This window comes from Acanthochromis polyacanthus, chromosome 23 (assembly GCF_021347895.1).
Source record: "Acanthochromis polyacanthus isolate Apoly-LR-REF ecotype Palm Island chromosome 23, KAUST_Apoly_ChrSc, whole genome shotgun sequence".
Lineage (NCBI taxonomy): Eukaryota > Metazoa > Chordata > Actinopteri > Pomacentridae > Acanthochromis > Acanthochromis polyacanthus.
Genome location: NC_067135.1, coordinates 13,302,641 through 13,428,363, shown reverse-complemented (window position 1 = coordinate 13,428,363; position 125,723 = coordinate 13,302,641). Strand labels below are relative to the sequence as shown.

General features: G+C 39.7%; 9 protein-coding genes across 14 annotated transcripts; 5 read left to right on the top strand and 4 right to left on the bottom strand.

Moving 5' to 3' along the window:
- Nucleotides 1-3,850: 3,850 nt before the first annotated feature.
- On the bottom strand, nucleotides 3,851-13,052 carry LOC110970550 (kelch-like protein 33). The gene is made up of 6 exons (XM_022220842.2): nucleotides 12,470-13,052; nucleotides 10,317-10,759; nucleotides 8,646-8,888; nucleotides 8,311-8,561; nucleotides 4,976-5,146; nucleotides 3,851-4,526 (listed from the first exon to the last, which is right to left on the bottom strand). Exons 1-6 carry the CDS (start codon nucleotides 13,050-13,052, stop codon nucleotides 3,998-4,000), a joined length of 2,220 nt encoding a protein of 739 aa, XP_022076534.2. The 3' UTR covers nucleotides 3,851-3,997.
- A 3,822-nt stretch (nucleotides 13,053-16,874) lies between these two features.
- LOC110970548 (solute carrier family 12 member 3-like) lies at nucleotides 16,875-30,692 on the top strand. Its single transcript, XM_051944046.1, has 27 exons — nucleotides 16,875-17,056; nucleotides 17,327-17,504; nucleotides 17,940-18,074; nucleotides 18,179-18,254; nucleotides 18,845-18,940; nucleotides 19,145-19,284; nucleotides 19,451-19,561; nucleotides 19,707-19,818; nucleotides 20,736-20,866; nucleotides 20,961-21,045; nucleotides 21,308-21,465; nucleotides 22,005-22,112; nucleotides 23,003-23,126; nucleotides 23,308-23,409; nucleotides 24,785-24,940; nucleotides 25,026-25,125; nucleotides 25,354-25,465; nucleotides 25,634-25,768; nucleotides 25,945-26,051; nucleotides 26,510-26,592; nucleotides 26,703-26,771; nucleotides 27,385-27,489; nucleotides 27,693-27,804; nucleotides 28,509-28,595; nucleotides 28,863-28,998; nucleotides 29,098-29,165; nucleotides 30,171-30,692. The coding sequence occupies exons 1-27, from the start codon at nucleotides 16,875-16,877 to the stop codon at nucleotides 30,307-30,309; spliced, it is 3,147 nt and encodes a 1,048-aa protein (XP_051800006.1). The 3' UTR covers nucleotides 30,310-30,692.
- Nucleotides 30,693-31,388: 696 nt separating this feature from the next.
- LOC110971015 (protein mono-ADP-ribosyltransferase PARP14-like) lies at nucleotides 31,389-42,435 on the top strand. Its single transcript, XM_051944043.1, has 15 exons — nucleotides 31,389-31,655; nucleotides 33,197-33,321; nucleotides 33,570-35,681; nucleotides 35,855-36,091; nucleotides 36,182-36,406; nucleotides 36,502-36,568; nucleotides 37,562-37,708; nucleotides 37,830-37,889; nucleotides 38,083-38,259; nucleotides 38,502-38,640; nucleotides 38,773-38,828; nucleotides 39,441-40,145; nucleotides 40,228-40,361; nucleotides 40,445-40,622; nucleotides 40,727-42,435. Exons 1-15 carry the CDS (start codon nucleotides 31,481-31,483, stop codon nucleotides 41,005-41,007), a joined length of 4,818 nt encoding a protein of 1,605 aa, XP_051800003.1. The 5' UTR covers nucleotides 31,389-31,480; the 3' UTR covers nucleotides 41,008-42,435.
- Nucleotides 42,436-53,561: 11,126 nt separating this feature from the next.
- si:ch211-63p21.8 (kelch-like protein 33) lies at nucleotides 53,562-57,233 on the top strand. Its single transcript, XM_022221340.2, is given in 5 exon segments — nucleotides 53,562-53,795; nucleotides 53,798-54,392; nucleotides 54,474-55,422; nucleotides 55,511-55,681; nucleotides 56,518-57,233. Coding segments are annotated over 5 exon segments (2,469 nt in total). The 3' UTR covers nucleotides 57,038-57,233.
- Nucleotides 57,234-59,872: 2,639 nt separating this feature from the next.
- Nucleotides 59,873-64,656, bottom strand: LOC110971012 (kelch-like protein 33). Its single transcript, XM_022221339.2, has 3 exons — nucleotides 63,761-64,656; nucleotides 63,492-63,659; nucleotides 59,873-62,203 (listed from the first exon to the last, which is right to left on the bottom strand). Exons 1-3 carry the CDS (start codon nucleotides 64,654-64,656, stop codon nucleotides 61,681-61,683), a joined length of 1,587 nt encoding a protein of 528 aa, XP_022077031.2. The 3' UTR covers nucleotides 59,873-61,680.
- Nucleotides 64,657-65,163: 507 nt separating this feature from the next.
- On the bottom strand, nucleotides 65,164-68,665 carry LOC127532415 (myb-like protein X). The gene has a single exon (XM_051944047.1). It carries the CDS (start codon nucleotides 67,322-67,324, stop codon nucleotides 65,165-65,167), a length of 2,160 nt encoding a protein of 719 aa, XP_051800007.1. The 5' UTR covers nucleotides 67,325-68,665; the 3' UTR covers nucleotide 65,164.
- A 2,168-nt stretch (nucleotides 68,666-70,833) lies between these two features.
- On the bottom strand, nucleotides 70,834-77,993 carry si:ch211-63p21.1 (uncharacterized). Its single transcript, XM_022186977.2, has 7 exons — nucleotides 77,786-77,993; nucleotides 75,946-76,045; nucleotides 75,401-75,490; nucleotides 75,084-75,158; nucleotides 73,770-73,840; nucleotides 73,495-73,666; nucleotides 70,834-72,434 (listed from the first exon to the last, which is right to left on the bottom strand). Exons 2-7 carry the CDS (start codon nucleotides 76,012-76,014, stop codon nucleotides 72,225-72,227), a joined length of 687 nt encoding a protein of 228 aa, XP_022042669.1. The 5' UTR covers nucleotides 76,015-76,045; nucleotides 77,786-77,993; the 3' UTR covers nucleotides 70,834-72,224.
- On the top strand, nucleotides 77,914-86,096 carry si:ch211-63p21.2 (FH1/FH2 domain-containing protein 1). 4 transcript variants are annotated; one of them, XM_022214991.2, is made up of 10 exons: nucleotides 77,914-78,037; nucleotides 78,134-78,195; nucleotides 82,899-83,039; nucleotides 83,566-83,748; nucleotides 83,930-84,049; nucleotides 84,132-84,293; nucleotides 84,934-85,184; nucleotides 85,292-85,514; nucleotides 85,615-85,717; nucleotides 85,806-86,096. In XM_022214991.2, exons 2-10 carry the CDS (start codon nucleotides 78,160-78,162, stop codon nucleotides 85,832-85,834), a joined length of 1,248 nt encoding a protein of 415 aa, XP_022070683.2. In that variant the 5' UTR covers nucleotides 77,914-78,037; nucleotides 78,134-78,159; the 3' UTR covers nucleotides 85,835-86,096. The 4 variants fall into 4 exon arrangements, with proteins under 4 accessions (XP_022070683.2, XP_022070684.1, XP_022070681.1 ...); XM_022214992.2 differs by lacking the exon at nucleotides 78,134-78,195 and having other exon boundaries at nucleotides 77,953-78,076; XM_022214989.2 differs by lacking the exons at nucleotides 77,914-78,037; nucleotides 78,134-78,195 and adding an exon at nucleotides 80,221-81,720.
- Nucleotides 86,097-87,175: 1,079 nt separating this feature from the next.
- LOC110965826 (heterogeneous nuclear ribonucleoprotein C) lies at nucleotides 87,176-98,385 on the top strand. 3 transcript variants are annotated; one of them, XM_022214985.2, is made up of 9 exons: nucleotides 87,176-87,305; nucleotides 89,236-89,269; nucleotides 93,225-93,496; nucleotides 94,828-94,900; nucleotides 95,014-95,061; nucleotides 95,311-95,474; nucleotides 95,554-95,667; nucleotides 96,202-96,353; nucleotides 97,400-98,385. In XM_022214985.2, exons 3-9 carry the CDS (start codon nucleotides 93,253-93,255, stop codon nucleotides 97,490-97,492), a joined length of 888 nt encoding a protein of 295 aa, XP_022070677.1. In that variant the 5' UTR covers nucleotides 87,176-87,305; nucleotides 89,236-89,269; nucleotides 93,225-93,252; the 3' UTR covers nucleotides 97,493-98,385. The 3 variants fall into 3 exon arrangements, with proteins under 3 accessions (XP_022070677.1, XP_022070678.1, XP_022070676.1); XM_022214984.2 differs by lacking the exon at nucleotides 89,236-89,269 and adding an exon at nucleotides 92,412-92,461 and having other exon boundaries at nucleotides 87,185-87,862; XM_022214986.2 differs by lacking the exon at nucleotides 89,236-89,269 and having other exon boundaries at nucleotides 87,178-87,305.
- The last annotated feature ends 27,338 nt before the right edge of the window (nucleotides 98,386-125,723 follow it).

Here is a 125,723-nt window from a genome sequence, read left to right as displayed (position 1 = left end):
TTAGATAATGCTTCCTGTTTCTTAATTTTCTGAGAAAAAGGTGGAATGCATGCAATGAAATGGATCATATGTTTTGATTTATCTCCTTGACATATGGCAAAGATGCAAACGGTGTCACTTTAGATTTCACATGATGGATTTTAAAATGCATCCACGATATGTCAAGTCTATCTGGAAGTAATAGTTTAAAGGCATTATGGAGGATGTTTTTGTTGTTTAATTTGTCTGATTCACATAAAATGAATATACTGACCTTTAGTGGACTTGTATGTATGGTTTCTAAAAGAATAAAAAATAAAAAAAAATAACTGTGGACATGGCAGGACCTGAAAAACATCAGCTAATCAACGCGCTCGGACCGAGGCGTTTGCTTTGCTCCCTTTCCTGTCAATCAAAAATCTTCCGGCTCAGGCCGAGTTACGTAGATTACGTACGCCTTGGACTTACGTGTTTTCTGTATGTGTTGCTTTGGTATAGCTTCGTAGTTAGCTGGCGACTTGTTTTGCTCATCTTTTTTTTACATAATGGCAGATAAAGATCCAGGGGGACCCAGCCGTAAAAGAAAGTCATTTTTTGAGGTCAGAGAAAATAAAAGACAACTGGATCGCGAGAATGCAAAAACAAAAGTGATTATTGGCGAGTCATTTGGGCGATGGCGTCAGCTCAAGCAACAAATGGACCTAAAGACAGATGCCTTGGTTGCTAAATTCCTTCTGGACAGGTAAAATGTATTATTGATTATTGATTATACTGCGGCTGTAGGCAACTTCACGAGTCCTACGCAAGTTTCTGGAGGGGGGCGTTTCTTCGTAAATGTTAAGAGGGGGGAGGTTAGAGGGGGGTGAGGGAGAGGTTGTATGTGCGCATGCGCATGCTACGTTCATAGTCGTAGGAAATTAAATCTCCTCTAATGCCTTTAAGTGGAGCAAATACACCAGGTTGCCCACTGTTGTCTTAAAGTGGCGCTATACGGTACATAGAGATAAACAGAGTAGAAGAAGCTGAACATGAAATCAGAAGCAAGTTTGAAACCACTAATCAAAGACAAGGAAGAAACAAAAAGAGAGAAGTCTCAAGGAACTTTGAACATGAGACTGAAAAACATTTCGTTACAAATGTAATGGAGTGTTAAGAGCAAATTGATCAGTGTTATTCAGTTTCATCTGTCAGTGGTTGTAATTTTGAGGCTCATCAGTGGAAAAAGAAGAAAAAAAGGCTCCTTTGTAGTCTGGCTTTTGTAGATTTTCACTGATGTAATGTCAGTTCAAAGGCCAAAAAGCTGATTCTCTTTAGAGTCAACATATAAATTACATACTGAAGACTGATTTGTTCCTTTTTCTAATAGAAAAAGAAATGGAAGAAGATAAAGAGGTATTGAGCAACCAGCCATTAATGAGAATGAAAAAAAATAATCACCTAAGATTAGAAGATGCTACAAAAAAAAACAAAAAAAAAACCCCACATTATTTATTGCGTATGCAGAACACACACACAAAGTTCTATTTTCTTGTTGACGTCAATCAGGAAGCTGTTTGCGAGTGCGGCACACGAAATAACAGATAAATAGGACAAGCTGTTGTGCAAATCAGAAAATACATCATTGTGGGTTCTGTGACCTAGTTTGGCTTCATTTCTTGACCTGAGGTTTCTGAATTCAAAAAATGAGTTCATGTACTTAGAATTTCTTGGGCGATTGCAAAAATCAATGTCATCTGATGCTGCATTGGCAGATGTTTCCATCTTTGTTTTTTTTTTTGTTTTTTTTTTATCATTTTACAAGAAGGTCAGAGGTAAAAGTCATATAGTTTATCCAGTGAGAAAGTCTATTTAGACAGTTTATGTTTTAACTGTAAAATAGAAATTATACTAAACATACTGTAGTTCTTACGGCGTTTCAGTGATTTCTCTTACTCTTCTGACTCCCAGTGGTATTTGTTCATCATTATGCACTGTTTTGTGCAATAAAAAGCAACAGAATAAGGAAATTTAACCTTTCTGAGCTCCCTAGATAATGATGCAAAGCTGAACAGAATACAGAACAGAGATAAATTTACCCAGCTCGAGCAGATTATTCCATTAGAATGAACTGATGTCACCTCAAAATCTGAAGTCTTGGCTGACATGCTTTTAACACTGTCCAATTCTTTACCAAAAACTAGATTAGTGAAGCAAAAAAAGTGGCCAAAACTGAAGCTGGAGAGGCTGAAATACCTTTTGTTTTAGTTCCACTGGATCCTACATTTACCAAAACGCAGCCAATTTCCTTCCCACACCTCTTTGTAACTCCATGTCATCAGGTTTGTAACGCAGACTTACTCTCATAAACCTTTGATTTCTCATTTTCAGATGAAGTCAACACAATGAGATCACCAGGTGATGTTGTTTTTTCCAGACCTAAACACTCTAATCTGACCCACAGAAGGAATAACACACCTGCTTTCATAGTCTGAGTTCACCTCATGACATATTCAAGTGTGTACAGTCATTTGAATTTAAGAACCGCATGGCTATGGATGGGAGTGAGCTAATCGTAAAGAAACTCTGAAATTATAGGTTGGGGTTGAGGGGAGTTCCAAAATCATTTATCTTTTTACCCCCAGGCTATGTATTTTAAACCTCCACCTGAAAGTAACAATTGCATCATTGTAAGGCCAAAACAAACAACCTGGGATTCATCACTCTGTAGCACAGAATGGTCTGACTGCACTTCAGTATTATTCTAGCCTAGCCGCGCTAGACAACCCACGGCAACGAATTTAATTCTCTGCCAGGGTGGGTCTAGTTACCCTCCATAAGGCTCGAGGCTGGATTCTCCTAAAACTGGCTGGACCAATCACCATGAAGTGTAGAGTCAGAAGGCGGGCGTAACTAAGTGACGACAGAGGCGCGACGATTCTGACAGAAACAACCAACGCACAATAAACAGTTATCTTTCGACTCGGCTTTGGCCACAGCCCTTAAAGATTTGAAGCTAAAATTCAACTTGAAAGATAAACAAAGGACGGCACTGAAGTGTTTCATTGAGAAGAAAGATGTATTTGGACTTATGCCGACGGGATATGGCAAATCCTTAATATACCAGTTGGCTCCGCTGGTTGGGAAGCTAATGGGACTTAGCCACAATCCGCGGGTGCTCTAGGAACTACGTCAGCCTATTCGTTGCGCTGATTGGTTGTATACCTACCCAATTGCTGCAGAGTGATTTGAAAGACAACCTTTTAGCCCGCCTCCCTCCCTGTCGAGCGTTCCTAGACCCCTGTGTCTTAAGAGCTGGGTCTAGCGCGGCTAGGCTAGTATTATTCTGTTATAGGAGGAAAAATCCATCCATGCTATCTATACCCCCAAAAATCAGTAGTTTTACAAATGGTAATCTGACAGTGTTTTACAATAAAATTCACTATTTTTACTGTATTTAAATCTGCTAAAATGTCACTTAAAAAATAAACAAAATCAGAATTATAATTATAAATTCTGTATGTCAAGGATTGAAAAATGGTAACTAATTTCTCAGTTGTGATTTTACACATTTGCCCTGTTTTACAAACACAATCTTGGTGAACTAATTGAACATGCTGGCTAATTAGTTTGTCAACAATGTCAGAAACAAATTTTTCATTTACATGATGACTCTAAAGACAACAGCAAGAAAGGGGCATGGAACTGCACAACATGTCCACCTCAAAAACCTGCATTGTGTGGCAATAAAAGTACTCTATTTGTGTGTTTAAATCAACCATATATGTCAGTGTTTTTACAGATATTTGCTTTTATTTTTTGAAACCTTTTTTTTTTTTTTTTTTTTACAGTTTTTGCACATTACAATACTCCTTAAATTTAGTTACTTTTCTTCCTTGCACCCTAGTTGCCAGATTTTCTGCTTACTTTTTAGTTTTTTTAATGCAGATTTTTTTTTTTTAGACAGTGTGGCTTTTCTTTAAGCTAATTCCTTCATGAGATTCTTTAAGCCACAAAAAAAAAAAAGCTTGATTAAACTTTTTTAATTTAAATCGTGCAGGTCGGGGAGCGGCAGGGAACAAGCTGCCAGATCAGTGTATGGGTGTGGCATTGCACCTAATTTTTCCCAACGCTCCTCCTTGGGATCATAGCAGTGCACCCATTTGGAATCCGTCGCCGTGTTTGCTGAAAACCCTCCAACCACATACAACCGTCCATCCAGCACAGTCGCTCCTGGAGACACATGAGGCCGAGGAAGGGCGGGAAAAGAGGACCAGGAGTCATGTGTTGGGTCGTACAGCTCACAGAAGAGCTGGTCTCCAAAACCCATCCAGAGCGGCTGCAGCCCTCCGGCCACCACCAGCCCTTTCCCTGAAGCTAACATGACATGTCCTGCACGTCCGGCTCCTGCGGTCATGGCTGATCTGGGGAAACAGCCACGGGTAGGATGGTAGTTCCACATAGAGGGGAGGCAGCGGCGATGGGAGTCACAGCCTCCTGAGATGTAGATCTGTCCGTCCAGTACAGCTGCAGCATGACCACAGACAGCTATGTCCAGAGGATGAGCTGACCTGCAGGAGGACAATACCCAAATTAAAATATATCCCTTTAATTGACCTCTAAACTTTCTGTCGTCTGTAGATTTAGACGTTTGCTGAGATTTTGTTGGAAAGATCCTATGATGTCATTTTGTAATATGTTATGTTATGAAACCTCATGTTTTTAAGTTTACACCATAGTCTGTCAGTTTGTAATTCATCTGAAGCTGTGATTTTTACTCAAGAAATGCAGTAAAGAATGGCTAATATTCCAAATACACAGTGCAGCCCAAATGCAACAAGGATATTTTTGTAGATTTTATACTAATGAAGACTTAATAGAACCTAAAAATTTTCCCTGCTGCTCCCTGTAGAGCTTGCTACATTCAAGTCATGTCCAGATTTACCAAAAATGTACACAATTCTACAATATATAGCTTAGACATTCTTGTTTCTTCATGTGTGGTGAGCGTTATCTGCACCTCCAGGTGTTCTCCTCAGGACTGTAGTACTCCACAGCATCCAGGTATTGTCTGTCGTCATGGTTACCACCAAGCACAAAAACCTTCCCGTCCAGACACACAGCGGAGAAATAGTCCCTTTGACACAACATGTCAGGCAGCTGTTCCCACCTGCACAGCGTCAGGTCAAACCTACAGAGGGTCAGGTAGTTTCATTTAGTGTCCTTTCAGAAATTCTCTGTCGGATTTTGCATGTATGACTTTAAAAAATATGTTCTCTTTAATTAGAATTGGTTAAAAAAAATAATAGAAAATTCAGTGTTTTGTAGTACAGCTGCGGAGCCATGAGTGCCTAAGCTGCAACCAACGGTCATGTTACAATTTCTAATATAAAATAGAAATTAAGAGGAAAAATAAACAGTTAATCAATAAAATAAATGGCTCATAGCTCAAAAATGGCATACAGGGGAGCAAGTAGTTTTTCAAAGATACATTCAGCAAAGTGAAATATCTTTTGGTGTGCATATTAGTGTGAAAAACACTGAGTTTGTACAGTAGAGGCTGTAAAAATGTAAAATTAAAAATATCTACTGCATGGATAGTCCTCATTTTTCCAGTATTAGGAACGCATGTGGGCAGGATGTACTGTATATGTTGATGCCAAATTATTTTTTTATTTTTGTAAAATGACCAAAGAAATTCAGTTTTTATTGTTCCCTTTGTTTTTTGTTTTTGTTTCTGTTTTTTTGTTTTAGAAAAAAAAGATGTATGGCATTTAAACTCGTTATGTACATTTTAGAGTTTTTCTGCCAATATCCATGGTTGTGCTGTTTCCATTAAGGTGCAGGACTTCATTTTTCACTTTATTGCAGTGAGAAATGAGCCCATTGTAAGGTTAGCAAAATATATAAATAATAAATAAAATAGGCAGAAGCTATTTGAGGTTTACAGGGTTAATTGTTATGGCAATGGACTACATTTACTTTTTCCAATCCTCAATATCACAGGTGAAAGCAAACAAAACAATAAATTAATTACAAACTATGAGAAAAATTTATTAGCAAAAAAAAAAATTATATCTAGGACGTAATCTTTCACTGACTGTTGATCAGTTTTAATGAGTAAATGAGTAAATGTATAGAAAATAGGAAAAGACCGGAGCATCTGGAGTGACGTCACGTACGTGGGCGTGGCCGAGGCCTGATTAGCGTCTGATGCAAAACACCTGTGAAGGTGTTTAATTGTAACACTCGAGGAGCCAGAACGGAGATTTTTTTTCTTTTTTTGTTTGTTTGTTTCTTATATAGCAGTAATTTAGTAATTTTGATGTGCTAATTCTTAAGTATGAAGTAAATTGGCTGTTTTAAGGAAAATGTGGCTGGAAAAAAAGCCAGAAGAACCTCCAGACACCAGCAGCTTCACAGGAAGAGACGCTGCATCAAGCTAGTTACCTACACTCCAGCTCTACAGCCATGGGTGAGTCAAAATCCCCTACAGTGCTCTTGTCAGTGATGGAAGATAACTAAGTATGTGTCCGCAAATGCTGTATGTAAGCATAATTTGAGGTAGTGCTTCACTGTTTCTGAAAGGTACGTGTCTACAGAAGCACATAGGTTTGTGGTTGAGTGAGAAAATACAGTTTTTGTTAGTTTTGGGTGATAACAAAATTGACTTCTCAACAGATTTAGCACTGAGCCCCACTCATGTTGCACATTTACAGCAAAAAAAAAAAACAATATGGTGAAAAATGATGCAATAGAATCTGACATATTGTCTTGTATGTCCTGTAAGTTTAGACTGTCATGCAACTCTTTTTTCATATATGCAGTGTTTTTCCACAGCACCTGTAAAACACAAAGAATTCCCCTTAAAAATAAACCAGATCTTATTGTACAGTGGTGACGTCAGCACACACGCCATCATAGGTTATTAGTCTTGCATGTTTGCTTTCTTAATGGACAAGATATAATATCTGGCAATAATAAGCTGTGTTCATGACAATTTTGAAAAGTAACAAAGATGTTACAAAGATGTTGTTTTGTGTTCTCCTGTAAGCCTCCTGCTAAGCCCTAAGATTCGTCTTTATGTTGGTGAAAAGTGTAACATGTTATTAATCAGCGACAGTTTGAATTATTTAATTGACTCAAATTATTTAAACTGCAAATCGGTGTTCTGAAATTCTTTGATTTTAAAATATCACAGATTTATCATTAAATTTTTGACAGCAGATGAGGAAAAACAAGGTATTTGAAGATAATACTTTTAGGTCAGATAGTCTGTGATGTTCATTTAAAATAGTTTCTGATCAAGTAATTCAAAGATTCATCAGAAAAAACAAGCAATTGTTCCCTATAAAAAAACATTACTACTGGGTCACTTGTTTCAACTCAGTGAAGGTGGTTTCTTGACCATCTTAGAATCTGTTGAAACTTTGATCTTTGGCATCAGAAACTGACATTTTCCCTTATTTTCACTTTCATCATTTTTCATCCAGTGAAAACTTTCAATAAATCTCTTGTGAGTGGGAGATGGAAGGAGATGTTCAGCAAGAGGATGCAGCTAATATTACAAACACGCCTTAGTTTTGTGCTTAAGACCTCTCAGACCTCAGATTCTGGATTTGTTCAAAAATTGTAAATGAAGTGGATTGCCTAAAAATTTGAAAAAAATGTATATATATCTGTAATATGTAGGATCTATGTGGTCAATGTTACTGTGGGAATGCTGTCTGAATGACATTACCAATACTTAGAAAGCTTTCTTATGTTAGCAGAAATGGGAGTTATGGTACACAGGTTTAAAAAAAAAAAAAAAAAAAAAAAATTAATATAAGTATCTTCTTGTGTGCAGTGTTTCAGTATCCTTCCATGTTGTCTTCATGCTAAAATATTTCATCTATTTAAGATAAAGGAACTTGAGGCCTTCCTTATTGAGACAGATTTGAAAATCACACAGGTATTTGTTACCTTATGTATACTCATTGTTTTCCAGTATTACCTGCATTCCCTCCATTCACCAGAAGCATCCGAACATCTCCTGAAAACCTGAAGACTCTCTCTAGGACACTTACTTGAAGAGATACGCACATCTGAAAGTGGCATCTCGTTCAAATTCCAACTTGCAAATGATTCATTGAATGAAAAATAATGAAAATGTTGGTTCAGCTAAAACAAACGAACAGATGTTGGTTTCAGATGCCAAAGATCATTGCAACAAAGTGTCAAGCCAAGAAGCTGACCTCCCCTAATCTCACTGAGTTGACATGGAATGAGCCTACTAGTCAAATTTGAAGAACATTTTGTTCAGTGGCTCTGTTTCTGCTTGTGTGAATACCATGCGCTTTAACACCTCCATACCTCACAGCAGACTTCAGGATGTCCAGAGCTCCGTAGTACCTGCGTCCTCCCAGAACGTACAGTTTGTTGTTGAGGAGGCAGACACAGTGTCTGAGCCGAGGCAGCTCAGGGATCTTCGTAAAAGCCTTCCACTCGATGCTTCGAATTAAACCAGACCCTCGGTGGAACTGTTGGGCGAACCACAAGGTCTGACTGGGAACCCTCTTCCTGAAGTCCTCATCCACAGTGTCCCCACCCACCAGAACCAGGACCTGAGGAGGAGGAGAAAGTGAATCTTGATGACTAATGTGACTGATGGATCAGTGAAGAGTTATGATTTAGATGAATCTATGTGCCTGGTTTGGGGTGCGAGGTTGGCATTCAGGTCCTCTGTAATTCCCCTCCATTAGGCTCTGCAAGGCCTCCAGTGTTCCTTTGGCCCCAGGACTCCTGTGTAAGAGGCTGCAGCTGAGGGCCTCCTGGAGCTCAGAGTAGCTGAGGAGGGGGATTCGAACTCGGAGGAGCAGGTTTGGAAGACATGGAAGTCTCTCTCTACGGTTGTCCTCCACCCAGCTCACTACTGTCCTGAAGACAACGATCTGAGTATGAAAAGGGACAAAAATTTTTAGACTGACATTATTATTTTGATAAAATTGAGGCATCAAAATTTGCACATTATGACCTGTTTGAAGTCTTGAAGAATATATGTTGTTCTCAAAGGAAAGATTTTATCCTTTAATCCTGAATTTGTGATAATGCATAGTCTGTATATTCTTCATAGTGGTGTTTGTCAGAATATGAAATAAGAATGCAAAATGGAAGACAGCTGGTCAAACACAAAAATTGTTTTTGACTTGTACTCATCTGTCACACTGTTGTTCTTGACTGGACCACCAGATGTCGCTAAAGGACAGTATTTTCAATCCTACATATTCTGTAGCAACTGCAATGTGAAAACAATGAAAAAAGTCCAGTGTACAGAATCGTTCAGCCATAGTTTTAAAATTAAATTAATTATCACACAATATTGAACAGTTCCTTAAAGGTCTATAAGCTTCAAAATTATGTGTCAACACTTAAAAAATTACTTTTAATTCAAATATATTTTGTTTTAAAACAACTGAATTCTGATTGTGTGAAATCCATTTTTGGATTTTAGATTAATTTGTAGAAATTATAGCTGCTGGCAAAAATTAAAAACCTACCTAGAAAAGTTCCAGAAGAGTGCACTCTTAATAGCAGAGGCTTGAAGTTGCAGTTTTCTTTTTTTTACCTGTCTGAGGATTAAAATGTGGAAATGTGGTAGTTGGAAAGTCACTTTTGCACCTTTCATTGTCGATCTTTATATAATTATCTTCAGACGAAAACGGTGAGGAGAGAGAAAAATAATAGTTGTAAATTGAACAGTTGCTAAGCTTTATAACATGCTTTAAAAAAAAAAAAAAAGAGGTAATGTTAAATATAGCATGTTCTCTATACTTTATTCCCATTGGATATTTAAATACATGATTGCAAGATTTGTGAAAGAAAATCTAGAACAAATTTAGATTAACTGTTTTGAGTTGCAAACATTATTTTGTTGAGTTGACATAATAATGTTGGTAATTGGAGAACCTTAATATTGTGTGTAATTTAAACTCCAATTTCTGCCTTTATTGATTTAACACGAAAGACTGTTTGGGATAATGAGTAAATTGGCTTCATATCTTGAACTTTCTTTACCATGAATTCAGGATTACAGTCCCCTTCTCTGTTTTTACATACCTGAGCAATATCCGACAGTTATGAATAATAAATAGAAATACCTTGGATTTCAAATTAAAAGCTAATTCCTTGAACTCTGTGTAGTTTGTTAGTTGAACATAATTGTATTATAAATTGTCATAACTCCAAAAAATTGATGCAAACTGCTGTGGTAGTTAGTTTTTTTTTTTTAAACAAACATTATGCTTTTATTATATTGCTTCATATTACATATAGAGGAGGACCAAATGGCAAGACTCGCCACCTATAACTTAAAATATTACCTCACTCTCTACATGCAATGAGTCTTTCTCTAACAGCCTTTCCAGCAGCAGGCAGGGGACATCCTTAAACTTCTCCCCAGCGGCAATAGACTGAAAATGGGCCAGGATATACTCCTCTGCAGCCTGCCCCAGCTGGACCAGCCCATAGGTCTCAGCTAGAACCAGCACATCCAGACAGGAGCCTTCATCCATTCTGTCCCGCAGGAAGTCCATGCACAGCGAGAGCGCCCCCTCCAGCTGGAACTGAACCAGTGCATCTGTAAGCTCCCAAATCCTGGTCCAGCCCAGTCTGAGCTGACCCGTGTAGATGAAGCAGAGGATGGATTCAATCACCCAGGATGGGACACCTCGCAGGCACACAACATCCTCACTGGACTCCCGTAACCCTCCGCACAGCAGCGCCCGGAAATAGTCCCCGCCTGCTGCCAACACCACACGGTGCGCTGAGAGAAAAGTCACAGAGACAAGACAAGATGTGTGGATGAACAATTCTACTGAGACTCAAACCACAGACCAGCGAAGGTCTTATGAAAAATGCATGTCCAATGAAATCACCAGCATTTCTGATACTGCAAATGCATGGATAGATTCCAATTTGTCACTGTCGCCTTTTCATAATCATTAAAATATCTGTTTTTGTCGTACTGTCATGCAGTTGGAAGTTTTTTGCTCTTGCGCCAGCACATGTTTAGTCAGCATGTGTCACAAAAATATGGCTTTTCACTGTCACGGAAAATGTTCCTTCTAGCTGATTGGGTAAAATAGTGAGTCATCATCTGAGTCTGACATGACTTTCTCCTCCTACCAGCATCACCGCCAGCTGATGGCAACAAATGTTTGACCTATTTTGGGAAAAATATATTGGGGAAATGTAGGAAATCTGTGACTGAGCAGGAAGAACATGCAGTAGTGCATGTACAAACTTGGGTGTTAGTTTATCAGGGCTAAAATGGTTTGAAATAGACACAATATACTTCACTATAGTGTCCAATTTTGGCTTACTTTGGTATTTCTAAGTTAGGCTACTTTAACTCCCGTTTTGTATTTCAAAGAGTAATATTGCACATTTCATGATAGAGCTTACAAAAATACAATGCAAACCGACTACTACAAATGGCGGTTAATTTACAAATTCAGATTTCACAGTAAAATCTGATTAAATTTGTCAAAAGTTAGCAATCTGTGGTTCAATGAGCCTTGTACGTAATCTACACAAGACACACAAAATGAATAAATAAATATGTGGCTTATCATGATGTTCACCTTGTGGTGTCGCAACATGCAGGATTCTGTCACTCAATTTCCTCTATTTTAATGACTTAAGTCACATTACTGCAAGGGTCAGAGTTTAAAGATGTGTGGTAGTTTGTCATAGACACGTAACTTTCACTATTTAGATGCCGGAAAGTCCAGAGAGCATTTCTCCTGCATCTATTTATAACTTTCTTCCTCACTCAGTCGCTCTGCTGCACACTTCTGTCACAAGAGGGCGTTTGTGCAGCAGTCTGCAGCCTCCATCTGCCTTTTCCTTTGTGGTTCTTGGTCGAGCCACACTGTGTTTTCTTCTAAAGGTTGCAATAGAAGCTCTTTGCTAATTCCAAGCCAGTTGGAGACCACTGTTGCTCATTTTCTTGTCATCTCACAATTTTGTTCTTTAAGGTGTGGAATAATAATTTAGTTGATAACTTAGTTTGATGAATCAAAACATGTTTTTGGTCATGTAGTGTGAATTTTGACACTTTACACAACTCAATAGATCACATTTTTAAACAGAATGCATTCTGTATATTCAGTTATTATAATACATTCATGTTTCATGTCAGTACATTCTGATCTGAAGCTGTTTATTATCAGTGATATTAGTAATAATTTTCTACTGCCTTCCAAAATGCATGTTGTAACTACAAGACTTTACATTTGACTGTTTTCAGGTCTGGTTCCTATAAGAGTTTTGATAATAGATTAAAAAAAAAAACAACTTAACCCTAAAGAAATGTTTTTGGAAAATGGACAGAAAAGATTGCATCTTGTTTATGCATATTTGTGCCTTGTGCAAACACAGACCTTAAATTGTCCTTAAAAATAATTGTGACCTTAAAAAGTACAGGGTCCACATGCAACTCTGCTGCAGTCAAGAGGATGTCGCATCTTACCTGAGTGTGTCTCTCCAGTCTCTGCTTTTATCGTGATATCACACCCTACTCCTCTCTCCCACATGTCCTTGATGACCGCTAAGCTCTTGTCTCTCTGTGTTGTTGGAGAGGTCGTGACCTTTGACATGCACCTTTCCCTCAGTCTCTCTATGTGCAGACACTTACAAGCATCCAGCACCTCCTCCATTACAGAGTCTTCACTTAAGTCCATGGTCACGTCTCCACAATATGCAAACTCCAGAATGGCTCTTAACCCAACTGGGGTCAAACAAGTTGCCATTTCTTCCATTCCAGTACCTAAAACTGCAGCAGGGGTTTGGCTTGAAGCTGCCAGCACGAGTCTGTGAGCTCGGAAAGAGTTTCCTTGGAGGGGAAATGTGCAGTCCACGAGTAGTTCTTCCATCCAAAAGCGATGCAGGTGAGCGAAGATGGTGTTGGAGTGCGAGGGGAGAATATAGGAGAAGAAACCTGAGTCCTTGTGGTGAGAAGGGGCTTTAGAGCCGGGCTTTGATTCTGTATCTGCACCACGTTTTTGGTTTCGGTGGAAAGGTTTTGTTGCTCGTTTTTGACTAGCATCAGCCATGTCTGTTTTACTTCTTCTGTCTCTTACTCCACGTCTTTCCATAATTTGATGTTGCATCTACTGTCACCTGATTCAGCTGCTTGTCACGATGCAGACATTTGCTGTCACTGTACCAAAAGAGGAGGGAAGGGAAGAGTCAAGATAAGGAAGGAACAGGAGGAACATATTCCTGGAAGTCACTCACATAGTCATTGCAGTTATTTACTTTGACATCAGACATGCATCGATTGTCCTAATGACCTCTGAGGTGTCGTCTTTGCTTTGTAAATACACACAACTGTTATCATGACTAACGCCTTGAAGAGGTTACGAGCATGTCAGCCTCTCTTTAGCAATGCTGCAACAGCTGATTGTGTCAAGACATAAACACTTATCTCTGTTGCTGTACTCCACAAAGCTCAATATATAAAGAACTGGAGTTAATTCATCCTTTTATCGTAAAGTAGCACCTCTGTATTGTAATTTTGCACTAAAAGGAGTCAAATGGTTTAAAGCTCGTTTTGGATCGAGGCTGTGCATAGACACCTACCTTGCTGTTTCCTCTACCAGTGTGGGTGTAACAAGTGACTTTGACCAGGGCACAATGGCATTGTGAGCATGTAGGGTGCACGAGGCAGTGGAACAGTTTTAATTATAGCATGGTTCTGGCACTATGAAGAATACTCTGCTAGAAGTTTCCGCCTTGAGAACATCACTCAGTATAGAGTCCTAAATACCCTATTTTTCTAAATGGAAAATATGACTCTGGGTTAAGAAAAGTGAACACTTGCCTGTATTTTAGCATTTTTCTGCACCTTCATACAGGTAATCGGGGTCTATCCTATTCCTGCCAATGCAGTAACTCAGAAATTTCTTCAAATTTTGTATCATTTACTCAAGGAAAAACTAAATACATTTTGGTGGTCAAAGCTCACTGTGACCTAAACATGGTTTTGGCCATCACTGAAGGATTCATGTATTTTGACCCATTTTTACACACCCAAAATGATGAAATAATAAAGTGATGATGATAATAATGACTTATAACGTACAAGTACTTTGACAGACAAGCCACAAAAGAGGAAATGGGAGGACAGAACTGAAAGCTGCTGAGTCCAAGCAACAAGAGAAAAGAAGAGAAGCATAAGTGGAAGAAATAATTAAACATGGTAAAAGATACAAACTGCAAAATTGTGATATTTAGAAGGAACCTATACTACAAGCTCCAACTGATCCTAAAAAAAACACATCTATAAAAGCACAAAAATGCTACTGATGGGCATTAAAATGAAGAAAGCAAATGTATGTGACTTGCAGAGCAAAATATTAAGAAAATAAGTAAAACCAGAAAAATAAGGATAAATTGATAAAATCAGTAAAAGGGGATAACGGAGACAACACCACATAAAAGTAAGTCTATAAAATGGGTTTTAAGAAATGATTTTAAAGAAGACACTGATTCTCCTCAGGTTGCTTTGGCAAAATCTTGGTCACATTTAAATTTAAACCTTGACTTTGAAACAATCAGAAGGGGCTCGCCTGAAGATCTGAGGCTGCCAAGTAGCTCATGTGGTAAACATTTCTGCTATGTAGCTCAAAGACAGGCTGTGGTGCACTTTAAATGTAATGAATAAAATCTTAAGTTCAGTTCTAAAATAAACAGTGGAGAGAAGCCAGGGCTGGGGAAATGTGATGTTCAAACCACTTATGACATTTTATATCCAAAAGGTTAAAGGCCAACTTCACAGTGACATTATAATGTTCAGAAAAAGTACTTTTCTGCATTATTTAACATTATTTCACATCAGAGCTCAGTAACAGTCAGACAAATGCCTGGTTGATGGAACAGTAATTCCATTTTTGTATTTTGTAAGTGTGTTGTAAAAACAAACATTTTTTCTAGACACTGTTCTGCTAATACCGGTGCCTTTAAATTGATTTTATCATAAAATATATTTTCTGTCGGGTATTATAAACATCACAGTGTACAGATTGTTCACTTTATGTGTAAATGTGGAGATTGTGAGCTAAATTCTTCTTACTTCCCTCTCTGTCTGTTGCAAACACATTGTTTAAAATGAGACAATTATTAGCTAGTTTTTGAATAGATATCGATTGACATTGTCTTTGAAAGGACATTTGGCTAAAGTGAAGTACATGAAATTTACACTGAGAAACTGGAACATGACGTAGACGAACAGAATGAGCAGCACTAATTCTATTTACAGCACATTCATTGCGAAAGCAGGAGTTTCTTCCTGAGTATTATTGATGTAGTAAACACTAGTAGCTCATGTACAACTGCAGTTTGTCACAGGTCAGGTGTTTGGGAGTATTCCTATAGTAAAATACAGGCGTTATGTGTCAAAGGAATTATTTTTGGATTCTTGACTTTCCTCTGAAACATTTCCTAGCAAAACCACTGATGTAATAAGAAAACCCTAGAAGTTCTGTGTTGTACTTTGAGTTTATAGTAAATAACTTTTCTTTCTTAAATCGGCTCAGCTATGATGGCCTCCTCTACCTGCCCTTATGTTCTTTAAAGTTTACTCCAAACTGAACTGCTGCCAGGAACAGGGACACACTTCCTGTCCTGAATTGTCTCAAAGATCCAGTTTCCACAAGAACCAATGCTAGAATTAGAAAAGCAAAACAGAAAATATTATAGTTTAAGAAGATTTGCTCTACTGTCATAGAAAAGCTACATTTTATTCTATTTTAAATATAATACATTTTTTTCTTTTTTTTAATTGTAGGAATAAAATGGTCCTTTATGTATGAAATTATCTTTCTTTTTTGTGAGCAGGCAAGAAAATGATGTGTGTGAGAGAGGAGGAGGGAGGAAGATGAGGTAAATGGGAGGAGATGTCAGCTTCCTCAGTGAAGGTATAAATTTCAAGAGTTTCACTGTGTAATGAAAGAAGGAACATATTTCATCGCACAGTTCATTCAGCAGGAAAAGAAAGCAACTGTAAGTACATGCATTTATATTTTTACTTTACCATTTCTAATATATATTAGAGCAAATAAATTTTCTTAGACGACATTGTTATAAGGTTAAATCGTATTTAATATTTCTACTTATAAGATAAAGTTTAGAATAATACTGTGTTCTATCAGTTTTTAAACAAAACAACCAGAATCACTTTCCTTTTACTACATCATCTGAAATGATTAATGCAGGTTTAGAGTTTTAGTTCAACAGAAGCCAGTTAAGAATAAGTATAAGAATTTGCTACAATATGACAATTTCTATGCTATGTTAAACAGATTTGTAACATTTTTATTATACAATGTTTAGTTTCTGTGAAAGTACTTGTGGAGAAAACGCGATGTACATTCATTATTTCTGATGCAGGTGCAGATGAACTCAGTATCTTTTAGAAAAGGAGACTCCCACACACTTTTCCTCCATTCAGGACTGAAGCAGTAACTAGTCAGTAATAAGTCCAATGAGATTTCCCCTTAACATCATAAACCGGTATCGGTGCAGCTCAGAGAGGCCTTAGGGCTGCTAAATTCCTTTTCCATTTTAAAATTGATGATAATCTAAAAGGTGTTTGTAGTCATGAACCCACAGAGAAATATTACCCTATTCTTAAGTTCACTTGATCTTTTTAGCCTCTTTCAGCTTAGGGTTTTGATTTTTATACTCGTTTTCTGCAACCGTTAACATAATTGCCATCACAACTTTCTGAATTGTCTGTAATACTAGGCTTTCTCCCTAAGTAAGAAAAGAAAGACTAAGATTCATCCAATACTGTCAAACTTTAAAGAGTATCAGTAGGCTCTTTTCACTGTTTTCTTCTCCTATGGAACCACAGGACTCATTAAGTTTTGCAGATGGGTCAGTTCATGTCCAAACGTAATGATTTGGCACCAGGGGTTTTCCCACATGTCCACTTCTCAACCAATGGGGAAGGACCTCCCATGTACTCTTCACACCAGTTTGACTCCGACAGGTTACAACAAGATGGTAACCTGCAGATCCCTCCGACCATTGTCATCTCAGACGAGGATTCAAGGTTCTTGCTAACATCCACTTTACAAGTCATTTTTTTTCTCACTCTGTAATTTGGGGCTCAATTTCTTCATCTGATGCAACTATGTAACTCAAGTGAGATCAGCAAGTATTTATAATTGAAAAATTAATGAAAGGTTTTCCTGTCACATCAGTAGCTACTAGCAGCATCTAGTGGCCGTTAAAAGAACTACAGCTTACCACAGTTACAAGTTAGCATCTGCATTGACTACAGTATTTACTGTTGTTTAAAATGTAATTTTTGCTTTTCTAGCGGTGTGTCAGAACGCCGGGGCTCGAGGATGGAGCTCCGTAGACCTTCCTTCTACAGCACGATAGATTTGGTACCACAGCTGGAGCATTATGTCAGTACGTTGCCACGGCAACAGGCCAGGAGCAGACCTTCTCTGGAGGCTCTCCGCAGGGCATTCGAGGTACATTTTCTGGAAAAAGTCTGGAAACATCTCACAGATCCTGCATCTTTTATGTTAGCAACTTGTTTCTTTTAAGTTGTTATAAATATGGAGTTTATTATTACTGGATAAAGCTACATTATTGAACAACTATATCTATCTATCTACCAGAATTATTTCCATTAATGTGACTTTATCATCTTTTACGCTTTTTAAAATTTGATTTAAGGATGAACTGCATTCACCAATTATCCTTCTGTGAAAACTGTTTTTCTTAGTAAATATCTCAAAAATACATGAGCTGCTCTCTTACTTTATTCAAGCAAAAGGATGCTATTTGTTCCCTAACGTTTTGGGAAACTGTGATTACAATCTGTATATATTAAGTAAAAATCAATTTTGACAGTTTACAGTTTTCTATTGATTTTACCATCTTGTTCCATCTATTTCCTGTATGTTTCTCAGGAAGTGGAGGCAGGAGTGGAGGCAACAAATCCCACCTCAGACTCAGGAATAAGCAGCCTGCCGGCCACAGACAGTGACAATGGAGAGTCTCCAGATCCTCCAGGGAAAGGTCCTGTTCGGTTTGGTTGGATAACTGGAGTCATGGTGAGCAAAGCCTCAGTTTACTGCACATACAGTTTGCAGAACATGTAGTGAAGCATCAAGCATGAGTTATTCCAGCGTCACTGAGCTACTTTGCCTGGTCACAGGTCCGGTGCATGCTGAATATTTGGGGGGTCATCCTGTTCCTCCGCCTGTCATGGATCACGTCTCAGGCAGGCATTTGTGAGTCATCAATCATTTATTCATTCATTCTTTCATTCATTCATTCTTTTATGTAATTCTAACACTCCCCAGCTCTGCTTCTGTCCTCTTATCTACAGTTTTTATTGATTTACTTTGTTGCTTCTTGAGAATAGTGTGTACACTTCGCTGGTAGAGAGCTATCTTTGGTACAGAGTAGAAGCTGAAATGTTGCAAAGGGAAAAGATCCCTACCTGAAAAAAGAGTTTGGGAAGGTTTCACAAGAAAATCTAAGTATGAGACAAAAGAAGTCGGGATATTATTAAATATTAACAACTGAAGTCCCACTTTATTATACCAAACAGTGGTTATAACATCAGGAAATGATAATTTGGGTGTTTAGAGTAAAATATTTTCCCTGCACGTACATCACTTTTGCTTTAAGTGATCTCCTGAAAATACAGTACTTTAAAATAAAGTAACTTTATGGAATTTGTAATTTTTTATTGTTCATTTCTCTATTCTTAAACATATTTACGAATCTAATGTTAAAATGTAAAAAAAAAAAAAAACCTGTGAACTGCAACTGTATGTAACGATAATAATTAATACCTTTATATTTCTTCTGTCAGTGCTGACCTGGGTTATTATCCTCATGTCTGTGATGGTGACCTCAGTAACTGCTCTCTCCATCTCTGCCATCGCCACCAATGGGAGGGTCACTTCAGGTTAGTCTGAATTTCGAGTATTCCTCAAAAACATCTCATGTAAAACAAAAAACCTAAATATCACTATACTAGCTATATGAAGACTCTTTTTAAATATAAACTTTCTACTCAAGTCAAACACAGTAAAATTTTTTAGCTGTGTGGGTTTTTTTTTTAAATCTTATTTATCTTAAAGTTTGGTTCTGTGTGTAAACTAACTTTCAGGAGGAGCATATTTCATGATCTCTCGCTCTCTGGGTCCTGAAATCGGAGGTCCCATTGGGATGGTGTTTTCCTTCGCCAATGCTTTGGCTTGTGCACTCAACACTGTTGGCTTTGCAGAGGTGGTTCGTGATCTGCTACAGGTACTTTAATCCTTTCCCAAAAATATGCTCTGTGATTTTTACCTTACATTAATTATTTTAAATAAATAAAATCTTTCTTCTGAAGATGCCTCATCATGTTGTGCAAAGTAAATTGCATACTAGTAGTCATTATACATGTGCGTTAATAATGTGGTTGATAATGCAGGAATTTGGTGTCATCATGGTTGATTCAATCAACGATGTCCGTATTGTGGGTGTGATCACTGTGACCGTTCTGCTGCTCATCTCTCTGGCTGGGATGGAGTGGGAGTCCAAGGTGAGCATATCCTGAGACATTTCGTCTGATCTGCTGGAGTTGAGTCACACATCTCCTGGTCTTTTTACTAATTTGGACTTTTCCATCATATCTGTCCTTTTTTTCCCCCACTCTTTCCCTCTCTGTGTATTTGTCTGTCTCTCAGACCCAGATTTTGTTCTTTATAGTTATCATAGTCTCCTTTTCCAACTACTTGGTGGGCACATTCCTCCCTCCCAGTCCAGAGAAAAAAGCCCAGGGCATCTTTGGATACCGCAGTAAGTTTAGGCCTTTCAAGACAATCTAAGAATTATTATATTGATTTATTTTTCTTTTTAATTCTTTTAATTTTTTTAAACACACATTTATGTGTAATGTTCCATTAGAATATTAAATTACAATGCAAAAATCAGGACAGAAGTAGATTAGAAAAATGTCATTTTCACCTGAAATGTTCTGTCACTTTTTTCGGGCCGCCCCAATGCTTTTTATCCCCATTCTCTGGTTCAACTGAACTCTGCAACTTGATGCACGTTGAATGAACTCTTAGAGCCCGACAAACACGCTTTGCATCCTGTCTTCTTAGTCGAATTACTCTTGAAGTGTAGAAAATATAAAATTACACCTCTTGGCTTGGTCTTTCCAAAGGTGTTGGTTGTCTGTGTGACAAACTGTCAGAGATAAAGTCTTGAATTTACATCAAACTTAATCATAGTTACAACCTGAAAACAGGTCTGTATCTACACTCACACATTGCTCTTGTTTGAATTGCACATGAACTAGTCATTAATACATAGATGTTTTAATATCTAATCATGTTACTATCTATGCAATGTAATAACTGCATAGATGTTAGTGTAGCATTTTCTAATATTAATCTAATATTTAAGACTGCAAACATTGTATCAATTAATGTGTATGGGTAGTAACATGTATGATTAACCCTAATACCGACCACAGTAAGAGCTTGAAAGTAAAGGTAGTAAAATGAAATTGAAATAACAGAGGTATGAAAGGGTAAAAGGGGAGTACAGCAATGTGTAATTGCATGACAGCAACAGTTTTTGTCAAACTGCCGCAGTAAAGTACTAGTAGCAACATGTGGAACAGAAAAAATAATATAACTAACCATCACCCAGACTGAGTGATTTATTTATTTTGTGTGTGAAAACTGCTTAACTTGTATCTTCTGCAGGTGAGATCTTCTTAGCAAACCTTAAACCAGACTGGAGAGGACCTGAAGGCAACTTTTTCCAGATGTTTGCCATTTTCTTCCCCTCTGCCATCGGCATCCTGTCTGGAGCCAACATCTCTGGAGACCTCAAAGTATGACGAGAATAAAGGATGTGAAGTACTTCGAACAAAACGACTACTAACAAGAACTACATGAAGTCTGACTTGTGTTTATTTCCTGTTGCAGGACCCTGCTTCTGCAATCCCTAAAGGCACCCTCACGGCCATTTTTTGCACTGCAGTCAGCTATTTAGTGATATCTGCAACAGTTGGTAAGTCACTCATTTACATGCTTTTGTTTTGTATTGATTTGTACCAGATATGACTAGTTAATCATCTAAACGGAATTATGAGGGGGAAATATTATTGGCAGTGTAGTCAGTGTAGTGCATGAGTGTGAAGGTTGGTCAGAGGTCTTCAGTCTTACACAACTTTCAAGCCTAAGTAGCACAACCTGAGAAACTAAAACAAATAAGGTGTTGGTGTGTCCTTTTTCTGTACCCTGATATGTTCATAATCTTCGCATTTTTCCAGCTTCATGTGTAGTGAGGGATGCCTCTGGAAATATAAGTGACATTCTGACTGGAAATGGCACTGACGGCTGTGTTGGACTGGCATGTAACCTGGGCTGGAACTTCACTGAGTGTATCCAGTCACAGTCCTGTGGATATGGTCTGGCCAACAATTTAAAGGTACCAGTCAGTTCAGGAGTATTATTTATTTTTTGTAAAGTAAGTTAGTTTCTTCAAAAGTCCCATATTATGTTTCTTTTCAGCAAATTCATCAAAGTCTCACATGTCCTTACAGTGTGTTTTTCAGTTTTTCACCTCAAAATACTGCAAAGATGGTTCACCGTGGCTGTATAACTGCTATTTTCAGTGCTGTTTGCTCTAAAGGCCAATGTGTTGCTGCTGTTCCCACTTCCCTTCAGGAAGAAAACTCTCTGTGTCTGTGATTGACAGCTGCACACATTTTGAGCTGGACAACTGTTGGTTAGTTAGGTGTTACATGGGACCTGGATCGAATTCTTACTGGCTTGTAATGCTGGAAGTTCAAGTATTTGTGGAGGATCTCTTAGTTTCTAATGATCACAAAACACAATGAAAATGGATTTTCACCATATGGGGCAACTGTAGTGCATAGAGTAAAAAGAAAAAGTATGTGATTTGGACCGCAGCCTCAGAAGCTTCAGGCCACTTTTCCCATTCTTTACTGTGAATATTCCTACCAGGTACTGGGCCAAGTTTCTGGTTTCTACTACCTCATCACTGCTGGTGTGTTTGCAGCCAGCTTATCATCTGCTCTTGGATTTCTCGTCTCCGCCCCCAAAGTCTTTCAGGTGAGAAGCCCCAAACACACTCTGCTGCTTAGCTGACTAATCCATTTCTAAACTCTGTTTTCATTAACTATAAACACTGGCTTGATGGATTTTACCCGTCCAGTACAGAAAGCTATTCACACTCAGATTACCCTCTGTGTTTTGAAGTGTTAAAATATCAGTATTGCCAATTTAATGCTTTTAAAACAAAATGAATACTGTTGAGCTTTAGCCTTCTATAGTGACCTTAGAAAGGAAGTTTTAAGGATTTACTATGATATGGAAGTACTAAACTCCTTTTAAAGTAGGAATGCACTGCATTTTTTGAAAGCTTTTTCTGGCCCATTTGAACAGTTGTGTATTCCTTTTGAAAACTGCCCCAGTGACAGAAAAGTGTTAAATTTACTAACAGACACCCATCAACCACATCATTCAAACTACAGATAGGTAATGTGAATAACACTGATTACCTTGTTACAATGGCACCCAAAATTTGAAGCAGCAAGTGAACAGCCAGAAGTTCAGATTCCTGTGTGGTGTTTTAGGGACGACCAGTGAACTGGCAGCAGCACACCATCGAAATGCTATTGTGCAACAAATTGAAAAATGGAATGCTTGATGCTCTCTGTGGTGAAAATCTGAACACAATGTATTACAGTTTACTGCATTTGGGTCAGTGTGGCCTCTAACACCGTCAGCATGGTACTGGCAGACTGAAAAATATCTATGAAGCACTGATGTTTCACATGTGGGGCCAAACAAGTATCATCTCCCACATTTCTGACATCTTTGTTGAAATTCCAGTGACTGCTTAGATCGGTCACGTATACCAAGCAAGAATTCGTGTAAATGTAGTAAAGTGTAACATGATGAGCATTTTTTGTTTTAGCAACTTATGTCTTTTCTGTCAGTGTCTGTGCAGAGACAAAATATACCCGTACATCGGATTCTTTGCAAAGGGTTATGGGAAAAATGATGAGCCATTGCGAGCCTATTTGCTCTGTTACATCATTGCTGTGGCCTTCATTCTTATCGGTGGGTGTGATCTGAATTCATGAGTTATTTAATCAAATATTTGTTTTTATGTGCTATGCTCGCTACAAAATTGTATTTTTACTCTCACAGATATTTAAAGAAAAAAAACATTTGAAAAGTTTTTCATGAGTTTGTCATTTCCTCATCAGGATTTGAATTTCTTTCTCTTGTGTCGTTCCAGCTGAGCTGAACACAATTGCAGCTTTGATCTCCAACTTCTTCCTGTGTTCCTACAGCCTTATAAACTTCAGCTGCTTTCATGCTTCAATCACCAACTCCCCTGGTGAGTTACTGACACTCTACACTCAAGACTAGACGCGTGTCTTCAAACCGTCTGCTACCATCACTTGTCTGTTTACGCGGTTTGACGGTTTACAGAGACATTGTAGTCATAGTTGAATGAAACGAACACCGACTGTGGGAACAGACAGTAGAGCTAAAGGCTGTTTAGCCTCATTAAGGGCAAGTGCTTGCTGTGGGAGGAACGTACAACATGCACACACTTTTGTTCATACCACAAGAAGTCCACACTAGTATGCTCAGAGTAACATTGCTCCTAATACTCATCACTGAAAGTCCCGTAGAGCAGTTTTCCAGGATATAGCCTCTACTTAGAGACCACAGTATAGCAATTTGTGAGTTGTTATTCCTGTGGTGTTTGTCGAGCACAGAGGATGAATATGGGATGTGATATCTGGAGAATTTAGAACTTGAAGATGGAAGGAATGACAAAATCAAGCATTTTCCAAAGCCAGTTACAGTTTAAATGGAACTCTGAGTAACATTTTAAAGCTGTAACATGTACGTTTCTCAATTTATATAATCTGAAAAGTTCATCATATCTTAAATCTTCACTAATTTTGGGCTGCAAGGTCAAAATGCACGTCACACAAACCCTTGCAGACGTGGATGCAGGACGGATGAACTGACCCTAAAAGATTATGCAGGCCTCCAATAAAACACAAAACTTCCACCTTTTGCCTTGTAGACACAAAGATCAGACAATAGATTCCTATACATTAATGATATCCTTCCTTTCATAAATCTTTTCTGTACTGTAAATATAGTTTAAGCTTTCCTCATGTCACAGATCTACAGTGTATATAATTACCTGTCTATCAAAAGCTTAAATAATTGCTAAATGTGTTTGAAAACAGCTATGGAGGTTGTATATCTTCTTCAGGGTTTGTGTGTTTTGGGGGCTTTTTATGCCTTTGTTATTCTATGCTGACAGGGGTATCTATTGTTGCATTTCTTCAAATTTGGCACAAGTGTTTTACACCGATTAGATTTTTTTTTTTTTTGGTCAGAAGTCACTGTGAGCTCATGTCTGTCCCATTGTTGAGTATGATATATCAGGAACACCGAGTGGGAATTTGATTACATGTGACACAAATGTCCATTTGGACTGAACAGAATTTGGTGGAGGTCAGTGAGACTTCACAAAACATGTTTTAGGCTCATATCACATCTCACAAAGTAATTGTGCAGTACCTCTTAAAGCTCCCTGAGCAACACCAGTACCTGTATTTCAGTCTTGTGAACAAAAGACCAGTTAAAAGCCCTTTAGCTGCCACACTGAAGGGAGTTGTGATCACATGAAATAAAAAGTTCTACTATTTTGTTTGTTTCTTCTCGTCATTGCCTCTTTCTTCAAGGTTGGAGGCCATCATTTCACTACTACAGTAAATGGACAGCTCTGTTTGGAGCAGTGATCTCTGTCGTTCTAATGTTCCTGTTCACCTGGTGGGCCGCTCTCACCACCTTCTGTATCATCTTCTTTCTGTTTGGATACGTCAACTACAACAAGCCAAGTGAGTCGAAAGCCAACAAACAGAAGCTGGAATCAACTGATTAGACTAACAAACCGTAAATCACCTCACTTTTTTAAATCCACAGAGGTAAACTGGGGTTCATCAGTCCAGGCAGGTACATATAACATGGCTTTGTCGTACTCTGTCTCTCTGTCTGGTGTGGAGGATCACGTCAAGAATTTTAGGCAAGTGACTTAATATCTTATTACCCTGAAATCAAATGCCACCTGATAGTCTATAAGTATCTATACTTACATGTGATTGCTTGTCTAATCAGTTTTTATCTGGAATTTCTGTTAATTTTGCCAGAATATACATGATATTTAATTAAATATTGCTGTATTTGCAGTATATTGAGGTGACAGCACTGATGGCGACAGTAACTGCTGACTTTTGTTCTTGTCTACTTTCAGACCACAGTGTCTCGTCCTGACTGGACCCCCAAACCAGAGACCTGCACTGGTGGACTTTGTTGGCTCCTTCACAAAGCATATAAGCCTCATGATCTGTGGAGACATTATCACTGTAAATCATTCAGTCAATAATTTATCAAACTCTTCAGCCTGGACATTCTTACAGTGTCTTTTCATCAGACATGTTTGACTAGTCGCTTAAAATGCCTTCAGCTTGCTTTCATTTCTGTCTCTATCTCCTTGTGATGTAAAGACATTATTAAATTACCAACTCTTCTAGGAACAGGACAGGCAGACTCGGCCGCAGGACGCTACAGGCTGGTTGGTTAAGTGGATGAACAAAAGGAAGGTGCGCTCGTTTTATACTCCTTTCACAGCTGACAGTCTCAGACTTGGAGCTCGAAACTTGCTGCAGGTACATCTAATGGATGAGAAATTGTGTGTTTAACCCATAACTAATTACACATTTTTTAAACACAAAGTTTCACTAGCTATTTATCTGGATTCAGACTGAGAAGTTATATTATCTCATCCTCATATCTGTGGCTAATGACAAATAGTTTGTTTTTATATTTTTCATCTTTTTTTAAGGCTTCTGGTCTTGGCAAACTGAAGCCCAACACTCTGGTCCTGGGCTTCAAGGCCAACTGGAAGGAAAGTTCTCCTGAAAGCATTGAAGACTATATCAACACCATATAGTAAGCTGAACGTTACTAATGATGAATGTTAGAGAGGAAAGACACGTGTGTTGCCGTTTTTCTGGTTGAAATTACTGTAATATGAGTAAAAAACTGTAACAAATTAAAGCTAGATTTTTTATGTAAGTAGACATTCTGATGATCTACAGTAAGTACTGTCTTAAAATGACTGTAATGCTGCCTTAGAGAAAGACTTTGTGGCAAATGCAATGTTGCCAAAACTGGAAGGACACTTTCTGCACATGCTCTACCTCACCAACAAATTTTTATGGTAGTTTTTGTGTAATTCCGCTAACAGATTAATGTCACTCACCTATACAGGTCCGTGCATCATAGTTACAGCTGTAAAACTCAAATTAACTAAATAAGTATTATAGAAGAACTAAGTAGCATTTTTGTGAAGCATTCCCTATGAAACTCACATCTGAACCTAATGCTCTTCTCTTATTGTTCTCCAGCGACACCTTTGACTCCAACTACTGTTTGTGTATCTTAAGGATGATGGATGGACTGGACATCTCTGATCAGTTTGATTTTGAAGGTTTGATACCTATATTTACTAGAACTTTCTCTGTGCACTTTCCCATAACATGGCATATTGATATAACACCAAAGAAATCTGCAGTTGAGAACGTACTGTTTGTTCTATAGTAAACCATGGCTTTGAACCTGATGAACCTGTTGAAAATGGCAGCCAACAGTCTCCTGAGAGGGAATCAGGTGAGAACTTAACTGTCCAAGCTCACATGCATTAGATCACTGCACTGACTCACTTTAGTAATACAAATCTTTTCACAATCCACATTTACAAAGTGCTTCCTGTGACAGCAAAATAAAATGGACACAAAATCATTGCAATTTTAGAAAGGGGGGAAACAAGCACAATGTGGCTTTAAATGTTTTATATATATATATATATATATATATATATATATATATATATATATATATATTACTGAATCTATTGAATAAAAGACAGTTAAAGGAAAATTAAAAGTCAAACAAAATCATGAAAGGCCCTCCAATGAAAGTATTTTTTAAGAAGGGCTAAAGCAGGAATAATGCGGTTAAAATTTTATCTCTGTAGTGGATCATAAAAACTTGTAAATCTTGTTAAACTGACTTGATTCTAACTTCAAGTTAAATACAATGGGAAACATGTTTAAGCAGAAAAATGTTCTGCTTAAACATTTAAGCAGAGTTTGTGCTGAATTAGATCCAACATTACATCACTGTGTTGCTTGCAACCACCAGGTCTATTGTTTTGTTGTATTAGCATATTTTAGAGTGTGTTATTGCTTTCTCATATACAGTCGCCTCCTCTTGTTTGTAGCTGATGACGTCTCTGATAAAGGCGACAATGATCAGATCAAGACGGTGTTTCAGAATGACCAGGGGAAAAAGACCATCGACGTCTACTGGATAGCAGATGATGGAGGTGAGTCTAAAGAGGAGATTCGATCTGACAAAACAACAGCAACATATTAATGTAAACCTTCTGAAAAGTGATCACCATCAAATGTATCTAAAGGAATGAGGATGAGGAACATCTATATTTTTTAAGACTTTAAAAACGGTCTGCTTAGAGCAAAGAGTTGGCCTCTTTTTATTTGCCGTCTTTCTCTTGTTTTCTCTTGCAAGGTTTGACTTTGCTGGTTCCTTACCTGCTCACCAGGAGGAAGCGCTGGCGCAGCTGTAAGGTCCGAGTTTTCATCGTGGGAGATGAGCAGAACATGGAGGAAGGCCGTGATGAGTAGGTTTCTCTGTTTTACCTGTGTGACAGAAGTTGTGTTTTTACTGCCAACAGCCTAGTTTTACAAACTTAGAAAAATCTATGTTTTCATGAATTGTCTGATGTTGGAGAATCTAAAGGTTTGCAGGCAGAGGTTCTTCTACTGAGCATAAGATAGCTTCCTTTCCTGCTGCATAAAAACCTAAGCAATGAGATTTTAGTCATTCCTATATACCTTTCAGTACTTTGCATGGTTTCCAAAATCAATCAATAATGCACCTGTTTTGAAATCATCATTAAAACTCAGACTGGCATACAGTTAAGGTGCTGGGAAATGAAGAAGAAAAGTAGCTAGGTGGGAAAAGTGCAAATGTCCGTTAACAATACACAACTCCACATGTTTGGTGTTCAGCACCTACAATTTTACAGTGGACAGTTTACATTTATACGGTGCAATAAAAAGCAGTGGGAGCAGTGTATCTCTGCACAATAACACTACTTTAAAGGCTGTGACAGCTACATTTAAATCAGGTTTTCCTTTTTTAAAAATGCAGCCTCTAACTCTTTGATCACAGCATTGATGCAATTGCTTCTATTTTTTGAAATAGTAAATTACTTGAATTAATTTATGTAGATTTCTGGAAAGGTGTGGACACTTTCAGACACTTCTCTGTTGTTGTAACGTCTTGCATGATCATCTATGAAAACTCATTGTTTCTTCTCAGGATGATGGCTCTGCTGAAAAGGTTCCGTCTGGATTTTAATGACGTTATAGTCATGACAGACAGTGAGAAGCGTCCTCAAGCCAAGAAGTATGTCAGGAAAACCTTTCCCTGATGGATGGATGCTTTATTCATCCACATTTCCTTCATCTTGCTGTAGATTGTCAATTATAATGGACAGAATTTATTTTCTAGGGTTAATGTTTGATCTCAATACATGACAAATTTAGTAAAGTTGATATTTTTATATGTTCTGAACTAATATTTTTATTGTATTTTTTAATCATGTCAGTAGATAATTTTCTTTGTCCTTCACATAAAAGTGACTTGTGTCCTGCTGTTCTTGTTGCTTTGCAGCCTGAGTAGGTTTGTGGACAGTGTCGCCCCCTTCAGGCTCTATGATGAACAGCAGGAAGGCGTCTCAGTTCAGGGAGTGAGGCAAAGTGCACCATGGAAAATATCTGACAAGGAGTTTGAGGCCTTTAAGCTTAAGGTGTGTGTGTTACTACGTCATTCATTTCCAGCAAGTTCTGCAACATGCTGTTCATTCTGATGTTTCTGTGTCTGAAGTCTTTGTTTCCTTCCTTTACAGTCTGAGAGAAAAGTGAGGCTGAATGAAATCATTCGGAGGAACTCACAACACACTGCTCTGGTGCTTGTGTGAGTATTATTATTATTATTTCAGTTTTGATAGTTTAATCAGAGTATCATATTTGTTGCAAATTCATTTAGAACAGGCCAGTCAGAGATTTTTGAACCTTTTTTAAGCCATTTTAAAGATTCATCTTTTTTGTTATTGGGCAAAATCATTAAAAAAAACAACCCCATCGCTCCTCTTTCTTCTACTTTTGTCCTCATATTCCCACCTTCTGTCTTAAGATTAAGTCCATTTTACTTTAACCTGCTTATTTTAAACTTTTGTGAAGGTTACATTTATGGTTAATATTTTTATTTTAGAAACAATTTAATTTTGTATTTGAGCATTTTTAAGTGCTACACTAACATCTAATTAATAAGGGTAATAAGCACATGTCATTAGTGCAGTGTGTGTTGGTTCTAATACATTTAGTGTTTACTATGTGATCATTTTATTATATCAGCATCCACTTATGCTTCTTCATGCTTCAGGTCATGAGGGTGGATTGTTTTGTCTACAGGAAGAAATTACAGGTTTTGTGGTCATTTAAGACACTAAATTTGGTAAATTTTTTTTTTCAGTTTTGAGGTATTGAGGTCAATTTTTAAAAACTACATGCAAGCTTAACGTAATAATAATGTAAAGAAGGAGCTGTTGTATTCACACTACTGTCTATTAAGTCATTGTGTGGTTAGCCTAGAAAGTTTGTTTATTTAGTGAAATGATCATAAGTTACTATAATTGTTGCTCATTTTGTACATAGACTTGAATATTGTTTTGCATTGCTAGACTAAAATCAGGTTTTGATATTGTTCTCTCCAAATTTAGTTTAAAATTTTTGAATATATGTAGATATAATACAGGTGAACCAGACCCTTCTCCTAATATCAGGAAGAGTACATTTTTTAATGTCCACAGTGTTATTGCAAACCACAGCATGCACACACTTGACTTGTACACTGGCAGTGTTTGTTCTTGTTGTGCTGTTTTGCTCTATTCACCTAAATCAAATTATTTTTCTTTCCCAGGAGCCTTCCTGTTCCACACAGCGACTGCCCCAGTGCTCTGTACATGGCCTGGCTGGACGCTCTGACCTGTGGCCTCCACTGTCCTGCAGTACTGATCCGAGGAAACCAGCAGAACGTTCTAACGTTTTACTGCCAGTAAAACCTGCCTGAGAGGAAGGGAGGATGGAGCTCTGATAGGAATTGAGATTTTAAGATGCTAAAAAAAATGTAATGCGCTAGAATTACTATGGAAAACCCAGGCAAACCAAATAAGTGATAAACAAAGATGATATTTGAATAATAAACAGATGTGACAAATGTTCAGAGCTTTGGTAAGCAGAATTCTCATTTATATTTAGTTCAAATCTGGTGACTTTAAAGGTCTGAACACAAATCATATGTTTTATTTACTGTATCGTTTAATACACACTTGTGGAAGCTTCTGACTTTATTATGCTTCAGTTTTTTTTTTAATTTGTCACAAATGTATGTATATACCCTGGAAATATTTATATTTCACCATTCAGCTAAGGTGGGGAAACAAAATGTTGAACAAAAAAGTATGAAAAGTACATGAAAATCAAAAATGATTCAGCAAAATTCATATGTCAAAAATCACTTTTTTGTAAATTTTATTGTGTGTGTATATAATATATTTATAATCCTTGTTAGACTGGATGTATAGTTGATGGACTGATTTATTGACCATCTCTTTGGTAGCACTAAGACAGTTGTTTCCAATATTTCCAAATCAAGTGCACTTAAGTTTAGTATAGGCAAGTAATGGCTTAATGTCCATTTCATTTGAATAATTTGAGTTTTCGGCTATGTATTATGCATCTTAGTCACATCCCCCCCCCCCCCCCTTTTTTTTTTTCAAACACAAAATGCAGAAATGATGGTAATAGCAGTTAAGTCAGATTATTGCTGAATACGTTCTGGACACAGAATTTTGTGTAGTAGATATAAAATGTAGTGGCCATATTTTGTAACTTTCCTCCTGACTTCATTAACATGCTCTGCTTATACATGCATGTTTTGTTGCTTAATACTGTGATTGTTTTTATCATATTAAATTATACAACAAGTCTTCTGAAGTAAGATGAGTTATTAATCCTGACAGATTTTAAACCTCAGTGTGTCATTTATTTCTTGATTGATGTTAATGTGAGTGTACAGGTAGGAAGGAGGAAGTGAAGTTTCCGAGTGTCTGTGACGCACTGAGGGCACACAGGAGCACTTTGGCACAAGACGCCCAACCAGACGCATCTGACAGGTGTCTCTGTTGTTAAATCTATATATGTGATTATTAAATTGGTGAAGTTTTCAGCATGGGAGACGGTTACCAGTATCCTGTGTTCTTCGAATGTGCCAATCCGAGCGCAGAGCAAAGGAAGAAGATAGAAAGCCATTTCCAAATTCGACGCAAATCAGGCGGAGGAGAGTGCAGCTGCGTGATTGAGGTGGATGATAAAGTTTGCAGCGTCTCTTTTAAAGAGCAAGGAGGTAAGAAAGTATAAACATTAATGTGTTTAACTCAGTTCTATTTGATGTGGAAAATTATGTGGAAGATTAAATGCCCTGTGCCAGTGAAAGTGAAAGTATGCAGTGGAAACGCCTAGATGTGTTTTTCAATCTCATTTTGTTTGTATTTTGTTTGTTTATAGTGGAAGAAACTAAACTCTGTCCAAGCATCTTTTTTTTTAAATGTCTAAACTTGTTAGAACCTGCTGGATGAGTTGTCAGCTCTCAATTTGGAAACTGTTTAGTTTCACTTTCACTCTCATGGTGCAACAATAGTGCTGCCAGCTGGATGGATTGACTACTGAAGTAAAAAATAAAATACTGCATTACAATATATAAGGATTTATTTTAACTGAAATACTTAATAAAAAAATTAGTTTACCATAATTTATGGGGAAAAATGATGCGTGAAGAAACCAATTCATTTTTGAATTGTCCTTGCTTTGTTAAATTACAAATAAGCCCTTATATAACAAGAGAGTCACAGAAAGAGTTAACTTTCATGTTGACAAGTCAAAAATTAAAAACAAAATGAAGAAGTGAGACTCAAGCTGTATATAATGTCAAAATCAAAAATGAATATTTTTACAAATACTAATTTGTTCCTCTACAAAATTTGGCCTTCAATTTACACTATTTCACTGTATTTAAATCAACCAAAACATATTTAACAAATATTTGCCATGACAGAATTTTTAGAATTATGTGCTCATTGCAAGCCCAATATGAGACCTTCACATGACTTAGTCTGTTAAACCTACAATCAGAACCTCCAAATATTTAATAATGATGCAAGTATTGATTAAAAAGAAATGCAGCACTTCATCACAGCTCCCTTTGTTTTCTATATGTAAAAGTATGAATTCTACAAAAACTGTTTCAACCTCATCCTCATGTAAATAGTCTTCTTAAAAAAATCTTTGGTGTGTGTAATGTTCTCTGTGTTTTTTTGCAATGTGTGTTTCTAATTAATTAACCACACCTGACGTGTACGTCAGCGGGGTTACTGCATTCGCTTTGGTATCTGGCTGGCTGAGTAAGTGTGTGTATGTCCGTTCATGGACGTGGTTCTGCCATCTACTGAGGGCTCGTTTGGTTGTACTGCCTTTGTGCGTTTTTCCTCCTTGGAGCTGCTGTAACAGTGAACTTTCCCCACTGGGATCAATAAAAGTTTATCTTTTCTTCTCTACACAATAACTAGCTGTCAGATAAATGTAGTGGAGGTAGAGGAGCTATGTTTCCCTCTGAACTGCCATGGAAAAGAAATAAAAAGGAGCATGAACAGCAAAATGTGTGGGTAAAAAGATTCCAAGGCTGTTTTTCATTCCAGCTGATCACATGATTGCATTGTTAATGTCACCTGAAGTGATGAAGGTGTGTCAGTTAGCACTGACACGGTATCTTTTAAGGATGCATTCCATATGCATGTAGTCAGGAAAGAATTGGGGATTTTATTCTGTCTAAAAAGGCACAGAGACAAGAAGTTGTATGGACCCTAATAAGTATCCCCTTTTCCTTTTCAGCTCAGCAAAGGGTCCTGCAAAAATGTGAACATGTGGTGCAGTGTACAGACGGTCCTCTGGTTCTGAGGGTCCGAGGCCCCAGCTCCCCTCACATCACTGCCTCCAATCTGGCTTCTTCATCACAGGTTAGTGTGGAGAATCTGATATAATAATGTATGTTTACTCTACTAGTATCAGTTATATTTTAAAATGTAAATGAAACTTTATTTATTGATAGTAAAAATACACGAGTCAGCCACAACATTAAAACCAAACGGATGATTCATCATTTTTGTCCTTTTCCTCATATTTGTACGTCTTGCACTCTAGACTGAAGATCAGTATTAAAATGATTTAAAAAAGTTGTCGTCTACTAAAAATACTGTCTTTCCAGCAGAAGAAACAGGACTCCTCTCCTGCCTTAAATGTGCCAACAAGTGATGAAGAATATGAGCGACAGCTTGACAGTTGCGTCCTTCGTTACCTGAAGGAATGTCCAAAGGTTGAGAAAGAACTGCAAGAAAAACTCACCTCTGTGGCCTGCTCTGCTCAGCTTTACCCAGAGGAAGATAGGGTTTTAGTCAGGAGGTCAGCTCAGCCTGGTGATGTAGATGAAGATAGTGACTGGAAAGCTGAAGTAGACAAAATACTCGATGATTACATGTGCCACTATGAGGCGGACTCTCGCAATGTTAAAGTTTTGCTTCAGTCTTGCAGCCTTGGTCAGACCACAGATGAGGTGAAAGTGTACAGCGAGGTTGGGATGGCTGTTGTTGTCGGGAAACGTTCTCAGGTGAAGGCCAAGTTAGCAAATATAGAGGATTCTAAACGTAAACACAGAGGATCGAGTGTCAGTGAGGAGCAAACCACTGTTCGTCGACTAGGTGAGTCAAAACTCCGCCTCCTATGGAAAGAGATTGAGCGCAGTTTGGGACAAAATTTGCCAGAAGTGAAGGTCACGCAGGGAGAGCCAGGTCAGCTGGTTCTGAAAGGTTCTGTGCCAGAAGTCATTAAAGCTGGAGAGCTGATATCTGAAGAGGAGAATTTGGTGTTAGAGAGAACAATTTCCGACAAGAGCCCACACTTTTTGGCTTTCCTCAGGAAGGTTTACGGAGGTCCAGGGATGCTCTGTGAATATTTAGAGGTTGGTAATGAGGTAGAAGTCGAGTTGCGAGACACGGAGCTCAATTTCTTCGCTTTTTCTGTTGCTAAACTGGATTACACAGAGAAAAAATTGCAAGAAAAATTCAAGGATGTCAAATTTTATGTTCCTAACTGCTCTGTTTTGCCACCCGAGCTGCGGGAAATGCTTAGGTCCAAGACAAATGAGATGAACCAAGGACAGTGTAAGGCTCAGGTTGTGTTTGGCTCAGACAGCACGGTATTCTTGCTAGGCCATGCCACGCAAGTTGAAGAGCTGAGCGATACTATCACACAGTTTATTTTAGACCAAGTAAGCGTAGAAGGGCAAGTCATTCTTCCCTTCCCAGATTTGGTACCGCTCTTACCAGAATTGCTTCAGCTGCATAAGTTTGATTATTCAGGGGTTACTCTCCATCCTCTAACATCTTCCTCTGGGCCCAGGGTGGCATTGGAAGGTCCAGCAAACAAAGTGACTGATGTCAGGAATAGGCTGGGACCACTTCTGGACTCCCTTGTTCAGCGCAGAGTCATCATTGATCTTCCAGGGGCAATCAGGTATTTTGAAAGCTCATCCGGAAGAGACAGCATCGTAAGTGTTGCTCAGTCTAAGAAGTGTCTCGTGTGGCTCGAGGAACAGCCTCACGCTAGTAGACAGAATTCAGGATTTGGAAAATATAGCCTTCAGGACGGACTCCAGGTGCTGGTGTGTGAAGGGGACATCACCAAAATAAATGTTGATGCCCTGGTGAACGCTGCCAACGAGAATCTGGAACACCATGGAGGCGTCGCTGCTGCACTTAGCAAAGCAGGTGGTCCTGAAGTGCAAAAGGAGAGCAAAGTCATAGTAAAGCAGACTGGGAAAATACAGACAGGTAATGTTGTAGTGACCACTGGGGGCAACCTTAAATGTAAGAAACTTCTGCACGCTGTTGGGCCTGTAGGTGGAAAAGCAGGTGGGAAAGAAAGAGAGTTACTGGAACAAACTGTCCAGAAGGCTCTGAATTTATCAGAAATGATGGAGTTCCAGTCCATAGCTATTCCTTGCATCAGCTCAGGTGTGTTTGGCGTTCCTGTCACTGTGTGCTGTGAGGCTATTGTAACTGCTGTTAGGAAGTTTGGTAGTCAGGGAGGGAGAAGTCTGAGCAAGATAATCCTGATTGATAAGAGAGCAGAGGTGGTGAGGGCCATGAAGGAAGCATGTGACAGGCTTCTCCAAGGGATGAAGACCGGAAGGAGCACCGGACTGGACGTGGAGTTCCAGATGAATGCTGCTGGTCAAGACTCGGCAACAGGAGCCACAGCTGGAGCTCCTGGAGGCAGTGTCCATGTAGAGATCGTTCAGGGAACCATTGAGACCCAGCAGGTGAGAAACTTTAAGATATTAAAGCTGCAATAATATAAATGTTGATACATTGTTCAGGATTTTCCAGATGTTCCTTGGGAATTATTAGGTAGAGATTCTACTCTTTGGCTCAACATGATGATTAGGATCATTTCAGTGCTAAGTGGGATAAAATTTCAACATTGTTTTCCAAGGTGGATGCTCTGGTGTCTCCAATGGTTGGCCATGATCCTCTGTCTACCCGTGTTGGCAACGCTTTGTCTGACATGGTTGGACCCCAGTTGACTGCTAAGTTTCATAAGGAAGCGGGAGGAGCAACACTGCCCAGTGAAACAGTCCTGGTTGAGAGTTTGCCTGTCCTTAAATCTAAAGCAGTCTTCTTCCTCAACCAAGTCTGCTGGGATGACAACCCACATGGAACTGCAGTCCAGGTGAAGTAGTGCTTACATGGAGTAGACGACTGCATGTTTGTCTTATCTCGGTGTATTAAAACTTTCAACAACCATCTTTGAATCTTCCAGGCACTGAGACGGGGAATCCAAAAAATTCTGGCTTCCTGTGCCATTAGAGGTTTTAGTTCGGTTGCTTTTCCTGTGCTTGGGACCGGTGCTGCCCTGCGTTTTCCTCACAGCGTGGCAGCCAGAGTTCTTCTGGAGGAGGTTGGCGTATTTGAACAGAACCGAATCAAAACCTCACCTCTCCTGGTCCGCATTGTTACTCACCCCACAGACAAAGAATCTGGCAAGGTAAAGGAAATGTGTCAAGGCTAAAAAACTTGTTGGTCATGCCCTTTTTAATGTATATGTTTTACACCACAAACCGTCTACTTTTCGTCGAACAGGCTTTCAAGTCTGCACAGAAAAAGGTGCAACACAGAGGATTTACAAGTGGTGCTAACCCAAGTCAAGGTTTGTCTGGATTGTTGTTGCTTTTTCATTTTCAGTCTAAGCAAGACTTTGATAAATTGCTTCTTTCTAAAATAACTTTATTAAATCTTTAAAGGTCCCATATGGTGAATATCCATTTCATTGTGTTTTGTGTCATAGAAACTTGGAAAATTATCGTTTACAAAGAAACTCAGGAGGGATAGAAAATTCTGGTCCCACATGTTCATTCACAGCTGTGTCAACTGCCGCTTTTGTTCCACAATGCCAATCACTGACACAGAGAGTCTTTTTCCTGAAGGGGGTGGAGACAGCAGTAGCTCAGCTGCATTTATATCGACAAACACCGAAACAGCCCATTTAGAAAACTGTTAAAGCTAGGGATTACACAGTCAAGCTAAAATAGGCCGGTTTTGCTGTGTTTTGAGCTGAAAAATCGAAAGACGCATTCTAGGGACATGTGAGACTTTCATTAAGTTAATAAGAAGCACCATATGGGAACTTGGGCTGCAATAATCACCTGAGACCACTAGGAGGCAGAGAAACGTCACAAAAGCCTAAACATTCTCGTTACAACTTCTGTGTCAGCACAATATTTGCTGCTTTTGGTTCAGACAGACAGAACAAAATTGGTATTATTTTGGAGTCTTGTAATTTCAGTCCTTTTCACTCTGCTTTGGTCTTGATCAATCCTGAAAAATAGCTGGGTGTTATCTTGTTAGAGTTCTGGTATTTCTGCTAAGATACTTACAAATTCGGTCATTTAGTGCACAGAGAGTGTGCGCTGAAAATCAGCTGTGAGGTTTAGTCATACAATAAGAGTGCTTGTCTAAAACCAAGACACGGAAACTGAAAAAACATTTGCTTTTATTCCGTTTTCTGTTTCTTTGATTGTATCAGCAGCCTTTTACATGGAGCCTTTTCATTCAGTTACCATCAAAAATACATTTCACTGCAGATTGAAATGAAAATATCAAACCATAACTGTAAGTTCTTTTTTTATTTCTATGACTTTAGAATCCTTTTACAGCCATGGTTCCATTATTAATGAAGAGGTCACAGCCATGCTTGGTGGAGTCAAGCTTCAGATGATCTGTGGTGACATCATAAAAGGAGGCACTGATGTCATTGTCAACACAACGGATTTCTCTAACAACCAGTCTGGTATGATTTGATTGATTTGTTTTTTTTAAATACATATACAGGACTGCAGAAGCTTTATCTTTATTTTGTTTGTACAGTATATTACCAGAGCTTTGATCTTATCTGTTTATTAACTCCGCAGGTGTCTCCAAAGCCATTCTGAGTGCAGCAGGACCCGCTGTCCAAGCAGAGTTAGCCCAAAGTAAGCCCTAGGAGTGGACTGAAAATTACTGAGAATACTTGGAAGAGGTTTAAAAGAGTGTCTCTATTACAGAAAAGTCTGTGATTGGGAACGTGGAGTTAATATATTCACTAAACATCTGATGCACAAATCCAATATGGTTTTGTTTTTTTCATAATGTGTGCTCTTCGATGTATATATTTTTTAAATCTAGAAGGCACTCCGGCAGACTTGATGTGTACCACAGGACCAGGGTTGCTTGGTTGCAAGGAAATCATCCATGCTAGCTTTAAGTGTGATACGCAAAGGATTCGCAAGACCTGCAAAAAGATACTCAAGCAGTGTGAGAACAAAGGCTATCACTCAGTGGCCTTTCCAGCCGTCAATACTGGTTTGTGATGTGTGCCTGCTGTCACTGTGCATGTGTGTGTTTATGAAGAATTGTTTGTACTTCTGCAATTTTTTTATGCTATAATCACATGAAATGTAGAAAAAGCAGACCTAGTTAAGCTCATTCAAAAGAGCAACACACGACCAGGTAAAGGTCGAAATGGGCAGAATGTGTATCTGTAAATGGAATCTTTGGTGATATTTGCATGTGGATTCACAAGAGTTGTCTTTACGTCCCATCAGGAGCGGCTGGTATGGATGCTGATAAAGCCTGTAGAGCCATGCTGGATGGGATGTCCTCAGCTATTCAGGACTTGAAGCCAAGTTCTCTCTCACTTATCCGCATTGTCATCCTGCAACTGCCAGTCTTCCAGGCTTTCAGGTTAGAAATTCATCTTTTTTCATCCAGCAACCAACAACAGAAGGAACAATTGTAGTTTTAGCTTAGAGTTCATTTTCTTCTGCAGTCAGATTGTTTGTTTTTAACAACCTGTTTTGTGGTATGTTTTTGCAGGTCAGAGCTGCAAAGTTGCTTTGGACAAGACGCTCCAGGCCGTGAGAAACTAATAGGCATGTTTTAATTTGGAAATGTTCAACAATAATAAGCTTTTTCTATGCAAAAATGAAGAGAATAAGACACAATATTGAAAATAACTGATTAGCTTGAGATTTTAATACATATTTTAATTATACAAGTGCTTGAAATGCTAATTGAGTAATAAGCATTCTTTGGTGTGTGGTTGATGTGTGATTTAAAACAAAACCGAAGGTGTTGTGTGATGCTGCCACTTCAACAAACTGATGAAGCCAGCAATGTTACAGATCCCATGTCTGAAAGGGAGGGTTTACAGGACATAGCTTCAGTGATGGAAAATTCATTGTTTCTGCTGATATTTGGTCATGAATCAAATTACTGAACAAAATGAACCTTTTTCCTAGTGATGGCTCTTAGACAAACATCGGAGGTTTTCCAAATTAACTGGAATTTCTCCTCTAAGTACCTTGTATATCTGTAGAAACACTGTCAGGTGTTTATTCAGTAGTTTATTGTGCTCTGAGCCATGAATACCAACCTCATGGTGTCATGAGAGGAGATGTCATTAAGCTTTATCCTTGAGGAACCACAAATCAATATCCAAAATTTCACCACAAGACATTGAATAGTTTTTTCTCATTTTCTAGAAAAAGCGAAGCGAAAGCTCAAGAAGTTTCAAAACAAGTGCACCAGACCCTTTGCACCTTCAGCACTGCGCAGTGAAGCCCTCAGCTTTTCAAAGCCCCAGCCAGCAGTGATAAATGTCATCAGCTGTGGCCCAGAGATCACCAACATCATCAAAAGAGATTTGGAGGAGATCCTGCAGAAGCAACTGGTAGCGAGAGAGGTACAAGTGCAGCATTTGTCCAGGCTTGATGCCATGGAGCTGGACGCAGTGCAGGCCAAAGTCAAAGTGTTAGGACTGAGCCTGGAACCCAGGAGCTCTGAAGTAGTGAATGATAGCAGAGCTGGAAATGCAGTTAGATCTCCAGCTGGGAGTCAGTCAGGACAAGATGTCTACATGCTGAAGGGCCTAAATGAAGACGTTTTGAGTGTAATTGACCTTATAAACGGAGTAATCCAAAAAGTGCTTTTTGAAGACCTCCAAGAGAAGGAAGAAGCGATGCTGGCTCTCAATGTCCAGTGGTCAATGACGGATGCAAATGGAGACTGGCAGGAGCTGAACCTCCATGAGAACTATGTGTTGGAGGAAGCTCACATTAAGCAACAAGTGTTTGTTGAAATTGTGACACCAGACGGCATGAAGGTGAAAGTAAACCTGAGGACACAAGAAGCCACCGACTGTCTGACAGGTGTCACATACAAAGTGAAAAGGAGCCAGTCTGACACAGGTATGTCATGTCATGTTTTGCTGGCAATCTTATGAATGTGTTTCCAAAATCTCAATATTAATTCTTGTGGCTTCTGCTTCAGCCTTGTGGCTGCCGGAACACTGGGACCCTATGCAGCAGGAAATTTTTAAAAAGGTTGAGCTGCAGCCCAACTCACCCGAGTATCAGGATGTTGCTCAGGGTTTCCTCAAAACGGCGAAATACAGCATCATAAAAGTGACTTTGTTGCACATTTTCACACATTTCAAGCCTATAGAAACCCACAGTACAGAATATAACTGATTGTTTTCTGAACTCAGATTGAGCGTGTGCAGAACCTCTACCTGTGGCATTCCTATACTGTGTGTAGGCAGCGTATCCTTACCAAGAACGGTGAAGCAGAGCTCGGTGAGAAGTTTCTCTACCATGGCACATCAGCAGAGTCTTGCAACTGCATTGAGAGGGACAGATTTGACAGGAGTTTTGCAGGAGCACATGGTAAGGTGTTTGTTCTGTGTCCTTACATAAAAGCCCCAATGCTTCTATGATCCTATAAAATCCTCATGTAAAATATTTGAACTTCTTATGTGATTCTATCATAGCTACCGTGTACGGTAAGGGAGTTTACTTTGCGGTGAACGCAAACTATTCTGCCGGGGGGTATTCTCCACCAGACTCATCAGGCCTGAAGCGGCTGTACGTGGCTCGTGTCCTGACCGGCCGTTACACAGTTGGTAATTCCTCCATGAAGGCCACCCCTCCTCGAGGATCAGACCCCACCGACTGCTTTGACAGTTTGGTGAACAACCAACAGCAGCCCTCCATGTTCGTGATCTTCCACGATGACCAGGCCTACCCAGAATACCTCATCACCTTCAGCTGAGGAAGCCTGATGCTGCACAGTAGGGGTCACAAGGATCCTTTTACGTCCTACACGCACACTGATCCCTTTTGAATTGGCCTTAACATTCTGCTTTGAGTTAATGCTACAATTGTTTTTCTTGATTAAATTTGACTGGGGTTCATTTGTCTGCAACGGAGATGCCCTTTATAGTAGGGCCGTATAACTGTTGAATATTCATTTTGATGAACATGATCATCTGGAAATGCTGCTGGATATAAAAAGGACTTTCTAGGGAGAGAGTGAGATGTTACGACTCCACTTTTTTTTTCTAAAATGAGGAGCTGGTTCCTCCAAACAGATCCTCATCTGTTGTTTGGAAGTATTTGGGATTTAGAAAAAGATGTCTAATACAACTAACTTTACGGTTAGAGCCCATTTACCTCACTGAATCCCCGTCCTTGACCACCAAAATGAAATTTTCAGATATCCATAACGGTAGAGCTTTACAGTGTGTTACTATATTATGCAACCTAAAATGGAACCAGTGCTGCTTGATGTTGTTTCTGCGATGTGTACATGCAATGTAGTCTACCATGATGCTTAATACAAATGAAGATGTTTCTCCTACTCCAGAGATACAAGAGAAATCTGTCTCATAGAACATAATTTACTCCTATTTAAGGGTTTTTGATCACTCAGTTTTTGTTAAATCTTTTTGTAGTGTTTTGTGCATGTAGGCTGTCCATCATGATTTTGACTCTCTGCACTTAAATGTGTTGTTTAAAAACCCATAAAAAATAATAGAACCCTAATAGAAAACAGTACATTACATCATGGGTATTTGTGACATTCTAGACCCTGATTTCGCTCTTTTCTGTTATTTTTTTCTTGGTCCCTCACCTTTCTCCAGGGTTCTCTGTGCACAGCTGTTTCCATGTGAGCCATTTAGGGAACCTTTCTAAATCTTCATGTCTGTTACAGTGAAGTGAGGAGTTTTGAGTGCAGTTTTATTCATGTTTGCCTCTAGGTCATGCATTGAATTCAGCAGTATCTTGCTCCACACGAGACAACACGGCTAATTTGTTTGACCGTATTTAATGAACTCTGCAGATGCACTCACCTACAAAACATTGTGTATGTTTGGACATGTAAAACTGCAGTATAAAAATAGAAATATTTTACTTCCAAAATTCAAGTACAATTGCAATAGATTAAGATTTAAAATGTTGATCAAAATGAATGTGATTATCATTTTGACCTTAACTGCTTTAGAGTATGACAAGAACCACTAGAGGTGTGAAACAGTGTCATCTCAGCTGTGTAGCACGTGTTGGAATATGACATTTATGAAGGATAAAGCTTGCCTCAGAAACACTCCTTGACATTACACTTTTATTTGGAAGACCTGTTTTTTTCTGACTTGCAAAGATATTGTAATGAAAATAAAAGTATCCTTCATTGTCTAAATGTTAAGTTGATGTAATGTGAGTCTGTTCCAGTTTTGTGCAATACCTTTGAGTAAATACTGCTCTCTGTGGGTTACTATCACTTCCTTCTTTCTAGCTTATTGATTAATAACAACTAACTTTTCAGCCATTAAATTATCTGACTTTGAAATGAGTGCACAAATGTTAACACTGCATTCAAAAGCAGAATTTGCCTGAGTATGTTTTTCTCAACATTAACCAGCTGGTTATTAGTTTCTCAAAAGTGCTCACACTTGGGCTAGTGAAAATCTTTTTATTTTTTATCCCTATGCTTAAGTGAAAAGATTTTTTTTAACATGTAGTGAGGTTCAAATAAAAACATTACACAAGTTAGTGTCATGTTATGAACTTGCATGATGAATGTACTTTAATGTTCATCAAGAAGTGAAATGAAATGACCTCCAACTCTAGACTTTAGATATAGTTTCCCAATCTCCTCTTCTAAACACCAATGGACCTTGATTGATAATTAAATTGTAAAAGTCCTAAACAACAACTTCTTTGGAAGTCATGAGTAAGGACAGGTTTATCTGATGATCATAAAATTATATGACATTTGGGAGCATATTGGTGTCTCATATTAGTCAAGTTTCTGAGGTTTCTGCCATGCAGTTATACTCCGACTTCACAAGTTTGCAGTTGTCACAACAGGGATAAATAGCAGAACACTGGTAAAATGATAAAGTTAGTAGCCTTCATAAGTGCAGGTATTACTTGTACAGCTTCTGTCATGGCAGATACATGGCCATGCCAAACAAAGTGCCTATAAAATGTATAAAGATGTTCAAATGTTGGTAAACTCTAGTTCTGGGGAAAGCTTTTCATAGGCACTGTATGCAAGCTCAAAAACATTGTATTTGTCTCCACATTTGTAGACCCCATATGTTATTATAATCACATAATTATCATAATACATCTCTAACGTAGTGATCATTTTTGAAGATTGAAATGCATAAATGAAGGAACTGAGCTCATATATCTGTGCTGATATCATGCAGGATTTGATCAGGTTGCATTTACTGCTGTACTACCACCTGGCACCTATGGTCCGAAAGTTTATCTTAAGTCTCTCATGTACAATGTGCTGTCTGACATTGGGAGACATTACAGTCCAATAACAGGTCAGTATTCAGCGTTATCTTTGTTTCTGCAAAACCTCTTAAAGTTGGATGTACAGGACATAACTGTTGCCTTTAAGAGAGGTTTTTGTGTGCCATCCTCTTTTACAATATTTTTTAATAGTCTTTACAATCGATTGTCATTAAGTTTGACTATGCTAAAACAAACATCGAATCAGCAGGAGTGCCGTGTTTTGTAACAGCGTTCCTCTAAAAAGTCATTCAGGGAATCTTTTCCCTGCACTTAAATAGATGCAGGATTGCAAGCTGAAAGAATCTACTATAGTGATTTGAAAACACTACCAGTAAAAAGTTTGGACACACCTTCTCACTCAATAGGTTTTATTTATTTGAGTTATTTTCTACATTGTAGATTAATACCGAAGATTAATGCTTTTTTGTTTACAACATAATTCCATATGTATTCTTTTACAGTTTTGATGTCTTCAATATCAATCTACATACAATGTGGAAAATAATTAAAATAAAACCATTGAATGAGAAGGTGTGTCCAAGCTTTTGACTTTTTGTGTATATTATTTAAGTTGCAAACACATTAATTTACTGGGTTGGGTTGACATAATATTGATCTCTTTGCCAGGGAAATACTGTGTTATTTAAAGTCAAATTTCTGTCTTCTGTATTTGCATTGAGATAACGTAATGAAATTGGCTTGAGAACTTTTTTTTTTCACCTTGAATGTGATCTTAATGTGCTTTCACAACGTCAGACAGTTGAACTAGTGGGAAAAAATGCACTTGATTGTGGAGGAACAGCTGGTTCCCCAAACTTATTTGTTGATTGAACACAATTTCATAGAAGCTCTCTCAATTCAAAAAAGACTGATGCAAGCTGTTGTGTTTTATTTGTTTGTTTAACCCCAACATTGTTCGTCACTGTGTAGAATAAAAACATTACTCAAGTTAGTGTCATATAATGAACTCAGTTGTTGCAGCTTTATTAGGGAGGATACACTTGTTTTTATCATTGCAAATGAAATGATCATTGAAAAAGACAAGTTGTTGTTCTGTGCCACATTAGCAGGACTTTGTTAGAGAAATCTTAATGTGATAAATACAGAATCAGCACTTATGTGTTGGATTCATCAAAGTAGAAAATGATAAAGACATCAAATGCTATGCCACATTTTTGACAGCTATTAAAAGCCTGACCTGTTGGAAATCACAACCTTTAGACAGGATTCACACTGGGAAAAGCAAAAATCCACTGAATGTAGAGTACTTATTACCATTATCACTGACTACCATATCTGCCCAAAGACGGACATTGACATGGTCTCCAACTTGTAACAGCAAAACAGCACTGTTAGATCCAGAGGATGGGTTTTGTCGACTATAACCATACCACGACACCATTCGGTTTCCATTGTGGTACAGACTGCCACCACAAGTTTTTGTCGGTTGTGTCCAGCAGAAGAAATTGAAACTAAAATAATAAACCCCTCTCACTGGTGCGATAAAATAACCTGCACAGAAGAACAACAATGAGATGCCAGTCATATTTAATGATAATACATTATGGAGAGTATAAAAAATATTGCAGGAGTGAAAGAGAGTGGCACACAAAAACCCTTTAAACCCTTTGATGCATAACATGGATCAAAAGTGACCCACATCCAATGGAACATGGGTATCTCTTGACTGACACTGCACATCAAAGGGTCAAGAGGCAACAGTTATGTTTGGTACATCTTACCTCAAGAGGTTTATAGAAACAAAGATAATGCTGAATACTGACCTGTTACTGGGCTGTAATGTCCCCCAATGTTGGCCAGCACGCGATTGTACGCGAGAGGGTAATGAAAATTTCCAGAACTAAAGGTGCCCTCTGGTAGTGCAGCAGAAAATGCAACCTGATTTCGCCCTGCATGAAATCAAAACAGACATATGAGCTCAGTTCCTTCATTTACAAATTCCAGTCTTCAAATATAACCATTATATTTGAGATATTATCAAAATTATCATAATTACAACATACAGACCTGATCAAAATCTTAAGACCAGTTGAAAAATTGTTAGAATTTACCTTTTGCACATTTGGATCTTAATGAGATTTTAAATAGAGCTACAATATGCAAAAGCAAGAAGGGGGAATGTGACAAAAAGCACTTTGAAAAAGTCATTTATTGAAAACAACAAGTAAACTGAAATAGGCTGTTTATCAGCTGATTAAAGGTTTAAGACCACAGGCTCTAAAAGCCAAAATCTGCTCATAATTTTCATTTTCTGTCAGCCATTCACACGGTCATGCCCTCCTGATGGCTAAAGCTAAGAAGCTTTCTCTTCTTGAACGTGGTCGGATCGTCGAGCTGCATAAGCAAGGCCTCTCACAGCATGCCATTGCTGCTGAGGTTGGATGCAGTAAGACGGTCATTCTAAATTTTTTGAAAGATCCTGAGCATTATGGAACAAAAAAGTCAAGTGGTAGACCCCAAAAAATTACACCTGCGCTGAGCCGGAGGATCCAACTGGCTGTCCGTCAAGACACATTGCGGTCCTCAACCCAAATTAAGGCCCTTACTGGTGCCGACTGCAGCGCAATAACCATCATACAGCATCTGCGGGAAAAGGGTTTCTAAAACAAAAAACTAATTCAAAGACCTCGTCTCCTTCAACGCCACAAAACTGCCCGTTTAGACTTTGCCAGGGAGCATCAAACATGGGACATTGAAAGGTGGAAAAAAGTTTTCTTCTCTGATGAGAAAAAATGTAACTTTGACGGTCCAGATAGCTTCCAACATTACTGGCATGACAAGGAGATCCCACCTGAGATGTTTTCTACCCGGCACAGTGGAGGGGGTCCATCATGATCTGGGGTGCTTTTTCATTCAGTGGAACAATGGAGCTTCAGGTGGTGCAGGGTCGTCAAACGGCGGCTGGTTACGTGCAGATGTTGCAGCGGGCATCCCTCGTGGCTGAGGGCCTTCATCTGTGTGGCAACAGCTGGGTTTTTCAACAGGACAACACTGCAGTTCACAATGCTCGCTTGACCACGGACTTCTTCAGGGAGAATAACATCACTCTTTTGGACCATCCCGCATGTTCCCCTGATTTAAATCCCATAGAGAACATTGGGAATGGATGGCAAGGGAAGTTTATAAAAATAGCCATCAGCTCCAGACAGTTGATGCCCTTCGTGATGCCATCTTCACCACTTGGAGCAATGTTCCCAAAAGCTTCCTGGAAACACTGGCATCAAGCATACCCAAACGAATTTTTGAAGTGATTAACAAGAACAGTGGAGCTACTCATTACTGAGTCCTACTGAGAAAATTTTTTGTTCTGGTTTGGAGAGTTTTTTTATAATTTTTTGAGCGATGGTCTTAAACTGTTAATCAGCTGATAAACAGCCTATTTCAGTTTACTTGTTGTTTTCAATAAATGACTTTTTCAAAGTGCTTTTTGTCACATTCCCCCTTCTTGCTTTTGCATATTGTAGCTCTATTTAAAATCTCATTAAGATCCAAATGTGCAAAAGGTAAATTCTAACAATTTTTCAACTGGTCTTAAGATTTTGATCAGGTCTGCATAGGGTCTAAAAACATGTAGACACACACAACCTTTTTTAGTCTACATACAGTGCCTATAAAAAGTATTCCCTAGAACTAGAGTTCACCAGAAGACAGGTAGGAGAGGGAAGACAATTTGAAAACGGTTCTTTGGACTGATTATGTCAAAATTAACCATTTTGGCCACCAGACGGCACATTATTACAAATCCACCATCCCCACTGTGAAGCATGGTGGTGGCAGTATCATGATGTGGGGATGATTCTTGGCAACAGGCTTGTAAAGGTAGACAGTAAAAATGAATGCATCAAAGTATAGGGAAATCCTGGACCTCAGAGACTTGGTTCATATGATACACTGATGCATGGAGATATGTGGGATTAGGTTTACTGCACAAACAGAAAAAAAGTGGAGAAATCCTGCTTGAAGTAGTGAGCAAGAACGTAAGAGAGGAGGGCAGTCATGTTATGAAACCTTCACATTTTAGTATTAATCTGTCCTAAAACAATTAATTGATGAGGAAATGTTTCTGCTGCTAGAAATGTTTGTATACTATGTTTGAGGATTATTCAGTTCATAATAGTGCAGTTGCATGGCACACTATTTCTCCTTATAGTATATTTGGTTACCTCTGTACATTCTGTTTCCAGCCAGTGTGCTGTTAGGTTGGATCAGCTGATTCTTGCTTCCCTCCAGCTCTCTGATTGTTTCTTCCTGGGCTCCCACAGTAGCTTCAAGATCTTTCACGGTAGCTTCAAAGGCTCTCATAGTAGCTTCATGGGCTCTCATAGTAGCTTCATGGGCTCTCATAGTAGCTTCCTGGGCTCTCACAGTAGCTTCCAGGGCCTCCAGCTTCTGAACCATGTCGATGTTTGGTTCGCTACTTGAGTCGGCTGTTGTCTGGAAAGTGGCTGATGCTTCTGATCCTTGGTCCATTGTCTTCTTGTCAGTCTCCTCCTTGAGGTCTGCCAGATCCTCATGTGGGAGTTCCATGATGTTGCCCTCACTAACAGCCTGGCAGTGGGGCAGAACGGCAAGCAAACACACCAGCACTGATACTTTCTCCATCGTTCAGCTTTGAAGGTATTTGGCAGATCTCTTGTTTTGAAATGTCTGCTGAACCGTCTATTTATACGAAAGTCTAGGTTAATTATTAGAAGCAATGTAGACAACAAATCTGCTCCCAAATATCATATAATTCTATGATCATCAGATAAACCTGGTCCTTACTCATGACTTCCATTGAAGTTGTTGTTTAGGATTTTTACAACTTAATCATCAGTCAAGGTCCATTGGTGTTTAGAAGGAAAGATTGGGAGGGGTGTTACTAACGATATTTAAACTATATTTGAAGTCTAGAGTTGGAGGTCATTTCGTTTCTCTTCTTGATGAACATTAAAGTACATTTATCATGCTCATAAAAGTTAGGTTTTGTTGAACAGCCCTGTAGGTGGACATGAAAAGAGAAAATCTGACCTCGTCACTGGCTTACATTTTACTTGCCAGTGATGAGTGATGACATGTAAGTTTGTGGGATGAAAAACACATTTGAGTTTTGTTAATAATGGGAGCCAGACAAATTTTACATTCCCTGCAGAATGTAAACTTAGAAGCAAACATAGAGCACTGATGTGATTGGATATATGATAGTTTCAGCAGCAAAAGTGCATCAGTTTAATGTCTATGACACAGACTCATAGAATCAAGCATTGTGGGCCTGAATGAATCTATTTTCTGATTATTTACTGGAGCTGGACATGAATTTTGAGTAAACTTTTAAGAATTATGTCACCGTCAACATAATTCATATGTATTCTTTTACAGTTTTGAAGTCTTCAATATCAATCTACAATGTGGAAATAATTAAAATAAAACCATTGAATGACAAGGTGTGTCCAAACTTTTGACTTTTTGTGTATATTATTTAAGTTGCAAACACATTCATTTTATGAGATGTGTTTACATAATAATGTTGATATCTTTGCCAGGGAAATATTGTGTGTTATTTAAACTCAAATTTCTATCTTCTGTACTTGCATTGAGATAACATAATGAAATTGACTTGATAACTTTTTTTTAAAATTACCTTGAATGTGATCTTAATGTGCTTGGACAACGTCAGACAGTTGAACTAGTGGGGAAAATAGGCTTGAATGTGGAGGAACAGCTGGTTCCCCAAACTTATTTGTTAATTGAACGCAATTTCATCAGAAGCTCTCTCAACTCAGAAAGACTGATGCAAGCTGTTGTGTATTCTTTGTTATTTTAGCCCCAACATTGTTCTTCATTGTGTAGAATAAAAACATTACTCAAGTTAGTGTCATATTATGAACTCAGTTGATACAGCTTTATTAGGGAGGATACACTTTTGTCATCATTACCAATGAAATGATCATTGAAAAAGACAAGTTGTTGTTCTGTACCACATAATCAGGACTTTGCTAGAGAAATCTTAATGTGATAAATACAGAATCAGCACTTATGTGTTGGGTTCATCAAAGTAGAAAATGATAAAGACATCAAATGCTATGCCACATTTTTGACAGCTATTAAAAGCCCGACCTGTTGGAAATCACAACCTTTAGACAGGATTCACACTGGGAAAAGCAAAAATCCACTGAATGTAGAGTACTTATTTACATTATCACTGACTACCATATCTGCCCAAAGACGGACATTGACATGGTCTCCAACTTGTAACAGCAAAACAGCACTGTTAGATCCAGAGGATGGGTTGTATCGACTATAACCATACCACGACACCATCTTGTTTCCATTGTGGTACAGACTGCCACCACAAGTTTTTGCCGGTTGTGTCCAACACAAGAAATTGAAACTAAAATAATAAACCCCTCTCACCGGTGCGGTAAAATAACCTGCACAGAAGAACAACAATGAGATGCCAGTTAAATTTAATGATAATAAATTTTGAAGAGTATAAAAAATATTGCAGGAGTGAAAGAGAGTGGCACACAAAAACCCTTTAAACCCTTTGATGCATAACATGGATAAAAAGTGACCCACATCCAATGGAACATGGGTATCTCTTGACTGACACTGCACATCAAAGGGTCAAGAGGCAACAGTTATGTTTGGTACATCTTACTTCAAGAGGTTTATAGAAACAAAGATAATGCTGAATACTGACCTGTTCTTGGACTGTAATGTCCCCCAATGTTGGCCAGCACGCGATTGTACACTAGAGAGTGAAGAAAATTTGCAGGACCAAAGGTGCCCTCTGGTAGTGCAGCAGAAAATGCAACCTGATTTCGTCCTGCATGAAATCAAAACAGACATATGAGCTCAGTTCCTTCATTTACAAATTCCAGTCTTCAAATATAACCATTATATTTGAGATATATGATCATAATTATCATAATTACAACAAATAGGGTCTAAAAACATGTAGACAAACACAACCTTTTTAGTCTACGTACAATGCCTATGAAAATTATTCCCTAGAACTAGAGTTCACCAGAAGACAGGTAGGAGAGTGAAGACAATTTGAAAACGGTTCTTTGGACTGATTTTGTCAAAATTAACCATTTTGGCCACCAGAAGACACATTATTACAAATCCACCATCCCCACTGTGAAGCATGGTGGTGGCACTATCATGATGTGGGGATGATTCTTGGCAACAGGCTTGTAAAGGCAGAGTGTAAAATGAATGGAGTGAAGTATAGGGAAATCCTGAACCTCAGAGACTTGGCTCATATGAGACACTAATGCATGGAGATATGTGGGATTAGGTTTACTGCAAAAATAGAAAAAAGTGGAGAAATCCTGCTTGGAGTACTAAGCAAGAATGTAAGAGAGGAGGGCAGTCATGTTATGAAACCTTCAAATCTTAATATTAATCTTTGTCATAAAAAATGATAAGGAAAGTTTCTGCTGTTAGAAATTTTTGTATACTATGATTGAGGATTATTCAGTTCATAATAGTGCAGTTGCATGGCACACTATTTCTCCTTATAGTATATTTGGTTACCTCTGTACATTCTGTTTCCAGCCAGTGTGCTGTTAGGTTGGATCAGCTGATTCTTGCTTCCCTCCAGCTCTCTGATTGTTTCTTCCTGGGCTCCCACAGTAGCTTCAAGATCTTTCACGGTGGCTTCAAAGGCTTTCATAGTAGCTTCCTGGGCTCCCACAGTAGCTTCTAGATCTTTCACAGTGGCTTCAAAGGCGTTCATAGTAGCTTCCTGGGCTCTCACAGTAGCTTCCAGGGCCTCCAGCTTCTGAACCATGTCGATGTTTGGTTTGCTACTTGAGTCGGCTTTTGGTTGGAAAGTGGCTGATGCTTCTGATCCTTGGTCCATTGTCTTCTTGTCAGTCTCCTCCTTGAGGTCTGCCAGATCCTCATGTGGGAGTTCCATGATGTTGCCCTCACTAACAGCCTGGCAGTGGGGCAGAACGGCAAGCAAACACACCAGCACTGATACTTTCTCCATCATTCAGCTTTGAAGCTATTTGGCAGATCTCCTGTTTTGAAAATGTCTGCTGAACTCTCTATTTATATGAAAGCCTAGGTTAATTATTAGAAGCAATGTAGACAATGAAGCTGCTCCCAAATGTCATATAATTCTATGATCATCAGATAAACCTGGTCCTTACTCATGACTTCCAAAGAAGTTGTTGTTTAGGATTTTTACAACTTAATCATCAGTCAAGGTCCATTGGTGTTTAGTAGGAAAGATTGGGAGGGGTCTTAATAACTATATTTAAAACTAGATTTGAAGTCTAGAGTTGGAGGTCATTTCATTTTCCCTCTTGATGAACATTAAGGTACATATATCATGCTCATAAAAGTTAGGTGTTGTTGAACAGCCCTGTAGGTGGACATGAAAAGAGAAAATCTGACCTTGTCGCTGGCTTAGATTTTACTTGCCAATGGAATGGAATGAGTGATGACATGTAAGTTTGTGGGATGAAAAACACGTTTGAGTTTTGTTAAAAATGGGAGCCAGACAAATTTTACATTCCCTGCAGAATGTAAACTTAGAAGCAAACTTCAAGCACTGATATCATTGGATATATGATAGTTTCAGTAGTAAAATTGCATCAGTTTAATGTCTGACACAGACTCATAGAATCAAGCATTGTGGCCCTGAATGAATCTATTTTCTGATCATTCGCTGGAGCTGGACATGAATTTTGAGTAAACTTTTAAGAATTATGTCACCGTGTGTGATATGTGGTTGATCAAAACAAATTATATGAAATGAAAGGTTTAATTTTACGTATATTTTGATACCAAACAAGTTTTTAAATGAAGTCATTCTAACACTTGGGTCTCTCGTTTATGGCTCTGAAAAAGAAACAACATTGCTGCTCACGTTTATATGTCACGTTTTATGGAGTCACTACCAGGAACTACAGCACAAATAATATTTCTGAGGATCACCTTAGCCTGTTTATCTCTGGTTCCTTGGTCAGTTTTTATGATTCGCTCTATAATGTTTAACCATCAGATCACTCATCGGTTTATGGATGTTTGTGTCACATTTTTACTTGCTGTGGCTTCATTTTTCACTAGAGTTTAAAGTCCTGCACCTTGATGGAAACAGCATAATTGTGGCTAGAAGGAGAAAGAACTCAGATGTTGTTTTCTCAGTACAAATACAAAAGTTGACATTTGTATCTTCCAGCAACTTGATGACAGTGTGCTTCACTGTATATCAATTTTTAATTTATTTATTTTTGAATTAATCAGTTGTGTTTATTTTCCTCTCATTCTCTTTTGTCTCCTTGCTGCTTATGGAAACCCGGTTTGTATTTCAATTGAAAGGTCACTAAATTTTAATCTAAGGAGTTTTGATCACAGCTGAGTCAAATATGGCTTCTCCATTGTGCTTCGGAGTACAGACTATTTTACAGGATCTACCACTTATGGCTTATTTTTGAAAAAAATATTAAATGAGGCATGTAAAATAAAGTGATTTTTATGAAATGTAATGATTTTAAACTTTGACGATTGAAAGATTAAAATGCAGTGATTTCTGTCCATTTTTTTCCAGCTTTAGGCTATGGCATTGGGTGTAATTTTAACAATTTTTGGTTTGTTTTTTCTTAAGGTACGGAGGTTTAATAGAAGGTCAAAGTTACATTGTAGGGAGATATTTTGCCTTGGTCTTTATTAACCCTCCGGCAAAAGTCTAACTAAAACACTGATGTCTGTTCCTCCTCGACAAACAAAGAAACACATGCCAAGATTCTCTTGAAACTGAATCTCTCTGACCCAGTAGCTATGAATAGCTGCATGTTTATGCAGCGAGCAAATTTGAGTCTAAGAGAGAGGGAGAGGATTTGCGGGTGGCAGAAAGGTTTGTGAAGGCAGGCGAAGTAAACTTAAGAAAGTAGCAAATTCATCTAGACGAGATTTTGAAGCGTGTTTTCAGTAATTGTAAATACCACAGAAAGACAACAGTAGGCAAAATGCAAAAGGAAAATAATTAGTGACATGGAGTTTACTCGCCGTTACCTGCCAATGGAGTGGGAAGAGCGATGGAGGAGAGAGAAGGAGAGGAGAAAAAGAGTGATTGATGAAGGTGGAGAAGGGATAGAACAGGACAACCGTGAGCTGAGGAGGATCGTGGCTTACAATGACTCCAGGATGGGGCTGACGAGTGGGAGGGAAAACAAAGAGGGGTCAGAGGTCAGGATGAGCGGTGCTCGTCAGGAGAGTACTGGGGGCACATGAACAACGAGGCGTTTGGAGATGAAGGACATAACATCCACATGTGCTGCAGCAAATCTTATCCTAAAGAGGTGTTTGCAGCCCTGAAAGAATTCTGGGATTCGTCTCTTCTCACAGACCTCACTCTGACCACTCAGAATGGGAACACCTTCCATGTGCACTCCCTTATCTTGGCTGCAGTCAGCGGCTTCGTTCGGGAGAGACTGAAGGAAAAAAGCAGAGAGCAAAATGTAGAACAATCTGACCGCAATGAAGATGTAGGAGTCGAGCGGTGGTCTGTACACTTGGGTGCTGGGGTTGATCATGTTGGGCTGTGGGCAGTTGTGGAGTTTGCCTACACTGGCGTTGTATTGTCTTTAAACAAAGACACCATGGCTCAAATCAAGGCTGCAGCTCAAGTGTTGGTGGTTCCAAGACTGGTGGAGATCTGTAACAAGAAGGAAAGAACAAAAGAAGTTGATGGTGCCAAGAAGGAAGAGCAAACGATCTCTACTCTAGAACAGATGAAGATTACCCTACAGTCCATTGAGCAGCTGTGGGCAGACAGAGTTGGGTGTGATGTAACTTTGAATGTGGATGGCATGGTCTTTCATGGTTAGTATGATTGTAAATCTTTACTTTTCCTGATGAATTTTTAATAGTGGTCAAAGTTTTAACTCTTCTTCTGTCCATCAGTTCACAAAGTTATCCTGGCAGCAAGCAGCGACTACTTCCGAGGCATGTTCACCTGTGGAATGAAGGAGTCTCGTCAGACCTGTGTTGAACTTCCCTTCTTGTTGGCTCCTGAGTTTGAGGCACTTCTTGGCTGCTCCTACAGTGGAATCCTTCGACTCGGTTGGGACTCTGTTTTCGAGATCACCTGCAGGGCCCTCCAACTTCAGTTCCAGCCTGCTCTTTCAATTTGCCTCAACTTCATGCAACAAGAAATACAGGCGGACTCCTGCCTTGACGTGGCATCTTTTGCTGAAGCTTATGGAATGTCAGACCTCCTGGAGGAAGCCAATGACTTTGTACTGAGGAACTTCAGGGAAGTGTCATCTACAGCAAAGTTTCAGGATCTAGCAGCAGAGAAGCTACTTGACTTCCTTTGCTGTGATGGTCTGTGTGTGCCCTCAGAGTTGACTGTATTTCGAGCTGTGATCTCATGGATTGAGGCTGATCCTGAAGAGAGATTGCCCCAAGCTGGCCTGCTGATGACTGGAGTTCGGTTCCCCCTCATGACCTTTCGAGAGTTCAGGGAGGTCAGAGCCATTAACTTGCGCATGGAGTGTTTTGGAGAGAAAGAGGTGGAACTCTATGGTTCAGCACTCAAGGAATTTGGCTTCAGCCTTCCAAAATCCCAGGATTACTGTCGGGTGAGGCGACCCAAAGATGTTGTGGTTCTTGTCGGGGGTGACCAGCTACACCCAGATACGGGTCATCGCATACCGAGCAGGGAACTGTGGTTTGCAAACTCCCTACGTAGTGGCACAGGTTTAGTGAAGGAGATCGAGTGGAGAAGTTTGGGTGAGATTCCTGACAAGCCAAAGTTCAGGCATGGAGTTGCAGTAATGGAGGGGATGCTCTATGTAGTCGGGGGATGTTACTTTTATGCAAAGAATGACATGATGAAATCTGCCTACAGGTAAAGAAAGACCATCTGTACAGAAATATTTTCCTCTTTGTGCAGCTGTGGTCTTACTTTTTGTTCACATCTTTGCTTTTATTATTAGATACGACCCTGTGAAGGACAGCTGGAAGAGGCTGGCTGACATGCAAGAGTTGAGAAGTAACTTCTCAGTGGTGGTACTTCAGGAGCGCCTCTATGCCGTCGGTGGAGACAAGGAGATCAATGCCAACATTGACAGCGTTGAGATGTACAACCCAGACACTGAGTCCTGGAGGTAATATCACCTAAGGATCACCATTTGACACAGTATTTATCTTTAAAAGCAGAAGTAGCAGGGAATGCTGAGTCGAAAAGGAAATATATCAGAGCTGCATTATGCTATTTTTAAACAGGAGTCAAGACCCTCTGACATTTGAAAGAAAAGTGGACAATGTTTATAACTGAAGATAATATTGAACAAAAGATCAAGAATGAAACCTATGAGCTCTTATATGTAGTATTCTGGCCATTCGTTGGACCATATAATATGCAATACCAATGCTTGGACAGCAGATGTCAGCATTTGCTTGGCAACAGTTGCTTCAAAGTGCTTCATTTCTTTGGAAAGCTTTGTCTCCCCCATTTCCGGGCAAAATAGAAGATAATAGGGGTGAGGAAGTTGACAATGCAAAGCTTAATGTGTCCAAGCTTAACACCTCTTTATTTGTGTTGGCTTGAAAGTTCTTGGTTTTATTTCTCGATATTTTCCTGCAACTGTATAGATAGCGACCCTTGTTCAGTCAGGTAGCATTTAGTTTCCACACTCTTTTCAGGTATTATGTTCACATCCAATCAAGTTTGAGCTTCTATTAGAAAATCTAGTGAATTTTATGTTTTCTCAGAGTTAGTCCATGCTCCTAATCTAATGCAGTTCAGTTGTATTTTATCTGACACTATTTTCTGCATCTCATATATCGTTTCCCAGTGATAACACCCCTGCTATTTAATCTCATGGATTAGTGGAGAAAGTATGATGCATGTCAAAACATTTGGTTTTCTGTCAGTTCCACTGATACCCCCAGATACCCAGCAGATTTTACAGTCTGATGCCTCTTGTTTCATTTTTCACAGCTTTGTATTGCCCCTGGATCAGGCTCTGAGTGGCTATGGTGTCTCCATCCTAAATGAAGGGATCTTCATCTCTGGTGGCTTCAACTGTAAGTATGTGTGTCTGGTTTCCATGTTCTTGTACCATCCAGAGAGAGGAACCACCTACCTGGCTGACATGACGAATGACCGGGCCCAGCATTGCATGGAAGCCCTGCAAGGCCATCTTTATGTCGCTGGTGGAGTGTGTAACCTGAGGAAGTTTTACACCGACCAACAAGCCTGCGAGGTGTACGATCCTGTGGCCGACGCCTGGACGGCTTTTGCATCACTGCCTGTGCCTCATGTTGGTGCAGCCTCAGTCATCCTGGAGGAGAAGTTCTATGTACTGGGAGGATACTGCCAGGATGACTATAGTGAGTCTGGACTGGTCCATCGCTTTAATCCCAGCACTCAGCGGTGGGAGAACATGGGCAAACTGTCAGGGGCTGTTACCGACGTTCGGGCCTGTCTGCTCCGATTACCTCAGCACCTCAGACAGTAAATGATACACACCAGTAGATTAAATCCACTGTAGCTGTTGTAATCAGAAGAGCTGAATATTGAAGTATGGCTAAGGTATTAAAATACATGTTTGAAATTCAGAAGCTTTTGAGTCGATTATGACAGATTTCATGTGGATAGAAGTCCATAGTGACATATTGTAGTACTTTTTGAAAAGATATAGCACTGTAGCACATAGAACTCAACCGATAATCACAATAAAAGTTAAGAAATGTTTGACTAGAAGTAGCACCTGGATTCCAAATCTGTTTGTTGAAGGTGTTCCTTGGATCGGTTGTAGACTCTAAAGTCCAAAAACACTCTCAAATCTCTCTTTTCTCCACAAGTAATTGCATTTATTATCATAGCATTGTTACGTTTAACCTTAAAACTCCCAAATGTTTTTGCATCAAGCCTGATCAGGTCAACAGCTCTCATGGGGCCAATCTGTGGAACCAGGAAATCCAGCAATCTTACATTTGGTTCTTGTATTTTGGCATTAAAGCGGTGTAAGCCTATAAAATGTCCAGTCAGTTATCCTTTTGGTACACAATTTTTTTTTTCCGAAATTATAGTACAATCAGTACCAACAATGGCAATGTATTTCCAAGAATAGGCAAATAATTTTGTTCAGTTTCGATGAATATTGTGTACAATCCCAATCCAAGTGGGTTCCTGTTGATGGAACACTCCTACGAAAGGATATTTGGCTCCGTGAAACCTATCTGACCCTTGAAGAAGGCCTTTATAGGTTTCACACGACCATGCCAGAGTAATGAAAGTATTTTAATTGTGAAAAGAAAGCGTCTTGGAGGTTTTTAATGATGATATAAATCTCTACATAGTCTATCTTATTGCTGGATGACACAAAATAAGCATTAATTAATATATGGAACCTGATAATTATTCAACAACTGCTTTATGAGACCACTGCACAGTTTTAAAAATGAAGAAAGAATACAGATACTTTATTAAAATCAGTTGGTTTCAGTTTGTGTTGTTTTATTACAGACCCAAAATGATAATTTTGTACATAAACTACACCAAGAAATGTTACACAGAAAACATGTCAATTAAATTTTGCTTTTTAATGGCTTTGATTATGTTTGAAAGTTTAGAATATCATGCATTGATATTTATATATATATGTATATATATATATATATATATATATATATATATATACACACACACACACACACACACACACACACACACATATATATATATATATATATATATAGATAGATAGATAGATAGATAGATAGATAGATAGATAGATAGATAGATAGATAGATATTGTGTGTGTGTGTGTATATATATATATATATATATACATATATATATATACTGTATATATATTGTTGTATATACTGTGTATACATTGTTGTTTTTGGTATGTCATCCCCATACAAGTCCCAAGCCATGAAAGATAATTGAAGGCTAAACCATGTATGGTTCAATGTATGGTTAAACTGTTGTGTTCCCAAAAGAAAAAAAGTTCTTCACACGTTTTACCCCCAAAATGTACATCACTGGGAAGATGAGGAATCCACTTTTTCCATTTTCAAACAGGATGATGCTGACAGAGTCTCTGACCTTTAGATTAAGAATCTAAATAAATCATTAATCATGATTTACTATTGAAAAGACATAAAAATGGGTCATATGGGTGTATATTTTTTTTACAGTCATTACAAATACAGAACATGTCTTCAGGGCAGAGGTGCAATTGTTGCACACTGTGACAGTCCTAAGTCCCATACTCTCAATTTTAAGGATATTTCAAATGTTTTGTTGGAATACAACCCTTTGGAGGACACAGGGCCCTATACATAGTCAATATATAGCAAAACATGACTGTTTTACTGGCACACAGATTTAAAAACCCACCCAGCAGACTTGTTAAGACATGACTAGAACCAGGCTTCCTGAGGGCCTGAACACCGCTCGCTCACTGACATCCAAGGACCCTCCTCAGTAAAGAGAACAGGTCTATATTCCACTGAGGAAAATCCACCCAACAGATCACAAATCTGAGACTAAAGAAATGGAGTTTAGGGCTTTGCTTCTACTGACCCTGCTGGGATTCGTGCTTGTGGAGCAGGAATTTGGACAAGAAGCTGACATGGACTTCACTGAGTGGATGACGGCAAATAAGAAGTTCATGAAGAATTTAGAGGTCAATCTGAGAAATGTACAGCAATGTAAGATGGATGTTGAAGCTCTAGACGCCAGGCTCAACGCGACTGTGGACGAACTGACAAGACAGAAAGCTCAAATGGACAAAATGAAGACGGAGAATGAAGGTACAAGATAATATCTGGATTACTGTGGCAAATATTCCCACCCAAAAGTTTGAGCAATTCATTTGTTTATTGTTTTTTCTTTCTAAACTTGTGCAGACTTGAAAGCCAGACTGAATGAGACAGAGAAAGAAATTGATCTACTGAAACAAAGCAGTGGTAAAGGTAAGGTGTTTGAGCTAAAAGAATTTAAGTTGAGTATGTGCATGCTTACAGGAAAAAATTATTATCACTATTCTTCACGCATTCTGTCATTGATTTGTATTTTTCACATTAACATTTACACTTTATTCTTCCATCCACAGCTGCTCCTCAGATTGCGTTTTCAGCCTCTTTGGCAAACTCTGGTGAGATTTACAGAGGACCCTCCACAGACAAGACTCTGGTTTTCAAAAGGGTCTTCTCAAACATCGGCAATGGCTACAATGTAAACTCAGGTACTGTACAATTCAATATAAAACAGCATGTTTCAATGCCATGTGATTTATACACTGGGACTTTGTGTTTAGAATGTGCTTTTACATTTTTATGACCATTCTTGTTTGTTTCCAAGAGTTTCTCACAGAAATCTAATACTGTCACTCAATGATTTTGAAGCATTTTTTTGTCTTTCTAAATAAACTGGCGTCTACCTGAGAACACTAAATGTCCTGAGGCTGTAGAACTCAAGCGTCTGCTTCTGGTATTTCAAACAAGATCAAGCAACGTTGAAGAATTTACTGGCACTATGTGACTCAGATCACAATAGCTTTTCCAGCGCTGATTGCATAGCTAAGCAGGGTTCACATTAATTGACATTTTTAAATTAACAATGGATCAAATGTGTAAGTATATTGTGAAATCTGTTACTCTCAGTGACAAAAACCTTCAATTTTCAGTCTGTTTTGGATCATTCTTTTGGCTTTCCATGTCCACAGCTCTGCTCTGCCGAAGCATTTTTACAGCCAAACATAAAACATTGTTTCATTGAGTCAAACTCTTATGATAGAGTTTGAAATCTGAATTTGCAATCAATAAAAGGAATAAAACAGAATAGAATATTCTTTATTCTATATAGAGTATATAAATAGAGAATTAAAAGTAAAATCTGCTTCTTTACTCTATCTCGTTGCAGGAATCTTCACTGCACCAGTGAACGGTCTCTACTACTTCAGCTTCAGCACTTATGGCTACAATACGCACACAGTGGGGGCAATGCTGATGAAGAATAGCATCCATCAAATTTCGACCTATGAGAGCCCCGCGGCAGACGGCTCTGACAGCAGCAGTAACACAGCTGTTCTGCAGCTGGCCGCCGGTGATAATGTGCACATGGAACTGTGGGATGGTGGCAGGGTGTTCGACAACCTGAATGGCCGCACGACCTTCAGTGGTTTTCTTCTCTTTCCTCTGTAGATGATCAAACACAGTCTATTTACATTGTGGTTCTATCAATATAAGGAACATTAGGGGTATGTGTTTTACTTACAGCCTGATGCATATTGATGTGAAAATTCAGCAATAATCTCATCTTGACTATTGTTACCTTCACAATTGCCTAAATAAAATATCCATCTAATACACTGTGTTTGTATTGAATCAGATAATACCTCTTTTTATTTATACATAAAATATCTGAAATCCTATTTCCATTTAGTATCTTGCCTCAAAGTCCATTTTAAACCATTGATGCATGGTGTCTACCACAGTAGACAGCTGTATATCTTACTCACAGGAATAGATGGTGAAAAAAATCTAATTCGACATGTTTAAGTTTGAGACAGGATAATGACATAAATTTGTTTTTAAATTCATGCACGAAAAGGACAAAAAAATAATCAGCAATAGCAAGAAAACTGATAAACAACCCAATGCGTGTGTTTTCCTGTTCATTTTCAAACAAATTTTAATAAAAATATAAACCTGTGATCATACTTCAGAGCAATAAATGCAAAACATTAACTATATTCATGACTTCGGCAAAGTATGGCAACTATGAAGGCAAGAGGAAACAGCTCCTTCTTGTGATCATAGCTTGTTATTGCAGTAATGGAAGTAAGCATGATTTTTTGCTTCTTTGCTTTGTTATAAAATCCTAAGACATTAACCATTTTTTCAGCACCTTCTGAATACAGTCAAGAATTGACATTATAGCACCAAAAATGCACCATGTTTGATAAATGGAAGTCGGCATGCCTGAGTTCATACACTGTGTAAAATACATTTCATTAAGATAGCAAGTTATAGTGAGAATATAATGGAATAATGCTCACTGTTTACCATGCAATAAACAACCTGAAATCCAGCAACATAAAAGCTAGTATAAACTGACAATAATAGCATAAAGATATTTGTTGTGTTACATTCGGAAATGTTGGGGCAAACACAGCACAGATGCTCTTATGTCACTGTTTGGCCCAGGCATCTTTCCCATGTTCTCCCATCTCCATGTGGCACTATCGTACCGATGGACCATCTTAGTGTCACTGAAGTCCTCCTGGCTGTATCCGCCCAGCACGTACAACTTTCCCTCCAAAACTGCACTTGCCGCTCCGACGTGAGGCACTGGTAGAGATGTAAAAGCAGTCCAGGAGTCTTCTGCTGGACTGTACATTTCACAAGATAGCTGGTCAACAACAGCCATGTTTTCATCTGTCGTGACTCCACCTGCTACGTAAAGACGTTCGCCCAGGGTCTCCATGCAGTGATGAGCTCGAGGTTTGGGCATGTTTGCCAGATAGGTGCTTCCTGTCTCTGGGTGGTACAGAAACATGGATGCAAGACACAGGTAGTCACTGTTTTGCCCTCCTGAGATGAAGATCCGGCCTTGTGCAACCTTCGCGACATGCCCGCTCAGAGGCAGATCCAAGGGGCAGGTGAATCTGACAGAATAAAAAAAATGCATTGAAAATCTGTTGTTGGATTCAAAGAAACAGAATATTAAGAGCATATTGTGTGTGTTTTTTTTAAAACACTCATATATTGATTGACCAAGATTTCCCAGGGATTTAGTTGATATGTTTTCTTAAATTGTGTTTTCTAACACTAAACTAAAAAGTCTTGTAGGTTAAGGGATTTGAGTAATTTGGTTGCTCCTGTATTTTGGAGAAAAATATTGAGCATCCAATCAGTGTAATTAGCTCCAGCTGCATTGCCTCCCCCTGACTGCTCCTCAGCTGAAGGTAGTTGGCTATTAAGGGTAGTGGGAGGCCTAGTTGGCAAATACACAGGTAGTTTTTTTTTTTAACAGGAGTTTTCCCTCTTCATTCTCTTAAGAAACTTAATCCACTTAAAAATGGAAAAAAGCAAGTCACTGTCAAGAGCATATCAGACCAACAGGATGTGATATGACCACAACTCTTAAGTCATGTTGGCCAATCAGGAGGTTGAGGAAGCTTTCCAGTAAGTTACCAACAATGAAGCCTCAAGAAAGCAATTTTATGTGTCGACTGCTAACGAAGTGCAGTTATTCCTTAATATAATTTACATGTAAACATGTAAAAAATCTTGTTTGCAAGGTTAGCACCAGTACTTTTTTGGCCTCTTCCACCACAAAATTTAAGCCAAAGATCTGATTTCATACGTGCAAAACTGCATTTGCAGCTGGAGGAAAGGCCAAAATGCATAGAAAATTTTCAAGAAATAACTGTTTGACCAAGGCCTTAAGCAACACCTGTAGAATTCTTTTTTTTTTTTTCAATTTCTGTCCAATTCTCACCAAATTCTGCCTTCTCCAGCTCAGAACCTCTAGCATTGTCTAATTTTAGGCAATACCTTCTGCTAACAAACATCAGCCCTTCAGCAACTCCAGTAATTTTTCATTTAAGTATGTTGTATCAAGACATGATGCAATACCTTACAAAGCTAACCATAATATCTCAAAATGGCTGCATGTTTTGCAAGTTAAGGGATGTTGCCAATGTTATCTTCTCTTCTGCCACATTGGATTTCCTCACAGTACTCAGTATTTGACATTTTCCCACTGAATCCAGTTTTATGTTTGGGTTTGTTTTTAGCACATAAATCATAGAGACTGGTCAGTTAGACATCAGATGTTATATGACTACATCTCTCAGTAAGACAGAAGTCTGGTATATTAAAGCAAAATGGTTGATCCTTGCAGCACATAGTACATTTTGCTGTGAATCATAAATATTCTGTCGAGTTTACCTCCAAGTGTTTGTAGTGGGGCAGTATCGTTCAACACTGTCTATGCAGTCACGGTGGCAGTGTCCACCGATGGCATATATATTTCCATGCAGTACAACTGCAGAGAAAGAACACCTCTTCTCCTGCATATCAGCCAGGCTCTCCCAGCTGTTTTGAAGAGGATCATACCTACAGATGGGGTATCATGATACCAATATTAGTGGAGAAACTGTAAAAGATATATTTAAGATCAATATTGTTGTTCTTAGTTGATCTATGATGTTTCTTACCTGTAAACAGAATTCAGGGTATCATGGATGCCATAATACATTTTGCCTCCAAACACATAAAGTTGACCTTTGAGGACAGCCACTTCATGACTAAACCTCTCTGGCTCTGGCATCTCTCCCAGCTTTCTCCACTCCATGGCCTTTTTCACCCCTGTATGGTTCCTCAAGGAATTCCCGAACCAGAGCTCTCTGCTGATGTTGCGTCTCATCAGGTCTTCAGTGATTTGGTCGCCTCCAATCAAGACCAGACTCTCTTTCGGCAGATAGATGCGGCATTTATTCTGCGTTGCAGGTTCATTGGAGCAGAAATCTTCAAAGATGGCTTCATACAGCTCTGACAAGTTGTGATCAGACCACATGTTCTGAGACTGGACCTCTTTGAATTCCTTGAATGTCATCAGGGGAAAGTGGATGGTTTTCATGAGGTCTTTGGCTAGTCTATATCTGATGCGAGGCTTTGCTTGGATCCAGGCTGCTACTGCTTTGAATACAACAAGCTCAGATGGAACACATAATGAGAAACTGTTCAGGTACTTCAGAAGCTGTCTGGCTGGCAGGTCCTTGAACTTTGAGGTGCATGCCACCTTTTGGAATTGCCGCAAGACAAAATCTTCAGCAACTTCCATAAGCTGTGTCATCCCATAGGCCTCAGCAAAGGAAATGACATCCAGGCAAGAGTCAGGGGTTATTTCTTGGTGCAGGAAGTTGACGCACAAGGAGAGGGCAGGCTGGTACTGGAGCTGGAGAGCAGTGCTGGTGAGCTCAAAGACACACCTCCAGCTGAGAGGAAGAGCGCCGCTGTAGGAACAGTCAATTAGGGCTTCCAGCTCTGAGGCCAACAGGAAGGGCAGGGTCACAGATGGCTGATGGGACTCCTTCATTCCCAACGTGAACATGCCACGGAAGTAGTCACTACTTACAGCTAGGATGACTCTGTGGACTAGACAAAGGATGGTAATGATTAAGTATCCCAATTAACATTTACAGTGCTTATTTTCTTCTTTATGTGCATCCTTAAAGATGATTCCTATTGACATTGCTGGTTGTGTGCCCCACTATTTGAATGAATGGTGAATTGCTTGATAAAGTGCCACATTAGGACATATGTTTCATTTTGGTCTAAAAATGTATTCAAACACCCCTGTGCAGCTACTTTGCAAAGACACAGAAAGATCAACAGGACTGAAAATGCATTTGGCACGGCGACAAATACCAAGAAGTCTTGTAGTCTGATCTTAGTTCCCAAAGTTATTAATAAATTATCATCTAATGTGTTCACTCTCGGCAATGAAGGAGGTAGTATTAAGTTTCATTTAGCACCTTCATGTATCATACCAGACAAAGAAGGATAGGGGCACTGTGGGGGATCCAAAGTAGGCTGCTATGAATGCAGATATTGGTGGTCTACTCACCATGAATCGAATCCCCAAGAGCTTGCAGAATCACATCACAGCCCACTCGGTCCATCCACAGTTGCTTGATGGACTCAAGACTAATCATCATTTCTTGTGCAGCAGAGGTCCGTTCCTTTTTCTTCTGCCCTCCAGTTTTTGTGGATTCCTCCTCTTGCAGGGTGCAGAGATTCAGGACCCTAATCACACCCAGTGCTTGAGCTGCAGCCCTTATCTGGTTCACTTTGTCCTTGTTCAGATTTGATATGAGTCCAGTGTAGGCAAACTCCACGATCGCCCTTAATCCAATGTGATCCACCTCTGGACCCAGATACACTGACCACCTTTGGGCTCCTGCATTTGTGTCATCATTTTGTTTTTTATGAGCTCTTGTGTTTTCTGCTTTCCTTCTATTGAGATATTTCCAGATAAGGGAGCTTACAGCAGCCAGGACAGGAGAATGGACTTGGAAGGTTTTTCCATCATCTGTGATCAAAGTAAGATCGGTAAGAAGAGAGGAATCCCTGAACTCATTCAAGGCAAGGAATATGTCTGTGGGGTAATCATCTTTGCTATAAACCTTCACCTCATCTTCATCACTACCATCCCCATCCTCATCCATCGATTGCGCTGCTTCCTCTTCATCTTTAGAATCTTCATCTTGAAGACTTTTAAGATAATCTTGAAACTCCTCTTGAGTTATCCAAGATTCTGTTGCAGTTCCTTCTTCATCTGTCAGTTTCTCACTTTCACCTTCTTCATTCCTTTCCTGGGTAGTCCAAGCTCCAAAGAGTTCATTTTCACTTCTCCACGACTTTTCACCAGGATCTTCTAATTCATTCGAATCTTCACGCTGCTTCTCAGCATATCGGTTTTCAACTTTAAGTCTCTCCAAGTCTTCACTCATTGACTCTACTAAATCACTGACTATGTCATTTTCATGTGCGATACTTTCCTGGTTTTGCTGAATGTTCTCAACTGGTATTTGTTCTGTGACTTGTTCTTCTAGGTGATATATTCCACTTTGCACTTGTTCCTGAAGCTCCTCATCCTTCTCACTCTCACCAACCTCCCTCTTTACCTTTTCTCTTTCTACCTCCATTTCCTTTGCCTTCTTCATCTCCCACTCTTCCTCCTCATCTACCTCTTCATTCTCCTTCGCCTCCTTCTCTATCTCATTTTCTTCCTGTCCCTCCTCTTCCTTTACGTCCACGCTTTCGTCTGCTTCAGTCATCTGCTTGTCTCCTTTTTTGTTCTTAAGCCCCTCCTCCTGGCAACTTTCACCCTCAGACTCTTCAAATTCATTTGCTTCAGTCGCCTCCCACTCTTTCTCCTCATCCTCTTTCTTCTTAACCCATCTCTCCATCTCATCTCCTCCTTGTTGCTCCACTTTCTTAACTTCTCCTGCTTTCTTTACCTCTGTCTCCTCCCCATCATCCACCTGCTTGTTCTTCTTAACCTCCATCTCCTCATTTTCTTCCTTTTCCTCCTCTTCCTCCATATCTACTTTTTCATCTGCTTCATCCATCTCTATGTCCTTCTCATTTCCTGTTATGTTCTCTTTAAGCTCCTTCTCCAGATCACTCTCTCCTTTGACCTCCTCTTCTTTGTCTTCCTCTACTTCCTTCAGCTCCCATTGTTCCTCCTCTACCACCTCCTCTTTGTCCTCAACCCCACTCTCCACCTCATCTTCCCTTTCCTCCTCACATTTCTTATTTTCCCCTTCTTCCTTGACCTCTTTCTCCTCATCCTCAACTGAATCATCATTGTCTTTAACTTCCCTCTTCACCTCCTCTTCCTCTACACCTGTCCTTCCACCCACTTCACTCATCTCCCTGTCTTCCTCTTCATCTCCATTATTCTTTTTAAGCCCTTTCTTCTGACTGCTTTCTCCTTCTACTGCCACTTCTTCGACTTCCTCTGCTTCCTTCACCTCCATTACTTCCTCCTCTTCTCCTTTTCCCGCTGGTTCATTGTCTTCCTCACTCCCATCCTCTTCGCAGCCGTCTGTGTCCTCATCTACACTGTCCTCTTCTTCCTCATCACTCGCCTCCACTTTAACCCAGCGTCTAATCCTCTCCCACAGTCTTTTCCTCCTGTTCTCCTCCATCTCTCTTTTCCAGTCATTCCACTGCTTCTGGGGGCACAGACTAGCTATTGACATACTATCCATTATCCCTATAATCTGCACTAATGCCTCCAATCTCTTAAAACATTTACACCTCTAGAAGACAAACAATTGCAGGTCACTTACTTTGTGCAAAGTTTCAGCAGAAAGGTGCACATACAGTAGTGGCTCGTGTATTGTTGGAAGCAGCACCACGTCTTATCCTGCCTGCAGACAGCAGCTGTGTTGTCTGTTTGCTCCTCTCCTGCCTCCCTCTCCTCGTGTATGTGAATATTAGAGTGGCAGGAGTGATTCCTCATATAACCAAACAGGCTGCTATATAAAGTGTACTGTATCGCTTGTAGTTGAGATTCCAGACATTTTAATGAGTGAGACCTAACAAAAAGTTAAGGGGTTGATGCACTAAATGTTTTTACATTGCTATTTTTCAATTTCTAACCGTATTTAAAAATATTTTATAGTTTATTATGAGACAGTTTTTGGATCTTTACAGGCCAATGTGCATACATGATTGATCAGTTTGTTGCAGGAATGATCATGTTAAACAGTTCTCAGATTTTTACTGTAAAAATGTGGGGCGAGCAAGTAATAAACATGGAAGGATCTAGACCTGGAGGCAGCTGGATCTCTGCCCATCTGAGTCTATGAACCATGACATCTCGAGGGCCTTGGCAGGCATCTTTATTCTGGGGCATATGACTTGGGGATCAGTATTAAATGCCTAGAGGGTCATCAGTGGGATCACATTGCTCCTCCACATCCAAACACAGTGGAATTTGGGTCAAGGATCAACAGGCGTGAGGGGAAGAAGCCGGCCGATAGGGCACCGGACCAAACAACACCCTGATGTTGACAACACCTGTCGGCTTGTCAGCTTTAGCGCCGACAGAGAAGCAGCAGCTCTGTCAAACTGTTACCTTGACTTAAAAAATAGTGTCGCAGGTCAAAGGCAGCTGACAACACATCCTCACACAGACACTCTCTTCTTGTGTTACCACATTGTTAGAAGCAGCAGCCGGATAGAGTTACACTGGCTATTTATAAATTAATTGTCTTTCCACAGTTTTAACTTATGATTTAGTCTTAAGAGGCCCCTCAATATATTATGTTTGACTGTTGCTATTTTTTCTATCTCTATTGTACATATACTGCAATTGGGATTATAGGTCCTTTGTCTTGAACATCAAAAGCTGGCCTCTCAAATCCTTGAATATCATGGGAGCACTGTAATTTTGTCTGCACAAATTGGATTTCTAACTACTTTCTATTTCAGCCATATTTGAGCAGTTTCAGTTTTCCATGCAGAGCTCCAAAGTGTTTTCACTCACCTTAGTGAAGTGGTGCTTGACAAAACCAACAATGTTCAAAAACAATTACACCAAACTTAAGCTATCTTATACTTTAAGGCCAAACAGACAGTAATATCTCCAACCACATTTGATGTCTTGTTTTCTTTGTATTACATAGAATAGTTCAACAGTCCTTGAACTTTAGCATCACAATCTTGCCTCAAACATCCTCTAAGACTATTGGAGCAGCACTTTAATTCTGTCCACACAGAGTGGGTTTCTAATGAAATTCTAGCTATTGAAATGCTTTGAAGTTTAAGCACTGTGAGTGGGTGAGCTGGAAATGAAACTGGTGGGCAACACCTCGCTTTCAAAAACACTCCTACCTGAGGATACAATGACTATGCTCTTTTCACAGCCATTCACATGTGAGGCATCACAGGCACACATACCTACTGTACATGCACACAGCAGCATTTAAACAAGCAGACAAGTGAGTCAGGTTGTTATTCAACACTACTCAAAAAAGAAGCATGATGCATTTGAATAAATTACAAAATATTTTACATGTTAAAGCACTGAGAAGTAGGACATTTCTCTCTAGACTGATTATCTGTGTTATTGTGTGTTCCTACGCATTCAAGTAGCTGCAAGATGCTTTCAGTACATAAATTTACCCAAAATAAGGTTGTCTTTGAGCATGAATGCTTTAGGGATTCCTTAAAAAAAAGCCTAAAACCATCATTGCTCTATATAACCACCCGACAACTCCACTAGACATAAAAATCTGTTAGATCTTGAAACAAACTTTTCTATGAAAATCACAATGCAATCTGAAGGGAGCAGATTTTCTTCACCACCGTGCTGACATTCTGAGTTTATACCGCGGCAGATGTTTCTGTATTCACATTCACATCACCGACAGAGAGTGTTTAGCTCTGGGCAGCAGCTCACAATCTACTTATGAAAAGTCTGTTTCCTCTGCAGTTCTGATTGTTACCATGACAACGGATGCAGCGAGAGGATGAGTGAAGAGCGCTAACCTCGTTATGGGACCCCTCCTCCCTTTCCCACCTCCCCTTAGGCCCTTTCCTCAAGAGCAGCAACACTGCTGGGACACGAGGCTTGTAGTCTTCTTAATAGCATAAGAGGAACGAGGAGGCAAGAACAAGCATTGTCTTCATGCATTAAAGAGGCAATACTGTGAGCCTGAAATGAAGGACAAAAGTAGAAAAAGATACAGTTAAGCATGTTGGGAAATGCATCTCTTTGGCTTTACCACGATCATGTGTGTACTGTAAATATGAATGCTCAGTTAGCTTAGCGTAAAGATGGACATCGGGTGGTAGCAGCAAGCCTGGCATCAAAATCACAATATCATTACCTACAACACTGTTGATCTTTGTGTTGCAGGGGGAACAGAACAACTTAGGAGGACTTTCAACCAACTCTGCATCCCTGAAGCTTGTCCCACCTGAAGACAAGACACCCAGACACTAGAAGATGAGTGTAGTTTCAGTGCAGTGAGGAGTGCACAGACCTGTACATTGCAAAGCAACCACTTCATAACCACATGACACCAGCATGCCTTGCAAGACTCTAAAGACCAATGTACGCTGTTGGCAAGAGAAGGCCGATGGTTCAAAATTGGGCTGAAAGAAACCATCTATGTCAACTATCCCTGACAGAGGAGGTGCTCTATGACACCACTTATCGGCCACTCATAATGCTGATCTGCCTCCCTCTCCGGGCAGCTCCACAGCCAGTCACACCTGACTGCAGGGGACACTATGGAGTCACATGTGACCTCAACAATCCTACTGACTCACATGATGGCCGGTTGAGTCCATGGCTCACATGTGACCTTAACAACTCAAAGTGCTAACAACCCCACACGAAACTTCAATGTCTGGAACTTCCTTGCAGCCTGTCACAATGTAAGAAGTGTCTCAGATGAGAGGTCAGATGATGATGTCCTCAAGAAACTCAGGCAAGTCCAGCTGCCTTTATTTTAGCCCTTAGATACAGTGTGACCACCATGACCTAGAATCTTCACTGACATACCATCAGCTTTTAAGTTTACTAAGTTGCAGATCTTTTTGTTTTGAATTTAATCCATAGAAAAACTGAATTGTAGCAACAATTTGTGGATTTGTGGTTGCTGATTTGCAGAATAATGCAGTGTGAGATCACCAGGAAACCGACAAAGACTTCTGAAGGTCACTGTGTCTGCCCAAGAACATCCCCACTGAACAACTCCACTCGTAAGTTGAACAACACTTTATGCAAAAAGCAAGTGTTTTCTTTTATGTGTCAAAATACAATCTAGTTTTATTGAATTTCTACGGCCCCATGAAACACAGAAGTGAACGTACATGTAGAAATAAAACATAAGATTTAAGACAGGCAATACAGTAGAATGGAAGAGAAAGAAGTCTTAAAGATCAATCAAATTAGCTAATACAGTACAACCTGATCTTAACTGAAAATGAACATTTCTACAGGGATGCAAGCATCTTCGGTGTGGGGTGAAAAAAAAAACAACTTCAAAAACAACATTAAACATACAGTACAGAGAAGCCAAAATGGCTTTTTTTCCCTCAGTTATTTCGGCTTGAAATAAGCAGCATGACTGATTGTCAAGCTTAGTTTTCTTAAATAATAACAATGTATCAACACAGACATAAATAAGGTAAACATTCTTAAGGTTGATAGTATTGTCTCAACTGTAAGAATGTGAAATGTGGTTTAAATTGCTGAACATATTTACAGTAAGTTCCACTAAAGCTCATTTTATTTTGAGGTCAGCTTATTTTTTTTTTTTACTATAAAACATACACAAGTGCAGTCAGGAAGAAGGAGAACCTGTTTTGAAATCAACAAGTAAAATAATACATGTAATCCAGTCATTAAACCAACAGATGTACTGTAGATCATACACGATGGGAGCTGTATCAGATCTCTCCTGCTATTGCTTTTAAAATTGGGTCATGCTCTATTTTAGAACCATTAGTCCCTGCATTCACAAAGTCTATTCCACAGAGATAAAAGGGAAGGGGCCAAGAAGGTGACGAGAGATGTCTTTTTTTTTTTTAACAGCAGTTAGGATGCCGCAGTAGGAACGGAGGAATTGCATAGTTCAGCAGCATCAGCTTTGACATGTTTTCCTACTGAGATCGCTATTTTTCCTATTTTTTTTTTTCTCGAATGTTACCTGCGTAACCCTGAAACCTTTCCCCCACGTATTGCTCCTGTGGCTCGTTAGAATACGGAGCGAGATGAGAGGTCTATTTTTACAGACGAGGGGGTGAGAAAGTGAGACAGAAGGTGTGATGCTGATGACACAGAATCAAGCAGCGAGTTTATGTTTTCACCGTGAGGAGATTCTAGATGGAAATGGACAGAGAGTGACGTAGCGCTTCAATATCTGAACCTGTGCTTTTTGGTCTTGCTGGAGCTTTAAGGACAACCTAATGCCAAACTCTTCCAGAATATTAAGTTTGTAGATTCTGGCAGGGAAAAAGCAACACTGAATTCAATATGTCTAGTTTGCTAGTCTACTGTCGCTAATGTGTTTGTCTTTATGCTACCCACTAAGTTGTATGAGTTGGTGGAACTTTTTATAAGTTTTGGAATGAAACTCTTGAAATGTGGGGTCAAGCGCTGGCCCATGGCAGGAGGAAAGACACGATAACAAAGACGAGGGAGAGGGAGAGAGGCAGCGAGAGGAGGAGGAGTAGAGGAAGGGAGATGGACGTCGGCCACAGAGACATCAGTTTGGAGCCTTGGGGGAGTTCGGCTGGACTCTTCTGCCTCTCGGCGTTGGGCTGGCAGATGACCAGCGGCCGGACCTGTGATATGCTCTCCTGAAAGACGCATACAAGAGGGCTGCTGTGAATGCCAAACCAAAAAATATTATTTAAGTTCCTCCTAGATTAGTTCACACAATGCACAAAAGCCTATTGCAGCCGATATCTGTCCTTCACAGTATACTTGACATTTAAACATGACATCTGTGGGAACATTTCTGCACGGGCACTCTGGTAGGAATACACTGTATGTTAACCAACCAAGACTGACGAGGTGAGCAGCCACTGTGACAGAGTAGATTACAGCGACTAGAAGTACTAGGAAGGAAAGTTTCTTATGCTCCAGATAAGAGATGCTCGACATTAAGAGGAAGAAAAGAAATTGATCAACACCAATGACAAACATTTTAAGCGTGTATCAACAGTGTTTGTGTAATTACTCTCACAGCCAGAGGGGGAGACAGAATTTCCGCACTACATTTTTAATGAAAACTTCAATTTGCCAGCTTGCATTTGTGCTTTTAGTACCTCAAAGATTTGACACAAGGAATCACAAATGAGTGGCTAGCAAGGGAAGAGTATTGGTACGTGTCCTCAGGAGCCGTCAATTTCACGCATCCCATTCATTGTCTTTGTGAAACGCACCGCGTTGCATGCTAGTTCCGTTGCGGCATATTTTGAGCTGCAATCCAATGTCTCCCAACAGCTCATTTGGATAAAGTTGACTTGACTTCCACTTTATGCAAATTCGCTTAATAAAACTCTTCCAATTTCTTTTCATTTGCCACCAAAGCAGACTGTTGCGCAACGTATTTATAATAAAGCTCTTTTTTGGTTTGTTTTTGTTGCAAAACAACATATGATTAAGGCAAATATGAGCAGAAACATAATTAATAATTCACTACAACAAACACTGGTGAATCCATATTTCAAGTTTCTGTAATTTGCCGTCAATTATACACTCTACAACCTCATTTGACCAAATAGTGATTATGAGATTAACAAGGACGGATTAATTATCTCTGCAGTGCTTTGTGAAGCTGACTGATCTGTAACAGTGTGGAGCAGATGCACACAGCAGCTAATTAGGCTTTACATTGCTGTGTTTTTTTTGTACCTCCAGTATGGTCCTGCTGTGTGCTCTGTCAGGACTGAGCCTGAGGTTCCAGCGATGGGTTCTGTGACTCCGCCCACCGTCGTCTTCGCTCTCCGTGGTGTCTTGCCGCGCTACCCGAGGACGCTTTCGTCTCCGCGAGCTGATTCGCTGGAGCGAAGCAGGGTCCTGGAGTCTGAACCATTGAGGTTAAAGGCACAAGGTCAGAACACTATGAGAGAAGAACTACTAAGCAAAGAATACTGTATGATGCGTATGTGTGCTTGTGTGCATCAAACCTGCAATCTGTATCCTCTATGTCAGCATCTGCATCGCTCTCCCCCTGAGGGTCAGATAAGACACACTCCTCCTGCAGTAGAATGAATTTAATTAGGCATACATTATGTAATCAAGACAAAATGACAAATACACAATATGCTTGAAACTGTTAAGTTGGACTAAAGTATGATGAATACTTTTTCTTTAAAAAAAAAGCCCAAAAACACAACCTTTACATTGACATTATGGGGCTTTTATTTTTGTAGTTCCTCCATGAATCATCACTGACCGCCACTACTTGTAAACCAGAAACAACACTTGATGATGGCATTTGCGCTGTGTGAGTGTGTCCATGCGTCACTTTTTATTATCACCATTGTTACCGTGCATGAATCAGCTGACACCTCTACCCATAATATGACTAATGAGCTCAGCCACACTTAATCTAGTTGTTTTCTATTTATATCGCAGTGCTATCATGGATCTACTCATCTCAGTCTGTAAAAAAATGAAGGAAAATCCCAAAGTGTACCAAAGTGAAATACTTCTTTCAATAAAACAGCGACATGTACAGATATCACATGAAAAGTATTTCAAACAAGTTTAATCTGTTGTGTTTTACTGTTTTATTGGTGACAGGACATTAATTATTCTATTACTCTCAATTTCCATGTAGTGACGTAGTGTTCACTTGTTGTCATAGTTACAGTGATACAGAAATCTTTAACAAATCCGTGGATCCAGACTGTAAGCTGCATCACTGCCAAAATCTAGTCACTTGGTTCTTGTGTTATTTCCGACCTTCCCTAAAAATTTCACCCAAATCTGTTTGTCCATTTTTGAGCAATGCTGCTGACAGACAGACAGACAGACAGACAGACAACCGTAGCCGATCGTCACATAACTTCGTTGCGTTCCTTGGTGGAGTAATTCTATCCTCGATCCATTTGTTGTACTTGATTCCATTTAAGGATGAATCATTGACCCTAGCTTGAGCCCCTCTAGTTCTTGGGTACCGTTAAATGCACCCAACAGGACCTCATTTAACAAACATGCCTCATTTTAAGATGCTAAAAAAAACCCAGCAGCATCAGCGTCAATCATCTTGCCTACGTGAACCCTGGTGTTAGTCATGTCTGCCTCACATGCTTGGGTCTTAAAAACCTTCCAAAACCGCCAGCTGCCTGCCAGAGTCGATGCAACACAAATATCAAAGTCTTCCAAGGTGTTAAATCTACAGACTCCTGCAGATACAACATGCTACAACTCCACGCATCGAGCCGGTGCACAAACGGCAGCGCCACAAAGAAACACGCACATATGCTTCACGTTACCTCTGTGCCATATCCCTCCGAGTACCTGGTTATCATTACTCTGTTTTTTCCACAGTGTTCACACAGCAGCGTGTCCTGAGAACAGAAAGCACAGACTGATTGACTGATTGGCTTCACACCTTGAAGAAAATACACCAAATGCACAATCTAGCAGTGAAATATGGTGTAAAAAAACACACATAGAGGAGGCAAAAGACACACAGAGAGGTCGGCAGAAAGCTAAAGGCTGGTGTTTAGAGCGAGTTACAGATGAAGGAACACTCTGAGCAGGTTGAGCGACGGCCACAGACACTTAAGTAGGAAGCCTGAGCACTCACCGGCGTAGGCGTGTGTGCTTCTGAATAAAGTGTACAGGGACCAGCCTCGCACAGACACACTACATCTACCTCTCCACAAGTCGCCCCCATCTGAGACAAAGACAGAGAGGATAAACAACTGTGATCTGTTGACTTATCCGAGGCTTTTACCGCCAGCCAGCAGCATATTAAACAAAGTTAAAGCAAAGGAGTAAAGCCGTGATGGACTTATATAATGCGTCGCAATATCACCTTGAATGAAGTGGCGAATTCTCTCATCAGTTTTAATTTCGGGCTTCAATGTCAGTGGCTTTTTACTTTTTCCAGCTTCCTACATTTTAAACTGCTTAAAAAGTGAAAGATGACTGACAGATATTTGAGTTATGAAAGCTGAAAAACACATATAACTAAGCTAAAGAAGTAAATAACGTCTGACTTATAATAAAAGAGCTCTTTGCCTGATGGTTCAGTTGGATGTATTGGATTATTACTCTATACTGGGTCAATGGAAGGCCTTAAAATGCGACATTAAGCGTGCAGGTTGCAGGTATGAAGGTGAGCTTCACCTCACAGTCATTGTCAGACGTCTCTCCGGAGGTAAACAGGCCGTGGGAGTCAGATTCCCTCCTCAGCATGACCTCTGCCCTGGATCACACTCACATAGATCTGCTCAGACACACAGACAGCACACAAACCTGTTCAATTCAGTGCTTCCCAATTAGCTATATTGTAAATTGAAACAAATATTAATATCGTGATACTGGGTTTGAGTGCTAGTCACTCAGTGCTATTTAAAGATGAATATACATTTGAATAATATTTTTTTAAATCACCACAATAGTCTATTGATTTTATCCATGCATGCGCCACTTAATAATGCACTGTAAAAAAAAATCCATGAAACAAATTATGAAAATCTGAATGCAAGAGTGTCAGAAAATAGCAGTTTTTTTAAACAATGAATACTGTAACTTTCAAAACCTAGAAAAACTGTGAAAAACTGTGAAAATGATTTCAAATGTCGGTAGAATAGTGATTCTATCGACATTCACTGATACAAAACAGTAAAGTGTGTAATTTTACTGGAATACATTCTAATACAACAAACAGTTTTAGCTTGTTTTTTTTGTTTTTTTTTACAGTGAACAAGTAACTTTTTTTTCTCAGATTTTACCAGTCATCAGTAATTTAGCAAAACAGGGAAAATTTGTAAAATCGTACTTTAAAAAATTCACAATTTTCAATCCTTAATCTACATTTTTTGATGACTAATATTTATGGTAATTTAAATACAATAAGGAAGTGTAATTTAAGTAATAAATTAAGTAAATACCATTTATGAATACACAGATTTTGAGGTCAACATGTAAATTAGTACTTTTCTCTTCAAGCAAAACTGTGGAAATCTATTTTTAAAAAGCTATGATTTTCAATACATTTCTGACCTGGATGTGAATTACAGTTTGCAACTTTTTTTATGGTTAACATGTAAATGAATACTATTTTTCTGTGATTTTATAATCTGTAATTTAACAAAGCAGGCAAAATAAGTAAAATAATACATTAATGATTCTGTATTATTCAGTGTTCACTTGTTTTCAGTCCTTTAACTACAATAATTCTTTCATTAATTGAAAATATATTACCAAAACATTTTTGCTAATTTAAAAAGAGAAAAAATATTCCAATTTCAGAGTCATGCATTATTAATGAATGAATTACCATTTATTTAAAAAAAACAGATTTTTGGTGTGGGTTATTTAGAGTATTGGATTGCTTTAAATTTTTTATTTATTTTATTTATTTTTAACAGTTAACATGTAAATTAAGACATTTTCATATGTGCTTTTACTAGTTATTAAATGTTTCAAAAATCTGTAAAATAGCAATAATTGTTCAACAAATGCAGCTTAAAGCTCTCTTTAAAAACATATTTTGTTAACAGTTAAGGTTTTAGATACATGAGTACTGATTTTTAAAAATTTATTATATAAACCTTATATTTCCATAATATTGCCCCCTTTTTCTTCAATGTCTGGATTAAATAAAAATATTGGCTAAAAATAAACGTGCAAATTTTCAAGTGTGAAGAAATAAGTCTTGTTTGTTGGGAATAAAAATAAATGGTAAATAAAACTTGCTAAATGCTGATGTGTTGACGCAGACAGAGAGCTGCTAAATGAGAGATCTGTCATCACAGCAGAACATCTGTTCAGCTGTCCGCACTAACATTACGTAATAACCTCCGACAGTCAGAGCTGGAGAACTTTTTACATGAAGAAAAAACACAGCCAGCACCGGAAGATGTTTTTAATAAATAATATCCAAACACTAGACGCGGTCCTGAATGACAAACAACTCAGTGTTGGCGGTGCGCGCCGACAGAGAACAGAGTGACCCTCTTACCTGGACGTCATGCTGGAGCCGAATTAAAGCCGTAGAAGAAGAGTTGCCGTTCAGAGGATGAGCAGCAGCGCGCGGCGACGCTTGTCCGTGTGGCGCGGGGAGGCCATGAGCTCGGGCTGCCGGTGCATGTTTGACATCGTAGCGGACCGTCGGTGTGATGTCAGCCGCCGGTGACAGGCAGCGGTTACGGTTTGGGAGGCGCGCGCTCGTCGGGATAACGGAACGTTCCCAAAACATGGCGGGAGCGCGCAAGTAGGGCTTCCGTTGTTCCACCTTTCAAAATAAAAGCAGGTAAAGAGCATCCATCCATTAATTCATCATATATGCACCTCTTAATCCCCGTTACAGTCACGGGGAGCTGGAGTCTATCCCAGATGACTTCGGGTGAAGACAGGAGACACCTTTGGCAGGTAACACTCTATTGCAGAGCTACATATGGAGACAAACACTCACATTCACACCTACGAACAACTTGGAATGACCAATTAACCTCAGCATGTTTTGGGCTGTGAAAGGAAAAGTAAAGAACATGAGAAACATGCTTCAAAATCCTGACACTGCCTACCAGTTATTTTTTATATTGAGTTTAAAGTTCTTTTATTGGTTTGTAAGGAACTACGTGGGTTTGAACCAGATATTATCTCAGAGATGCTTTTATTTTATGAACGAGGAAGGCCCCTCAGATCCTCTGGCCTACAGAGCAGAACAAAAAACATTTGGCGATGCTGCTTTCAGACACCATGTTCCCAAACTGTCATTTATTTATTTAGATTTTATTTTTTTCTTTTATAATCTTTTATTGTTTGAACTAATGTTATTTTGGGACACTGTGTGCATTAGTCTCCAAGTCCTTTTTCTGGTTTCACTTTTGATGTTCTATATATTTCAATCAAAATGTAAAGCACTTTCAATGTCAGTGATTTGTTTTGAAAGGTGCTATATAAACACAAGTTCATGATAATGAAAAAGTTAAGATAAGAAGGGGAACGTTCACTGTTACAGCAGCCCAAAAGACAGGGGTATAAGGGCAGTGTAAGATTAAAAACACAGTGCTAAAACTGCAGAGAACATTACATAAACAAGATGAAATTTTGAAATTTTCAAGAACAATATATACAAAATCAAGAGGTTGTAACAAATGATTACATATAGGTCAGTAGACGGAAGAAAACCCTGGGTGGGTTCTCGCTTCCAGATCAAGATCTGAAAGTAGTTTTGTGAAGCCACCAATCATCAGGTCTACAGTAAGGAGCTGAGGTACATACCATCACTGCCCACAGCTGTCACATTGCATTGTTGCGATGAGTGTGTGGTGCACAACAGTGATGTGGTATACCGGTATGTAATTGTCTTTCAGGAAAATGAGATGTTCGGTTGCTTGGAAAAATAAAATCAAAGGTATGTGTGGAATGCTTTGAACTGAATCCAAGATCTTGCCATGATAAGATTTGGAGAAACTTACATAAAGCTCAAAACACCTTATGCAATACATTTGTGGATTTGTGGGTTTAAAGCAACAACCTTTGAACTGTGCTGATAGTAATTCACATTAGCATCATTAAAACAACAAAAAGTAATCTGGTTGTTATGCACCAACAAAACATCGATCTCCCAAAACCCCATGTGGTGAGTGTCCCAGTTTAAAATCATCCTTTTAAATGACAAACAAATCTGATTCCTGACCTTCAAGTTAATACTCTCAAAGCAAACTGGAAATGATTACATGTAATTTTTGCCTTGATCTTTATCTTGGCCCTGAGGGAGTTAGACGGGACAGACAGAGAAACCGTTGAGAAGAGATGCGCACATTTATTTGTACAATCTCGACCACACAGATATACACAGGGAGGCCAGGAAGCTCCCAGTCAGCTTTCTCAAAGCATATCAACTGGAAATGTCACTGGGAATCCCTCTATCATCATCAAAATACTGATCAGGATGCTTGAGATTACGCCTGGTAACTGAATATTTGCCAAATTAGCACTTGTCTCAGGTGTGTTTTTAGAGGTCAAAGACTTTGCTTGTATGACCACTCCCATGTAGCACTTAATATCTGAATTTTGCAGCAGGTTTGTAAACCTTCTCTTGATAAATAAATGCTAAATGATCCAGTGCTTTACAAATAGAGCCCATTTTGGCTTAATGTCCCCCGAGTCCCACTGCAGCCTGTAGACAGCAGGGTCACTGAGCGAGATAAAGTATAATTAGCAGAGACCTAATGGCAGCTGGGAGGGATCCTCATTAGGGCTGCATGTCGACCATGAAAATGACCCTGCAAAACACAACCATATACTGTGTGTTTTATACACCCTATACAGAAATATTTTTCACATTTTTTAAAATTAAAATTAGTTGCAAAGTTATTGAAATCATGTGCACTGCGGCGTCATGTTTTATTAAAGAGTATTATTTAAATTTTACGATGCTGCTGAGCACTGCTGCACAATTAGCATTTTAGGACAACGTCTCTTCACCTAATGTGCAAAGAAGCATCATGGAATCAGGATATCATGTGTGTCAGCATGTACTGCACACTGAAACGTCGAGTTTTTCTTCAATCCGTGCAGCTTTACTGATTGCAGATATGTCTTCCACAAAATTGCATGTAATGTGCAAGAAATACAGCGCAAAGCTTTGTCAATCGTACTCTTTTATGTGCTCATGGGGGAGAAGTGGAGGGAAGTAACAGATCCTCAGAGGCTGATAGAGAGGTTTGTGTATACACAAGTAGCAATACAAACAGGAGATGCAGCCTCGATAAGGAAATTAAGGGAAAGGGTGCAACTCAAATAAACCCAAACTGATGCACCAACGGACCGATGCGTCTCTCTCTTGCTCTCTAACTAAAACTCTCACTCAGTGTCACTGAAGGACATGAAAGTCAGGGGATAACTGCAGAGGAGCGTCATTCGAATATTCTGGAAACGCTGTACAAAGGCGTTCCTTGGATTTTCTCATCAAAATTGGAGTCAGGACTTAAACACAGCTCATTACAACTCAACGGAATTTTTTTTCCTTTTGACTGAGGTTGCAGGTTTTTGGCGCACGAACAGGACAACAGGGGACTCTTGGATCAAACACGGCTCGCTGTTTCAGATTCGAAGGGACAATCGCTGCACCCCAGGCAATTGCAGGTTACGGTGCAGTGAGAACACCCAGAGGTGGTTCAGAAATTGTGCTTTGGGTGTGTGAGTTATGTGCTTCTGTGGTGGACAAGTAAGGCAGAGCATCCACAGACATTCAGATGGATACACAGAGTCTGTGAGGTGGTTGCTGACTGCACAGTAAGAAGAGGAGAGGAAGAAATCAAGTTTTGTTTCTGTGTGGAACATAAGGAAATATGGCTTTCACATGATCAGATCAGAAAGAGCCTATTTTTTTCAAGCATGAGGAAGAAGTGTGCTTTTTGGAGTCAGTTTTTCTGAAGAAGAAAATGCTATTAAATATCTAAAGAACATTTTTTGAGTCAGGGGCAACTTGGATCAATGAAGGAGTCAGAGCAAACCAAGGACATCACCTGGGATTTTGACCAATCCTGGGCTTCATTCCTAACACCAGCTGCACGTCTTTGCCTCAGCACCTTGGATTTTTCAGATCTCTGGGATGAGGAAGACAGTACAGAGGACGAGGGAACTCATACATCCAAAGAATCATCATCATGTCTCCAAGTCGCCCCAGCACCACCACCTCTTCCTCCTCCTCCTCCTCCTTGTTTGCCCTCAGCTTCCCCTAAAGGTGCGACCATAAAAAGTCGCACCTTGAAGCTCCACTGGAGGGAACTGCAGAACCTGGCTCCGCTTCCCAGGATGACTCGCTTTGGGACTCAGACTATTTGGGCCGGACTTGAGCCGGTGCATTTGGACACAAACCGGCTGGAGTACTTGTTTGAATCTAAGGGAAACAACACCAGTTTAAATGTGGTTTCAGGGCGTCAGGTGAGAGTGATGAGACAGGATAATGCCTCAGGAATCGATTTCTATCTTCTATAGTGTCTGTTTTAATCTTAAGGAAAATACAGAGCAGCTAAGGGATTGGGTCCATTCATGTGGCTCTGCATCAGTTGTCAGAAAAGTCTCAGTCGTCCAGCTATTTTTAGTACAAAGAACTTAATTAAACGACAACTAGATTGCTCCTTTTGGTTCTTGAAGATGTTTTATGTCTTATCCAAGAGGCTTCTTCACATCTGAGTGATGAGAACTCCTGGATATTTATTGGTACCCCAAATCCCATAGCCAGTGTGTTTAAAACCAAGACTGACATACTTCAAGCTATAAATATTGATGCAACTTCCAGATCAGGGATGTCACAATTTGTAAATGGTGTTGAAACTTTCTAGGGAGAGATCTCAAGATTACAATGTAAGTACATGATAATTGCAATATTCAGACTGTAAATAAAGAAGACAATTTGCAAGAGGAGTGAAGGAAACCATCTATGTTAGGCTGGAATAATCATCTGTAAACAGAGAAGAGAGTCTATTAAATCGATAATCAAGTACATTGACATTTTTCCCCAGTAAGTTTCACCATCATTATGGTCTTAAGTTACCCCTGACATGTCAGTTTCGCAACTATTTATACCTTAAGGCATTTGAGTCTTGAGTCTAAAGGGGCCATTAGTCATGGGATTTGAGGGTGACAACATACATCTGGGACTTTCCATCAGTCAATTAAAACTGAAAAAGCCTCACGGATGAGAGTGAAATCTCACCAAGAACCAAAAACAGAAGAGACGTGTTTTACTGAAACTCATAGGGTGAATGACTGAGATTCTGTAGAGACCGATAGTTCAAAATGTTAGCTGGAGAAATGCCAAATCGTTATTTATTAATTAGGATCCTCCATAATGACTGCAGAGTGGAAACTTTTTCAAGATCCCAAAAGGGAAGTCTAATTGCCTTTTTCAGAAACACTTTTGGCGTTTCATATTTTCATCTGCTGCAAGAATTTAAAGCACCTCACGGTATCAAATCTCTTGCTGGAGAACTAAAAGGGCCTAAAATAGGCAAATACAGTCACAAAAATGTTTATTAATCTGATTTGCGAATACCTATCATATAAGCTGTTTTAGTTTCTCAATTTAACTGCCTTCTAATCTTCTCATCCCAACACAGAAGCAGCCATCCGTCTCAGTGTTGGGAATGAAGCGCAGTAACATCATAACCATTGCACTGAGCAGCCTCCCCCCTCCTCGCCTCCTCCCCCCTGCTATCTACAGCATGGACAGCAGTGTGCTGGACAGAGACGACGTTCAGGTACGCTACAGGCCAAGTCCTCTTTGCATTAGCATCTGATTAACCTCTGAATTTAGAATGAGCTTCATTGGCCGAGTATGCTGTCGCACTAGCAAAAAATGTGTTTTCTCTTGTTGGTGAGGCTTGAGCAATGCAGACAACGTACAAAGTCCATAAAATTACAGAAAATACACAGTTTACAAGCTACGTACTGATTCAATTATTTATGAGCAGCTTATAGGAGAGGAGGAATATACGTAAAATACAAGAGTGTTGAGATACGAACTGCAGCAATGTGCTTCACATATGAGACTTGGACTGTAATTTATGAATATTTATAAAGATGATGGTATGAAAATACAAACAGCTCCTGTGTAATTTTGGTATACAGAGTTTTGTAGCGCCTCCCAGAGGAGTTGGAAAATATTGTGTCCAAGATGTGAAGGATCTGTCAGGATTTCCCCAAACCTTTGCTTGTTGTTATGTGACCAATTCAACCTGAAAGCGGTGCAAGTTAATCTCTTTTCACATTCTTTCTGTAAAACAGCGTCTTCAAGCTTTAATCCCAACAGAAGAGGAACTTTGTCTGATCAAGGAGGCCAAGGCCCAGAACCCCCACTGCCCTCTGGCCCAGGCTGAGCTGTGCCTCATCACTCTGGGGGAAATCCCTCACCTGAGCTCCAGGCTTCAGCTGTGGACCTTCGCTCTGGACTATGACTCTTTGGAGAGGGTAGGTGAAAAACGGAGTATTATCAACATGGCACCACCTACACACGTATTATCCTGGGGCAAAAACACCCCTATGATGGCCAAAAATGTCACCAGAATAAAAATAAAACACAGATTTGATGGCTCACTTAGTCTGTATGAATCACCGCGATGCTGTTTAAATGCATTTGTCGTCTTAACAGGAAATTGCTGAACCTCTTTTCCATCTGAAGTTGGCCATGGAGCAACTGGCCGCCAGCCAGACCTTCAGATGTATTCTGGCGACAGTGCTCGCCATCGGTAACTTTCTGAATGGATGCAAAGTGAGTGAACTTTCTTTTTATTCCTCTTTAAAGCCCTTTATTCCTTTCCTACAATTCTCACAACACATTTTATTACCTCAAGGCCCGTGGCTTTGAGCTGAGCTACCTGGGGAAGCTGTCTCAGGTGAGGGACACCCACACCCGCCAGCCCCTCCTGCACCACGTCTGTGTGCTCCTGCTGCAGCTTTACCCACAATCCTCTGACCTCTACTCTGACATCACGGCTGTTACTAAAGCCAGCAAGGTGTGTAGTTGCATCTATGTGTGTGTCTTTGAGTGTGGATGTCTCGGTGTACTTGAGTATAAGGGAGGAGTATTTGGATGAAACAACAAAAGGTGAAATAAAAAAAAAATCAATACAATTTATTGCAGCTGATTTTTGTAGATTATCTGTAAAATACGGCTGTACAGTGACTTGGTGGTTAGCATTGTCGCCTTGCAGCTAGAAGATCCCCGGTTCACGGCCTGGGATCTTTCTGCATGGAGTTTGCATGTTCTTCCTGTGCATGTGTGGGTTTTCTCCAGGTTCTCCAGCTTCCTCCCACAGTCCAAAAACATGCTGAAGTTAATTGGTGATTCTGAATTGTCTGTAGGTGTGAATGTGAGTGTGATTGTTTGTCTCTATGTGATAGACTGGTCCAGAGTGTCCCCTACCTTCACCCTAAATCAGCTAGGATAGGCCCCCCCACGACCGTAATGAGGATTAAGTGGTGTATAGATAATGGGTTGATGGATGGATAGTTGTACAATCTCTTCAATGACATTAAAATGTAACAAAACTATGCATTTTCAAATAGACAATCACCCAAATCAAAGTCAAAAATAAGTAACATTTCACTGTGATTCCTCTTCATGATGCACAAATCTTTCCTTAATCTTTACAGTGCGACTACTCCCAAGTCCAGTCCAGCTTTACTCAGCTAGAGACTATGTGCAAAGCATCATGGGAGCAGCTGAAGGTGCTGAACAAGGCTGAGGAAAAGAGGAAAGGAGGGAAATGGGACAAAAAGAGAGGAGGAGGTGATGAGGCTTTGGCTTCAGAGGGTTCGCTCCGGCACAAGCTGCCGAAGATTCTGAAGGAGTGCGAGGAAAGACTGAAAGTCCTGAGAGCGGTTCATCGCCGGGTCATCAACAGGTGCTATGCAGTAAATAGCCCCATAGTGACCAATCAAACTGTAAAATTGGTTTCAGTTAAGATTTAACAAAGGGATGTTGTTCGCTGGTTAATTTTTGCTTCTCCAGGTTCCACTCTTTCCTCCTATTCCTCGGCTACTCCCGCTCCATGGTGAGAGACACCAAAGCAGAGGATTTCTGTAAAACCATCAGTAACTTCTCACTGGAGTACAGAACCACACGGCAGGCCGTCCTCCAGCAGAGAGAACGGGAACGGCAGAGAAGTGGAACCGAAAGTCCAGGTCCAAGCACACCTGCAGGCAGGAGGAAACATCCACAAACCCCTTCACAGGTTCCTATTTCAGATGCCTTTTCAGCGAAGAATTCTACACACAATTAGAAAGAAAATAACTATTTGTTATCACGCAGATTTTAACTCACTGTTGATCCAGCAGGAAAATGATGAGCAGTGGCGGCTGGAGGAGGTGCTGAGAACACCTGACGCTATCTCAAGGCTGGATGTCACTCTGCCTCGAAGCCGCAGCAGAATCCAAAGTACTTTACATGATACACACATTCTGAAACACAAGTTGCTTCTAGTGACTTCTATCAAATGTGATCTGTTATTTTGTTTGCTTCTCAGGTCCATTTTCCCGGAAGCTGAAGTGGTGACCCTGCCGATTGCTCGAAAGCCATTCAGTCACTGCTGATAGTTATTTATGATGTTGTTGTTACATTGTGATTACGTTTTTGCAGCACTGTGCTGATTAACAGTAAGAAATGGACACATACATAAAACTTCACAGGCCATTACATTTTTATCCAGGTTTAAATAAACATGCTTTAAAATGTGTTTTGTTCAAATATATTTTAAAATGATGCATTTTTGTGTGTGTGCTCTCATGAAATGCAATAAAATGAGTAATATAATGTGTCACATGGAAAAAAAATGTGCATTAAAAAAGAGAGGAAAGTGCTGTACATGTTTAAGACGGGTAACAACAAAACTATCTGCAAATAACCATGACAAAAAATAGGATACAATTTTGTAAAATCAAGTTGTACAATAAAACAAAAAAAATTCTAATCATTTTTTTAATCTAAATGCACTGAAAACATGTGTATCATGAGATTTTTCTTTGAAAAAAATCTCTGAACAATTTTTTAAAAAAGGTATAAAATAGGTAGCAGCAAAAGTATGTGCAAATAACCAAGACAGAAAACACAAGGATAAGTTATACAAACTAAGTTGTACAATAAAATGAAATACGTTTTAAAATAAAACATCACTTGTACATTTTTAAAATAAAACAACATAAAATTCTAAAATATTAAGACCATAAAGAACAATCAAAAGCCATTAATAATGTGTATATCTTTAATTTTTCTTTTTAAAATGTGTAAAAAAAACAAAAAACCTTTATAAACTGGTTTCAAACAGGCAACAACAAAAATATGTAGAAATGACTAAGACAGAAAGCAGGATATTTATTTTAATACAATCAAGTTAAACAATACATAAATACAAATTTCTAAACAACAAAAACACTTGTAATATGAAGACTCAAATATTGAGGCTATGAAGAGCAATCAAAAGCTATTGAAAACATGTATATCTTAAGATTTTTCTTTTAAAAATGTGGTACAATTAACAACATTGGCTTAAACATTTTGCAAAGTTATTTGACAATAAATAGTCTGATTGAAAATTCATTTAGATCAGATCAGATTAGGTCAGTCTGTTCCCACTGAAGCGCTTACATGAGGAATTTTTTTTTTTTATCCTATTGGGCTAATATTCCGATTATTCTTGGAATATTGATGTTTTCTTCCTTTCCTAATGCCATTCAGTCAAATCAATCGCATTCAGCTTCGGCTACGGATGTCGTCATTCATGAGCCGGAACTGGCAAGGGCATCAGCCAATCAGTGATGGGCAAATCCAGACAGGGCGGTAAACACATCCAATCAGACGCAAGAATCCAGCAGAGGGCGTGACCGTCTTGTTGTGAGTACGAGTCGACGCCATTTCGTGTCCACTGGTTTCAAGGTGATACATTCAGCCAGCAGAGCCGTAAGCGGATCTTTACCTACTCAAGTAGAAAGAGCGTTGAATTGTTCTCATTTTTAGTGTTAAGCTCCTGGTGAGTATTTTTACACGAGAGATTTTTTCCCTTTTTTATTTTTTTCCTGACTTTGAGCCGTCTTTGGGACTTTTTGTTTTTATTTTTAATGCATTTTTCCTGGCTGGTGTTTCCCGAGACTGTGTTGGCTTTAGTGGCGTACATTTTGTGATGGCAGCATAAACTGCGCAGAAACTAGTTTGAAGTAGCTCCCACAGCGATATATTTTTTTCTTTTTGCTTTTGTTTTTCGAATAAGACACTTTAAAAAGAAACAAACTCGAAAGATTTTTCAGGGAAGCTGTGTTGCCTTGTTGTTTATCTGAGTGTGGTCTCATTTTCATGGAGAGAAATATGGAAGAATGTGCCAGGATTTTGTGGACAGTGTTCCAAACGGGTCGCCCCTTTTTCTGGAAATATGTTTTTACATTTTGTTTTTGATTCTCGTTCCCCCCCAACTTGAAACTTGATATGCAGTCGTTGGCATTGGGTCGTCTTTTTATATTTTCTCTGTGATTTTGGCAGTGCTGAGGCAGTATGCTTTCTGCAGCAGATCTCAGGAGTGATGTCATTTTTCAGGCAAGATGTTTTTCCCCCCACAGAGAAATGGGTCGTTTTTGAAGGAACTCAACAGTGTTTTGATGTATTGTGCAGTCATGGACGCGGGGGATTTCTGTAGCATTGGGGGTGACATAATTTGTGCATTTGGTAATTTTGATATAATAATTAAAAGTTTATTTGCAGGCAGAGAAAGCCACTCACTGAGTAGCAGTTTAACCAGAGCTGTGCAGCTGCTTAGACCAGGAAGAAGGCCTGCCAGATGGGGCCTGACAGCAGGCCGAGACTACCACGCCGCTTTATTATCTTACAGCTTTCTCACTTGTGTGCTGATCTGTGAAAACCCCCTTCATCCAAATGTGCAGCAAAGTTTCACAGTAGGACTGCAGGGCGGATTGACGGCGCCCCCTCCTAAATTATCTCCACCTCCCTCGGCCCCTCAAAAGTGTGTCCTTCTGGAAGTGTCCTTGACCATTAGTCCCTCCGGGCTGCGGGGGCGCTGTTCTGTAGCTGACCCTTTGTTCTGACCCCTGCAGGAGAGGGGGGAATAAAAAGAGGCCACCAGTTTCCTCACACTGGTGATGCCGATGTGCACTTTGCAGCAAACACCACTGTCTGACGCTTTACTGCTCATATTGGTTCATGTCAGTTTGCAGATTTAGTAGATCGTGGGGGGGGGAAATGCAGTGAAATCACTTCCATTCCCTTTAATGTTTTGCATGACCTTTTGATTTCCCAGCTGAGCTCCTAGCGATGCTGCATGGTGTCGTTTCAGATAACGAAGGAGACACCAACTCTGGCACTGTTTCTGTCTTATTCACCTTAATTCACCTGCTTTCTCTGCCAGTAGCTGCTGTAGCCTTAGAGGGGAACAAAGCAGCTCTAAATTATTTAATATTCATAAAATAATTACTGGTAAAGTAAAAGCTAAGTTCAGTCTTTTTGCAGCCTGCCAGCAGCAGCAGCTCTGGAGCTTATCTTTGTTCAAAGTCTTGTCATTTATACAAGCAAATTCCAGTGGTTTAAGGTGTTAAATTAATATTTTAGAAATAATGTAAAGGACATTTTCTAACACGTGAAGCTCACTGATTCCAAGAAGCACTTTTCCACTTTTTATTACGATGCTGTTTGTGATTAATATTAATAATCAGGTAAAATGTTCTGCTGTTTAAGTTGTAATTTCAAAATGAGCAAACATCTGAGTCGAGGATTAACTTAATAGTGTTTCTTAGCGAGGAAGTCATTTTGTTAATGTGCAAAGAGCCATTACAATCTGATAACTTTTCATATTTTGTCCCACATTTCCTCCCCTGCTTGTCATGTTAAGAGTTCATTTTTAAACACTTTCAAGACTTCTTTTCTAATTTTACCTTTTTTTGTTTCCCCCTTTTTAGTTTTTGAAGCCACTTTTTTCAGCGGCGACAAATCGTAAGTTGGTCTCAACCTTTTTTTTTTTTTTTTTGGTTATTTTTCACCTCAACTTTTGCATCATTTTTTTTATTTTTTTTTAATATATTCCACTTTTGCTTTCACCCCTTTGTGACGTAGCCCATTTCTCCCCCTTTTGGATTTCCTAGAGCAAATAGCATGTAGTGTTTTTTCTTTCTTTCTTTTTTTTTGTGCTGTGAAAGTAGAAAACCGAGCTGCTTAAATTTCAAACTGTCTGACCCTCATGGCCTCGTAAATGAGCCTCCTGTTCTCCCAGTTGATGACAATCAAATGTTAAGTGTTGATTATTAGAGAATCAGTTTGGATTGTACCTCATTTTATTGCTTAATAACTTCCTCAAGTCCTCAGTTTAAGGACTGATACAAAGGCAAAATGAAGCCATTTTTTCTGCCTTTGCTTTGTAATGCTGTTTTTCTTCTTTTTTGTTTTGTTTTCGTGAGTGTGCATGTCATTTGATGGATTTAAATCTGGTCCATTATTCATATAAACATAATGTTTCCTGCTCTTTTGGAGGCTTAGCGCCTGATTATGTCACAATTATCAGCCTCAAGATTTTCTCCATTAAAGCAGCAGCATGCTAACGAAATCCCATCAGCTACTAACTTAATCCCGAAGTAATGACTTTTTGTGCCCTTTTATCAATTGCAAATTCTACAAATTTGAAGTTTCATTTGCTTTCTTTTACATATCCATCGTCATTTGGCTGATTGACGACAACGAAATCACAACAGCTCCTGTGGTTAAAGTCACACTTTCTCTGCATCTTTATTTCCTAAATCTGTATTAAAGGAACACAAAGTGCGCGCACACACAGCTGCATAAATGTGACACATCTCTTCCCACTGCAGAGCTGCTCTTCCTGTCGTTTCGTGTCGTCTGTCCTCAAGCATGAGTCTGGAGAGCTGCGGTGGCTTTCACAGTTGAAGCACAAATATTAAACCCAACACTCTCTCACACCAGAGACATGCTAGCAATGAACCCACTTGCACGTTCGAATGAAACAGAAGGTTTTAAAGTGTTTCAGCTACTTGGCAGTCCTGTACAGAAAGGCCCAGATGAGGCAAATGACAAGAAGAGTTACTTTCAGCTGCCACATAATGCATTTATTCCCTAATTCTGATTGTAGCTGAGCCCTTATATGTGCAAAAATGTTGAATTTGGAATCAATACACTGTGGGGAGCTTAACACTTCCATGCAATCAAACATCACAGGCCTGCAATAAATACTGTTTGTGCTTTTTGCGCCTTTTGGAATATTTTTAATGTGCAAAATCACATCCCAAAGTCTGTAGAAAATGAAATTTTAAAAGCTTGCTCTTGCTGTCCACAGTGTTTTTAACTACAAGGTGTTATTTTGTCCATCTACTGTGTTGATAATACCAGACATTAAAATATTCAATAAATAGCTTTTCTCTTTGTCCAGCGACATAGCCTGATTAGTTTTGTTCAGCACCATTCTTTATCAGTAAAATCCCGTGGAGCGCATGTGTCTAAACCCTGGATATTCCTCTTGAACCCCGACACGCCACAAAGAATTAGAAACATTTGCTAAGCGGCCTGCGCTCGCCTCCCCTCCCGATCACACCCGGTGTTGTAGACACCCCTGTCAGCCTGCCAAAGCACCAGAAACGTCCCGGCCAAATCATGTAGGGAAGAGCAGCAGCCGAGCATTAAGCTTTGGCCGCGCAGCTTGCTGCAAAAACCATGTAATCCCCTGCTAGCGGCTCCCGGACGGAGAGGGAGAGGCCTGCTGCTGGGTCAGCCCGGCTGGCAGCGCTGCCGTGTGTCTGGCAGGTGAGATGTGGCTTTTGCAGCATCTGAAGTGGTTGATAATAAGACGAAGCACTCTCAGGATTGAGAGGGATTTAGCAAAAAAAGTACACGATGGACGCACACAAGGTTGATGAGCAGAGCCGCTGTTTACTCGGATGCATTCATCTACAGTTGGTGGACAAAATAAGAAAAGCACCTGATAGCTCTTATCTTTATTTAACACCTCTGTTCATGATTTTATCATGGAGGCTTCCCCTCCTGCAGCGTTGCATAACTTTGCAGTGTTTGGGGCTAATGCACAGTCATCTCTACAAGCTACACTGCTAATTGTACAACACATTAGCATGGCTGTTGTATCAGTCGAGACCAGGGATGGAAAAACAAACATTTACACAAGTATTAAACCTAAATATCATTTTCAGTTACTTGTGGTTTATTTGAGTAGTTTCTTTTCAACTTAACTGCCATTCAAAGGCAAATATTGCACTCTTTACTTGATGAGAAGATACTTAGCATATTTATTTTAATATAAATGAAGAAATAGATTGCGATGTAATAATTTTAGATTATAATGAATCTTAATTAATCCCTGAATGGATAATTACAAGCTAACCAGCAGATAAACTGTATGAAGCTGTAAAATAACCTTTTCTAGCTGAAATTATAGTCATTCTGCTACATTAGTGCTTTTATTTCTGGTAGTTAGCATATTTTGATGCTGGTACTTTACTTAAGCATACATTTAAATGCATGACTCACATGTAAGAGAGTATTTTTGCAGTATTTAAATGCAAGATCTGAATGTTTCTCAAACATCTGGTCCAGGCACTGTGATTTTATGTAGAGCAGGAGATTTGCACTGGTGCAACTGAAACAAAAACTGATCTAAAGTTGCGTTTTCTTATCAGTTTCACCAACACATGATCCAATTCTGATCCTGTCCTACTTCCATTAGCACCGAAAAGGTTGTTCTTGTGACTTGTGTGTGTAAAGTAAATCTACTAACACCACAACAAATGATCAAACTCGAGAATTCAAGTGTGCTTTCACCCTTTGTAGAGACATAGCAGATGACGTTTACTACATTTACACATGCTTACAAGTGAGTAAATTGTACAGAAATGCACTATTTGCTTTTGTCATAACAACCAACCGTTTATCCCACAGGTTTTTTTTCTTTTTTGACATTCCTCCTACAACCTCCTGATCAGCCTCCCCCCCTCCTCCTCTTTTTAAGCTCTTCTTGGGTTTTCCGAGAAACTTTTTTGGAGGTGTAGTAGATGTCTCCCCACACTCACTTGATTCCCGTCTCTCATAGTTTTCTCGACGACCCTCTTCTCTCCAACAGACACAGACAGGCAGGCAGACCTCCACCGAGCCGAGTACAGACACAATGGAGTGAGTGTTGGCTGCTTCATGACCCGATCACACTGTCTATTCTGCTGTCTCATATCTATTTGTGGAAGCTGCTCTCTCCCGTTTTATGGAGGATGAAAGTAGTTAGTGTGTGTGTAAAATGCATAAAAAGTTGCCCTCTTTGATGAATCTTCCTCTGTTGTAGAAGATAGAAAGTAGGCGCCACAACTTCCACTTCCTAATAGAGAGATGAGTGCATGTGGTTGTCAAGTATAATGTGTCATTGGAAGCTGAAATGTTTGGTTAATTAACTGATTAACTTCACAGAGAATCTGTCAGCAGCAATTTTGATAATGATGAATCATTTCAGTGAGCAAAACACTCTAGAAATGTACTGCTTCTACAGCGTTGCAACTTGGGTTTTGGTCTGTTGACATACAAAATAAGCTATCTGGAGATGTCAACTTTCAATCTGCAAACCTGTGACTATCATTTTGTGATACTTTCTGGACAAATGAGGCAAAAGATAATCCACATTTGCAGGAAAAATGGACAGTGCTCCAGGCTTAGGCAGTGTGATTAAAGCCACACTATTGCAGAACTTGAAGGTCAACACTCACGCTGACCTCACTGCTGAGATTATCTAGGAGTTACAGTGAGAGTTAACAAAATTGGATTCATCAGCAAATTGAATTCTTCTACCTTCCTGTTTCCCTGAACATCACCAGCCATCAAATGCTGATCTTGTATCCCCTTCCTCTTCTTCTTCTTCTCCTCTCTCACCGCCCACCTTCTTCGAGCCCAGTTGGTCGTCGTCCTCCTCCTCCAGCCTGATGGCCAGCAGCAACGTGACCAACAAGACCGACCCCCGATCCCTCAACTCCCGCGTCTTCATCGGCAACCTCAACACCCTGCTGGTCACCAAGGCGGACGTGGAGGCCATCTTCTCCAAGTATGGCAAGATCGTCGGCTGCTCTGTCCACAAGGGCTACGCCTTCGTCCAGTACGTCAACGAGAGGAACGCCAGAGCCGCCGTGTCCGGGGAGGACGGCCGCATGATCGTGGGACAGGTTTTAGGTGAGGCACGGGACAGAATCTTTAAAATCTGACGTGGATTTTACTACCTTCTTTAAGTCACTCTGACATCTGTTATCACTGGAGATATAAATAAGTGTCATCCGTTGTAAGATAATTCTGTGGCATCCATGATTCTGCAATGGAAAAATAAGTGCATTATTCTCACCACACCATCGTATTTTTTCAGTTTATTTGAGAAATATCAGGAATTTGTGATGGTTGTGTCATTTAAAATGTTTTTTTTTTTTTTTATGTACAATGCTTAAATTTAACCACAAAAAGAAGTACTTGTGCAACCGGTCCGTTTTATGGGATTAGTTAGACGTCACAAACCTATCAGTGCTGTAGGATAACCATCATCAAGTTGTATTTTCTCTTTATAACAGCAAAAAGTAGAGAGGTCCGAGGCACTCCGAGTACCTAAAAGTCCTGTATTGACTCATGGACAACAGTTTACGCGTTTTAACCACCTCAGGGCCTTCATTAGAACATAATACCTATTTTCTCTTTTTGGGTTTCTTATTTTAAATTTTGAGACATAATATTTATTGGTTTCCATGATTATTAACAAAAACTGATTGACTCCTAGAAAACACACGCAAAAACAGCGTAAAACAATATTTTATAGATTTTGTGGGCAATTCTGTGCTGGACTCAATCTTGGCCAAACAAGATTGTGTCTTGCTGTTGGTAGCTACAGCAAGTTACCGGGGATCTTCTTGCTGCAAAGTGCTAACCACTGCTCCACTGTGCAGCCCACACACAGAAAATTCAAAGCATAAGTTGCAGAAGCTGTCTTCTGTTTTGTTATTTCTCTATTCTCCTGTACATGAATGCATTGCAAAAAAAATAGAAACACTAAGAATGGGCCATGAATCTGCTGAAAAAACAAACACATAACTAATCACACCCTTCCTGCTCACATCTACTACAATTAACGGTCTGATTTAGCTTTAAATTGAAACCTAAGATTGTTTTCCTGGGTCCCTCTGCTGCCCTCTAGTGCTTTAAACCAGGCATTTGAAAATAGCCATAACTGCAGGCTATTACAGGATTAAACACCGACATCTCCTGAGAGTAAAGAAATAGAAACAGCTGTTTCTGTTCTGGTATTTCTGACCTGTCCTTTAATCCAAGCTGATTTCAATAAATACATAAGATTTCTTTACACCTGGTGGAGGTAGAATCTGCACCTGTCGTCCAAAGTAACACACCATGCGGAGACGAAGAGCTGTAAAAACATTCAGTCTGTAATGTGTTTTCTGGCTCTTATGCATGGCAAATCTTCCTTTCATCTCTCCCTCATTCACTCAGTGTTTTTCCTCCCTCAGACATCAACCTGGCAGGTGAGCCGAAGCCTCACAGATCGAAGACGGTGAAGCGATCTGCTGGAGACATGTACAGGTGAGTGTCTCGTGCTTGCGCTCAGATTTAAAAAAAGTTTCAGAACTAAAAGGCACGTCAGACATAAGTGCATTTTGCTCTAGGTAATGTTATCTGATGTGCCCTCTCTGCAGCTCATCCTTTGATTTGGACTACGACTTTCAAAGAGATTACTATGACAGGTAAGCTGTCTGGTCTTGTTATTTATCTGCCAGTTTTTCATGACTACACAGTTATTTTACCTCCTGGAAGTTTGGTTTGTCGGTGTTGTCTAATTTAATCAAAGTTGAATGGTGTCAGATAGTGTGAATTATTTAAAATATTATTTGGCTGATGCATTCGTGAGATAAATAGGCTGGTGTTATTAATGTTTTGACGTGTCCAGGGTATCTGCCATGGCAAGTTTACCACTCTAAAAATCTCGATTTCAGAATGTATTCCTACCAGTCCCGGGTGCCTCCTCCACCCCCGCCGCTGTCCCGAGCCGTCATCCCCTCGAAGCGTCCCAGGGTGAGCCTGAGCGGCGGAGGGAGCCGGCGAACCAAGACCAGCTTCTCGTCCACCTCCAAGAGCAGCCAGAGGACTTCACGTACGAGTAGGTTCCAGCCACAGCCGCCTAAGCCGACTCTCTTTTGATTTTCACGCCTAACACCGGCATGCTTGCTGTCCCACAGTGAAGACAGACGATCTCCAGACCATCAAGAGAGAGCTGACGCAGATCAAACACAAGGTGGACTACCTGCTGGAGAGCTTGGAGCGCATGGAGAAGGACCACACCAAGAAGTCAGGTGAGATTTAAAGAAATAGTAACGCCTCAGATTTGAATAAAAGACAGAAAACCTCAATTTTTATACAAAGATGCAGTTTCTAGTGGGGCTTCCTGGCTTGATTTGACCCTTTTTATTGCTTAATGCATCAGATAGCTTCGCTTTGCTGCAGCTAAACTATGCTAACATCAGGAAGCTGCACACAGACATTGATGTATTTTTACATAAGCAAATTCTATCACTTTTAATGCCAACAGGAGCTGATATGACTGCACTGAGCTGACTCATGAGGATACAAATTTCAGATATCTGAATTTCATGTGATGAAATGTGCTGCAACAATGCATTCTGATGTGATCCACCATCTCCAGTTATTGTATTACGTTTCCAGGATTCAAGCTGACTAGCCCTAGCAAAAATTAGCGCTTTCATCTTTTTGGCTTCTCTTGTAAGTTTTGTGCATTTCGAAGGCCGGTGATCCCCGAGAGCCACATTTCATCTGTTCATCCGTGTCTGTTTTCTCTGCACGTCCCATTTTCCCCACCGTCCTCTCAGAGATGAAAGGCTCCAAGCCAGAGCCTGGTGAAGTGTCTCCCCTCCACTCATCCACTTCCAGCAAAAAGGAGGATGGCCCGAAGAGGGACAGAGAGAGCCAGGAGCTGAATGACTCTGAGGAGGAGGGGGATCTGCTGGAGGACGAAGACGAGGTGAGGATGAGTGCTCAGGCAGCAGTTTACTTCCAAGCCTTTTTGCAGTTGTCCCCAACCAAAAAATGCCTTTTTTTGCGCAGCTGATATGAGCATTTCCAGATGAACATTTCAGGAAGACCGCTAGTGTCATCTGTCACACAATTTCAGGAGTAAATCAGAAGGGGGGGGATTCGTTACTCTGTTTATGTTGGAGAAAAAATGATCACAGTGAGGGGTGGTGCTCGTCTATCATGCAACAGCTGATGTGGTGTTGGTATGTCGTGAAGATATTGTGCTTTGTGTTCACTGTCCTGTCCGATAAATGCAGTATAAGCGCAAATTCTGAGATATTTGCGACTTTTCTACCAAGTTGCAAAGCAAGAATTTTCACTTCACTAATCGCCATGCAGATTATTCACAGTTTAGTCTATGAAATGACAAAAAATGTATACATACTCTACCGTTCAAAGGGTGGGGATATCCCGGGCAATTTCATGTTATCCATGAAAACTCACACTTTTGTTCATGTGCTAACATAACTGCACAAGGGTTTTCTAATCATCAATTAGCCTTTCAGCACCATTAGCTAACACAATGTAGCATTAGAACACAGGAGTGATGGTTGCTGGAAATGTTCCTCTGTACCCCTATGGAGATATTCCATTAAAAATCAGCTGTTTCAGGCTAGAATAATCATTTACCACGTTGACGATGTCTAGACTGTATTTCTGATTCATTTAATGTCATCTTCATTGAAAAAAATCAATGCCTAAAATTTGTATTTATTTGTGTCAGCAAACCAAAACCCAAAGATATCATATTTTCAGAGATACTAAAGAAAATTAAGCTGTGAATTCTAGCCTTTTAAGTGTAAAAAATGCAGCTAATGTTTGTTTTTTGATCTTATCAGTGACTTTGTGAAATAGTGCTTGTGTAATTCTGAATTGTCTTCCTCGAAAAGCATAACACATACATGTTAAGAGACTGTAATGCAATCAAATTGTGGTATAAATGAAGCGTCACTCCATTACATCTGTTCTGACTCCACTTCTCCTTCTGTGCAGATGAAGAGCAGAGGCAGAGAGGAGGATGAGGAGGAAGGCGAGCAGGAGGAAGGAGAGGACGACGGTGAAAGCGCCAACGGAGAGGAGTCCTGAATGAGACCCAGGCAGACAGACACACACGTACACATACACGAAACCAGATTGTGTATGATAGTTGCTCCACACCAGACTTGTACACAGCGGTCATGTGCTCATATCTGCTGATCTGACTGGACAATGACAGAACATACAGTGTATTGTAGATAATTGCTCCTCTCGTACACGAATTATATGTGAAATACTCATTTCTGGATTTTCCTTTCAAGTTGGTCATTTGAATATTCCATACTTTTTTTTATTTGACTTTTTATATAGACTTTATCTGCAACTGGGTGTATTAGGACAAAATTCTGTTAAGGAGACATAATATATTGTACGTTGGAACTATAATTTAAAACATGGAACGCCCCTTCGACTTGTGTTTTTTAGATGATGTGATGTCAAAACTAATTGACAAATTATGTAGCGGCGGCTGATATTTAAGCAAAACTGCATTAAAAATAAGCTCAAGTGCAGCTTAAGCTACTCTTAAGACACAAAAACTGCACATGATGCGTCAGCACAGGCATGAGAATTTAAAAAAATGTGAACACATATTCCTGATCCGGCTGCTGCACTGCTTCCTTTTAACCAGCAGGTGGCAGCGTGTCCCAACAACAGGCCACACAAAGAACACAAGGACCTATTTCTGTTGTTCGCAGAAAATCCAGATAAGAACATGAGCATGCACCAAATCTCATGTCAGACCACGCTAATGCTCAGACGCAGTCCGCATCGGTCTGAAAACACTTTTTTTTTTTTTTTGTTCGTTGCAGAGGTGTTCCGACCATAACCGACCTTGACTTGTGTAATGCAGTGAATCTCCATGTTTGTCTGTTTCTGTTGCTGTTCTGTTTTCTCATTCGACTGCACTGGTGAAAGTGAATAAACATGTTTTCCAAGTTGGAGCCTTTTACAAGCTTTTCCTGCAATGTGAACGGACGCATTCCTTTTCATTGTGAGGCCGCCGCCAGCGTGACGTTAAGGTGGAGCTAAATTGGTAAATTGAGTGGAGATATTACAGGTTACGCAATGGAATGAAAGCATAATTAAAAGATATGTAGGTTAGATGTGGCTTTTAAGTGCAGATCAAACAGGTTCAGGCTGGAAGTGTTTCGATGAGCTTGGTATTTTTCTTGCACCGTTACATCCAACCATACAGATAGTTTGGTCTCTACAGCATGTTCTGCTCATATTTTGCAAAACTGCACTTATACAAAAGGTAAATATTCTATATGTTATCAGTCTGTCTTGATTGTTTAGCCACTGGCCACAATATAAGCCGTACTTTAAAAATCTATTAATATTCCGGTAAATAAACACAATTTAAAGGATGACGAATGAGCTTTTAGCAGTTTTTGCTTGTGGCAGTACCCAGACAGCTATCACTGGATGACTTCGATGCTGAAGAAAACAAGTTCTGGAGTTGACGTTGAATTTTTTTCTGATTTCGAAAAGGATTGACGGACATCGGAGGTGTTATCTTCGGAAAGTGTAAGTCACGCTGAATCTAAATATGTTTATTAGGGCTCGGTGTATGAATGTTGATGCAGATTATATCAATCTGGTGTGAATGTCGTTTCCTCAAATCACTTCCTCTGCTCCTTTCTACTCTGCCACACCACAGTTAGGATAGTTACCTTTGTAGGGATATTATATAATTTTTTGTTTGCTTTGGGCAAATTTAACCAAATAATATACAGGGTGTCCATACAGTTAGAATTTTAAGAGTTTATTACAAAGGCAGTTGCTAAATATCTTAACCAGATTTGTTTGGTTGTAATCAGTGGTTGTCAAATTTGTCTTTACCTCATTTAATACACCTCTATGTGGCCACCTTTAGTTGCACGAAGTACATCAAGACGGTAGTTGATTTCTTGTCATGTTCGCTGTAGCATGGCCTCATCAATGGTGGCAGTTGCATCAGAAATCTTTGGCTTCAAGTCAGTAATTTATCTTTTTTCAATACACGATATCTTTAACATAACCCCATAGAAAGAAGTCCAAGGGAGTGATATCTGGTGAACATGGTGGCCAAGGACTTGGCCCATCCCTTCCAGTCCACCGGTTTGAGGAGTAACCATTTTTAGGGTTTCATTTAACAGCACCTCTTTCACCAGCAGGAATACCTGAAACACACGATTTCAATGTGATTACAAACTTTAATAAACTGTGATTACAATAAAACAAATCTGATTCAAATATGTTGTCAACTGAGACTTTATGGACACCCTGTAAGACATAGTACACACTTGTGTTTGACCTTATAAACATGCAGATACTTGCAGGGTATGTCCACACCGCCCTTTGATCAACAAATAATGTTGCAACAGAGAACCTTAGAAGGAGAAGGAAGCCGCCTCATCAACATCCGGTCATAAGAACGATAAGACACACACTGTTGGTATTAAAAGCAGTTGTCTCAGGCTGACTTACTGTTCTCGGCTTTGATGGACGGCAGGACAAAGGGGTTCTTAAAGCAGCTCAGCCTGCACTAAGGGACTTTGAAGCCTCCGCCTGAGGGAAGAAGCTGGTACTCAGGATGAAGGACATGAGTGGGATCAGAAATAATTTTTGGGGGCCTGTCTGATGACGCTTTCGTCAAAGACACCCCTGAGAGTGGAGTACTGCCTCACTCCTGTGATTTTCATGGCTCTCTGTGTTATCTGGGTTTTCAGCTGTACACTGAAGTTGCCAAAGCAGGCAGAGACGAGGATCCTTTCAACTGTGACGTTATAGAAGGGCCACTGGTTGCACATATTGCACTGTCAAATTACAAACTTAAATATGACAAATCAAGACACGGGAAGCAAAAGTGAAATCCGCTTGATGGTCCACGACTTCATAACCGGCGCATCAATACACAGCTTCCTTATTAATATACATTAACGTGGCGGGGGTCTGTGGAAGCCTCAGAGCTCCGTAATGAATGCGCCGACATCAACCTGGCAGGAATAAAGAGGAATGCAAAGAGGAAAGCGGGATAACTAATCAATAAGCTGCAGTCTTCAGGGTGGACTGTGATTAACGAGGGGACAACAGACAGGCAGGATGGATAATGAGAGCGCCGGTGATGGAGGGGTGGATGGAGAGTGGATGGATGGATGAACAGGCCACAGAAGACTGGAGACAGATGGAAGGGGAGCTAACAGATGGAGAGATGACAGGAAGAGCGGAAAAGATTTTGTGAGGCGGAGGAAGGGGGGATGAAGAGTGTGGATATAGTGTAGCAGTTAAAGTGAGTGATTGCAGAGCTGCCCCCTTTGTTAAAACATTGTCTAAACACTGCTGCGTGTTTGCACAATGGTTTATAGAATTGAAATGCCTTTTTTTTCTTGCCTCAGTGTGTGTTTTCTTAGCAGTAACCCATTCGAGGTTTTGATGAAGTCTTCAAAAAAATCGACAGTTTATCAACTGAGCAGATAATATCACAGAATGACATTTCACAGCTGAAATGCCGCCGCTCTTGTGTTGTTAAAGCCATAAAACTCTCAGCATCGGTCATGTAAGTGTTCCCATAAGCGTATAATACACAAGTGTAAATGCACAGACATGTTAGGTTTTGAAGTTAAAGCGTGAAGCAATCAAAAGATCAACTAACCGAACCATCAAATCACACTGACATGCTCTTTTTGTGCAATATATGTGCTTTGAATGCAAATTGTTACAATGAAACATTGAATAATCTGTGTTGTTCTGAAAATACATTAAATAATGCTAAATAAATCAGGTTAGATTACACTTTTAGCTGTGAAATGTTCATTCACATCCTATGCAGGCTGTTTGTTTGCATGTGTGACTCTGCAAAACTGTAGCTAAATGAGCGTTCATGAAAGTAAAATGAGCACAGAAGTGGAAGGTTAACGCTGAGTGTGGTCACTGTTTTGTGGGGAACATTACCCAGTCCAGTGGAATTAGTGACACTGCATCGCAGAGGAGCTACTTGATGCATAAATGCACAGTAAACACATGGTTTATCAGACTGTAGAACAATTACAAACATATATAGCACCACGCTACAACCTAAGGCACTTAACATGTTAAGTAGGGTTGCAGGATTTTTGGAAAATCTGCAATATCTAAATATGTTTACACTGATCGACATAGCATTATGACCACCTACCTCGTATTGTGTTGGTCCCCCTTTGTGCTGTTACCTCCTCTGACCCAGTGGGGCATCCACACAGGACCAGTAAGATTTGGATCTGGGGAGTGTGGAACCTGGGGGAATACCATAGCTCTGCTGTGCTCCCCAATCCACTCCTGAGTAGTTTTAGCTTTTAGGGTGCATTGTCCTGCTGAGGGTGGCAGCTGGCATCAAGGACTGCTGTTGCCATGTGGGGTTGGTGGGTTACTTGACCTACAATGTTTAAGTGGGTGGTACATGTCAAATATCCACATGAATGTCAGGACTCAAGGTTTCCAAGCAGAACATCACATTATAAAAAGATGACCGATGTTATTCACTTCACCTGTCAGTGGTCATAATGTGGCTGATCGGTGTGTATGTACTAGCAGTCAAAAGTTTGGACACACCCTCTCATTTCATGGTTTTTCTTTCTTTTCATGACTATTTACATTGTAGATTCTCAGGACGCTAGAACGCAAATCTCGTTCCGTGAGCTATCGCGCGATTTCGGAACGAGATTTGCGTTCTTGTGTCCTGAGATTTGGATACAGACCACAACAAAGAGCGATCGCCAGGTAATGTGGAGGTTTTCGTTCACTTCTCATCTCTAGTATGTTGTGGGAGACTCATTGAGACTATCTGAGCCGGTCAGTGTGGGGCAAAAGCACGTTAGGGTGGACTTTGACGCGGGGGGGCCAGCTGCCCCATACTTTTCGCTAGCCGAGCTGCTAGCTCAGCTGCTAAGCTGCCTGCCTGGCTAAATACTGGAGCTATGTCGAAAATTCATTTCTCCATCACTGACATGTATGAAATTACATATGGAAACAGACCCCAGGTTGAAAAAAACTGAAGTTCTCCTTTAAGAACTGAAAGTCAGTCAGTCCAGAAAATTGCAAAAACTTGACTGTATCCCCAACTGCAGTCGCAAAAACCATCAAGCGCTAGTTTTGTATGGGAGTTATTCTGTAAAAGTAAAAACAATATTTTAAAAAGACAAGATTTGGATCATTTCTTATGTGGTGTCGCACTGGCAGAGGCATTCGAAATAGTATTTATCTTTAGATGGCTTTCAGACTTGGCTTTGTACTCAGGACTTTGCATCCCTGTTTTTGGTCAATAGCTACATTTCTGTAGCTCAGATATTTCCATATAACTGATACTGTGTTTCTTGCAACTAACCCTTCCTTTTTTAGAGTTTCTCTCCTGTTTCTTGCTCACTTTGCTGTGCACATGCGTGTCAATAATTCGGTGTCATGTATGTAAAGTAAAACTGGCAACTATGAGCAAGAAAAACTTGTTGCATGATGCTTAAGTTAATTTGCATCACTTAAAACTGCGCCTCCTACGACGCGCACATTGCAGATGGTGAAGCAACATATTGTACAGCCCGAATGTTTAGACTCTTATTTGTCATGCAGCACCATCAGGACAGCGTCTGACAGCTTCTGCAGAATATAAACTACCCAAAAAAATACAGCTCGAGTCATAGAGGGCAATCTTCAGTGAAAGTAAGAACAGACAGTCCTGGAGCAGATGGTTTGGCCGCCATGCAACCTTGATGTCGACATCATGGAGCACATTGGGAAAACTGCATAAGTGCACCTAAGAGGACTGATGCCGTTTTGAAGGCAACAAATACTGATTTAATTAGAGCTTTTTCTGTTCAGTCCCCATATTAATTGGGGTTTGTCTTTACTTTTTATAGCATTGTCTTTCAAAGCATCCTCACTTTCCATTCCTGTGTCTACCTGCAGCTTTTTTGAGAGCAGAACATTTGCTGTCTAGATTTTAAACAGTTTATATATTTGAACACATCCACAGTAAAAAAAAAAAAAAAGTGCAAATTTTATACACATACATAAAAAACTAAGCCATGGAAAAATAGTGTATGTTGCTGTGCAGTTAGTGTGACTCACCGGATGTAGACTGTGGTTTTAAGCCAACGTATAGGATTTGGATTATGCAGTAAGGCAAGACCTGCTAGGTCTTTGCAGCTGATTATCCATTTTAATGCCAGTGCTCATCTCCCTGCATGCAAATATTCGACCACAACAAGCTAAGTGAATCATAAATTCTCCTTTATTGAGCTGATAACCTTTTTCCGCCTCTAAATAAACCATATCCGCAAGTCTTGGAAACAAGCCCATTTCCTTAGCTTGTTAAAAGCTGACCTTTTGGAGATACATGACTTTTACTGGACTGCAAGTATCACCGGCTGAATGGGTCACAGCTTTGATTCTGGCAACATATTTCCACCAACATGCAATTACGTGTCCTATCGAGCGAGATAGCGAACGTTCTCAGCATAAAGCCAGCAGCTACATGACTGAGCGATGACAACACAGATGCTAAAATCATCTCGGTAGAATGTCTGCTACACATGAAATGCATCACATTTTAAAAATAGCACTCCGGTTTAAAATGCCACATGTCATTTTCTATCAGTTCTGCAGGTAAATAACTCACATGTCAAAAACCAGCAAAACGGCAGAAAGACACTAACCTGAAATAGACCTTTTTCACTGTGGTCATTTAGTCTTGTTACAACAGTAAAGGCTTTAATAACTTTAATTATGGCTGTAGTTCATTTAGGTTTTCCAGCTGAGCCCTCTTTGACCGTCCTGGCTCAGCTGGCACAACTAAATGCAGCCAAGCCATTAATGATGCTATTAGCTACATCTTCTGTGACTGATAACATTTCTAATGGTTTTGTTTGGGTTTGACCTGCTGTGACGAGTTTGAACGTCCACCACGGGAGCAGTATCTAATTGGTAAAATAATTATAGTCTTAGAAAACTTAATTGAATTAATCAGACACCGCACTTGTAAGAGCAGCAGAAACTTTTCATCACCTTATTTAGCAAAGCAGCATCTCGGATTAACCAAATCTGGATTTTTGACGTAAAGAAATTGTTTGACAGTTTGGTAAATATTCAATTAATCGTCATTCCCAGGGTGTGAAATATGGCAGTTTAGTTTAAAGCATTGGTGTTTGAGTTTGAAGGAATGCTGGCCATCTAAATAACAGGAATTTAACCCAGGAGACTGATGTTTGTGTGCCACTTCATTTTGACCTAATTTCACTCTGTACTTCAGTTGTCACTTGACATCTACTTAAGTTTAGGCACTAAAACTACTTGGTTAAGTTTAGGACTCAGTTGAGAATAATTGTCTATGCACTCATGGCATGCCTAGCTGAAAAAGGAATCAGGTTGCATCATGTACATACGGAGAATAATTACAGATGTTCCTCTCCAGACTAAAAGATTTGAAGATTATTCTGCTAGGGATATTAATAATTTAGTGTTAATTGTTTAATTGCTGTTATTAATTTACAAATAAATTACCAGATAAGGCTGAAAACGAAGAGTATACATGTCAGAAAATATGCTGTTGGTTAGCTGTAGTAAATGGTTGCACCACCAGGTGGAGCCTGTTAGTGTATAATATTGTAGCAGCTCAAAAAGGAGGTAACTGAGACTACCAGCAGTTTAATGTTGGCAAGCAGAGAGCGTTGTGGGAGTTAAGCTAGTAAAGGGCCACCATGAGAAAGTCTAGTGTGATGCCTAATGTCTGCCGGCCAGAGCTCTCATTGTGTAGGTGAGCTGTAGTGCATAAGGATAGCGTATGTCGTATGAACCTATTCAAAGCAGTTTCATCAGTACATGGAATAACGTCCACTCAGTTCATACATGCCAAATCACTCACTACACTCAGGATTATTGTGCCAGAATTCGCAAATAGGAAACAGTGCACCACCTCATGTGGCATCATGGGGCAGCAGATGTAAAAAAGACTGAGACTTTGGTACAATACATTTCTGTAGCGTTAAATTTACACAAGAAAAGCAGAAGGCTAAATGAGTCTGGTGGAAGAAAGGGTTGAAACAATGTGATCAACACTTTGTCTATTCTTTAGCAAGATCTGGAGGTGAGATTTTAGCAGTTTTAGTGTCTGTAGCGAATGATAGCCAGAGGTGGGGTTTTTAGAATTGCTTGGCAACACCGTCCTAATTTTAACTCATAAATAGGCGGTGGCTCTGATGAGTCTGCAGGCAGTTCAGGAGGTTTACGACTGCATCTGTTAACCCCTCACATTCCCAGATAATCTGGGCCAAGCATCAGCTCAGACCAAGATCTTCATTAGCCTACAGCTGCTGTAGTGTGAATTCAGATGTGAATCCAAGGGCAAAGCCGCCATATGGGACGAGTTGGGAGTGAGATCGGTTTTGAAATTCTGTATGCTTATTTTCTTTCTTGCTGAAACTTGTATAGGAAAATTCATAGCTCTTAAGTCTTTGTGCTAAGCCTCGCTGTAGACATCAAAGTGGTATCGACTGTCTAACATAATATCTGCGAGATAACAAATAAGCCCATTTTCCCAAAATGTCAAACTATTCCTTTAACAATAAGCAAAACCAGTAAGCATTGATTTGGCGGTTTGCAGATAAAAGGTCATCTAAAAGTCATCTTGAAACTGGGCCAGAAGAATTCAAACAGGATATTATTGTCGTCTGTGTAACATACGATTAATCTGTATTTTGAAATTGGTTGATACTGTAAAGCTAACTGATTTATAGTGATGGATGAAGGATTTAAGAGCCTAAATTTAAACTGTCTAGTGGGGAAATCTGCAACAACCATAAGATGTAACATTTTAAAAATGATGAATAGAAGTGAATAATGTTCCAGGTGACGCAACCTTACAGGTGGGTGAAGACTGAGATAAAAGCAAAGCAACGATCTGAGGCAAAGAGAGGTCACGGGGGAGGAAGAAAAGGAGGGTGGGGGAATAAGGCAAAGGATGAGATGGATGTGAAAGAGAAGAAGAGCAGGGAGATGAAAGCGAGAAGTTTATCAGGGCTGCAGAGAGGTCGAGAGCAAGGAGGGAGAGGTGACAAGAAGAGATAGAGAGACAGAGCTGTTAGCCTCCCGGGTGATTTATCGAGCCGCTGGGAGCTCTTTGTGTGAATATGTGTGACTGTAAGTGTGTGAGAGACGCAGTGGAGAAAGGTGGAGCATGAAACAAAAACACAATGAAAGAGAGCCATGAAAGTAGCCGAACCTGTGGGAGTCTCAGAAGAATTGATGTGTTTGTACCGAGTGTGTGCTCATGAGTTCGTTTGTGTGAAGCAGAGAGTTGGGAAAACACCGGATGAAATATGAGTCAGACATCAGGAGAGAAAAAGTTCACTGCCTGCAGGTGTATTTCAGTTTGGTTTTAAGCAAAACGGCCGGATGTACATGTAACTGTGTCTGGATGACTGCATGAGTGTGAAAGAAGCAACAACAGCAGCTTGGAAATGCTCTTTTCATGCTGAATTCCCTTTCTGTTAGCTTCAGTAATTACTAATGCACCAACTGATGCTCATGGAGGATCTGAGCTGTGAAACGATCAGCCCTGAAAACAACTTTACTTAGCTTTGGAGGTGCTTATATTTGTGACGTATCCAACAAAGCAAACACCCATAACCTGCTTCCGTCTGTCTCACTCTCTCAAGCTTATTGTAGGTATCAATCCAATGTTCATGTCATTTCTTGTTTTTGTAATGTAGAAAAAGAACTTCACTGGCAGCCACTTTAATCTCACAAATCTTCACCCACCATTTCTGTCCCTCAAAGGTTTACGAAAGCACATGAGACCTCCTTATTTCTCATTTAAATTCAGCTTGAGAAAGATGTCCCCTTTTGTTAATATTAAACTTCCCGTCTTGTCTTGTTAGCAAAGACTTTGCCAGTGACCTTAATGCTCTATTGGTATTCGGGAAATATGATTGTACAGAAAGTCCACATCCAATGCAGAATAGTGGGGTCTTATAACCATACAATGCAGTAAAATAATAGTTTCTAGAAACCTGAAGTGTCCCCAAAAACTCCGTTAGTTACGTGTGTAGTTGATGGTGATGAAGAACTTACGTAGATGTTGTACTTGAGTAGGAGTTCTACAGTGTAGAAATACACTATCTTCTATCTTGATGTATAATATTACATCTTTTTTGTTGTTGTTGATTGCAATTTGTAGCTAAATCTGCAAAGTAACTGAAGTTATCAAATAAATATAGCAGAGTAGAAGCATGAGAAAAAAGAACAAAGAACAAAAGGAAATGGAAAACTCAAGCACAAGGAGCCTCATTAAAACTGATTATTCTGTCCAACAATCAAGCTTTTGAGAGTTGGCAATGACACAATGTGGAGGGAGCTCTGTTTGTTCTTGTGAGGTGGGTAACATTAGTTTTGCTTCATTATGAGTAAGATTTCTATGCTGTAGAAGACTGAAACATTAGCCCAGCTGTTTGGGGGACCAGGCTTCAGAAAGGCAACTCAAGCCTGTTTGGCTAAATATTTCAATATCAATAATCTTCTTTAGAACAGAAAACTCCCACCCAAGCCTTGGAGCTTCAATAAAAAGCATATAAGCTCTTGAAAACGTCTCATCCAAGAGGCCTCTTCAGTGAGATTTCCTCTCCACAGAGTCAACAAAAAGATCTCAATAAAACAGCAAACAAAGCAGAAAAGAACAAGCGTACCAACATTGTCATTTCAGGATTTTCTCCAGGCCCAGCAATACCCTGAGACAAGAAGTGGTTCACCCTAAGGACAAAACACCCACACAATGCTGTATATGCAGTCCAATGCAGAGGGGAATGCGCAAACCTAAACAACAGCTCACCAGGACTGGACTCGGCATTAACCTGCATCTGAAGGATAAGGGGCTCTACTTTAAGGACAGCAATCTTCAGAAGCAGATGACATGGTTTGAGAGCAAAGTGAAGGAAGTCATTCATGTAAACTAGAACAACCATGTCTAAACATATCTATAACACCACTTACCAGGTACTTACAATGCAGTGTTGAGATCCCACCCAGAAAGTTTGCCAACTATTGCCCCATCAGGTAGTCAGAACCGAAGAAGCCTCTTGGATGTGAGGTGAAACATCTCAAGAACCTAAAAGAGAACTCTAGTTGCTTATTGCTGAATACCATGACCTGAATAACGCAGAATCTACCAGACAACTCTCTTTGAGGTTAGGCAATGGTTAATAGAAACCAGCATTGGCCTTCAATTAGACCTGGGAAACAAACAGCAGTCCAAATTTTGGACATTTTTATTTTCCTCTCATCCAGCCAGTCCTTTGTTTCTTCCTTTACTCCTTTCTGGTTGTGTCATAATTCCTACTTCAGCTGTCACTTGATTGTAAATATGTCATTTCTGGGCCAAGACAACAAATGCTAGTTTCATGTGAATGCCCCCCAAAAGTAGCTATTTTTTTTAGTGTCTTCTATTAGGAGACAAAATTTGGAGTCTGGAGGCTTCTACCTGCCAGTGAATTGACAAACAAATTGAGTTGCTGTAGGTGTTGTTCCCAAGTTTATTACCTTGTTCCCTGAGCGCTCATGTTGTGGCGGAACGTCGGCACAGTCGGCCGTGTTCAGGAACAGACATGAGTTCTAGATTCTTGCCAGCACTAACATTTTGCTTGGTAATAGCTGCTGAATACCCAACAACAACATCAGCCGCCGTCTAAGCATTTAATACAGACTTGTTTGTGATAACAGCAAGTGCCTCTATTTTGGTTCGGCCTGTTGTTGCCGCACTTGGTGGCACTTAATTTAGCTTCACAAAGACGAGCCAAACTGTACCAGTGTGTGTTTTGAACAGTAGCATTGTGCAGTGGTTGCCCTGTGACTAGCCCCAATTGCTGGTGTGAATATAAATGAGAGAGAAAGAGGGTTTCCACTCAACACAAAGGGCGACGAGATGAAGAAGAGGAGGAGGAGGACGAGAGGAGGAACTGTTGCTTTAGGCTGTTTTGCCTCCTGCCTGGTTTTCTCCCTTTGGCGATGTTCAGCACAGTGCAGAGAAGTTGGACATCTTCCTCCCTCTCCTTTCTCTCAGTGTGTCCTTGTTTCTCTTTTCCTTACGTGGCAAACTTCTTTATTTACTACTGTCCCTCTGTTCTACTGTTTCCTATGCCCTAAATCCCTCCATTAATCCTCCCTGCTTTTCTCCATATCTCTGTCCTGCTATCTCCGCTTCCCTCGCTTGACTCTGCAAACCATTAAAGACTTTCACTCTCTTTTCAGTCCGTGCTTTTCCTCCCACTCACTGCGGCGCGATTGTTGACTGATCTGACTGTAGCCTCAGATTAGATACGACCCTGCAGCTGTAATCAGCCCTCAGCGTTCCTGCTCCTCACAGATAATCTGCTTGTGTTCAGGAACACAAAAATCTGCCGATACATCTGTTTTCCACCGTAATGCATTTATACATGTACACCACTGTGATGCTGCTGCCGGCGGCTCAGAGTGGAAAACACAGCAGTGATGGAACGAGTGAGGTAAAAGTAGCATTATCACAGTATCAAAATACTACATGACCAGTACAAATCCTGCATTCAGAATCTAATTTAGCATTATGGAAAATATGCTTAATTGTTTTGTTGCTTAAATGAGATAGTTGATACCACTCTGATGCCTGGACTGAAAATGTAAAACTACAGCTGGACTAGGTCTTGGCCAGGATGGAAAACTTCCTGAATTCTACACCGGTTAATCAGGTACTGATTGCAGCTTCATATTTACTGCATAGATATGAAGATTGTAATGTATTTCTTTTCCATTCATGCTCAGTGTTGCAGTGTTTTATCCCAGATGCACTTGTGAGCACTAATTTAGTGAACTGCAGGTTGGGGCCTCTTTCTTTAAAGTTTGTTGAGTTTGCTCGGCACAAAGCTGTTCTGTTAAACTTCAGACCTTCTCTCGTATTTAAATCTCCTAATGGCCTGATTTATTGCTTAACATGGGTAGACGTCACACTACCTTGAACTTTAAGAGGACTAGATTCAAGTACAATCCAGCTTTTAAATGAAAGAAACTGGAAATAGCTTTCAGTTTAGGCTTTATTCAGGATGTTCAGGCTTAATTATCTGAAGTTAGAATTTCCTTGCCTTTCCTTAACAAGAAATCTTGATATTAGTAAGACTGCTTGATTATGAAATTGCAACATATAACCCTCCATTGGGGGATTGTGCCACTTACAGTAACATTTTAGAAACGTTTGCCACTTACTGGTTTCACCCAATTCAAACATGTCAACATATATGTGAAAGGAAAACCATCTTACGTTCCAAATTTATTTATTTACGGATTCCTGCTTCACATCAAATTATTTCACATTAAACAACCAAAACATGTCTTAGAACTTTATTTTATGAGAGTTATGAAGAAAAGCTAGAAATGATGGGTTCATTGTTCTTGCAGTGTAGTTTGCAAACCATAGACTGTATATATAGTGGACGTAGCATCTGGCTCCAGAATTGAAGCCAACCTGGAAGTGTCAAAAACTTGCAATATTACACCGTCCGCTAGGGTTGGCTCCAAAAAGCTTTTGCTCCATAGACCCCAATTCATTTTTGGAAAAAATAAAATTTGATAGACTGATTTTCTACAGCTCAGGATTTTTTTCCCGTTAGTTTTCATGGTCAAAATGAGAGATCAGGTGGCCGATCTTGAAATAAATCAATACTGAATTTTAAATAAATCGTTAAAGTTGGCAGAGCAAGGGGGCGTGGCTATACTTGATAGACAGCAACAGAAGCCTCTGCGGTAAAATGTGGGCAGGATAAGAGAGTCCTCAGCCAATCCTGCCCCGAGTTGCTCTCCGGTCCAGTCTGCTTGATGACGCTTTTTACGTCACTGGCTCCAAAAAATCCAAAACGGCGACCAGGAAGTAGCAAAATCCGGGCTTCATTTTCTCGGTGTTGAAACCAATGGGTGACGTCACGGTTAGTTTACGCCTGTTGCAAACTAGTTGTCAACATACTATGAAGACACCGCTTGACTCCGCACTACCATCTGCTCAGCTACATGTGCTGCAGGTAGTGTTGAGAATATTGTAAACAATGGAGGTAGAGCTAGTCAAACTGAATTGTTCCAAGCAGCTTTTCTGCATTATATCCTATTAAAAAAAAGCTTCATAATTGGACAACACGTACGTTGATACCAATATATTTGTGATATCAGTCAATGATATTGGCTGATCTATCAGTTGAGCTCTATTTTTAACAGGATTTGTGCCTCAAATCATTCTGTTTTAATGTAGGAGGTTGGCAAGCTAACATGATTATACATATTAATTGTTGATTTATCATCTTAAATTAACAATCTCAAACGTAATGTAATTATTGTTAACTTTGCTGTCACAGGACTAGAATATAGTTTGTCACTTTATTAAATTGCATTTAGTCATTGTGCTAGATTATAACCTACAGTCATCTACTCACAATTTGGATTTCCAGAGACGTACTAATATAAATAGATATATGTATAGTCAGTGAAATTGTGTTTGCATACATTTTCCACCAGCATTAGGTTTGGTATTTTTCACTTGTTTTCGTACAATCCTGACTCCTATCTGCTGAAAAGACACAGATCAGCACTAAATGGCAGTCTTTTCATTTTGATCCCACAGAGCCTCTCTGTCCATATGGTGGAAGCTTGCCGTCTCGTTTTGTCACGTCATCGGGGCCAATGCTGCCTTCCAGCACATTAATATTCATCAATATAGCTTTAATCTCTAGAAATTGGGTTATTGGCAATGATACCATGAGTCTCCTCTTTCCTCTCTGTCTCACGCTGCTGATCGACTCCACTCCTGTGTGTTTGCCTCTGCATAATTCTAAAAAGAGATGGAGGGAGAAAATGCAGATACATGCAAAAAGTAAGGATTGGAAAGAGGGCAGAGAAGGAAGTAAGATGGAAAGAAGCAGGAGGAGGAATGGAGTTGTTCCAGAGAGAGGGGAGGCAGAGGGGGTAGGAAAAAAGAGAGACGGAGCGAAAGAGACAGCTGTGACGTCACGGCCACTTTAAGTAGGTCAGGCATGAAGTTGTGATGTCACTTACACTGGAATCAGCCCACCGGGCCAATCGCATTCAGGGACACACCCCCTTTTTCCGCCGGCACAGGAAAACAAACTGCACCCCCTCCTCACCCCGTTTTCTGCAGCTGTCTCAGATCACACTCGTGCACACGCCCAGTCTCACACACACGTATTCCTGCCGCCATAGACGCTGATAGTAACAGTAGACTACTATAATCCCTAAGGAGAAGCAGTAACTTTCACTTGTCTCCCCCTCTCTTCTCGGTTGACTTCCTCCTTTTCCTCCCCCCTTTGCTTCCTCAGCTCTCACCAAAGCCTCTTTGCTCACTCCGATGGCAGGAAAGAAGACATCTGAGACTACAGTGGAGCTATTTCTGACGTTCTTTTGACTTTTAGCATCAAACAAATCCACTTGCCCTTCATCAAGACTTGATAGCGATATATTCAAGTCTCGGTTTGTGTTTGAGATGGTGTGTGTGTTGGAGTCTGAGCTGTGGCAGATTTATAAAGAGCCAGAGCCTGAGGCGAGCTGGCAGTGACAGAGGATGAAAAACCTTGTCGGCTTACTTTAACAATAGGTTTATGTTGCCAAGGCAATTTTACAATGTTAGAAATGGGGAAAAGGAGCAAAAAAGATTAAAAGGAAAAAAGAGAAATAATAATAATGTGGGTAAGACACCAGTGAGCTCCATTAGCTGAGGTCAAACTGGCAGGAAAACAGTCTGGAGAATTCTCAAATGAGGCAGTGACATTAACTGGGAACTTAATTATCGCTGTAATGCACAACTGAGTTGATTTGTTTTCTAGAAAGACAAAGGGCTAAGGATGTTCCCTTATGCTCAGAGTGCAAATGAAGCACAAATATGAACAAAGAAAGAACATTTTATGGTGCAATAAGTGCCACGGTGACACCGACTCGATTAGTTTTCATCGTCAGTGATGTAGACGCTGAAAAATCACTGTTTTCTAATTGATTGCTTTTTGGTTTCTTCTAATTTCAAATGGTCCTAATAAAAGTTTATCTTCAGTTTAACTGCATATTTGTTGCATGATGACGTCCCAAGTCCAAAATGAAAGCTGTCGCAGAACAAAAAAGGTGATCTGGGATGATTTGATGGCACACCACAGCAGCACAGTGCCGAAATTCGAAAGAGAAAACATACAGGAGCTATTCAACAAAATAGGCATATTGTGCATGTTTACTTGTCTCCTGCTCTCTGTGCTCACAGATACATTTGAATAGAGTCAAATCCACAGTAATGCTGTGATCACCAGTATATTTTTCTGTTTCTGTTGTCAGACAATTGAACTCGTAAGAAGTAGTGACTGAGGCCCCGTTTACATGACAACGTTTCACTTGAAAACACTGAAGTATTTCCTCTGCCTTGTTGGGTTTACACGACAGTGGAGTGAAAAGAAGTGTACATTGGAACACAGGAAGGACTTAAAGCGCTGTAGTGTGGATGCCAGGGTGGTAGTCGGCGATGTAGCTTTGTAGAGGCACACCCCACATGACCACTACCCATTCTTAAACAGACCAGAAAAAGTACAACTGCCGATGTAGACGTGATTATCTGGCGTATATATTGAATGCATCTTCGCGGATTGCAGTGATGGTGCTACAAATGCACATTTTGCTGACGGAGATTCATGAAATTCAGTAGATTTAGCGGCACAAGTCCAACACGGTGGTCTACAGCGCCATTTTCTGTGTAAACAGGAGGCCGCAACACAACAAAACCTTTGCATTTCATTCTAAAACCGTTGTCATGTAAACGGAGCCTGAAAGGCGACCCTGCAACATAAAATCGCAACGTTGTCATCCATACGTGAGTTAAAGATGACTGTGCTATGAATTCGACAATATCTTCGTGAAGTTCAAAGCAACTACCAGCGTCAGACAATTGATTTACAATACAAAGAAAAGGAGTTGCTTTACATGGTCAATGCTTGTTAAATATCCACTGTACCTTGTAGCACATCTTACGTTTTACTTGGTTAGGGGGTTTAATAGAAACTTCTTTTGGAGTTGCAGATATCAGTTTAACTCTACAGTTCTGCTTTTTAATACATCAACCTTAAAGTTTCAATCAATAGAAAAACAGTTGTTAGTGACAGCCCTCTTGCCACAGTCAATTTTTCCGTACTACCTTGGATGTCTGATTGCCAGCTGTATCACATTTTCTATGCACCTTATTTTTCTCGTCTCCAAGCTGCATACACCTACAGTCTCACTCAGGGACGTTACATTCGACTATTGGGAGCTCAGACTTTTTATTTGGTGCTCAAAAGACGAACTGAATAGACTGAAGAAAGCAGAGAGGCACTGACTGAAGGTGAAGAAACGAAGCAAAGACCAGATGTTGTCAGCACTGAGTAAAAGCTGTGAAGGCAGACAGGAAAGAAAATCCGTAAGCGAGATGTTGGTGTGCACACTCGCGACTGTTTTATTTACGTTTTGCAATCGAGATAAATTAAATGAGGCGATACTTACTCTGCAAGAGAGATCGAGTGCGTTGAGGGGATGAATTGAAACGCTCTGCATAAAATGTGCAGACGAACAACGCTGTATGTCTGCAAATCACAAACGCAGAGAAGCACCATTCATAATAATAAGGCCACATGAGTAATGCACTGCAAACTCACCCCGTTACATAAGCATGCAGTCAGAGCATCTGTGGCGCTCCATGTTATTTATTACCATTCATCATCTATTTGGGTTTTGTCTGCACAACCGTACTGCACTTCACTTACTCTTTCACGTTGCTTTTTCTCCCTTTGTGTCCGATTACACCGAGAAGGAAAGACCTCCGCCGGAGTTTTGAGCTTAAATGGAGACCAGATGGTGTGTTTAACATATAAGGGCAATAACACACAGAGAGGAGTCTGTACTCAGTGTCCCCATCTTATTATAATCAGGTCACAAGATCAATCAGAGAACAGAACAAGGTGTCTCTCCAAGGAGTGTGAGCCAGCTGTCCTTGAGGAACATCCTCAACGGCTGTGACTATTTCTAGTCAAATTACAAGGTGAGTACATGGATCTGGAAAGTGACACGTTCCTTATCTGACTGCCCATAAAGATGCAAATTCAACATTTTTATGTTTAATTTGGTGTGTTTTAATGTGTTTTTCTGGATTTCTTAGTTCACAGGTGAGCATGGAATCCATCTATATAAGCTGCAACGCCTAAATCGGAGTTGTGATTTTGTCGGCTGCAATATGTTACTACAAGTACATTCCCTCAGTCGAAGAGCATAATCTCACCAAAGTAATCAGAGTATGGTGTGAGCAAGAGTGCGGCCTCGCTTAAATGTGGGTCTGTAAATGTGGGTCTGTAAATGTGGCTGGTGTTAATCACTCCGGATGAGTGTGTCAGCTCAGCGAACGAAATGTTATTGTGGAGGAAAAACTTCTATTAGATGTTAAATTAGAGACAAAAAAAAAGCAAAAATCTTCTTTATGATGATACAGAAAACACTAAGATCTTCAGATCAGAAAAATAGTTATAAATATTTGCAGATTTGTGCATCTTTTTCGACCCTTTGAATTAGTTAGGCTGCTTGAAAAACACTAATAACTTTTCATTTTTGACTTCAATGCTGCAAATATTGTAAGAAATCAACAAATTTTAAGGTTACATTCTTAAATATTTGGTTTAAAGCCAAATTTTTGTCCTTTTGTCGATGTCAGGCAGCTTGAAAAACTCAAATAAGTTGCCATTTTTAAAAAAAAATGCTTCAGATATTGTAATAAATCACCATGTTTTTAGGTTACATACTTAAATATGAATTTTAAAGTATGTATTAGTCCCTATGTGTATGTATGGCTGATTGAAAAGCACAAAAAAAGTTGCCATTTTTGCCTTAAATGCTTCAAATATTGTAATAATGCACCAAGTTTTAGGGTTATGTGCTTAAATAGCAATTTTAAAGCAGATTTTAGTCCCTTATGTGTATGTTGTGCTGCTTAAAAAACACAAATAAGTTTACATTTTTGCCAAATGCTCCAAATATTGCAATAGATCACCATGTTTTAAGGTTACATGCTTAAATACGAACTTTAAAACACATTTTAAAGCAAATTTTAGCCCCTTATGTGTATATCAGGCTGATTCAAAAACACTAATAAGTTGTCATTTTGCCAAATGTTTCCAATATTGAAATAAATCATCATGTTTTAAGGTTAAAGCGCTAAATGTGAACTCTCCTCAAAGCTGCATTTGCCATTTCTGTGCTGCACATTGCATTGTGTAACCATGTGAAAGTAGTTGTATGCATCTACAGTAGTGAGAGTTAACTCAGTTTGGAAAAAAAGAAAGACAGACTATTTTTGGGTCATTTTTTCCATTCCTATTTTCTTCTCCTTCCATAAGCATTCATCCAATGGACAGCAGCCAGCAGGAGTTTGACTGTGGAGGGTAAAACAGGGAGGGATGTGTGCATGCGATTCTTTAAGAGTGTGTGTTCAGAGGGCAGAGGGGGCCACCTGGTCAACTGCAGTGATTAAAAGGAGCTCAGGTTTAGTCGACGGGGGCCACCAGTGACCAACTGGAGCTGCTGCATATTATCCAGTCTGGCTTGAACTCGTCAGGAGAAAGAGGAGGAGACGTCAGATCAAAGAAATGCCATTCACAAAGAGCTTTCTGCCAAACAAAGGCAGAAGGAGAAGAAAAGCAACAAAACTGCTGAAGAGGAACTGGCACAGAGGAGATGAAAGTTTAAACCTGCAGGTCTCTCAGGCCTGGTTCAGCATCCACAGAGTAGCTGGCATGGAGGAGACAAAGGCTTGCAGCGGGCTAAGATTTGGAACTAACAAGGAATCGTACGGAGGGTTGACTGGATCGCTAAAAGCTGGAAATCTCAAGCATCAAAGGCCTCGATGTTGCTGATTGTTCTTCCTGATGCCGTACAGGAAAGACTTAAAAACTGAGGAAACCACTTTGAAGTGTTTCATCGTTGAGCCAGAGGATGCACAGGAGCTGGTGACGCTGATGATGAAGGTCATCGTCACCCTCAGGCCGAAGGTGTGGCTGATTGTGGTGTGGAGCAGGAGCACAGAGTTCACTGAGTTTGAACTGGCAGTGATCATGTAAAGAACAGATTCACTCGGATTCGTTTTCAAATTACAGACTTCAGGTGATCTATATTTGGAAACGACTGCAGCAGTTTTTTGGATAATTCTTCCTTGATGATGGCTGAGAAGCTTAAATTATCCATCTGTGAACAGAGTGGAGAAGCATCACTGCAATATCTTTAACCCTGTAAAGCGTGACCCATCAAGAAATAGCCAGAAAATTGTAATTTTTTGAAACTGAGGTGTTTATGATATTTTTTTGTATCACATTTGACACATTGGGCTGTTTTGGGCAAATTTTTGCTCACAACAATGTTGATTTTAGAAACAAAACCTGGTTTTGTCCTATTTATTTAACTCTTTATCATGTTGATAAGACAGAGGTCTCAGAAACTGATACAAATGGTTAAAAATAGGTAAATTTGACTTTTGCAGCTGTGTTTAGAAAGCTGTGAAACTATCTTTATTATCATTTCACATAATATAGATTAAATTTTTAACCTCATTGTTTGCGATTTCTGCTTATTTTTTCAGTAGATGAATAGCCATTTCCATTTAATAATTACCTCTCAGCATAGTAGTTCACTTGCAGAGTCTGTCATTCCTGACCTCAATATTTCATTAAGCTGCAACAATCAGTGTTTTCATACAAACATGGATCAAATGACGAGGTTTAAATGAGAAAGGCTTCACTCACGGTGATAAATCCTGAGAGGATTATCGCGACTCGGCGGCTCTGATTGTCTGTAGCATCTTTCAGCTAATTATTTGGTTTTCCAGCCTTCAGCTTTTTGTTTTGATTCACTCTAATGAGTGATGTTTTCACAAACAGGGATTTTTGGGCAAAAGATAAAACATCCAACAGACAAAGTGGTGGAAGACGTATTCAGCTCTCTTGAGTCAAAGAATACTTAAATTAGCAAAAGTAAGTGCAGAATGGCTCATTTCAGGATAATTTATATCACCTGATTTTAGTTTTTTAAAGCATTAATGTGCTCATCTTTATTGGTGTAACTTACATTGGATGGTGGAGCTCATCTTGATTACTATATTTACTATTGAGCCACTTAATTTGTAATTGACTGATCTTTCTTTTGCAATTTTTCTTTCATATAAATATAAATCTGCAAGGTAACTAGTAACTCAAATATCCAATAAATATAATTGATTAAAAAGTATAATATTTGCCTATAAAATGTAGTATAGTAGAAGTATAAAGTAGCAGAAAATGCACATACAAGGGAGTATTTAACAGGCAAAAAGTCAGCTATTTCCCAAAGGAGATGGAGGAGACCAAAATATAGCTAAAAGGACAAATAATGTTCATCGGATTGATTAATCAGATGATCAGAAACACAACTACGAATGTGTTGTAATGTTGCTTTGGCCCCCATTTCTACAGTCTGTAAGTCTTTGCATTTACGCTTATTAAAATGCATTTTCATTATCCAGATTACAGCCCCACTTATGCTCTGAATTTAGTCTGAGTATGGGTATAAGCCTACCATATCCATTATGCATTTTAAATGGGTGTTTGTTTCCTTTCCACTATCTCTCCATGAATGCTTTCAAAATCTGGATTGCTACAGGAAGAACAACAACAACTACCTCCAAGCAGCAACCTACAGTACCGCTCAAAAGTTTGGGGTCAACCAGACAAACTCATGTTTTCCATGAAAACTCACACTTTTATTCATGTGCTAACACAATTACACAAGGGTTTTCTAATCATCAATTAGCCTTTCAACACCATTAGCTAACACGACGTAGCATTGGAACACAGGAGTGATGGTTGCTGGAAATGTTCCTCTGTACCCCTATGTAGATATTGCATTAAAAATCAACCATTTCCAGCTAGAATAGTCATTTACCACATTAACAATGTGGAGACTGTATTTCTGATTAATTTAATGTTATCTTCATTGAAAAATGGACATTTCTAAGTGACCCCAAACTTTTAAATGGTAGTGTACATGCTGCAAACGGCAAGTTTTGAGGAATATTTGAAAAGTGGAATAAGGCAGACCTGCTTGGTTCTTCTGGGAGAACAAGTCCCCAAGGCACTCTTTTGCAGGGACACCATCGCTGCTACCTGGGCTTAGCACCACCCAAGATGACTAGTTTCAAGAAATACAACCAAGGTGCTGTTTTTCCACTATTCTTCTTCTTTTCCTTTCGGCTTTTCCCTTCAGGGGTCACCACAGCGAATCAATTGCCTCCATCTAACCCTGCCTTCTGCATGCTGTTTTTCCACTATACCCAAATAATAATGGCCGCAGTCAGACCGTTCTCCAGCTCTGTGTAGATCGGTCTGGCTATCTGAGGCTGTCTCGACTTTAATTCAATATGCAGAATAACGAGGTGAGGCTACAGCTTGAGTTGGCTGTAATTATGTAATCTTTTTATTTTCAGAACTGTTTTTTCTTCAAAATGTGGTCACGCTGTGCAGATTTCATCCACACCTGGCTTTGATCCAATCACACAGTCCGGCTGATGTGATTCCCTGGACGTGAGTATTTTAACCCTCGTCGGCAGTAAATGAGTACAACTTCGGATTTAATTCACCTGCTGCTGGGTTTGTGTTGAAACTGGACGCGTGATGGATAGCTTTTCCCAACGCTGTGGCTCATTACGTGACCGGCAACCTGAACCTCAAGTGGCTCTGGCTCCCCCGCTGTCCAATTATGATTAAACTCACATCTCATCACTTTAATAGCACCGTGGTGAATTACACCACACACGCTGGTATTGGATTGATACAGTGGGTGAACTTGATTATAATGGAAAAGTGGGCGTCAGCGTGGTCTAAATGGAATATAAACAGTTTTTTAAAAATTTGAAACCTAGTCACAATAAAAAAGAAAACATTTGCGTCCCCTTGGTGCCACTGGATCCTTCAGAATTGTGATTGTTCGGCGCTGTTTGAATGTGCAGAGCCAGCTGGGCTCTCTAAAATGCTGCATCCTGCTCAACACGTAGCTGCTGGCTTATTTTTGCAGCTCGGCAGCCAGTATTTCATCAGAAAACAAACAAAAGCATTTCCAGGCTGATTGTGCTCTGTGTGTCCTGTGATTCACTGTGTGTCAAACGTTTTGTTTTTGTATATTATTACAGCACGTGGGCGTAATTTATTCCTTTCGCTAACCTTTTTATTGGCAGCAATGCAAAAAAAAAAGAGTCCTCTGCACAACTAAATGACATGTTTACGCCTTTAAGGTTTTTGTTTTATGGCCAAGATGTGCCAGAAATCCCCCCCGAGACCACACATGCATGTATTTTATTTTCGAGACTGGTTGTTTTAATAGATGTGGAGAGGCAGAAAACTTTTCATGAACCAGTCAACCTGTCGTGACCTCACTGGCGGACATATTGTTTGGTGGAGTACAGCCGATCAATCACCGGCTTCTGGTGTGTCAGAGCGATTGCTTTCACAGAAGCCCAGGACTGATTTCAAGTTTGAGGTGGCTTTAGGTCACACAGAGGTTGGAAAAACTCTCACAGACTGTATCTTACTGAATAAATTTCGGCTACCTGGTCAAAGCCAACTGACCCGTTTGTGGCTTTGAGAAATGTGTCTGGAAATGACTGTTGATAAAGCCACAGATACACACGAAGAGGCAGAGCCAGGCCCGGAGAAAACATGCACAAATTCAATATTTGACATCATCTGTGAAATTGAATCTGACAACAAGTGAGTATTTACTCAGCTGAGAGACTCGCAGCACATGCACTGCATTCAATAGAAATTCAATACTGGCAAAAGAATCAGATTGACATTTTAGGTCATGTGCTTGTTTGGTTTGTTGTTCACAGTAAAGAGTGCCATGATTGCCATTTTCACACTGGAGGTTTACACAAACATGGTAAAGCATGTTGATTCGTGAGCTTTAGATGCATTTTTCATGATGTTTGGACTGAATCTTTGGACTTAGGATAAGCTAACCAGCTGCTTGCAGTGTAAATTCAGCTGTAAACAGTGTTTGAAGTTTCAGCCTATTCTCTTGTGAACTCAAGCAAAGATGACCAACAACTTCCAGGGTTGCAAAATCATGTCAAAGTGACAGTGCAGAGACCTGCAGTACCCCCAATGACCACTAGAGGCTGGCTCCAAAAGTAAGTAAACCCAATTAGACCACCATGTTCAAATGTCCTACTTTACAGCAGGAATTAACATGTTTACATACTGGTACAAACACCAGTTTTCCTCTCTATAGCTAATTTCCCCATTCAATTGTACACTGGGTGAATTTTTATAGCATTCACTCATTTAAATTGTATTAAGGTCTAAATCTCTTTGCTTATTTTTTTATTCATTTTTCAGTTAGGGAAAGTGAAGCGCTACCAAGATCGTTCTGCACCAGAGCCACCACACTGATCTTCAACCGGCTGTACAGGAAACCTATGAGTAACTTCGTGGACAGTTCATGCATCATAAAATACAGTCAAAGGTACTGACACATTCTGGAGTTCCACTTCTGCATCATTAGTGACTGTAAACACTGCATTTACACACAGCTTTGTCAGTGTCTGCAGCGTACAAATATCAACCTTTGGTGTTCAACTCGAGCAACTTCACCATAGCTATGGAGGGGAGGCTAATTTTGTTAATGTCACATCAACTAAATTTATGGATTATGCACATGAAGGAACAGGACAAAGAATGCAAGGAAATAAATAAGTGAGGATGTTGGCTTGCCAGGTGTGGAGCCAAACGTTTTGTGGAATATTTGTGTTAATACACTTATGAGCCACTATGTATGTTGTATGATATGCAGCTAGCATGTGTTTAACTCGTTTCATTTCAATTATAAATTTGCCCAGCATAACTGTCAACATAGTCAGGCAGCTAATAAGCCGATTAGCCTGTTACCAAAACAGTTTTTCCAGCTCAGTGTAGTCTCTTTGTAATCCATCACAAAATTCAGAAATTTCAGTGTGTTTGAGAAAAATTCCAGAAGGAGTTCTATGACATTTGAGATCACAGAAGTTCCCATAGAAATGAGTTGACTCACATACAGAACTACGTGGAAATGAGGCCTTAGGTTATGTTCTCCGCATTTGTCAATTTTACCTTTAGATGCACTAATTGGTTAAAAATGATCCGGTGAGGTCGTTTTCTTGCAACATCTTTGTAATGAAAAGTTGTTATCATTTCATATTCCAGCTCTTCCTAAAAAAACATGTTCTTTATATCATTCCATTTACATTTTTAAGTTGGCATTTATACTTTTAAAGAAATTGTAGTACGTGTATTACTATCCCACGCTCTTTATCACTCATAATTCATACAAGAGGTGATGCAGTACACAAATCTGGAGAGATGCAGAGCAGCAACAGATAGAGGAAAAGAGTTAAAAATTGTCAACAAAATGGATGTCGACATTCTTCTATTGCTGTTCTGTGTAATATTATTCTTCTCCAATTATCAAAACATTCAAAATCTGTTACAAAGTGAAAAATTGGCCTTTTTCGTACGTGAAATCACTCTTATGTGGACCAAACTATAATACAAACAATAATACACATTGTTATCCTTAACCAAAATGACAAAAATGACTTAAAAACACATTGATTCTTATACGGGTCATTTTTGACTCACTGATGGAAGAGTGTAGGGTCCAATCACTTGTGCATCTAAGGGTTAAATATCAGTTTTGTCGTGGTTGTAACTCTGTGTGACCATCTGAGTGCCCTTCAGTTTTTGTCCCACTATGCTACAATAGTACCAACTGTACATGTGCTGGAATACATAGACAGTGAGCTACCATGCATGTATGAAACTCGTCTAGCAATCAGGTTTTCAAGTAGTATAATAATAAGTATGCGTCCATGTTGTCTAACCAGGTAATTCGTCAAACAGCATTATACTTGATTGGCTTGATGGCTAACTCGCTGACAACATGTTCATGCAAACTGACCAAACTTCTCGGTTTTGCTGAAATGTTTGGTTTTGATTGGAAAAAAAACTGTCAATACAAGTAACTTTGCCTGTTGAAGATGTTGATTCGCGTCTTGACAACAACAGCGATCACATATTTAGCGCTTACGCCGGACCTCTGGTGTGACTGCCAGAGGTGCTGTTACGTCACCTGAAAACCCTTTAATCTTGGCTGGCTGCACAGCTGTTGGGCCAAGATAAACGATGACCGTTGATTTAGAACTGGACCAATTGTAGCCGCAGTCCTCTCACCACATAACGTCTCAGCTTTTAATGAAGCAGCCAAAGTAATGATTCAGTGAACACAAAGAGCTGATTTGCTTAAATGCTAATCTATACTGTCTTCTGAAGTGGAGACATCAAGCTTGATCATATGGAAGAGGTGGTCAGTTTTCTTTTATCTGGTGAAGTACAAGGGAATTTGTACTGTATCTGTCGGTTTGAAATGGACTCACAGTGACACGGTAACTTGTTTAAATAATGTGTTCTGGTGGAACAAATATCTGGCTCACCACAGCATGACAGAAGCACCGGCTGGAGGATCATTATGTAAGGTGGTTCATGTAAGACCACAGCTGCCAACTATGATGCACAGAACATATTGAGCAAGTTTTAGTCCGGGAGAATCCAAATAGTGTGCTGGTTTGCTATTTGTAGTAGTTAAACCCTGTCTGAAAAACACTCATGCAGTAGAATGGTGATGGTATCATAAAGACATCCTTCTAAATATCGCAATAAAGCCTTAAGATCGCTATGTGAAACCACAGATTAATCCTAAGTCCCTTAAGGAATGTTTCAGTCATCTTCTTGTCTCTTTCCGTTCTAAATGAAGCCGGGAAACACATTCAGGAAACAATGTGGTCATCCAACGGCAACACAAACATGAGTAAGTGTGTCACTTGGGGAAACTATGACCCGGCTTACATAACCACAGATCCGATGAGTGATGTTCTGCTTCTCTGCAGCGCCGCTCTGCACTGTATGGCACCGTTTCAGTGGGAATTACATATGTCAGGTTTATTTTTCCCTCTGTTTCTGTATGAAAGAGCTCACTGTGGGGTCTATATAAAACCAGACTTATGCAAGTTCACCGCTTAAAGGTTGAACGCTTTCGAAAGTGTTTATGCTCACCTAGGTTTTGTGTGTACTTTATGGCTCAATATACAGTATCAGGTTGCCATAAGCTAAACAGTACATCACATAAGCCTTTTTCCATGTCGGTTAATTCACATTTAAGTAAGCAGAGAGAAGTAAAGTCTAAATAAAGTGCAAAATCAGGACAGTAAGTGAGCCAGTAAGACACCCCATCCAAACCTCAGTCATGATATATTACAATGATGATGGTTAGTGTCCGATTAATATGTAAAATTCACAATTTAATGTGAAAACTGAACAGAATGTTGATCAGCAAAGAAGTATCTAGTATTTGTCACACTTTAAGTCTACTTTATTATCAGTCATTCTACAATGAAGCGTAAAATCCACTTACTGATTGGTTTTAGTTTAGCCAGCTGCTGCCAATGTACCAGGTTAATTGCAATTTTGGGTTTCTTAGGAAATCAGCTCCACTGCAGAACAATTTAAAGGTCAGCCATTATACTGGTTGCATGTCTATTTCCTTTTTTTTGTTGTTTTTACCTCAGTCCGTACACTGAAGCAAGCAGAAAGTCTGCTGTGTGTTCTGTGCTGAACTTAAAGGTCTCGTATTGTGTCATTTCAGAAATGATAGTTTATTTTTAGAATACATGCATTTGTCCTTTCTAATAAAAACAACATGAAAGAAGATTTACTTCAAAAATAGTTTGAAATTGTCGGAAGCTGATCCATCCATCTATCTATCTATCTATCTATCTATCTATCTATCTATCTATCTAAAATAGAATTATTTTACTGATAACTATCATTATTATCATCATTGTTATTATTATTATTATCCTGGTTTTTCCAGTTTTTCTTTAATAGTTTCTCTGGCAAACGTGCTTCCAAATTTTCTTTGTTTTTTTTATGGATTTTTTAAGTAGCACATGCACACATTTATCTGTCAATTTTAATAAGAATAATAAAGCAAATTAGATTCAAAATAATTTTAATTTTTAAGTCATGCATTCATGTATCATATTTATTTTAATATTAATAAGTTTGATGTTGTATTTTATAGCCTGATGATGCTTTTCATGCAGTCCTCTCTTATGAGGTTACACAATGTCTTTGAAAATCTAAAACTG

Bases quoted from the DNA above. Each gene is read 5' to 3' on its own strand.
- LOC110970550 (XM_022220842.2), bottom strand. From the start codon at position 13,052: ATGGCTGATGCTAGTCAAAAACGAGCAACAAAACCTTTCCACCGAAAC. The intron at 8,889-10,316 runs GTAATATTTTAA...TTTCATACTCAG, and splicing joins CATTGCATGTAGAGAGTGAG to ATCGTTGTCTTCAGGACAGT. The intron at 5,147-8,310 runs GTATGGAGGTGT...GACCCTCTGTAG, and splicing joins ATCCTGAAGTCTGCTGTGAG to GTTTGACCTGACGCTGTGCA.
- LOC110970548 (XM_051944046.1), top strand. From the start codon at position 16,875: ATGGGTCAGTTCATGTCCAAACGTAATGATTTGGCACCAGGGGTTTTC. The intron at 18,255-18,844 runs GTGAGTCATCAA...TTCTTCTGTCAG, and splicing joins CACGTCTCAGGCAGGCATTT to TGCTGACCTGGGTTATTATC. The intron at 27,490-27,692 runs GTGAGTCTAAAG...TTCTCTTGCAAG, and splicing joins CTGGATAGCAGATGATGGAG to GTTTGACTTTGCTGGTTCCT.
- LOC110971015 (XM_051944043.1), top strand. From the start codon at position 31,481: ATGGGAGACGGTTACCAGTATCCTGTGTTCTTCGAATGTGCCAATCCG. The intron at 38,260-38,501 runs GTTTGTGATGTG...ACGTCCCATCAG, and splicing joins CTTTCCAGCCGTCAATACTG to GAGCGGCTGGTATGGATGCT. The intron at 40,146-40,227 runs GTATGTCATGTC...CTTCTGCTTCAG, and splicing joins AAGGAGCCAGTCTGACACAG to CCTTGTGGCTGCCGGAACAC.
- LOC110971012 (XM_022221339.2), bottom strand. From the start codon at position 64,656: ATGTTCACGTTGGGAATGAAGGAGTCCCATCAGCCATCTGTGACCCTG. The intron at 63,660-63,760 runs GTAAGAAACATC...CCCCATCTGTAG, and splicing joins ACCCTGAATTCTGTTTACAG to GTATGATCCTCTTCAAAACA. The intron at 62,204-63,491 runs GTAAACTCGACA...TTATTCTGTCAG, and splicing joins CCCACTACAAACACTTGGAG to ATTCACCTGCCCCTTGGATC.
- LOC127532415 (XM_051944047.1), bottom strand. From the start codon at position 67,324: ATGGATAGTATGTCAATAGCTAGTCTGTGCCCCCAGAAGCAGTGGAAT.
- si:ch211-63p21.1 (XM_022186977.2), bottom strand. From the start codon at position 76,014: ATGCTGAGGAGGGAATCTGACTCCCACGGCCTGTTTACCTCCGGAGAG. The intron at 75,491-75,945 runs GTGAAGCTCACC...TCTTTGTCTCAG, and splicing joins CGTCTGACAATGACTGTGAG to ATGGGGGCGACTTGTGGAGA. The intron at 73,841-75,083 runs GTAACGTGAAGC...ATTCTACTGCAG, and splicing joins CGGAGGGATATGGCACAGAG to GAGGAGTGTGTCTTATCTGA.
- si:ch211-63p21.2 (XM_022214989.2), top strand. From the start codon at position 81,271: ATGAAGGAGTCAGAGCAAACCAAGGACATCACCTGGGATTTTGACCAA. The intron at 83,749-83,929 runs GTAGGTGAAAAA...TCGTCTTAACAG, and splicing joins ACTATGACTCTTTGGAGAGG to GAAATTGCTGAACCTCTTTT. The intron at 85,185-85,291 runs GTGCTATGCAGT...TTGCTTCTCCAG, and splicing joins CATCGCCGGGTCATCAACAG to GTTCCACTCTTTCCTCCTAT.
- LOC110965826 (XM_022214984.2), top strand. From the start codon at position 87,821: ATGCTTTCTGCAGCAGATCTCAGGAGTGATGTCATTTTTCAG. The intron at 92,462-93,224 runs GTGAGTGTTGGC...CTTCGAGCCCAG, and splicing joins CCGAGTACAGACACAATGGA to TTGGTCGTCGTCCTCCTCCT. The intron at 93,497-94,827 runs GTGAGGCACGGG...TTCCTCCCTCAG, and splicing joins GATCGTGGGACAGGTTTTAG to ACATCAACCTGGCAGGTGAG.